The 144,179-nt window shown below is 38.0% G+C and overlaps 1 long non-coding RNA gene across 1 annotated transcript; it reads left to right on the top strand.

The window, feature by feature from the left end:
* Positions 1 to 126,837: 126,837 nt before the first annotated feature.
* Positions 126,838 to 128,371, top strand: LOC111560031. Its single transcript, XR_002741484.2, has 3 exons — positions 126,838 to 126,907; positions 127,632 to 127,746; positions 128,162 to 128,371. It is a non-coding gene; the product is annotated as an uncharacterized LOC111560031 (long non-coding RNA).
* The last annotated feature ends 15,808 nt before the right edge of the window (positions 128,372 to 144,179 follow it).

Genomic DNA, 144,179 nt, shown 5'->3' with positions numbered 1-144,179 from the left:
TTATGACAGTTTTTGACTTTAAGTCTATTTTGTTTGATATGAGTGTAGTCACTTCTGCTCCATTTTGATTGCCATTTTCATAGGGTATCTTTTTCCATCTTTTGACTTTCAGCCTATGTATGTCCTTAGATCAAAGTGAGTCTTTAATAGATGGCATATACAGTACTTGAATTTTTTTTTAATCTATGCAACCACTCTGTCATTTAGCTGGGGAGATTTAATCCATTTACATTTAAATAAATTATTGATATGGAAAAATTTACTCTCATCATTTTGTTGTTTTCTGTTTGTCTTGTAGTTGTTTTTTTTTTTTTCTTGTTACCATGGGGCATACATCATAATATCTTACAGTTATAATAGTCTATCTTAAGCTGATAACAACCTAACTTCAATAGCATATAAAAATTCTACACTTTTACTCTCCCTCCCACTTTGTTATTTAAAAAAAAACATTTTTTTTTTTAATTTTTTCAACGTTTTTTATTTATTTTTGGGACAGAGAGAGAGACAGAGCACGAATGGGGGAGGGGCAGAGAGAGAGGGAGACACAGAATCGGAAACAGGCTCCAGGCTCTGAGCCATCAGCCCAGAGCCCGACGCGGGGCTCGAACTCATGGACTGCGAGATCGTGACCTGGCTGAAGTCGGACGCTTAACCGACTGCGCCACCCAGGCGCCCCCCCAAAAAAAAACATTTTTTTAATGTTTATTTATTTATTTATTTATTTATTTATTGGAGGGGGGGAGGAGGGGAGGGGCAGAGAGAAAGGGAAACACAGAATTGGAAGCAGGCTCCAGGCTCTGAGCGGTCAGCACAGAGCCCAACGAGGGGCTGGAGATCAAGAACTGCAAGATCGTGACCTGAGCAGAAATCAGAGGCTCGGCCAACTGAGCCACCCAGGTGCCCCTCCCACTTTGTTATCGATGTCACAATTTAAATTTATTTGTATTGTGTATCTATTGATGTATATTTTAGTGATGGTTATTTTTAATACTTTGTCTTTTGAAGTTCATACAAGAATTAAAAGTAATTTATCCTCCACCATCACATTAATAGAATATTCTGTATTTGTTTATGTATATACACCTTTACCAACAAGTTTTATACATTCTTGTGCTATCATGTTACTTTTGTTTCAACCTGAAGAACTCCCATTAGCATTTCCGTAAGGCAGATCTGGTGGTAAACTTTTTCAGCTTTTGTTTGCCTGGGGAAGTCTTTATCTCTCCATTAAAATAAATAAACTATTTTTTTAGAGCAGTTTTAGGTTCACAGTAAAATTGAGAGGCAGGTACAGAGATTTCTCATACACGCTTTTCCCACTACAGGTGCACAGAACCCCCCATTATCAGGATCCCCCACCAGAGTGCTAGTTTGTAACAACCGATTAACCTAGATTTACACATCATAACCACACAAAGCCCATAGTTTACATTAGGGTTCACTCTTTGTGCTATACATTCTATGGATTTGGGCAACTCTATAATGACATGTATGTATTCATTCATTGTTACGGTATTATACAGAGTATTTTCACTGCTCTAAAAATCCTCTGTGCCATACCTCTTCATCCTCTTCTCCCTAAACCCTGGCAACTATTGATCTTTTTATTGTCTCCATAGTTTTTATTTTGCCTTTTCCACAATGTTACGTAGTCGGAATCATTTAGTATTCAGCCTTATCAGATGGGCTTCGTTCACTTAGTGGTACGCATTTAGGGTTTTTGTATGTCTTTCCATAGCTTGATAGCTCTTTTATTTTTAGGGCTGAATAATACTGCAGTGGCTGCATGTGTCATAGTTTATTTATCCCATCTTGGTTGCTTCCAGGTTTTGGAGATTATGGATAAAACTGCTATAAACATCTATGGATTGGCCTCATACAGGATAAGACCTTCACCAGACGGTGTAGCCAGAGCTTTTGTGGACCTCTTAAACCTTTTGGTAGTACAATCTGCCTGCCTTTTTTCTTAGGGGCCCCTAGGTCTGTATGGCATGCCAGCTCCCAACAACACCCAAGATAGGTAAGACAAAATGCTCCCCTTGAACAACTCCTGGAAAAGTTGCAACAGTTGACGTGTGGACCAATTTTTTTCTTTTCCAAGGAGAAGCTGGGAAATTATATATATATTCCTACTCGGTCTTCATTGAACCTGCTTGCATTGGGACAAGCTGTCTGAGGGCCACACACTATTTCAGACGGCTGGCTTTATCTCTGTAGTCTCCAGGGATCTGGCATATGGTAGGCCCTGTCAGTGCTCCTAGACAGGTGACACAAAAGCCATCCCCTGGAGTAGCACCTGGAAAAGTTGAAAGCTAGATGTGTACTCCAACTCTTTCCCTTTTCAGGGAGAAGCTGAGAGCTGGAGGTTTCCTCCCAGTCATATGGCACTGGGCCAAGCCTGGGGATTATTGCAAAAGGATGTCTCTAATTTTCTTTCCAGTTTTGATGTGGCTGGTTTTACACCTGACCACGTGTAAAACATGCAGAAGACTCTCTGCTAGTTTCTGGATTTCTCACAAATAGAATTGATCCATGTATTGGTGTTAAATTGGCACATCCGTGGGAGGAAGAATAAATGGTCCAGAGGTCCCTGTCTTGCCATCTTATTGATGTCACCTCCAAGAACTTCTTAAGATGAGGTGCATGGTATAAATTTTTTTCATCCTTGTATATAAAAAAAGTCTCACAATTCAGTAAGATACACCTACCTTATGATTTTTAAATAAGACACAGTACATATATTTTTGTATTTAAAGGAATTTGTATTTACGTCTTTTGTTACCTGATTTTGTTGTTGAGAATTGTAACTTCTCTTTTTTTTATTTTCTTTTTCTGAAAGATTTTAGAAATGATAGATTTATTTCTAGTATTCTGAAATTTACAGTGGTGTGCATTGAAGTGTGTATAATTTTATTCTTTGGTCTTAAAATTTGGCCTGCTCTCCTTCAGTTTTGAAAATCTATCTTATCATGCTTTTGACAATGTCCTCTTTTCATCTTCCATTCTTTCTTTCTAGAAACTTCTGTGTTTAGAAGCTGGGCATTGTTAACCTTTCAGCTCTTCCCTCACCCCTCTTGTTCATAATCAACCATTACTTGCTTTTCTATTTTATTTTTTTTAAATTTTTTTAACGTTTACTTATTTTTGAGACAGAGAGAGACAGAGCATGAACGGGGGAGGGTCAGAGAGAGAGGGAGACACAGAATCTGAAGCAGGCTCCAGGCTCTGAGCAGTCAGCACAGAGCCTGACGCGGGGCTCGAACTCACGGACCGCGAGATCGTGACCTGAGCCGAAGTCTGACGCTTAACCGACTGAGCCACTCAGGTGCCCCTCTATCTTATTTTTAAAAGATTGCCTAATCTCTCTCTCTCTGCCAGGCAATCTTTATGTTTATTTCTGCTTACTTGTATTGCCCTTGTTTTGTGACTGATACAGCTTTTCATATCACTGTGAAAACATTAATTAGCATTTTATGTGTTTCTTTTTGTTTATGGGTCTATTGCTCTTTTCTCAATTTTTTTTAAAAAAATTAATGTTTATTTATTTTTGAGAAAGAAAGACAGAGCCAGAATGGGGGAAGGGCAGAGAGAGGGAGACACAGAATCTGAGCTGTCAGCACAGAGCCCTACACAGGGCTCAATCTCATGAACTGCCATATCATGACCTGAGCCGAAGTCGGATGCTTAATTGACCGAGCCACCTAGGCGCGCCTCTTTTCTCTGTTTTTGTATTTAATTTTTTTTTTCAGATTGGAGAATTCTCCAAAGGTTTAGAATAGTGGTCCGCTCCATTCAGAAAGTAAATCTCTAAAAAGCTAATTGGAAATTCTGTGGGCATAGATGGAGCTTGCTGACTGCTAGAGTTTATCTGCAGTGTTTTAGGTAGTTTGTGAGCAATTTAATTTGGTAAACCTGCCACTGACAATAAAATACTGTAGTAATTTACCTGGAAGGATAGCTGCTAATCTTTTATGTGTTTGTGTGCTTGTGACTTATTTGCGTATTTATTTCAAATCAATGTATATTTATTATCAATTATTTGTAGGAGAAACAATTAATATAACTATAGATTTTGGCAATTACATTTTACTTAAAAGTGCCAGACAATAGATTTGTTTAATTTAATTCTTTTTTAATGTTTATTTATTTGTTTATTTTTAATTTTTTTTTTATTTATGTTTGAAAGAGAGAGAGAGAGAGAGTACAAGTCAGGGAGGGGCAGAGAGAGAGGGAGACACAGAATCCAAAGCAGGATCTAGGCTCTGAGTTGTCAGCACAGAGCCAGACGCAGGGCTCGAATCTGTGAACCATGAGATGATCTGAGCCGAAGTCAGACGTTTAACCGACTGAGTGACCCAGGCGCCCCAGGTTTGTTTAATTTCTAATTTATAGGTATCGTAGACAAATTTGGTTGGTTGCTTTCTCCATTTTGAGCTAGAAGAAGTAAAGCAAAGTGAGATTATTTTCTCACTACTTCTGTTGAAGAATTTCATCTCAAAATTGATATGGTAATATAACTCTATCACTCACATTTGGAAACTTATCGAGATTTTAATATGAAAACTAACATGTTCTGATTCATAAATCAAAAATTAGCAAGTAATGTTTATGACTATGAATATGCAATTGAGAGTTTCTTTCTAAATAATCAGAGAAGTAAACACAATTGAAAATGATGAGGATTAGTAAAAATTACATTGCTGTTCAAAATTTTGTGTTATGAAAAACAGAATATATATTCTTGTGTTTGTTTACAGCCATGATTTCCTTGATTTAGTGTAATCAGAGGAGGAAATAACCTTCCATTTATAAGTTAATTTAAAGCCAATTGGAACCAATGTGCTATCAACATCATTGTCTTTAATTAGTGTTTACTGAGCATCCACGTAATTTATAATATTGGCTTAAGTTTGAGCAGTCCTGGTTCCTGTCATTGGATAGCTTTTGACCCACATTAAGGAAATGTATTACACAGCATCAGAATAACTACATAGCATATGGTGGGGGGCAGGGATACTGAGTTTGTTTGTGAAGCTTTGCCATATTCTTGCCTGTCACAGAAATGTTCATACAATAGTTTTGACACGTGGGAAGTTAGGGTTTTAGCAGAGATAGAAGAAATTTTTTAAGCTATTTCAGATGTTGTAAAGGTAGTTAATGAAATTTTGGAAGCATAAAAGAGAGAAATCCATTCAGCTAACAATAACATCAACTTGACTCAAGCAACATATCTCTACAGATCATTAGTAAAGTAAAAGGAGGCTTTGCCATGGTTGATGGCAGCCTGGAAAATTATCCCATAAAGTGCCCCAAGAGAAGGAAATAAACCTGAATGAAAAAGCACAGTTAGGATAATTGGCATGAAGGTATGAGTTAGAAAGTTCCCTAAGCCAGCATCTAAGAAATGAGAATAAACAACATATTCATTAAAAAAAAAAAAAAAATACTGAAAGTCCACTATGTGGATTTCTTTCTTTAAAGGAGGAAACTATATGCAAAAATAGGAAGAAACAGTATTTTTAAAAATGTTTATGTATTTGAGAGAGAGAGACAGAGACAGAGGGCAAGCAGGGGAGGGGCAGAGAGAGAGGGAGACACAGAATCTGAAGCAGGCTCCGGGCTCTAAGCTGTCAGCACAGAGCCCGATGTGGGTCTTGAACCCATTAATGGTGGGATCCTGACCTGAGCCGAAGTCGGACACTTAACTGCCTGAGCCACCCAGGAGCCCCAGGAAGAAACAGTATCTTAACATCTCATATCTTCAGGAGTAGATTTTCAAGGAAAACATGAGAATATTGTTTCATATTCAAAGTGGTTGAAGGCAGAGAGGAGATTGTGTAGCACACATCGAATGGTTTGACATAAATTTGCAAACTTCAACTGGCATATCCATAAAAGGAATCGTACTGAGAGGTGGCACTGGCAGAGTTGCTAACAGTTCAGATGATGGAACCAGGTTACCTGAATTGGGATTCAGCTTCCCTGATTTCTGCTATTTGACTTTGGGCAAATCGCTTCACCTTTGTGTGCCTCATCATAGTACCTAACTCATAGAGGAGTTTCCAAGATTAAATAAATATATGCGAAGCACTAGAATAGCACCTGGTTCATAGCCCTAGCTGTTATTTTTATCACCATTATTAATTTTCCTTTGTCCAACGTATGTAAAACAGTTTTACATATTTTTGGATACTTATTTTTCTTACTTTGGCTTTGTTTCTCCATTCAACAAGTCAGCAGTATTATTAAGTGCCTGACTCTGGAAATATGTAAGATGCATCAATCAATGCTTATGGGGAACTTCTATTTAGTTAGTAAATAAAGACCGTAGTGGAGTAAAATTTTTATTTTATTTTATTTTTTTTTTTAATTTTTTTTTCCAACGTTTATTTATTTTTGGGACAGAGAGAGACAGAGCATGAACGGAGGAGGGGCAGAGAGAGAGGGAGACACAGAATCGGAAACAGGCTCCAGGCTCCGAGCCATCAGCCCAGAGCCTGACGCGGGGCTCAAACTCACGGACCGCGAGATTGTGACCTGGCTGAAGTCGGACGCTTAACCGACTGCGCCACCCAGGCGCCCCTAAAATTTTGATTTTAAATCATGAGGTTTTCAGTGCCTTTCCCTACTTCCCCTTCCCTTATCTTTCAGGCTTCATTAATGGCTTTTTGTATGTACTGCCTTGAGGTGTAGGTTTGCTACTTCATGCATAAAGAATAAAAGAACAATTTTGAACTTGAACATCTTAGTATTGATTATTAAGAGCAAAGTCTGAAGGATTTGGAGAGTGGGTTTAGTCAGTAGCTACACAGTAGAAAAGAACAGAGGACAAAGGAAGACATTTTGATTCTAGACACATTAACAGAAAAGACCTAGGAGGCAGGAAGGGAGCTTGGTTAAGAGGAAGGAGAAAAAGTAATTAGAGATTAATGAGGAATTCCTCCCACTGCTTCTTTTCAGGCTGCATTCCATGCCTTGGAGGGAAATGATAGGGCAGCAGACATGTTTTAAGGGGTATCCCAGGGCGTAGAGGATTTGTGTCTTTTTTTCTCAGGCTGTGGTCTAAGGGCGCTGGATCCCTTACAGAGAAGCTCAGCATGGAGCCAGAGTATGGATCAGCAAGGGAGTTAAGAAAAGGAGCAAGGGAGGAGATTAGGTACAAAAGGAGACTGAGGAGGCTTCCTACTCTCCCAAAGCCAGCGAATTTTGGAATTCGGCGAGAGTTTTCAAAAAGGGCCTAGAAATGAGACAGAGAGAGCGACAGAAAAGTGAACAAGTCTTTGCCACTTGAATGAGGAGGACCTGGATATGTCCACTGAAAACAAAGGACTCTGGATGTCAGCTACCCATGTTGTCTTGGGAAAGGCCAATGGTAAGAACTGGCTGACCCATCACATCACTGCAGAAACCTGGGAGAACAGAGGAGGGTCACAGACCTAAAGAGCCCCTCTCTTCTGCATCCCTTCCCTACCTTGATTTCTTTTACCTTTTTAAAAATGTTTATTTATTTTAAAAGAGAAAGAGAGAAGGAGAGGGAACATGCACACGAGCCGGGGCGGGGGGGGAGGGGCGAGCAGAGTAAGAGGGAGAGAGAAAATCCCAAGCCAACTCCGTGCTGTCAGCGCAGAGCCTGATGTGGGGCTCGATCTCACAAACCTCGAGATCGTGACCTGAGCCTGAGCCAAGATCAAGAATTAGCCACTTAACCAATGAGCCACCCAGGCACCCCGCCCCCCCTCTCCCCACACCTTGAGTTCTGTGATGCTACCTGAGCCCCCACTAAAGCTGAAGTTACCCAGACAGAAGGGAAGAGGGTGGAAGTGAAGGGAAGGAATTCTTCACTGACCACTGAAAAGTTACAGAAAAAAAAAAAAAAAAGTGTTTTTTTTTTTAAACATGGAATTGACAGGCTTTTAAATTTGCAAGATTAAGTGATTTTTGTTTTGCTATTGAGAGGAAATGGAAAACCATCAACAGTGCAGCATTCAGCTACAGGGAATTACCCGTGCATCTTTCTATACCCCCATTTTTACCTGTAACCATTATCCCAGCTACACTTACAATGAATACCTCAGTAGCAATACAAGTAGTATGACTGACCCAGAATCGGCAGTCTGAAAACAAAGGACTGGAAAGATGGAGTGGAAAGATGAGCTCCTTAGGAAAGGGTGGTATGAACCAGAATGTTCACAAGGTGTATGAGTTTCAAATAGCCAGGGAGTGAGGGAATGGCATTTGGGGTCGGAGTCAACGCCTATGGGCAAGATGTAGGCATGGGGGAAGGGCGCGGTGAAGTCCAGTCGGCAAAAAGAAAATGCTTTAGGGAGTAGTCAGATTATTTGGAGCTTAATTCCTCATCGCAATGGAGGAAAATATTAAGGAACAGCTGATAGGTTTTCTGCCTAAAATATAGTATTATCTTAGAAGCCTTGCATACAGTGATCTCACTATTACACAAAAACCATCATTTCTCGGAGAGGTGATCCAAACCCCTCTTTCTCTTCTGTGTTGGAACTCAGGGCCCTCCACTTCTGGCTATGCAGCATCAGACACATGACCTAAGCCCTCTGACTTGAGTTTCTTCATTATAAAGTGTGGAGACTGAAGATAATCACCTCATATGCTCGTTGTGATGATTGCACAAGCTAACAGGTGCCTGGTACATAGTGCGTAAGCACTATCTAATATCAGCATAATATTTGTTCTAAATAAACCTCACCACCCTCGGGAAAGCTAAGTACTAAATATTCTAGGGCTTCCAGGTTTCTGGGTTCAGTAGGGGACACAGAACCATGATTTCAGGTCTGGGCTAACAGGTTATGTGAATAAGAGATGGGAGGACTTTCCATGTAACTCTGACTTGCAATTATAAGTATCATTTCACTGCTCCCCCTTCTTTGTTACAAACAAGGGTTTTGTTGGGCAGCTTTGCCTTCCCAGGAATTTTCAATTTTGAGGTTTTCTTCCTGGCCTCTTGTTCACTTCTAAGTGTCTTTTGGGAAATGTTTTGTTTTTGTTTTTGTTTTTTTTTCAGATAAGTGTTTCTTATTGTATAGATTGTTTTTCACTGATTTGAGGATTCTCTGACAACTAAGCTTTTAGAAGCCTGTTCAAACCAACAACATAATCCATTTAGCATTCATCCATTTAGGATCTTTTACCTTTTAGTCATTTAGAAAAGGAATGTAAAATAGCAGAATATTCAAGAGAGGACTCAGAAATTCAGTATTAGTTCACAGAGACATGTGCTGGTGACATTTTTCTTCTAGCTTGCTGCTGGGGTATCTGGGACAGAACTCAGCACAGCACCTGGCTTATCACAGGCATTCAGTAAATCGCACATTCTCTTTCTCTTTCCTTTCCTTTGAACGTGTTGATGATAAATACTGACATATTGATGGTGAACACTGAAATGATTTTTGTTGAGAAATTCTATCGACTCCACTTTTTTTTTTAATGTTTATTTATTTTTGACAGAGACAGACTGTGATTGGTTTAAGGCAGAGAGAGAAGGAGACACAGAAGCAGAAGCAGGCTCCAGGCTCTGAACTGTCAGCACAGAGCCCGACGTGGGACTCGAACTCACGAGCTGTGAGATCATGACCTGAGCCGAAATCAGACGCTCAACCGACTGAGCCACCCAGGCGCCCTCGACTCCACTTTCAACGTACTTTCAGAATCTGGAGATGTTTCACCTTTTCCACTGCTTCCACCGCAGTCCAAGCAACCATCGTATCTCACCGGGATCTTTGCATCTGCCTTCTAATTGACCTTCCCCTTCACCCTTCTCCGACATGCTGACCTCCTTGTATTTCCTGAGTGTGTTGAGCCATCTGGCTTCCATGGGGTCCTGGCCCTTGCTATTCTCTTTTAAATGACCCTCCTTCAGAGCCACGTGGTTTGCTTCACTGCTTCCATGTCGTCAAACAATTGTCATCTACCCAACAAAGTTTGCCCTGGTTATCTCATTTCAGATTGCTGATAGACACCTACCCATTGGCAGATCTCATTCCTCTAACAGTGTTCTACCTTTTTTCCATAAGAATTTCATCTTCGTATATACTATATAATTTATGTATTTATTAGATATTTGCTAAGTTTCTGTCTCCCTCCAACAAAGACAGAAATCCTTTTCTTCTTTTATTCTCCTTAATGTATCCCAAGGGCTAGAACACTACCTAGGACATAATAATCTCTGAGTAAGTATGCACAGAATAAATGAAAGACAGATATCTTTTGTTTTTAAAAAGATATGAAGAGGTGTTTTCAGTTTTTGGACATACAAATTGGTTCCTTTTGGATTATCTTATTATGGTTCAAAGATCATATTACTCAGTTCCATAGGGATTAAATTATATGGTAAAGGTTTTGAATTTGTGCAAATGGGATAAATGGTAGGAAATGTAGTGATCGGATTCATTATATCTCTCTCAACTTTGGGTTCCTTCTCTGTCACTCTCTCTTCCCAGGGCTAATGTGATTCTGTGTGTAGACTATGACCATACTTATCCATTCCACTCAGATATAAAATTGGTTTTGAGTGTCTGATGAAGTTTGCAGATCCAATATTTTTCTGAGTAAAAGAGCCAGTGCAAATTAAGTAAAAAAAAAAAAAAAGAAAAAAAAAGGCAACTCTTAAAGTCTATATCGCATCATCGAGCAAGATTCTATTTTATGTGAATTAAAGTTGTATGGAATTTCATTTTCCTTTGCTGCATATAAAAATGATGAAGATAAAGCCTATCTTAGACATAGGAATGTTTTAACGTGGGAAGTAAAGCCATTCTGTAAGATTTTCCAACTAAGCTTAAGTTTGATAGGAGGAGAGAATGACCATTTGGTAGAAATTGTGAAATACTAAAGGTATGAGTGTGGGTGGATTTGGGAGAGATTTAGCTCACTGATCCAGGAGCTCTTTGAATAAATATGTTTTACAGAATCAGACTGTTGAATGTTTGCCATGTGACAATACTTGTCCCATCTGGGAGGGATGGATTACTACTGTTTCTCAAGAATGGCATACAAGGCATTCAGGTTATATTCTATCGAGGAAATATGTCCAATTTATAAGGGAAGGGCATAGAAGTTTGAAATAAACCGAGAATTTTTAATACTTTTCTTCCCTGTAAAAAAAAATGCATGATAATTACTTATTAACATTTTTAATAGAAGAAAATTGTCATTAAATGCCCCCAAGAATATAAGACGGGTTATAATCAGATGCCATCCTGGGAGGTTATAATGAGGGGCAAGGGCTCAAGTTTCTGCTTCACTTTGAGGAAGTGTCACCACGTGCTATCAGTGGAACTTGGCCATAGACATGCCTTTCTTTTCTTCCACTTTCTCTCAGATAAGAGTACATCATTTGCTCAGAATTTATACATTAAATGAAGAAGTGTCACCAGAAGCTGGTCAAGAGGTAAGTGTGGGTGACACGTCATTACCACATGAACTGTAGAATTTAGTAGAAATTTAAAAAATCACACTATGATTGATTTCGATCTCTTTGAGCTCTGATTATTTTTTTTGCTTTTGAAAAGAGGCTATTGATTACTAAAGACTGGTAAAAAGAAGAGAGTTTTCCTGATTTGGGCAAGGATTTCCAAAGAGAAACTCTATTGTATAAGAACTTGGGTAATGCGGGTATAAGTTACATCCGATTCACAATGAGTTTTTAATATATAGTATATTAGGCTAACCAAGATTTGGAAGTAAGAAAGGCAAAGGACAACTATCTTGAATGCAGATCTGTGTGGTTATTGGGGGAATTTAATACGTGACACACTATTGGGTAACTTCACCGTTTGGTGGCTATTAGTCTAGTGATTATCTCCCAGGAGGCATGTTATAAGACCTCATCAGAATTGTAAAGGCAGAATTTTTGGCATTAGAGGAAACATATGTTGTTTAAAAAGCCATATGCAACATTACATTCTCATACACTGAATGAAAAAGGAACTGCCTATTTTTAAAATTATGAGCTACAAAAAAACTATCTTGACAACAGTTTAGGTAATGAAAATATGCAGCTGATAAGGTAGGGAAATATTTGGGGAGAGCTATGCAGTTAACAAGATCAGTGGCAGGGGTACCTGGGTGGCTCAGTCAGTTAAGCTTCTGACTCTTGATTCAGCTCAGGTCATGATCTCACAGTTCATGGTTCATGGTTCCTGAGTTCAAGCCCCACATTGGGCTCCTCGCTGTCTGTCTCTCTCTCTCTCAAAAGTAAATAAACATTAAAAAAATAAAGAAAATAATTTCTAAGGAAATAATTACATGTGAATTGAAGTTATTTAAGATTATTAAAGTTAAATTGAGCTATTTTATAAATAAAAAATACTAATTAGAGGCTTATGAACCTCCTTTTTAAGCACTCACTTTTTTGTGGGAAGACCTTTAAAAGAAGTGCTTATAATTTAATAAAATTTTTGAGAATCAAAGTAATTTTCAGAAAACATTTTAGACAATTTTAGAGTAAAATCTATCTCAGTTTTTTTCTAAAATATGTGAGCATGTTTCACACTAAATTTTCCCACTGTTACCAACACTCGTTTGTAAATCTCATTTCTCTGCACTTTTGGCTGTGAAAATATAACAGTGCAACAAGCTAGATGGTACAAGTGTGTCCTATCTTCAAATTTACTTAGAATTGAAAATATTATAATAAACAATGGACTCGCATTTGTGACTCAGCTGTTATCTTGATTGAAGTAAAAAGAAAATATTTCTTTAATATTAAAACAATATTTTCCTTTTATAATTGTTGCTTTGTGTTGAGATTTTTCTGAAAGTTTAAATAGCATTAAAGGAGAGCAAGACTTTTTAAAAAAACATTTTTTTTTAACGTTTATTTATTTTTGAGACAGAGAGAGACGGAGCATGAACAGGGAGGGGCAGAGAGAGAGGAAGACACAGAATCTGAAACAGGCTCCAGGCTCTGAGCTGTCAGCACAGAGCCCGACGCGGGGCTCGAACTCACGGACCGTGAGATCATGACCTGAGCCGAAGTCGGACACTTAACCGCCCAAGCCACCCAGGCGCCCCAAGACTTTTTTATTATACTAAAATACACAGAAAGTTAGAAAGAAAATAACATACGAAGCACTACTTGTGAATTCAAATTCCTCTTGCCTCACTTGCTACTGAGAGTAAATATGTAGTATTTATAGTGGAACTCCAGATCTAGAGGTACTCTGAGCCACTATGTACTTGGGATGCAGAAAACCTAGTCTTTCTTTTTCTGGAATCTTCTCCATTCCTTTAGTACTTATTCTGTCTGCAGTTACTGGGGAGAGGACTCGCTCACCCATAAATATAAATGTGAGAGTCTGTCTGAAGCTTTTTACTTCCTCTGCTGTGGTATCCACAGCTTAGCCGTCCTTGTGGGTCTGACCCCACCTCCCACTGCCTGCCTGCCCTTTTGATAAGCCCTCTAGGGGTTTCTCTCTCTGTCTGACAGAGGAACTCCTGCTCTTCTTCCACCAGCTCTTAGACACAGTTCTTTCCTTTATAATAGAGTCATCTCTTTCCCAGAACCTGCAAACCTGGAGAGATGCTGAAGTGACACAGGGCTACTGAGGAAGCAGGCCGAGTAGGGTGTTGGCCAGGTGGAGTCTAACTCCGCACCTGGAATAAGTCCCCTTCTCTGCCTGCCCCCTCAATATCCATGTCTTGCATCTCGGACTGACCATCCATACTGTAATTTTCCCTCTTCTTCCTTCTTTCCTCCCTCCCTCCCTCTTCCCTCTGTCCTCTCTCTCACCTTTCCTTCTTCCCCTCCTTCCTCCCATGCTCTCTTTCTTCTTTCCTTCCTTCCTTTCAATATGTTCTAAGCACCTATGTGGCCAGATATTATGTGACATATTTCATAAACTTATTACCACAATCTAAACACATTTGCATCTAAACATATTTGCAGATTTGCAGATTTTAAGAGGAAACCTGTCATCCTCCCAACAAGTATCAGGAATTCCCATTCTTTCCCCTTGTGTCATCCCAACAAGATTTGAAAACAAGACATGGAACCTTCCAATTCAAGAGATGTGCCTCAGCAAATGTTTCATTCAATGTGTCTGAAACACAGAGAACCTTCTATTTCAGTAACACAGCGAGTGTGCTCAGTGCCCACAAACAATCTCTAGGGGGTGATATGGCTCAATGCTGCAGCTCTGGAGATTGTTACGCATGCAAAACCTCAGTATGATATTTGTAAGTTGTTTCTCTGACTAATGAACCGTTTCTAGGGAAAAAGTCACTGAAGAGAAAGCAGATTGTGTTATTTTATCATTCCCTCTTTGTCTCCTGTTTCTAGCATATGATAAATGGAAAGACGGCTCTCAGGACACAGAGTTCAAGTTAGTTTGAGAGTAGAAGGAGCGTAGCATTTAGGACGAATGGCAGAGGAGAGGGTGCTGGATTCGGAGGAAATGCCTTGACTGGGAGATTTATTTTCTTGTCAAGTCTCACTGTGGAGGCAAGAGGGGGAAGATTTGGGAGTCTTCTGATATTGATTGAGGCCATGGTCAGCTTCCTTCTCCTAGATTTTAGAATGGGTCAAGAGCATTACATGACTGAGAAAGATTCTTAGGTGTGTGAACATTTGCTGTGCTGCATTAGTGAGCTGACCCTGAGGAAGGGGGACTCAGCCAGAGGACTGAGAGGGGTAGAGGGATGAGGATAGGGAGGAGAACCAGACTAGGTTCACTGCCAAGACCCAGCATAGAGATATCTAACCCCTCGGGATACTTTCTGTGTAAATTCAAATGCTGTGAGGCATTGTTGGATTATTATTATAATATGGACATTGTAGATCACGTGATTTTCATTGATATTATGTTATTTTTAAAAATCTTAAAATAGGGGCACCGGGGTTCTCAGTCAGTTAAATGTCTGATTTCGGCTCAGGTCATGATCTCATGGTTTGTGAGTTCAAACTCCGCATCAGGCTCTGTGCTGACAGCTCGGAGCCTGGAGCCTGCTTCGGATTCTGTGTCTCCCTCTGTCTCTGCCCCTCCCCCAGTCTCTCTCTCCTTCTCTCTCTCTCAAAAAATAAATAAACATTGCAAAAAATCTTTTAGATCTTAAAATAACTTTTAGAAATGAATAGCCTTAAGGTCTGGGCAATTAAAGATAACACGACTCTATCACATAAGAATTTTCATGCCATCAGTTCATTTAACTAAAGGTTATATTGGCACTTACTGAAAAAAGTCAAACTGTCAAAGGGTTTTGTAGGCAAACTAACGTATGTGTGACATAGCCATATCTTGTCAATAGATAAGAGGAGCAGAAACAATACCTTCGAAGTAAATTGTATTTTCAAGAAATGCCAGTTACTAAAAACTTGAGGAAGCTTTGCAAAATTGCTTCATCTCTGAGGCCTAGAGCAAATCAGTGGGACAATTTTGTCCCTCTTTCTCAAGAGGGTATTACTTGTATCACCACTGGGCTTTGTGCTCTCTAGTCATTGTGCCTCACTGTAGGACCTGAAGAAGGCTTGTATTCTGGTATCAGGAGAGGCTAACTGATGTCATCAAAGGCAGGTTCACTGTAGAGCTAATGAAACTTGAGCTCTGGAGCCCCTCCCTCGCCCAAACCTCTGTGGGTGCTGAGGGTTTCTGGGAGTTTCAGGTGTTCTAGGTATGAAGGATAATCCAAGCTGTAACCGGGAAGCATTTTTGTGTAAGAAATCCTGGCAATTGCCTAAGCATGTCTCAGAAAAAAGGGACCTAAATTTATAAGGTTTCTATCATTTATCGGGATTTTAAAAGTCTCATTCTAAATGTTTACTTGTGTGAATTTTGTGTTTGTAACTTGTATTATTTTTCTTGAAGACAGCCTCTCAAATTGTGTGTGCGTAAGTTTGACAAAATCTGGCTTCGCCCCCAACTGTAATAAGTGGATGCAAAATGCATAAAATTCAAACACAATGCAAATGTGTTTTGCTCATATAATGCTGCAGAATAGGTGAACAGGTTGGTGGGGAGCCCTTCTCCATAGTCTTTCAGGGATGTGGGGTAATGGATATTCTGCCATCCTCGGTATGGCTTCTAAGGTAATTGTGGGATCATCAATATTCCAGACAGTTGCGGGGGGGACTGGTGCAGGGGAGGATTCTGGGAGCTAGCTTGGGCAGTGATGCTTTTCACTTTTGTTCACATTCTATTGGGTCAGTCGTATTCCATAACTACATTGAAGCGAGGCAGGGAAATGTCATCCAGCGGGGGGTGCTCAGGAAGGAGAGGAGAAGCCCGATTTGGGTTAAGTCTGCAACAAGCAAATCCATTGAATGTTTTTGATGATCTAGGTACACAGATTATACAGATGTACCTTTTCGTATATAACCATTTCGCTGAAGCATGAAGAGGACTTCTAAAAAATATATGGAAAGAGATTTAAAATCTCAGTCAGGAGCTATATTTACCCTGCAATTGTTTAATGAAACATACATACACTTAATGCTTATTTACATTCCGACGCAGACGAGTAACTGAGTCTTCTAAGCAGGAGTTGTATGCTCTAGACTTTAGAATCTAAAGAGATTGCTCACCACGTGGCATCCGAAAACGAGAAGATTAGAGGCCTCCTGCCTTCATTCGGTAATTGAGGTCAGGTGAGGACCCGGAACAACAGCAGCACGGCATTTCTTAATCACCAACTCACTGTCGAACTAGGGAAAAATGCCCGATGGGGTGGAAATGAATTGTGTGACACCTTTTAGTGTGTTTGCTTAAAATGAATGTGCAAATATCACAAGGATCGATGGTACACATGATGAAGTCACCGCACACAGAATGAGGATTTAGAATGCATAGAAAATCCGCTGGTTAGCAAAGAAAGTGATTTTCAAAGTAAAGGCAGAGGCCCCTAAAATGAGAACTGCATTGCTCAATATATAGAATTTTTTGGAGAATCTTGTTGGTGAAGTAATGTATATAGATGATCCTTGTTAATTATAAAGCACTACAGAAATGCAAAGGATTCTTAATTGCTGTTTCTGAGGACTATTCTAAAATTTTCATTATGATCTCCTCCCAACCTAAACAGTATGTAGTAGATGTCCAAAATTATATTTGTTTGAAAACAGTCTTATAACTTCAGATTTTTTTTCAGTATTAAGCCTCTAAAACTTATAATTCTTCTGTGGAAAATATGTTTTGATATATATTTGCTTTGCACATGACTTTCCGGAAAGGCAGCTAATACTTAAGAGTAGAGCAAATTGAGCCTGAAAGCTGTATTTGCTCTTGAGATGCAAAATACTTTTTGTTCCTCAAGCCATTTTTTTCTTTCCCCTTCAAAAATTCTCATCAAAGTTGGAGATTCAGCTTTATAAATCAGTCTGGTTTCCGTCTTCATTGGTGCAAATTTTCTGCTAGATAAAAGTAAGTAATCCTTACATGGTCTTATTACTACAACCTGGATGAATGTTGAAAATTATAAAAGATGGGCAAGAACATGAAGTTTTAAATAATAAATAATAAATCATCAGTAAATATAAGCAGCAAATATAAGAAGCAGCTTAATAATTGCAAAGCCGTTACCAGGAATTTTATATAGAGAGAAGCTAATAATATGCTCCAATAAGAGCCTTGATTATACATTTCAATCACTAGTTATTGGTTTGGTTAAGGTATAACATATGGGCACTGTAACTTATAGCTCATGATAATGCCTAATCCTTTTCCTTTCTAGTTAATTCTGTCCAAAGCTTCTGATTCTTATCTATCCAATGCAAGCATTAACTAAAAGACAGTGATTACTAGATTTTTTTGTGTGTGTTCAAATGTATTGGGAAGTTCTGTGCCCTATGCTAATCCTGTCCTGAATATTTCAGGTTTATTTTTAAGAAGCTTTTTTATATGCAAAAGAATATTTACAGTAGTTCAGAAACTACTACACCATTTGAAAGCAAACAGGAAGTTTTAAAAGTATTTTCAGTAAAAAAATAACCCAAAAGACCTTAAAACAGAATCTCTACATTTGAGGTCAAGAAGGTGGTGGGAAAGTAATTAAATAACAGAAGTCACCAAATAGCACAAGGCCACTGGATAACAAGATAAGTAATAAGGAACAAAATTAATAGTACAGATAACAACTATATTTTTTATTACTTTTTTAATGTTTATTTATTTTTGAGAGAGAGAGACGTAGAGCACAAGTTTGGGATGCACAGAGAGAGAGGGAGACACAGAATCCGAAGCAGGCTCCAGGCTCTGAGCTGTCAGTACCGACTTAACCGACTGAGCCACCCAGGCACCCCCAGATAACAACTATTATAAGAACAGTGGGAAGTCAAGGTGGGGTGGTATAGCTGGGGTGACTTCTTAAAGGAGGTGAAGTACATGCTGAGAAAGTGTGCTTCAATACAGACATAAGGAGCAGCAAAAGGATTTCACATATGAGGCTCAAAAAAGCAAAAAAAAAAATCAAAATAGGAATTATTTTTCTTTTAATTAATTTATTTATTTCGAGAGAGTCAGAGACAGTGCAAGTGGGGGAAGGGCAGAGAGAGGGAGACAGAGAATCCCAAGCAGGCTTCTCAGTATCAGCACGGAGCCCGATGGGGTGCTAGAACTCATGAATCATGAGATCATGACTTGAGCCGAAACCAGGAGTTGGACACTTAACCCACTGAGCCACCCAGGCACCTCAGAATTATTAATTATTTCTATGAATAATGCAAAATTCTCCAGCAGAACAATGAGAAGATGAATAGGTGTACTTGAGCCAAGTTTAAATGCCAGACAGAATGGTGGCGGGGTGGGGGGGAGGTGTGCGGTGAGCTGTATCCCTTGAAATAATGGAGGTGGTCTTCTGCTCCCAGAAAAATGGAGTAGATGTATTTTTATTTTTGATTTTTCCCATTAAGCAAAATGTGTACATGTACATATACAGGAAATGTAAGAAGACGCTGAAAGGTGGAGAGAGGAGGGTAGACCAGCTAGAAACCTCAGGATCAAAGGACCAACATGGTGATGAGTTACTTCAGTTTTATTTTTGCCTCATAGATCCCAGACTTAAGAAGCCAGCAATCCAGAAACTCTAAGAGGCACAGAAGAAAACCAAACCAAACACCTCTGACGATAACCTGCTCTCTCTCTAGCCAAAGGACCGACCACAAGAGGATAAGCTAAGCAAGACAGAAAACCTTTAGACAATAACAAATAACTACTTCAACCAATCACACAGGAAAAAACTGTGGCTCTAACCCCATCCATGCCAGCAATGGCCAGGTGGGGAGCCTAGACTTCCATCCTCGCCAGATTGTGACAACGCACCCAATCTTCCTTGTAGGGTAAGTAGAGACCTTGGGCTTTCATCCTACTGAGTGGTAATGAGTCTACATAATGTTAGTAGTATTGGTAGTTAGTGGTGTTAGCATAGTTAGTAGTAGAGGCTGCACAGGGAACGTTAACAAGGCTTTCTTATCAGTCCCAGGCAGAGAGTTACCAGTGGAGCCCCAGTGGGGAACCGGAACTCCCACCCCTAACCAGCAGTTAAGGACCAACTCCCACCCCCTCTCCAAACTTGGGAGTCAACAGGAACTGAGTGAGAAACCTGGATTCTTGAGCATTTATTCCAGAGAAATGAAAACTTATATTTACCAAAAAATCTTTACACAGACTAGTAGCTTTATTTGAAGTCACTAATCACGAGAAACAATCCAGATGTCCTTCAACTGGTGAATGGTTAAACAAACTGGTACATCTGTACCTTGGAAGATGACTCAGCAATAAAAGCGAAAGAACTACTGATACGTAGAACAACCAACGTGGATGGATCTCGAGAGACTTACTGTGAGTGAAAAAAGCCAATCCCCAAAGGTTACAACCTGTGTAATTCCATTTAAATATCATTGCTGAAATGATAAAACTATAGAAACATAGAACAAATGAGTGGTTACCAAGCAGTTACCAGGTGTTAAGGAGAGGATGGGAGTAAAGGAAAGTGTATGTGGTGGGGTACCTGGCTGGCTCAGTCGGTAGAGCATGCAACTCTTGATCTCGGGGTTGTTTGAGCCCCACATTGGGTGTATCCATTACTTGAAAATAAAATCCTTAAAAAAAAAGTGTATGTGGCTATTAAATGTAACATGAGACATGCTTGTGGTGATGAAACCCTTCAGTACCTTGATTGTCAATACCAGTATGCTGTTCGTGATATTGCATTGTGTTATATTTTTGCATTGTCATAGTTTTCTTATTGGCGGACATTGGATACAGAATACACAGGATCTCTCTGTATTATTTCTTATAGGTGATGAGGTGGTGGCATAGTTAAGCTGATGGATCGCTAATCTGGCATGCCCTGCACACGTGGATTCAAATCCCATTGCTGTCAATTTCGTGACATCGTGGCTATGGAGTGAGGTTTCAATGCTTTGTGGGTGAGAAGATTCGCCCCAGCTTTTGTTGGAAGTGGCTGCAGGGGAGAAAAAAAGAAGAAGAACAGGAGTGTATTATTTCTTAAAATTGCATGTGAATCTAAAATTACCTCGAAATTAAAATCTTAATTGAAATAAATGCGGAGCTAATTAGGTGGTTTTTCTGGTTTTCAAGAAGTTGCAACATCAGAATGGACTGGAAGTAAGAACCTGAGGGAAGAAGGCCAAATAGGAGACAAAAATCAAGTTATCAGCCATTCGTTGGAAAACCAACTCATCATAAGTATTGAAATATCTATTCCATTGATATCATTTTATTTCATAGGAATAGTTGAGTGATTAGTGACAGTCAACAGTCGATAGTTGACTGATTATCCAAGACACTACTGTCCTTTACCAAAAAGAGCTCAATCTTCCCTCGGTTGAGGTTTCCTTCTCTGTAGAACTCAAAGACCAGCAGAATGGAAATATTGATTAAAACACAAACCATATTTAGCTCAATTACTGAAGCAGTAACAGAAACAGAATGGATCATTGGAATGATTTTACCATAAACACGTTCTTTTAACCAACAGGAGGTATGTATGAAGCATCTATATGTCAAATGACAAAATTTACTTTAAGCATAATCTTTAAGATCTGGAGAGTGGGACATGCCCAAACTCAGCTATGGAAGACGTTAAATATGAAACACTTTTCTTTTAAGACTGTCCACTGCCCTTTTCTGCAACAGCTTCTCCCTTTTGCTAATTTCTTGGCCTCCATCTGTCAAATATTTTCTGCTAAGGGCTCCAGGAGGTCCAACCAGGAAGGACCTCTTGTGCTCAGGGTAATCTGAGAGTATTAATCTTGTGGAGTAGTTCTCAAACTTTGACCACAGAAATCTAGGATCATAGGTCTGTGAGATCATTTTAAGAGATCTGTAAGGTTAAAACTCTTTTTATCTTATTATTTTATTTTATTATTTTATTTTGCTTTATTTCATTTCATTTTATTTCATTTTATTGTTTTACCTTTCATTGTTTCATCTGCAGTAATGACGTAAAAGCCATGATAGGTAAAGCCGTTGACATCTTTGTCTAAATCAAAGCAGTGACATGAAAACTACTAGGTCTCTGTACATTTTACTGCCACAAACTGGCTGTTTTTCTTAAAGTCACTTTCACCTAAGAATGCCTTTGATGAAGCAATAAGTATTTATTTCATTAAATTTCAATCCTGGAGGGCAACTCTTTTAACATCCTGTGAGACGAAATGAGACGTTTGCATAGAGAACTGCGGCTGCATTCCAAAGAATGGTTGTCTTTAGTACAAGCTCTTGTGTGATTAAGCTGTGAGCTCAACGAGTTGATTTTTTATTAGAACCACATTTTTGCTTGAACAAATATCTGACAAACTATGGTGATTCACACTTGGAATATTTTTGTGAAAATGAACAGAGTGAGCCAAATAGTTATTGTTGTAAATGATAAAATTCAAGCTGTCAAGCAAAGATTGGAGTTTGTGAAAACTTGTCTCAGCACTGCAAGCCTGCTGGCTTCCTAATACTTAAGACTTTCCTGATGAGACTGATGGTGATATTAGCGAATATGGTGTTCTGGTCTTGTGTATTCAATTTGGAAGATCTTTACAACTTAGCAAACCAGCATTTGTCAAATGATCAGTATATGGTGTTACAAAATAAAACATGGGAGAAGACCTGTTCAAAATGCAAGATAGAACAATGGATTGCAATGTATCACAATGCAAAACGTGATTAGTATGGCTTCAGATTCTGTATTGCAGCTAATCATCAAAAAAAAAAAAAAAAAAAAAAAAACAAGTTGTTGGGACGCCTGGGTGGCTCAGTTGGTTGTGCATCCGACTCTTGATTTCGTCTCAGGTCATGATCCCGGGGTGGTGGGATCGAGCCCCCACATTGGACTCGTCACTGAGCGTGGGGTCTGCTTAAGATTCTCTCTATCCCTCCCTCTGCCCCCACTCATGCTTTCTCTCTCTCTAAAATAAAAATTAAAAAAAACCCCAACAAGTTGTGAAGTTTTGGTGTTGTATCAAAAAGCATATCCGCAATTATTTGAAAGGACTACTAAAATACTCCTCCCTTTTCCAACTCTATCTGAGAGTTCAGTTTTCCTCAAATACTTCCATCAAAACAACACATTAAAACAGATCAAAAGTAAACAGTAAATCAGCGAAAACAGCTGCAATCTATTCAGCAGACATGAGACAGTTACAAAATGTAAAGTGACACCTTTCTCACAAAATTTTTATTTGGAAAAATACAGTTACCTTTTCATAAAATATGCAACTCATGTTAATATCTAACAGGTTTGTTATCATTTTAAAACACATTAATAAATATGTTTACATTTTCTCTGTTTTCATTTCTAATGCTCTATGTTTATATCCTATGCTTAAAAATGTCTTGAGGGACCTGGGTGGCTCAGTCGGTTGAGCATCTGACTTCGGCTCAGGTCATGATTTCACTGTTCGTGGGTTTGAACCCTGCATCAGGCTCTGTGCTGACAACTCAGAGCCTGGATCCTGCTTTGGATTCTGTGTCTCCCTCTCTTCCTTCCCCTCCCCTGCTCACCCTCTCACTGTCTCTCTCTCTCAAAAATAAATAAACAGTAAAAAAAATTTTTTTTAATCTTTGCGGTCCTCAAACATATTTTAGAGTATAACAACGCTGAGATAAAAAATCATAAAAAGAATTTGCTCTAACATATTTATTCTCCCAGATAATATTTGCACTTTACTGCCTTCCTCACTTTTTTAACCCAGAGGAGAGAACTTTAGTGGTCTTTCCAATATTATCACTGGGAACATGAGGGAAGTTGTTTCCATTAAGGAACAGTTTAATGCCTCTCTGAAACATCTTTTTTTCTGCAGAAGCATAAAATGATTCTTTGCAGCAGAAAACTCCGCTTCCCTGAGGTAAGCCTCAGATGGGTACAGGACTAGCAGGATTTACTTGTCCTTCTTTGTAGCTTCCAGAACGAGATGACATAAAAGCTAGAACTGAACTTATATATACAAAAAAGGAAGGAATGCTACATATGGAAAGAGATTAGGATATGCAATCCCACTCACTGGCTATGTCAGTAAGGAAACTAAGACCCGGAAATGCTGTGTGATTCCTTTAAAGTCCTGTGACAAGTTGGCACATCTCAAGCTAGAACTCAATTTCCCTGACCCTTGTTTATTCCTATTGTTCTGTATAGCTTGAACAGAACTTCTGTTTTAAAATCGTCATTTTGCTGTTTAACATTATGATGGGGTTGACCTTCATCTCATCTCATCTCCGTTTAATGACTTCATCTTTCACACGATTTCTTGTGGGTAGAATTATACACAATTACTGGTAGCACAGCGTAAGTTCCAGAGCTATTGTTAACTTGAAAGGATGAGTAAGTGTAGGATGACCTTTGCTGATCAAATATAGAAACAGAAGAGGCCACCTCCATTGTGAAGAGTGACAAATCGCTCAATGGATTGATGCATATCTACGTGTGTGTAGGTCTGTTGCCACCGGTGAACTTCACAGGCTGTGGAAAGTCACTGTGAGTTCCCATCAATGGCTAACTCATGCAGCTTTTGGTCTGACTCTTAACTTTTTCATTTCTTTCCATATTTTCTTTCCATGACATGGTTGAGACTAAGGTGTACGTTCTCCGCAGAAGCTATGTGTGTCACGTAAAGCATCTTACTAATTCAAAGTTATGCAGTCTTTATCATTACGAATATTTAGTGTGCTGAGAAAGAAGCTCATTTCATGAAAATAAGGCTAATCACTACAGTTTAAGTTTCCTTTCTATATGAATCACTCTTATTTTTGCTGTCTTCTGGTCATATATTGGATGCTTACCCTAGAAGGAATTCTCAGAGGCATGTAATTGATCATAGGAAAGAGTGAACACAATGGAATACCTGTAATGCCACAAATGGGAAAATAAACTTTAGAAATGGCTCTCCCGGTATTTCTGTGGCCATGCAGCGACTCTTCCACACACGCCACTGAACGTGACCATCAGGGAAATGAGTGGGTACCACGGCACAATGTGTATCTTTGGCAATCATTTTTTAAATTTCATTAATGTTGGCTATACAATAATTTAATTCAGAGTACAGATTTGCTTTGGGGCGCCCAGGTGACTCAGTCGGTTAAGCATCCGACTTCGGCTCAGATCATGATCTCAAGGCTCATGAGTACAAGCCCTTCATGGGGCTCTGTGCTGACAGCTCAGAGCCTGGCGCCTGCTTCGGATTCTGTCTCCCTCTCTCTCTCTCTGCCCCTCCCCTGCTCACACACTGTCTCTCTCTCAAAAATAAATAAACATCAAAAAATTAAAAAAAAAAAGAATACAGATTTACTTTGAAAATGAAAAGTCCTGTACGGAGTGTGTGTGTGTGTGTGTGTGTGTGTGTGTGCATGATGGTGAGGGGAGGTGGTATATGTGGTGTGTATCCTAAAAATTCACCAGCACTTTATCATATGTCCTCAAAACTCAGTTGTTTTGAAAAGCTGAAAAAAGAATCCTGGAACCTTCAGATAGTTAAATGATCCTCTTATATTGCATCTGATAAATCACTTGGAACTATTGTGGGCATAACTATATAAAAATAACTGTAGTTCTGCTCCTCCTACCTTCCCTTGCCAACACACAAATACCCATAGAAACTCAATATTATCGTAGGATAAAAACCAACACATTTTGTCTAAGATTATTTGTATTACTTACATGGCCAACACTTATTTATTCATTTTTTAATAAATATTCTTGGCTATTTTTAGTGACCAGCAGGCTCATTCTGTTCCCTACAAGAATTCTATCTTCAGAGCTCCGTGATCTCTGATGGACTCTTCATACGTTGGAATAGAGCAGTAACACTTTTTCCCCAAAGTGGAGTTCAATGAAGTCAGTGTATTTGGACCCCATTGTGGAGGGATCAATTATCCAAATGACAAATAAGACTTTTATGAGACAATTTCCTCCCACAGAGTTCTTGCCAAAGACAGAGTTATAGAGAGGCTTTGAGTGCAAGTTATTAACGTGTTTATTTCTGCCTTTTAAAATCGGAATTTTAAAGCTATGAGGATCTTGGTGAACACACTTGCTTTGTTGTCAAGGATGAAGATGATAAATAGAAAAACCTACTCTGACTACAGGTTCTTTTCAAGTTTAGTTACCTGAATACCTCAACAGTATTGCCAATAATTACGCATGTCTATAATTAATATTAGTGAAGGTGTGTTAATTTCTGCAAGAATTGGAATATGATGCTACTATGTTCAAGACTGTTCTTCCAGTCAATAATAGTATTGTTTAGGGTTTACAGAATTCTCAAGTATTTTTTTTAATAATTCTATAATTTATTTTTCAACGTTTTTTTTTTTTTTTTTGAGACAGAGAGAGACAGAGCATGAACGGGGGAGGGGCAGAGGGAGAGGGAGACACAGAATCAGAAACAGGTTCCAGGCTCCGAGCCATCAGCCCAGAGCCTGACGCGGGGCTCGAACTCACGGACCGCTAGATCGTGACCTGGCTGAAGTCGGACGCTTAACCGACTGTGCCACCCAGGCGCCCCCAGAATTCTCAAGTATTTTAATGAACTTGAAGAAAAACATTAAAATGAACTGTAAAATGTTTATCTTCTTTTATTCATTCATTTAAATATTTACTGCCCACTTACTTTGGGATAATTACTCTTTAGACAATGGAGATCAAATATAGACTTAAAAAAAGATATGGTGTCTTCCCTCAAGAGGCTTACAGTCTAATAAAATCCAGAGACCACAATGGCTAGAGAATCAGCTTGTCAGACAGCTTCTAGGTTTATGTTACTGGGAATCATGTTTGGAATGTGCCACGGCATAATTAGAAGAAGTAGCTTGAAAGAAGAGTAATGAGGACTAAATAGAGTACGTTTACCTTTCAATTTTACCAAGACCTAGAATGTTCTAGAAAATGTTCTCCGCCATCTTTGGCCTAAAGCTGGTCAGAAGAAACCAAAAGCCAGAGAATAGAAATATCTTTTTTTTTTTAATGGTTGTCATAAATATATACACTGCTTAGGACACAATTATGAGAGGATATAATTCCAGGGCCAAAACCACTCCCTTCAGGAAAGCAAAACAACACATCTATTAAAGGTCTTTGACATGAGAATAATGTTAACTCCTCTGAAGAAAGTTGGAAGTTTTCTGATACTTGACATTCTGTTTAGTGTTTGAAAGCTGTTTCATCAGTCCCAAACAGGCCCCAAAAGTAGGGGAGCAAGGTCTCAAGTACTTGGCAGAGACACTTGGCAGAGATTACTAAGTAGAGACGTGTGAATACCACTCACAGAAGATAGTCCTGCCACGAGCCCTCGGGTGCACTTTCCTCCCCCTGTGGGTCTCAGCCATTTTTAATGCAGTCGTTTAGGTAACATGAGCTACTCTGAAGCTCTCCATGTTAGTGTTTACAGCTCTTTCTGATCAGAAAAGGGCAAAGGGCTGTGGATGTGGTAATGCCTCTGTTCGGCTAGACATTGATGATCGCAAAGTGAACAGTAGATTTCTGAGGGGGAATTCAGCATGTACATATGCTGCAATCTTGTCAAAAAGCAAATAAACACCAAGACCCTTATTGAGCTTCTAGTGCTTGTTTAAAATGAAGAGGATAATAATGGTGTGGGGGGGTGCTAAGACAATGGGAAAGAGGAGGGATCAGGCAATGTTTAAAAAAGAAAAGTTTCACGAAGAGCACACGTTTATCCCAGGGGGAATCCGTTTTCCGTTTAAATTCCAAGCAAAAAATTTCTCATCCCTCTGAAGGACTGTGAAATAATCCTAAACACCCCCATCCTCATATTCTACCCCATGCAGAAACCCTGTTCTTAGGGATCTGGGGAGTTTGTAACCTGGGATCTCCAACTATTGGGCGTCAGAACTCTTGAAATGATAGCCAAAATACTGTGTTGTGTAAATGCGCATCTTCTATTGAATAAGTTTAAAGCTTTAATTAACGTCTCGTGGGATCCTCTGACTCCAAAATGTTGAAAACTGCTGTTGCTGATAAAACACTGTTAATGAAGAACCCAGATATAAAACAAAAGATTTAGTATAGACCAAGAGTGTTACAATATCACCCAAGCAGATACCTTCGGAATATGATTTAGACAGACATGTTTGCATTAAGAAAAATTGCGTCGAAGCTGCCCTTTGTACAATACATATGCAACTTCTTTTTTTAAATTTTTTTTTCAACTTTTATTTATTTTTGGGACAGAGAGAGACAGAGCATGAACGGGGGAGGGGCAGAGAGAGAGGGAGACACAGAATTGGAAACAGGCTCCAGGCTCTGAGCCATCAGCCCAGAGCCTGACGCGGGGCTCGAACCCACGGACCGCGAGATCGTGACCTGGCTGAAGTCGGACGCTTAACCGACTGCGCCACCCAGGCGCCCCAACATATGCAACTTCTTAAAGCTCACAGGAAGAACTCCTAAGCAGGAAGTAATTACATATGAGCAATGGGGATGAGAATAGGGCCATTTCAGTCCTAGAAAGTTAGATGAGAGATGATCAGATCAATCACATTGCAATTAATTACATTGCATTCTTGGGTTTTATCATTTGCTGGGCACCTACTATATGGCAGTTAATGAACTAGACACTATATGTACATAAATTTAAGACATGTCATTTTCATAAGTAAAAATATGTCCTGTAAGTTTCTTGCTATTTGAGTGTTTTCTGTAGGTCTTTGATATGTGTTTCTGGGACTCAGGCCATAAGATATAGTAATGCTATATTAGTCTGCTCAAGCTGCTCTATCAAAATATTATAGACTGGGTGAACCTAAAAGCTGAGAACAACAAGTAAACAGTTAATGGCACACACTTCCACAACCCAAAGCAAAGGGCTGGATCACTTATACCAGACGGACTACGAAATAGTGAAACCAACCCTGCTGATATCAGCTAATCCTCACCCCCAGCCTATATAACAGAGATAAAAAGGCCAGTGATGTCAGCAAAGATTATTTTGGAGAGAGTTGCTGATGTGCTATGGACTTGCCCTGCCCACCACCATGACTCCTGATAGAGAAAGATGGTAGAATGCTTCACTCTCACATGTGCCAAATGACAGAAAGAAGTTTCAAGACTACCTTTTAGAGGTTTGGGGATGCATTCCTTAAGGCCAGGGAGATGCAGGCGGGGCTGTTTTTGCTAAAAGAAATTCAACATAAGAGGCTTTCCAGAGCTGGAAGTACAAAAAGATATTGTATGAAGAGCAGGCTAAATTCTATCCATCACAATGTGAAAATACATCTTTGCTATGGATCAACTGTGGTCTTTGTAGGCTGGGACTGTTTGGAAGTTACTCTGCCTAAGAGGACCATCTAAAGGTATGATGGATCCCACAAAGGGAAGAAATACCAGAAGCTCAAGTGCTGGGTGGAGAGTCAAAAATGCCATGATGGAGGAAACACTTTAGACCTGCCACTCTAGAACTCCAGTCTTAAGTCCCCAGTATGAAATCAACAAAGTCTGCTTTGGGCCTCTGCTTTATCTAAAGAGTATCAACACCATATCACAACCGTACTAATCAGGTAAGACATTTTCCCCCTTATCTTTCCTGTCTTTTTTCTATACCTCATCTTAGAATGTACCAAAACAGCATTGCATAAGTAGGGGATAAGGTAGAAAAGGAAAAAAAAAAAAAAAAAAAAAAAAAAAAAAAGGCACCCATGCTCTTTCCTCTGTAGATTTCCTGAAGCAGGTTTGAGTTGGTGGAGGGGAGAAAAGTAATTGGGCAAAAATTGAGATTTTCTATAATGGTGAATGGAAAAAGTCATGTGACTCTACATCCTGATTTGCATAGGACAGCCCTGATTTTTACCTTATGCTTTTATGTAGATAATAACCATCCTTTTCTCTTTCATCAGTGACATGGTTTGAATGATAACTTATATAGTATCCCAATCTAATAGTGACCCAAAAGTATTAGGTACCTTGGTTGGAAATTTCATCTACAGATGGGAAGAACAAGTGGACCTTTCAGGTACAAAGGGGAAGTGGCTTGTTTCTTCTATGCAAAGTCAATCTAATAGGAAATTGAGAACAAAGAGGAAATGTGTTCACTGTATACTCTATGAAAATATTTATAGTAAATTTTATAAGTATATTTCTGGGTTCTAAATGAGTCATGTCCAAGAGATTGTCTTTTATAGTTTTGACCTTGTCTCCAGGTAAATGTTACCTCTTTTTTTATTGTTACATAGAGATATCAAGATCTATATACAACCAAGATTCTGGTGACCAAAATGGACAAAATCATGTAAGCAGATTGTGTTACACAATTTTTATGTGAAAGAGTTATTTCTATCTGGGTGTATTTCTCATTACATAAGAAACAAGAAAACTAGATAAAGCTCTACAAAATAATCCTTGCCCAAATAAATTATACTTAGAAAATATTTCTGTCATTTCAACTAAAAATACCTTGTTTTGAGTATATGGCTGTTTTGCAAAAGTTTGTATTCAATTAACTGGTTTTAAAATTAAAATATTCATATGATACTTTAATGAGAAATATATAAATCTTTTAGCTGTATATTGTTTATAAACGTACAATTTATCATAGAAACCATTCACTTCTATCAAAATAGTCTAAGGAAACAGGTGTAGAATAGATTATATTCCATTTAAAACATTGCTTGTTTTATTATTTTTAAATAGACATATGTGAAACTGCACCCGCTGGGAAAAAATGAAATCAGAATGAATCACACACCCAAAGGTCATTGATCTAAAAATATAGGTCCTGTGAAATGGATAAACATATTCTACTTAGTGGAAGTCATCAAGAGAGAGGATTTTAGAATCCATCCAAACCGTCTAGGCTTCCAAGGTTGCTAATTAATTTATCAATAACAGAAAAGGCAGCCACTATCCTCATGGGGGAGCAGAGCAGATAAAAAGTGATCTTGCTGAGGAAGGATAGAGATCAAGGGGCTTAACCTCTCCACAGGAGAGAGAGAGAAGCATATGTGCAAACAGGCAAAAAAAAAAAAAAAAAAAAAAGCCAAGCCTTAACACTTAGCTTCTTACAGTGAAAGTTGGATGAGCAGAGCCTGGAGAAATCCTGTTTGTGATGATGGGCGCACTCCACTCCCGTCACGGAACAGAACAGCAAGGGATGAAAACAGAACGGGCATTTGTTGCCATTCAGATAGCAAACATAGTTCCTAAAAGGAATGAGAAGTCACCAGGCATTTCTCATGTAGCTGTTTCTACAATTATTATGGAGAGGAAGAATGATGTTAAGGCAAACAGGCGTCTATTTGTAGGGAAGGAGGACGCGGGAATGCAGTAGTTTGTGAATTTTTTGTAGCTTTAAAAAATAGCTTATTGGGGATAAGATATGAGCCCTTATCCAGCAGACAGCTTTCTTTAATCCGCAGTAGAAGGCATATTAGATATATATTTCAGAGTTTTAGATAGCTTGGCATAAACAATTGCCCCGCCTCACTGAAAGTTAATGGCATAGGTATCTCTTTGATAGCAGTGTTCTGATGTGAGAACTCTGTCTGTTGATGATACTGCTTATTGGTGAATAAATACACATGTATTATGTGTAACAAATAGTGGGCGCAGTGAGATCTGTTCGCCCGGATGCAGGCTATTTAGGGACATGTTGTCATTACAGAATTAAAACTAATAACATCAATAAAAGTCACACTGGCATTTATCACTCTGTGCTGGCAATTATAAACATTATCAGTAATGTTCATGTTCTTCCCTACCAGAGAGAACCCGTCCCTCCACTGACTTCCCCACACCACAGTATGCATATGTATGTGTATATACACAAAAAGTTACACACACACTCACATACAAACTCCACATACATGGAGATCTTCCTTTATTGAGAAGTGTATTCATTCGTAAATTGGTAAAATGGTCTTCTGAAGTTCAAGTATAACCTGGTCTAGGACTCAAGGCCAGTTGCCACAAATTCTGATTATTATGTCATTGGGTAAGCTTTTGAAAAGATAACTTTTTGAAAATAATACTTTCTTTTTTCACAGAGTCTCTAGGGTTGATCGCTTAACTCTGTGAGTGCAGTAAATCTCCAACTAACAGATGAGAATATCAAAAATTATGGTTGCCAATTGCCCAATATCATATAGTCCATAAACTAGTTAATAAAACAGACATGTAATTCAGCTCTTCTCAATCCAATACTTTATTATGATTACAATAAAATTGTATTTGAGTATATTTTCATACACTTAGTAAATTACTTTCCAATTAAAATATTATCATCTCTTAATATAGACAGGTGTTAAAAAATTTACCTCTTTCTTGACTTACATAGAATCAAGGAAAAACTGTTTTAAAATCGATTTTATTTGCATTCTAATCAAAGTTTTCTTTGCACAATAGCATATGAGGTCTATCAAATAGCAGATGCTCCAAAACAACTTGTGATTTGTCTTGTTTATGCAGGTGTGAATCTAAAATACTCCTAATCAAGTATATACACACCTGCAGGTGTGGTTGTGTGCATATATGTGGATATTTCTGATTCCTATGATATACTTACTTAGACAATAGCACATGGGCTCTGAGTTGTTAATTTTTATAAAACTGGTTATAAGTGAGCTCAAGAAATGCATTTTCACAGACACTGCCAGAGGATAATTTCTGAAACACTTAACTGACAGATGCAAAAATCTAAAAATTTTGTAATATCAAATTTGTTTTTAATATTGAAATATTTTGGAATAAAAAAATGAGCCTAATTTAGTCAGTTTTAGAAGAAGCAGAGGGATAATTTTGAATGCATTAAAAGAAACATTATCTTAAATAATCATTGCCATGAATAGGCGCCATCAGGGTTTATAGTCAGTGGGGAAAACGGACAAGTGAACTAAGTCTTATATCATTTTTTAAAAATTATTTTTTAATGTTTATTTATTTTTCAGAGAGAGAGAGAGAGAGAGAGAGAGAGAGAGAGAGAGCAAGTGGGAGAGGGGCAAAGAGAGAGATGCGGAATCTGAAGCAGGCTCCAGGCTCTGAGCTGTCAGCACAGAGCCTGACATGGGGCTTGAATTCACGAACTGCGAGATCATGACCTGAGCCTAAGTCGAATGCTTAACCGACAGAGCCACCCAGATGCCCCTTATATCATTTCGTTCAGTGCTCTGTACAGGGTGCTATGGGAACACGGCCAGAGGTTACGCACATCCAATTAGTGTCATGAAAAGTGGTCTGAAATGGGTAATAAAGATGAGAGTTTAGCTAAAGGAAAAGAAGGAGGCGTAGAGAAACTGGTGACAGACAGAGGGAAACATCACCATGGATTCCATAAAGGTCTAGTTGAGCAAAAGTTTGAGGAAAGTAAGTTGGTTATGGCAAAAGCATAGATTGATGGATCAACGTAGAGAAGAAGTTAGTGCCAGGTGACATGGAAAGTAGAGAGATTTAGTATGGTAAGCAAAGGAATTTGAATTTATTTTGGATCCATGGGAAAATAAGGCAAAGACATAGTTCTCAACCCAAATCTCTTTTTTCTTCCTGACTCATAGTTTGACTATATTTCAGCCTCTCTCAGAACAGGGTGTAACCAATATGACCAATATGACTGAGCTGCAGTGAGTGAAAAGTGAGCAGCCATAGGTGCTTCCCCTATGGATGCCCCCATTCTCTTTTCTCTTTCCAGCCCACTGGGATGATGAGATTCTGGATAACCTTGGATGCCACATGCTGAAGGTGCCAGAGGCTCGATCAACCTGGTCACTGCCAGGTTACCACTCAATCTAAACTATTACATTTCCAGTGTTTGGGTCATTACCACTTGGCCTAGTTGTTAAAGTAGTTTGGACAACCCTAATCAAATGGGAATACACTGAAATATTTTAATCTGGGTTGTATTATAATCATGTTTATATTTTATATAACTATCTTTGGCAGCAATAAGGATGTAATAACATTTGATAAGGATCTGGACTAAGGAACATAGATGATTGTAATTGGTAAAGGAAAGTGTCTTTCTTCCTCCCTCTCTTACCCCCTTCTGTCCTTTCTTCTTTCTCGTCTTTTTAAATCTGGGAGGTATGGTGATATATATATGTCACATAAAAAAGCAATGGCAGTTAAGATAAATGGGAAATTCACAAACCCAAGACCTTTAGAAGGTAAATTTGTAAAAGCTGGTGATTGATTAGGTGAGAGGGACGAACAACACAAAGAACTCTAGAATGACCCACAAGTACGTGGCTTAAGTAAGTGGTTAGATGCTGTGTGGGGAACTTAGAGAAGGAATGTAATTAAGAGGAACAGTCAATAAGTTCAATATTAAGCACGTTGACTTTGATTAGGCTGTAAACCCCTGGGGAACTGAGGAAGACGTATCTACAAGATAAGTCGATTTGGAATTCAGGCAAGAGGTCAGGGCTGTTGACAACTTTGCATTGTCTTTTTGTGTGAAGCAATAAGAACTGGGTGTGGAGATGTCACAGGCCCTCAGGCTAGTGATGGGAAATACGATTTGGAGACGAATAGAAGAAAGAGTGGCCAGAGAGATGGAGGGGAAAAGCAAAAGAGTTTGGGAGGAATCACCAAGGCTGAAGAAAGAGAGAATTTAAAAGTTCAAACATCCACAAAAAAATTAAGATAAGGACTGAAAAGAATTCATTAGATGACACATCAAGGATGCCATTGTTGACTTTACAAAGAGCGGTTGGAAAGAAATGGTGGTGACAGTAGCCTGATGGCAATGGAGTGAGCAATGGTCGGATGGAAAAGGATACCACTGCTCCAACAGCAGATGATAAGGCAACGACTACACAGGGAGGTTGAGTCATGAGAGAGATGAAATTTTTGTTTTGAATTGAGAAACCTTTATCATAATTATACGAGGAAAGTAAGAGCGATTCTAAAGATATGGAGGGAGAGATGATATCTGATGAATTGAAGTCCTAAAGACATGGGAGAAGAAGGGTGGATAGGTTTAATTTGGGTACAAAGTGATGCCTCTTCCTTTACTGAGAGGAAGGAAAGTCAGAAGAACTGAAGTTTAGGCAGAGTATGTAGCAAAACATTCAAGGGAGACCTCCTGTGAAGGGTTCTTTTTCTGTGATAAGGAAATTGCTTGGGGAGCCTGGGTGGCTCAGTTGGTTCAGTGTCTGTTTCAGTTTAGGTCATGATCTCATGGTTTATAAGTTTGTCGCCTGGGTGGCTCAGTCGGTTAAGCGTCCGACTTCAGCTCAGGTCACGATCTCGCGGTCCGCGAGTTTGAGCCCCGCGTCGGGCTCTGGGCTAATGGCTCAGAGCCTGGAGCCTGCTTCCGATTCTGTGTCTCCCTCTCTCTCTGCCCCTCCCCTGTTCATGCTGTGTCTCTCTCTGTCTCAAAAATAAATAAAAAAAACGTTAAAAAAAAATTAAAAAAAAAAAAAAGTTTGAGCCCCACATCGGGCTCCATGCTGACAGGGCAGAGGTTGCTTTGGGTTCTGTCTCTCCCTCTCTTTCTGCCCCTCCCCTACTCTCTCTCAAAATAAATAAATAAACTTAGGAAAAAGAAATTGTAATGATAAAGTGAAAATGAAATGATATAGGAAATAAAACTGTTAGTGAGAGGAAGGTGATAGGGTAGTATATTCGGACACTGAAGTCAAAGTTTGGAGATAGCTGCTGAAGGCACTGGGAAATCACATCGACTAGGACACAAAGGGTTGTTGGGTGGCACCAAGGACCCACATGGGGCTGGAGACCATGACTCTGCATGGGCTCGCATCTCTACTCTTGTGTGATTTTCTCCAGCCTTGCAGGCTAGTTGGAATATACCAGCAGAATACTCAGATGATAAGCTCAATTCAGGATTGAAGCTTGCAGGGCTTTTTAAATGAATATACAAGGCAGCAAAATAAGGAAGCAATGGTGAGTGGGATTCCTGCTAAGATGTCTCGGATGGACATGGTTCTTAATTTTAGCCAATAAATTTCTTTAGGTTGTGTTACACGTAGTGTGGAAACAATGTGTTGGCACACAGTGTGAAAATTCAGTACCAGAGGGATAAAAATAAAAGCATGCTTTAATGAGTGACTTTTAGTCCCTGAAACTTTATTTAAGACATAAAGGGATTGCCAATGTATTTTACTGCACTCTCTTAGCGGGGCATACAGCACTGCCCTAAACTGACACTTATCTGCCTAACAGCTCTTCCAAAAGATGATGGCTAATTCCATCCTGATGTGTTGCTCTGCCTTTCTATAAAAACAGCCTAAGTTCTTGAACTTGAAATGGTGATAACATATTTTCACTTTTCACATGTCCTGGGTTTTATTTAGCTCCATTTTGCTCTCAGGAGAGGACAAAGTACCAGAGGGAATACATATCTATTTGAAAGTTTTTCTCTTGGCTGTCTTCGTAAACCTACTGCTCATGATACAGAATCAGTCCATGTGATTTAAAATCATCAGAATGCAAAACTTCATAATCAAAAAGAGCATTGTGCTAAATTTAAACTGGGAAAGTACTTTATAGTCAGAGAGAGATTCTATTTTGTTCTCTTAATAATAATAGAGAGTGACAGGTCATTGCCACTAGCTGCCTTTTCTGTGTCGCTGCTGTTGCCAATAGCCACAGGGCTGTATGTTGAGTCTAATAGGTGGTGACACATATTGTTAATTATGTTGACATGAATTCTCTTGACCCCGCTTCATAAGTAAGGAGTGGGATAAGGATATTTCTTGTAGTTTTGGCTATGTGCTGAAGCTAAATATTACTTACGTTCTCACTGAGTTACAAGAGGGTCTATTTACCTTTGTGATGTGGCTGCTTAGCGTGTTGTGTGTTCCTAAGTGTGTTTGTGGACATACATATGTATGTGTGTAAGTAGGTATGTATGCTTTGGGGCTAAAGACCTAACATTAACAAATTACTGCAATTGATAAAAATAATTGAGCAGTTAATGAGCTTTTCTGTGTCAGTTTCAGTGTAAAGTAATCTACGTATGATAGAATTTAATCCTGAAAATAATCCCAACATTTCAACTTTATTGATGTGCAAGCTAAGACTCAGAGGTAATACACCTCTCAAAGCCATGCACTATTAGGTATATTGGGGCCAGAGATGACCCCAAAGTCCAGGCTTTAAACATACAGTCAACATTCTTCTTGAATGGTTCTCAAAAGACCTTGTAGGATTGATTGCAATTAATTAAGCAAAAAAGATGTATCCATTTCCCAAGCGGTACATATATGACTGTCATAATCTATGGTATTAGACAGCAAAGCTTTCTTAACATGTGTCTGCACCAAACTGTATGATCAATCTTTCTTTAGGAAACATAACTGTAAATGTAAACGATAATTTAAAGCTATATTTTTTCTCACTTTTTTTTTTTTTAAGAGAGAGAGCGAGAGCGAGAAAGAATCTTAAGCTGCTCCATGTTCAGCATGGAGCTGGACACAGGGCTCAATTCCATGACCCTGAAACCATGTTCTGAGCAGAAATCAAGAGTCAGCTGCTCAACTGACTGAGCTACCTCGATGTTTCTTAGGTGCAAAGCTTAGAACCATTTTCTGAATCATTATCTCCATCAAGGGATCAATCACCCTGTGAAAGCTGACCTACTTTGGTCCTTCCACATTTAACTTCTTTTGCAAGTCAACAATTCACACAAATGATTATTGAAAATAGCCATTCATTTTGGCTAGTCAGAAATGAAACATATGTAAGAAAGAGGAAGAAGACTTATGGTGGTCAGAAAAACACAAACCAAAATGGGCTCTTCAGATCCAGTCATCAGCTCCTCCAAACTGGAATTTCTCACAACATTCTGAGAAGTTCTTTGGTGATAACATACCTAAACATGTTATTATAGGAACTAAGCCTCCTTTAAAAATGGTAATTTAATTTCTTGTTGAAAATTGACAAATTCCATACAAATACTAAACGCTCTTATTTGTCAAAATGCCTGTTCCTCTGAACAAAAAAATCCCCAATGAAATAAAACTCAGGATGACATTGGAGAGAATTTTTCTTAAATGAGGCTATTGATATGGAGTATTGGCTTGTTTTTCATGCTCCAATTATAAATAAATTATAGTAATTTGCATGTATTTTTTTCCTGATCCTGGAAAGAAAACAGTAAAGAAAAATAATTGAGTTGAATATACGAATACGTTTTAATTTCAAATGATTTAATAGAGGACAAGTTAGATTGAGAGTAGAATAAGTACTATTAGAATTAGTATCCTTAAAATGAACTGTCTGATTATTTTTACCCTGATCCTCATTATTCCTTCTATTCCCTTAAAACCAAACTAAGCTACTTGGCCAGAATAGCAGTGACAGACAGTGGTGAAGAACCTATGAGCTTCCTCACATATTCTCCGTGTCATCTTGGCCAAGTTGCTTTCAACATGTCTATGCCTCAGTTTCCTTATATGTCAGTAGGAATAATATAAGAGACGTTGTGATTTTTTATATAAACTAATGTTGTGGACTCAATCTCTGGGTCTCCACAAAGTTCATATGTTGAAATCCTATCCTCCAATGCTATAGTATTAGGAGATGGGGCTCTTGGGAGGTGACTGACATTAGCTGAGATCATGAGAATGAGCCCTCATGAATGGAATTAGTACCCATATTAGAGTCACAGGACAATTTGCTTCCTCTTTGTTTTCTGTCATGTGAGGATACAAAAAGCTGAGAGTCTGCACCCTTAAAGAGGGATCTCACCAGAATTGGACCATGCTGGCTCTATACTTTCGAGAAAAAAAAAATATCAGATGTTTATAAGCCACACAGCGTATGGTACTTTGTTGCAGCAGCCCAAACGGGCCAAGACAAATACTTATACATGTATTTAGAACCGTGCTTGATACATGGAAAGTATGCCACTAAATATGAGTTTTATGGCTTGCTGGCTTTAGTTCACTGGGAGTAGAATTTATCTCTGGTCTTAGTGTGTCTATTAACATCACTTTCCTGGAATTAATTGACATAATGAATATGAAATTTCACTGTGACTGAATTCTGCTCATGTTACTGACTGCCTACCACACTCTCCTCCACCCTCAGTCCTCCCCTGTCAGCCTCCATTTCCTTATAAATATTACATACTCTTCAGATGTGTCTTTCCTGTTTTCCACTATTGCTTACTTAAAGCCTATATTAGTTTCCCATGGCTTCTCTGACAAGTTACTGAAACTTGGTGGCTTAAAACAAAAGAAATATATCTTCCCATAGTTCTGGTCAGAAGGGTGAAATTGGTGTCAGCAGGGCCATGCTCCCAGAGGCAGAGGGTAGAACCTGTCCACCTGTCCCTTGTTTTTTTTTTGTTTGTTTGTTTGTTTGTTTTTTGTTTTTTGTTTTTTGTTTTTGTTTTGTTTTTTTTTTTTTTTTTTTTGAGCTTCTGGTGGCTCCTGGCATTGTTTGACTTGTGACAGCATCACCTCAATCTTCAAGGCCGCTATCTTTTGTTTTGTTTGCTGCAAAAAGCTTTATTGCTTCCATTTGGTCCTTGGCTTGGGAGAGGGCTCCTGGGTGGTTAAAAAGCTGTTGAGTGACTGCAGGGAGAGGCTCAGGCACAAGCCCTGGCACTAGAGGGATGCCAGAGGGGTCCCTCAGAGGCTGCTGGGCTTCAGAAAGTCCTAGTCATGCTTGAGAGTGAGCCTTTGGAAGAGATACTAGCCCAGTCCAGACTGGGGTTCAGCCAGTCTGCAGTTAGTTGGGTGGTCGCCATCCTCTGGATGACTTTCACCTCCTCGTCTAGGATCTGACTCTCCAGAAAACCACACAGACGGGGGTCTGCACTGGCAGAACCCAGGTGCATGTAGATCCAAAAGGGCCTGGTTCAAGTTCTTTTCCAGAACCAAGGTGGCTTCCATAGCATCCAGGGTTTTACCTCATTCATGTTGAGAGGCTTCTTCACGTCCTGGAAGAGGGTGAAGCTGCCTCTCTGGTTTTGCATATTCAGGGGAAGCTCAGGGATGTGGTGTTTCTCCTGGAGGAAGTATCCCTTTCTTCCAGAAACATGTCATCAAGGTGGAGATAGAAGCCCAGAGAGGTTGATGTAGGAGGTCTGCATATGCATGTTGACCAGGTGGTTGACAGAAACCTCCACCTTGGTGGAATAATTCTCACATATCTGAGAGCTCATGGTTGATCCCTAGTAGGAGATAGGCTCAAAGTAAGGTGTTGGCTGGTTCGAGAAGGCCACCATCTTTAAGTTTTTCCCTGTTGGTCTTCTTATCACCTTCTCTTCTTCTGTCTGGGTAACCTCCCTCTGCTTCTTTCTGGTAACACTTGTGACTGGATTGAGAGCCTACCTGCTCAATCCAGTAGAATCTCCCCAAATCAAGATAATTAATCATATCTGCAAAGGTCCTTTATCTTTATAAGGCAAAATTTACATATTTCAGGGATAAGTATCTGAGATCTTTGGGTGGCTGTTATTCAGACTACTGCATAAGCGATCTCTCCTTTGAATCCACAAATTTGTTGATATTTTTCGAATGGCACTAATTTCATTTTTTTGATAATTCATCTCACACATGTTACACTGTAGATTAACTGAAAGTAAAAAGATGTCTTTTTGCATATCTTTTTTTTACCCTCTGTAGTGATCAGTTCATAAGCATGCACATGACTATCAACTGTTAGGTTAAATTTAATGTTTTACAATTGTAAATATTACTTATGGTGACTACTATTATTGAAAATATTAAGTTTTCTCATTTTTCAATGTATAGTAAGTCTGTTCTTTTATGACACTCAGGTGTTAGATCTTTAGGTTGCCAAAATAATACCATGTTCTTATATGTAGAAGATTCCTAGCCTAGCTTGAGAGAGATGAACAATAAGGAAATAACTACAAAGAAATGCAAGAATGCTAAATACACAAAGGGAAAACAGAGAGAGGACTCCCTGGGAGTCAGATATTGCTTCCGAACATGGTGGAGCTAAAATGGCTTCCATTATAGAGGTTATTCCCAATTTGTACATTTCTGATCACTAAAGACCAGACTCATGATTAACAGACTTTGAATATTATTAATCTGAACCCCATGTGATATATAATTAAAACTTAAAATTTTAGTGACCTTGATTTTAGCTCTTTGATACATCATGCAGAATAAAGTCATCCATACTTTCTGTTAAGTAAATGTCATTGTATTTGGCTACATTTTACTGTGTTTTTGCTCAGATGATAGGCAAGGATCTTATATCTTGGTTTACTGACTTATTTATTCCCCCCTTTAAAAAAGAATAATTATGCCCCAAAAGGAGCATAGTATGGTCTTAGAATTTCTGCTCTATTGTCTGAACCTGCCCTCAAGTGCAATGAAAGTGGCATGAAATAGCTTTGATCTTTTATTCTGATCCTCTAGTAATAATCTTTCTGATATGGGCAAATAACAGCAGTTTTCCTCTCCATGACAGGCCTTTTCTCCTGGGATCCAAAGGGCATTAAATTGAACTCAGAGGTGCCACAGAGTTATGGGAATTACAGTTTGGTTACTACTATATTCTCATATATGACAATTTTGTCTCCCAGTAATTTTTTCCCAAATGTATATAAAAAAAAGGGTAATATTTTTGCCTGTAATATTTCATCAATCTTACTAGAATCATTATATCTTGATTTTTTCAGATTTTATGATACTTCTTTTCTGTTCTCTTAAAGAGATTGCCTATTCTCCTTATTTCTCAATGACATAAGGCTCTCACTTGGGTCTAGATAACAATGAATACACTAAATGTATTTTATTTCAAGTATTTTTGTTAAAGAAACATTTTCCATGACCCTTATTGAAGGTAGTAAGGAAGATTTTATTCAAGAGGATTCCTGCACTAGGGGTTTGGGGAGAGAAATCAGGCTCAAGTCTGAATAAGGAAAAGCAGGGATGTATAGCCAAGGAGCAAGGTGGGAGTCAGTGGATGAGCAGTTAAGAAGAGGAAGCATCAAGGCTTGGCGGGGGCGGGGAGGGTTCTGGCTAAAGAGACTTGATAAGATTCTTGCGAAGACAAGCCAGGGTGATAAGATATCCAGGATGGGGAAGGAGGAATTCAGTTACATATGGAGGGCGTCAGATACCAAAGCTGGAGGATCCCAACTAAGCGGACTTAGGATTCTTGCTAAGACTGGATTCCACAGGAACAGAGACAGAAGTAAAGGCAGGGCTCAGAGGAGGCTGACCAAAGTTTCATCAAAGAGAGGATCTTTCTCATTTTTGAACACTTATGAGGGCATTTAAACTATGTGGTAAAATCTTTCATCAACCACACTTGCTAACACTTAATGCTGGCTGCACACTGCACCAGATGTTTTAGATCCACTGCTGGAGGTAGGTGTTATTCTTATGTTAAAGATGAGAATATTGAGGATCATAGACATTAAGTAACCTGTGCAAGGTCATACAGGTGGTGAAATGAAATTTGGAACTAGCTTGCCCATTCATTAGTTCATCTGACATATGTGCATTGAATACTTACTCTACATCAGGCACTGTTTTCGACAGTGAAGATACAGAGGTTAGCAGAAAAAAATAATGTCTCTTCCTCCACAGAGACAACAACAGAATATGGGAGATGACGTGTTATTGAGGCAACCACCTAAATAAATGTAAAATTTCACCTTTAAAGTTTATTACAAAGAAAGAGACATGATAATTTGTGTTATAGTAAGATTGGTTATATTCGTAGGAAGGGGTCCTATGAGGCTGCCTTGGAAAACATTCATTACAGCTCAGCTACAAGGAGGTGTGCAGTGTGTTCAAGACACAGGCATTATTACAGACTGAATTGTATACCTGCTACTTCTCTTCCCCATCCATATGCTGATACCCTAATCTCCACCGTGATGGTATTTGGAGATATGGCTTTCTGGGAAATCAGTTTTAGATGAGGTCATGTGGATGGAGCTCCCATGATAAGATTGGTGCCCTTAGGGGAAGAAACATGGGAGACTTTTCTTTCTTTTTCTCTCCCTGCATACACACAAAAAAGAAGTTAGTCATGAAGAGGGACCTCAGCAGGAACTTTCCATGCTGGAGGGTTAGCCTCCAAAACTGTGAGAAAATAAATTTTTGCTGTTTACGCCACAATCTCTGTTAGTTACAACAATCCTGCAGCCTGAGCTGACTAGATAGGCATAGAAAAACGTCTGTACAAGAAGATGACTTGGCCTTTTGAAGAGACAGAAGGCCAGTGTGGTAATTAGGCAGAGTGCAAGAGGGAGTGGGGTTTGAAACGAGGCTGAGGATCCAGGTAGAGCCAGTTCATGCACAGTCTTGGGACCAGCTTTGGGAATATGACTGTTTATCCTAAAAGCGTTGGGTAACCATTGAAGAGCTCATGTCTTGACACATTTGCATTCTGGAAAGATCAGTCTGACTGCCAAGGAGACTGGGGATGCAAGATGGGGATGGTGAGGAATTGGACAAGGGCCAGGAAGGATTCTCTTGTTTCTTCCTTGCACAGGTGAATTCACGGAGGAGGGAATCCTGAACAAGGAACAGGATTGGAGAGAAGGATGAAAGACATGAAACAGTATATAAAGCTTCAAACTTGCCTTATCCAAATCCTTATATATAATCCCTTATAGGCCAAACACAGAAGCAGATTTGGGGTAACATTAGAGGTTCATTTTTGACACGTCGATTCTGAGTTAACCTTGAAACATTTAAGTGATGAATTTCGGACAGGCAGTTAGTATACTGGTCTGGAGCTTAATGGAGAGGTCAGGGAAAAAAGATCTATGTCTGTGGTCACTTGCTGCTTAATGGAATTTGAAGAAATAAGGAGAGTATAGAGTAAGAATATAGGAGTGTCAGAGAACCAAATAAACCCCATACTTTAAAATATAGTGGCCAGAAGAAGAAAATGGTTTGTAGGGGTTAGGAATGGATGAAGGAAGATCCCTGCCTTGTTCCCATCTCTCCCCTGTCTAGCAGAGAACTATTGCTTCTCTGCCTTTTCGGTGGCATTTACCATTTTGAGCTACTGGTAGAAGACTGGAGAGTAGGAGATTGGTAGAAATCTGGCTATTTTCATCCTGTATTAGTTTTCTATTTGCTGCTACAATACATTAGTGTCTATTTAGTTGCTTACAACAACATAATTTTATTATCTTACAGGAGTCTGAAGAAAGTCTCAGTGGCCTAAAATCAGGTGTTAGCAAGACTGTGTTTTTTCTGGAGTGTCTAAGGAAGAATTTGTTTCTTTGATTTTTCCGGCTGGAAGAAGTCACCTGTGTTCCTTGGATTGTGACCCTTTCCTCAACTTCAAAGCCAGAAGAGTAGCATCTTTAAATATATCTCTCTGTCTTTCTGTGCTCGCATCACTGACTCTCCTGACTCTTTTACTTATAAGGACCTTTGTGATTGCATTGGACCATCTAGATAATTCAGGGTAATCTCCCCATCTCAAGATCCTTAATTCAATCATGTCTGTGGAGTCCTTTTTGATGTGTCAAGTAACATATGCACAGGTTCTGGGGATTGAGTTGTGGACATTCATAGGGGGACATCACTCTTCCTACCATACACCCCTCTCACTCATCCAGCTCATTCTGCCTCCAGTCCCAGTCAGAAGTCTCCTCTTGGTGGGGTCTGTGTTCCTGACACGTAGACTCCACCATGGTCTCTCAGACCCTACCAGACAACCCTAGCCTCGAGACTCTGGTAACCCACATCTTGCCATTCATCTTTTGGGGATGGTGGATGCTCCCTGCTCCTGTTAACCTTGGAGTTGCCTGGCTTTTTCTTGTTTGGCTTCTCAGGTCTTCTGTTACACAGGTAACCACAGACTACATGTGAAAGGCCTCAAGTGGTTTCTGTTTTCCCAGCTTGCTGGACGTTGACAGGTGAGAACTGATGGCAGCTTGGGTTCAAGTAATGCTAGAAACATTTCCTCATATTTATGTGACATGATAAAATCAAAATGATTAATTTTGAGGAAAGATCCCTGGGTCAACAATCCTGCCATATTCTATCATGTTATTATTTTTTTTTGAAAAGTGTTACATATTTCTTTTTTTTTAATTTTTTTTTACATTTATTTATTTTTGAGAAACAGAGTGAGACAAAGCGTGAGCGGGGAAGGGGCAGAGAGAGAAGGAGACACAGAATCTGTAGCAGGCTCCAGGTTCTGAGCAAGCGGTCAGCACAGAGCCTGATGTGGGGCTTGAACCCACAAACTGTGAGATCATGACCTCAGCCGAAGTCGGATGCAACCGACTGAGCCACTCAGGCTCCCCGAAAAGTGTTACATATTTCTCAATAAGTGTCTCTTGTTTCTCTTAAGAGATGAATCAATTGTATTTGTAGAATATAGAGAAAGGATTTCCACAAAACTCCCTTTCCTTCTTTGACTAGGTACTCGATAATATATTATTAAAAATTTCCATGCATGGATGGATTTTTGTTATTTGATTGTGATTGAAGCAAGCCTTAAAATACAGTTGAAGGGAAATTAAGGCCATTAATAAATATCCAAGGAACATAATTTTTAATGTAAGTGATTTATAAGTGATAAACCTTAAACAATACTCAAAATACAGTTTTTCAGAGATAAATTCCAAAATTAATGAATCAAGTATTTCCCTTGGGATGTGGATAATGAAAAAAACTCAAATAACACAAACACATTTTTAAGATCCTTAAAACAATTTATTACAGCTGTCCTAACATCATTCTGGAAACCTTTGCTTCTTTTCAACATCAAGATCTTGATTAGAGTATGTTATCTGGGTTGATTCAGAAATCTACACAATGGAACAGCTTAGTGGAGTGGATTTTGATGATTTGGGTTCAAGCCCAGCTCTGGTGCTCATTAGCTTTGTGATCTCAATCTGCTTAGCCATTCTGAGCCTTGGTTCTCATGAGTAACACATAATCATTTCAACCCATTTTAGGAGAATGAGGACTAAATGTAAAATAATTGTTTCTGAGTAGATGGGCAGATTTTTTTTTTTTTTTGGTATGACTTTGCAATAGAAAATCCCAGCTGTAAAACTAAAGATTTATTTTTTAACTCTCTGTCCTTGCATTCTCTAGTATTCTTCCCATGAAGTTTCAGTTGCCTGTTGAATATTACAGGGGAAAAGTAGAGAGTAGAAAGTTAGATAAATAGGTCTGGGTTTCAAGGAAGAGGTCCAGATTGGAAATATACATTTGACAGTAATTACCATTTAAAGCTATGAGATTAGGTGAGTATGGGACATGAGTACAAATAGAAGTACAAAAATCAGTTGTGTTTCTATACACTAACAATAAACAAAAAAAGAAATTAAGAAATTAATCCCCATTACAAAATTAAGGAAAGAATAAAACACCAAGGGGTAAATTTAAACAGGGAGGTAAATGATTTGTACACTGAAACCTATAAAGCATTGATGAAAGTTATTGAACAAGACACGAATAAATGAAAAGAGATCTCATGCCCATGGATTGGAAGAAATAATATTGTTACAATGCCCATACTACCCAGAATGATCAACAGATTCAATGCAATTGCTATCAAAATTCCAATGGCATTTTTCACAGAAATAGACAAAACAATGCTTCTTGAGAAAGAAGAACATAGGTGGAGACATCACTCTTCCTGATTTCCAACTATATTACAAAGCTATGGTAATGAAAAAAAAAAATAATGGTGTTTGGCATATGAAGAGACATATAGATAAAGAATGGAATAGAAAGCCCAAAATAAATTCCTGCATATATAAGCGATTAATTTTTGGCAAAGGAGCCCAGAATATACAATGGGGAAAGAATAGTTTCTTCAATAAATGATATAGGGAAATTGGACAACCACATGCAACGGAATGGAACAGGATTACCCATCTTACACCATACACAAAAAAACAACCCAATATAGATTAAAGACTTAATGTAAGACCTGAGCCATAAAAATCCTAGAAGAAAACATGGAGAGTAAGCTCTTTGACATTGCTCTTGGCAACAATTTTTTTAATAAGGTGACACAGGCAAAGGCAACAAAAAGAAAATAAACAAATGAGACTACATCAAATTTAAAACAGCTACACAGCAAAGGAAACCATCGACAAAATAAAAAGACAAGCTAAATAGGATGAAGTATTTATTTGCAAACAACATATCTAATAAGATGTTAATATCGAACATAGTCAAGGAACTCGTACAACTCAATAGCAAAAACACCAAAGTAATCCAATTAAAAAATGGGCAGGGACTCCTGCATGGCTCAGTTGGTTAAGCTAAGCATCCAGGGGATCATGATCTCATGGTTCGTGGGTTTGAGCCCCACATCAGGCTCTGTGCTGAGAACTCAGAGCCTGAAGCCTGCTTCAGATTCTGTGTCTCCCCCTCTCTCTGCCCTAACCCCACTCATGCTCTGTTTCTCTCAAAAATAAATAAACGTTAAAAAAACTATTTTTAATTAAAAAAAAAATGGGCAGAGGACCTGAATAGACTTTTTTTTTCCAAAGAAGACTCCCAAGTACCCAACAGATGCATTAAAAAGTGTTCAACATCACTAATTATATAGGAAATGCAAATCAAAACCATAATGAGGTATCACTGCACACCTGTTAGGGTGTTTAATATTAAAAAAAAAGATAAGATATTACAAATGCTGGTGAAGGTATAGAAGAAAAGAGAACCCTTGCACACTGTATGTAGGAATGCAAACTGATGCAGCCACTGTGGAAAATAATATGGAAGTTTTCTCAAAAACCTAAAAATAGAACAAAGTATGACCAGCCATTCCACTTTTGGGTAGATATCCAAAGAAAATGAAATTACCATCTCAAAGAGATATCTATCTTATCATGTTCACTATAGCATTATTCATAATAGCCAAGGTATAGAATAAGGAAATCCTGTCATTTGCAACAGTATGGATGGAACTGGAGAACATTATGTGACGTTAATAAGCCAGACAGAGAAAGAAAAATACTGCATAATATGACTTACATGCAGTCTTTAAAAATATAAAAATCAAACTCACACAGAGTAGAATGATGGTTGCCAGCATCTGGGGGTTGGAGGAGGGATAGGAAGACACTGGTGAACACAGACAAACTTTCAGTTATAAAATGAATAAGGTCTGAGGGTCTAATGTCTGACCTGGTGACTATAGTTGATAATACTTTATTGTATGATTGAGAAACTTAAATGCTCTTACCAAAAAACCAAAGTAAATATGTGAGGTGATGGACATGCTAATTAACTTGATTCTGGAAATACTTTCACAATGTATATTTATATCAAATCTTCATGTTGTATACTTTAAATATACTGTAATTTTATTTGTCATTTAGACCTCAATAAAGCTGAAAAAAAAAATTAGAAAGAAATCAAACATCTAAGATGTTGAAGGAAACTGGTCAAATGTTTTCAACTGAGGTTATTGTCAAATACTGATACTAAAAACAATTTCCTACAATTTAATATTATGATTATATTAAAATTATTTTAATACATTACATTATTGTATTATTAATTATATAAATTAAATTTAATAATTAACATAAATATTGAAACACTTATAATGCACGAATAAAACAAAGGAAGAACATAGTACCAGAAAAAAAGAACTAAATTGAAAAGAACTCCCAAATTTCAGGGTTGGACAAATGAAAAGGAACTACCAAAGGAGCATGAGAAGGAGCAGCCGGATACGTAGCTGCAAAACCAGGAGAGTACGATGTCCTGGAAGCCAAGTGAAAAAGCATCTCAAGGAAGAGAAATACTCACTGTGTCACAAGCTGGATGGACCAACTATGATAAGGACTGAGAGTTGACCATAGGATTTAGCAATGTGGAGATTACTGGTGACTTGATCATTGTTTGTGGATTAGTAGAGGGCAAAAACACAGTTGACACAGGTTCAGGACACAACAGGGAGAGGGGAATTGGAGCCAGTAACTATTGCAAACTTTATCAAGAAATTTTGCCGTAAGACAAAGTGAGAAATGGGCAGGTAGCTGGATGGGGAAATGGATTCAAATAAGCTTTTATTTGTTTCAGATGGAGGAAATAACCACATTTTTGTATATTCAGGAGAATAATTATTTGCATAGGAAATAGTAATACACAAAGAGCGGGGAGAATAAGAAATAGAAAAAGGAATGTAATGGACAAATGGAAGGGTCAGCTTTAGCTAGATAATTCATCTATAGGAGCAGGAGAGAAGTTAGAAAATGCAGCACAAAACATAATAGAAGGATACATATGATGATCAGAGCTCTTCTGATTGCTACAAGTTCCTTAGTGAAAAAAGAAACAGTCATCAGTTGAGAAAGATTAGAGAGGAGATTTTGGCAGCTTGAGAAAAGAAGGGAGAAGTAAAAAATCTTATCTAGAAGAGATAAGAGGAAGGGAGTGAATGGGGGAGTACAGTATGACTGCCAGGTGCTGTTAAGGGTGTGGTTTTGGGTAGTGATTATGAATTCAGCATGATTATACGCGCTCTTTCCGCTATATTCACCTGCTTGGGTGCAGGCACAGAATAGACAGAAAGCTGATTTAATGAGTGTATTTTCACTATGCCAGTACAACTCAGCTAGAGTGGGATGAGAATGGAATCAAGAGTGTGATTATCAGGATTGATGATGAGATGTGAGCTGAATATGGAGGGAAGAGAAGACATAAGGAGAATGAAGGACGGTGAAAGATAGTAAGAGCAATGGATTAAAGATTGCAATCAGGGGAAATTTTCTGAAAGTGAATACTATGAATACCAGGAAAAATAAGGTAGAAAAATAGGAGGTGACATCTGTCAGGGAATCTAGCAGAAAACCAATGGCATATTCAAACTGAGCAATTTGAGAAAAGTTTGATAAAACGACTACAGATGGGGATCCAGGTTTAAGGATCCCACATGGAATAGCCATACTGTACCCTGTGATTACCAACGGGTTAACAATCCTAAACCTTAAGGGTGAAGAAGAGGAAGCTGGAACCTAGATAGGAAGTGACATGGAACTGGTCATCTGAAAAGACTGCAAGCCAACCCTCCATTACTGGGTGGGAGGGGATTCTTCACTCCCCTCCTGCCCTCTAGTATCCTATAATCACTCCTATTCGCCCAACCATGAAGAAGCTGGCAGTCAAGGGAGATTTTTGATGCAATCCACATAGGACATAGAGCAAAGAGGAGAAGAATGGGAAGTGGATCTGGGGGAGCAAACAGAAATTGCCAAGTATATAGAGTTGAGGAGACTGACAGTGATCCAATAACCGAAACCTGGGAGGACAGATTTATGGGGAAGTGTGGGGAGGGGTGAGTTCCCTGGGAGTGAAGCAGATAGATGATGGTAACAGGAAGATATGGAGGGACTGGACTTTGATTATATGGAGTCCAACACTACTGATTGCATAGTCAAGCAAAGAGAACGGTCTGGAAGAGACAATGAGGAACAAGGAGTCTTGTGGTAAGAGAGAAAAACAACCACTACTAGAAATGACTGTAGAAGAAATGTGCCTTTATTCATTAATTCAACAAGCACCTGATATGTACTCAGGACTACTCCAGACACTTGAAATACATCAATGAAAACAAGAATATTAAAAGTCCTACCTTTCTGGGGGAAAGCACTTAACAAATAGTAAGCATACCAAAATAAAATAAAATAAAATAAAATAAAATAAAATAAAATAAAATAAAATTTATGGTATCCTAGAGCATGGTTAAGTATCATGAAAAAAATAACATGGAATAGGGAGGGTTAGAAATATGAGGAGGGGATAAGATTGCCATTTTTATTTTTTAAGATTGAAATTTTAAGCAATACTTAAGAATGGTAAGCTGTCAGAAGGATACTTTTGGATAAAATGGTTTTAGGTGGGTAGAAAGCTGTGGGGTGACAGTACTCTGAGCTTGGGAGAAGGAAGGTGAGTACCAGGCAGGATAGATAAGTTTCATGAGCAGAAAGAGAGGAAGGGGAAGCCATTTGAATGGTTTATGCAGCCATTTGAATGGTTCAATGGTGGTGGAAATGAGTCCCCACAAACCTCACCTCCAAGCCCTATCTGAAGAACTCTCTAAGTTCATCATTTTATGTCACAGACCCCCACGACCTCTCTGGTCTTCATATTCTCCCTTATCCTGGCTCGTTTTCTTCTGCCTGTTTCTTCAAGATTCATATGTTCTAAGACGCTCTCCTCAGGCAGATTCCTTTCGCTCACTCAGGTATTACCACAGGGCTTCGCCTATCAACCATATTCTTATGACTCCAGAATTTACATTGTGACCGTTCTCTTAAAAAATGTGTCAGTCTACATTTTGGGGACACTTTAAGTGAAACTTATCCAAAAGTGAATTCATGGGTTTTCCCCCAAAACCAGCTTCTCTTTCTTTATTATCTTTTTTGATGGCTTTCCCATCTATCTAGTCACCCAAGCTAGAAACTATGATGTCATCTTGAATTCCCCCCTTTTCTTTCACTGACACAGTATTTCAGTCTGCTCCTGTCTTTATAAAACAGATTAATTAGCCTTAGAATTACCACTGTTCTCATTCTCCTCCATTGCTTCTCTCCATTCTTAATGACGTTCTTTAGTAAAAGCTCTAATCAGATTTTGTGCACACTTTGTATAGGGCAAAGGCAAATTTTAAAAAGCAGATGGTGTTATTCAAATATGTTACCATAATTACTTTCTTTTTCCACCATGCACTGACCACACAAGAGCAGAACTATAGTTTATTAAACAGTAAATAACTGGAAGCAACATAATTAAATATTTTTAATATAGAAATAGTGAAGATGATGTATTCCTTTTACTGATAAATCCTCTGCTCAGTAACTATAAAGACAAAGGAGTGTACAATCTCTACATCTAGCATTTAATTCCTGTTTATGTGAACACACTTCTTTCAGAATTTATTTCCATGAAATCATCAGTTCTCGACTTGGACTTAAGGGAAGTAAACTGACCTAGGTATTATGACTGAACACTAGGTGGTTTATAGTTTAACTGAATATTTAGAAATGCCATCCGTTCTGGAACTAATTTTTTAATCTAATGCTTTATGAAGAGTAAATAAAAGCAGCACTCAAATTGATATGCACCGAAGGAGAACTGTGCAAATATTTCCCTAGTGTTGGCACTGGGAGCACTCACTTTCCTCAAAACATTCAAGTTTGGCGTCACTGGGCATGACTGGAAAGGCTAAATGGTTTCAGAATGTGGCTTCAGACTTCACTTCTCATTTACCTTGAAATGCAATCAAACATAGCAGGAAATGTTCTCACGAATAGACCTTTTAACGTTTTGTATTAAAAGCTTTTAACCTGCGGCTAGAAACTGGTTTTGAAATACTTATCTCAGGAAACGAATTTGCTTATTCTCCACACAAATCTAAATACAACCCAGTTCAAAATTGAACAAATTTCAATTTCATTATAAAAAGTAGAGTTTTCTATTGGATTAATGGTTACTCTTGACTGTTACATTAATAAAAGTATGTCCCTAAAGTATAGATTACATCTTGATGGATGTTGAGAGACCAGATTAAGTATAGCCCTGTATAAGTACAAAATAAAAAATAAGATAAACGCAATTATCATTAATGCATGGGAGCTTCAGTGCCTCTCAGTCCTATTTGTATGGTCATTTTATTTCAAATATTACAAGGAAATAATACTTCTAATTTTCTTCTATCTTTGTAGAAGTCACAATATCACCATCTGGGTAATTCAGGAATTGCTATCAATGTTCCAATTATTTTTTTTTCCCCCAACATTTAGTCCTACATGGTTTTTAATATCACACAAATGACTTCAAGTTGCTTAAAAAATATTTTTTTTATTTAAAAAATTCAGGGAAAGAAACTAGACATATCCAATATAAATTATTTTTTGAGAAGTTTTGGCACAAAGGGGAATAGAAAAAAATGAATGGTGGTTGGTGGGGAAGGTGGGATCAAAAGTTTTTACTGTCTTGTTTTTTTATTTTTTTTTATTAAAAATTTTTTTAACGTTTAATTTATTTTTGAGACAGAGAGAGACAGAGCATGAACGGGGGAGGGGCAGAGAGAGAGGGAGACACAGAATCGGAAGCAGGCTCCAGGCTCTGAGCCATCAGCCCAGAGCCCAACGCGGGGCTCGAACTCACAGACCGCGAGATGGTGACCTGGCTGAAGTCAGCCGCTTAACCGACTAAGCCACCCAGGTGCCCCTACTGTCTTGTTTTTATTTTCAAAGAGTGAGAGAGTGGGAGGGGAAGAAAGAGATGGAGAGGGAAAATCCCAAGCAGGCTCTGATGTGGGGCTGGATCTCACCAAGTGAGAGATCATGACCTGAGACGAAATCGAGTAAGACGTTTAATCAACCGAGTCACCCAGGTGCCCCTGTTTTTGCTTTTTTTTTTTTTTTAATGAGGCAAAGGACTAGATGCTTGTATGATGTTGGAAATAATCCAGTTGAGGGAGAAAATTTGGTGACTTAGGAAATGGAAGAATTGCTGCTGAATAAGATCTAAGGCACACGTAGAGGAGTCAGCGTTAGATAAAAATACAGATAGCTCACTAAAAGCAGAGTTCATGGGTGCAAATGCCAGTAAGTTGGAGATATAGAAAGGGAATCTAGAAATTCTTTTCTGATAGCTTCCATTTTCTCCATTATAAAGGAAGAAGTTCCTCACCTGAGAGCAATAATGAAAGAGGGAGTGTTGGAAGTTGGAAGAGAAGAGGTATGGAGAGAATGAACGGCAGAGGTGAGCACCTGGCAGCTGATGGCTCCTTTCAGGTCCATGGCAGTGTGCTTTCATACTTTTTTTTTTTTTAATTTTTTTGAAGTTTTTTTTTTTTTTTTTTTTTTTTTTTATTTATTACTGAGAGACAGAGACAGACAGAGTGCAAGCAGAGGAGGGGCAGAGAGTGAGGGAGACAATGAATCTGAAACAGGCTCCAGGCTCTGAGCTGACAGCACAGAGCCCGACACGGGGCTTGAACTCCTGAAACGCGAGATCATGACCTAAGCTGAAGTCAGACGCTTAACAGACTGAGCCACCCAGGCGCCCCAGTGCTTTCATACTTATAATCCACCATGTTCAAGCGCTCTGGTATAGGTGTGGAATAGGTGGAGAGTTGGATGAATCAGGTTGTGATTTGCCAAGTAAGAGAAAAGCATGGAAGCTGAGGATGATTTCATGGGAGTGTTGTAAGGACCATGGAATTTAAGCTAGATAAGGAGCAAAAAAAAAAAAAATACACACACACACACACATATCTATCTATCTATCTATCTATCTATATAGATATATATCTATATATCTATATATATATGAAAAGAGATAAGATCATAAAATTGGAAATTTCAGTAGGTTTAGAGGAATGCTGAAGCAAGAGAACCAAAGAGAATGTGCAGGAAGGAAAGAAAGTGGTATTAAAAGAGTTGGTAAAGGGGATTGAAATTACAGAAGGGTTGTGTTTGTTGGTAATCACACAGGTAGAGTGGTTGAGACAGATGGAAGACAAGGTCTTCAGAGGATAAGGGTTTTAAGACCTGAGAGTCCAGGGAATTGGAAGAAGTATCTATGTGTAAATCAGTAGCTAAGACTCAGGTGGGATTAGGAAACCAGGAACAAATATTTGAGATATATGGGCTTTGTCATGGAGTTTCCACAGATAACAGCCTTGGTGAGGAATTGGGGGGGGGGGAAGAGGGGGGTGGTTTACAGAAAAGGGAAGAGTAATCATCTGAAAGTCCCAATGAGGAGCAAGTGGAGGGGGTTGGGGGAACAAAACAAAATAAAACAAAACACTTCATGCCTCAAGAGGGCCTCAGAAGGCCTCCTCCTCAAGAGGGGATAATACTTAACAGCAAGAATATAATTGCTATCCTCACTGAAAATGTTAACTCACAAAATGGGACGGAGTTTACATGTATCTTGCACCCCACCATCTGGAACAGTACTTAGCACTTAGTAGGAAATTTTGTTGACTGGATTTCATTTTACTGCACTATTACTTACTTTATTATGCTGGTTTAGCAATAGATGGTTATATTGGAACGAAATACAAAATATGACACAATAAGATGGTTAGACATTTCATTACTTTCAGCTGGAAAAATATGTCATAAGCACAGAAGTGCAAAAGACAATAGAAATATGCATGTAAGGATTTATGGTTAATGAGGTTGCTAAAATGATTTAAATGACAAAGTAAGGACTAGATATCTTACAAAGGACATCTTAGTGGTAGGTGGGGAGAATGGAGATAAAGGTTGACAGAAAATAAATGATTCTATGAAATGTAAACTCATTTAATCTGAACTACAATTTTACAAACCCCAAGGGTATCATTACAGGGGATTGGATCAAGCAGTGATTCTGATGAATTTGCAAAAGCAAATGGAGCCAAGAACAACCTTCTTCATTTTGCCCATGGTGCTCCTCCTTAAATGTTCTTATAAATAAATTGAATAAATCAATCTTGTTCTGAGATATCAGTGAGGAATATTTAAATATGTGCAACTACATTTTTTTTCTTTAGTATCCTGAAAAAAATTGGATTGAGTTCACATCCATATTGATTCTTTAGGGGGTATCTTCAGTGGTAGCCTTTATTGAATGATAGAGTGTAAAGGATGCAAATATGGGGGGTGTTACTAAAAAAGGGATGCATATATAGTCTTGGGAAAGCATAGCAAAATAAAGAATATAATAATTTTAGTTTATATTTTTTGCCTCTTTTTTGCCTCTAATTTTTCTTTTTAATAAGGTTGATCAATCACTACACAAATACAACAAAACTCTTTGTCTCCATAGGTTTAACTGAAACAACATCATGATTCTATGTAAAGGGTTGCTTTCTTTGGTGTGGTAGGCTGAATAATGGTCTCCTAAATATTTCCACATCCTAATCCCTAGGGGGGATGAATGTTGCCTAATATGGCAAAAAGTCTGTATAGATGTAATCTTGGATAATCTAAATTAAGATTATCCTGAATTATCTGGGTAGGTCAGATATAATCATGGTGGCCTTTATGAGAGGGAAGTCAGCCAGGGAAGAAGGTGTTGTGAAGACAGAAGCAGAGATTGAACGGAGGCAACCAGGAGCCAAAGAGTGTGGAAGGCAACCTCCAGAAGCTGGAAGAAGCAAAGAACAGATTCTTCCCAGGATTCTCCAGAAAGTAGCAGTGCTGTAGTCACCTTGACTTTCAGTCCTTCAGACTCATCTTTGACTTTTGACCTTCAGAACTATAGGAGAATAAATGTATGTTGTTATAGGCAACCAAATTTGTGGCAAGTTTTTTTTTTTAAGTTTTATTTATTTATTTTGAGAGAGAGCATGTGTGTGCATGAAAGAGGGGCAGAGAGAAGGGGAGAGAGAGAATCCCAAGCTGGCTCCCCACCAAGTGCAGAGCCCGATGTGGGGCTCAATCTCATGACCATGAGATCATGACCTGAGCTGAAACCAAGAATCAGACACAACTGACTAAACCACCCAGGTGCCCCAGTGGCAATTTTTAATAGGAAACTAAAGCAGGATGTATTACTTTAAACCAAAAAAAGGTATTGTATTAAAATTAAGAAATAAAAAGGATGAAATATTCTCATTTTTTTAGAATTGTTTACATGTAAGTGAAAAATTTATGGAAAATCTTTCTAAACCTGGGTCTGTTGCCAATTTGACCTACAATTTAAGAATTACTGAATAGGAGCGCCTGGGTAGCTCAACTGGCTGAGCATCTGACTTTGGCTCAGGTCATGATCTCATGGTCTGTGAGTTTGAGCCCTGCATCAGGCTCTATGTTGACAGCTCAGAGCCTACAGCCTGCTTCGGATTCTGTGTCTCCTTCTCTCTCTGCCCCCGCCTCCAATCTCTCTCTCTCTCTCAAAAATAAATAAACATTAAAAAAAAAGAAAGTATCCACCTTATTACACCCACACAAATTGCTAGATATTTATTTTAAATAGCTTTTTAAAATAATGTCTATAAAAGCAGATTGTGTTATTCAGAGAATCTTTGGCCTTCATCCCATTTCTGCCACAGAGTTCCTAAAACCCTTATAATTTCCTAAGTGATAAGAATGATAAAGATATTTTTGTTATAGTAATGAACTGATTTTTGAGAGCACCTAAGGATAGGGCTTTTTGCCAGTGGAGCCAACCATGTGATTATAGAGTTGGAACTTTCAGTCCTATACCCACACCTCTGAGGAAGAGAAAGAGTTAAGAAGTTGAATCAATCACCAGTGTGCAATGAGTTAATCCATTGTGCCTGTGTAATGCCAAAACTGGGGAGAGTGGTACCTCAGGACAGAGCATGGAAGCTCCATGTGCTTTCCTCATACCTTGCCCTATGCATCTTTTTCCATCTGGCTCTTTTCCTGAGTTATATCCTTTTATGGTAATGAATAATTTAGTAAATAAAATGTTTCCCTGGGTTCTCTGAGCTGCTCTAGCAAATTAATCAAACTCAAGAAAGAGGTCATGGGAACCTATAATTTATAGCCAATTGAGCAGAAGTATAGGTAGCTACTTGGACTTGGAATGACAATCCTGAGTTGGAGGTGGGGGCCATTGGAACCTCTGATTTGTAGCTGGTCATCAAAAGCACAGACTGGAGTTGTGATTAGAGTCTATAATTGTTGGGGACAGTTTTTGAGACTGAGCCCTCAATCTGTGGAATCTCATGCTTTCTCTAGGTAGATAGTGTCAGAATTGAGTTGAGTTCTTGGACACCTTGTTAGTAGCCAAGAATGGTTTGGTGTTGTGTGGAACCCTTCTCTCCCAATATACACATACACTGGAATTCAGACCAGGAACCCAAAATATTCTTATTGAATTGATCGCTTTTGTAATTTGTTTTCTAAAACAGCATACCAAGAAAGTCCAGAAGATACTAGAACTAGTTAATTGCCAAGCCTTACCTGTGTAAGCTTAGATATAACTGCTGTAATCACAAAGGAAAGACTTGGCTCCTTCAGAACTGAAAAAGTATGTGTCAAAAATCCCCTAATCAAGCATATCCTAAAACAAAAAAGAAAACAAAAGAATGGGAAAGTATCGTACACTGAAGAGTTAATGTATTTAAAATATAAAACTGTAGAAGAAAATTTTAAAGTATGAATAAATAATCATATTTAGGTATTCATTAAGGATACGTAAGCCTATTAAACAAACATTGTTTACTAGCACCTTGTTTCTAGTCATAAAAGCCATACAAATAAAAACATAAATGTGGGAGCATTTTTGTCACTTAAATAAGGCAAATACAGAATAAATAGCCAATTCTAGTCATTAATAATAGCTCTATTTTCTTAAATTAATTGTATATAGTTGGGATAACTGCTTTTGGGAAATCAACATTGCAATATTTACCAAATGCAATAAAGAAGAAGGGGCGCCTGGGTGGCGCAGTCAGTTAAGCGTCTGACTTCAGCCAGGTCACGATCTCGCGGTCCATGAGTTCGAGCCCCGCGTCAGGCTCTGGGCTGATGGCTCGGAGCCTGGAGCCTGTTTCCGATTCTGTGTCTCCCTCTCTCTCTGCCCCTCCCCCGTTCATGCTCTGTCTCTCTCTGTCCCAAAAATAAATAAAAACATTGAAAAAAAAAATTAAAAAAAAAAAAGAAGAAAATAATTGACATGATAATACTACTTATGGAAATCTATTCTAAGGAAATAATTACAGATAAAGAAAGTTATGTGCATGATAATGTTCATTTTTCATTCTTGACCCAGTGTAAAGTGTATGTGTGTGAGTGTGTATAAAAACAATAAGAAAAAGAGAAAAAAAAAGAAAGGTATTAAAAAATTTGATTTACTCTTTTCCATTAATGAGATGAATTAAATAAAGTACATATTCCATGAAATAATCAATATGGTTTATACTTATGTGCAAGTAAGAAGTTATAATTTAACTTAAATTATTTTGCCAAAATACAAATTAACATATTAAAAATGGAAACCCACAATGTCAAATTCCTTATTCAAATAATTATGTAAATTATAACATAGCATAGAAAAGAAACATAAGTTTTTATTATGTTAAATACCACACTTGTGACAGAAATACAGGAAAAAATAGGAAAAGTTTATATTTACAGTATAATAAATTTAGGCATTTTATTGTTTACAGTATAGACCCAACTGGTCAAAGAAATAAATTCGCTTTTTCAATGGCATAAAAAGATAAAAGGCTAGCAGGATTTTTTTCAAGTGTGTGTATTATCAGGATTAAAGTTGTGACATCAGATTTGAGTAACCAAATTAGAATAAAAGATACATAACGCACAGTGTTGGTGGGAATGTGATGAAATTAGGACTTCCTTCTGCTAACGGGAGTACAATTTTGGAGAGCAGTCTGGCAAAATTACATTAAAATCCACATATTCTTTAACAATTTCAACTTTAGCAATTTATTCTAGAGCTATATACCAACCAGTGCATAAACTGTATTCTGGGTAGGAGTTCAACTTTAAAAACAGGTGCTTCTCTCTCCTGCTCTTCTCTGCCTCTCCCTTAATCACACACACTCACACACACACACACACACACACACACACACGCTGTCTCAAAATAAATGAATAAACTTTAAAAAATGGGGGGGGCCATCTGGGTGGCCCAGTCACTTAAGCTTCCAACTCTTGGTTTCTGCTGAGGTCACCTAAAGTTCTATCTTCCTGTTCTATCTATAGAACCTAAAGTTCTATCTATAGAACCTAAAGTTCTATCTTCCTGTTGGGCTCTGCAATGACAACGCAGAGTCTGCGTTGGATTTTCTCTCTCTCCCTCTCTCTTTCTGCCCCTCCCCTGCTCCCTCTTTCTCTCTCTCAAAATAAATAAATAAGCTCTAAACAATAAAATAGAATCGGCACATACATAGCCTTGATAATTATTTTAAAAACTATAGAACCATAAAAATTAATGTATTTATGTGTATGTTTTTATATAAGAAAATATGTACACCTAGAGAAATATGATATGCTATAAGTTAATACTGGAAGCTTAAAAGACTTAAGGAGGCACTTATTTTGATGGAGAAGTATGTATTTTTATTTTATATATTCTGTATTTATTTTCCATCCGCTTTTTGCCATTAGTTTTGCTTATTTATATTTTAAAAGGCTAAAACTAAACATAACATGCTGAAATTATTTACCAGGTGTAAATGAAAAGACATTTGGTGTTTAATACACTTGTAGTAACCTCAAAATCTCTATCCTCTTCCTACATGAGGGATCTTGTTCTATTTAAATGAAGTGTTTCTTTCTCTTTTTTCTTGTTTTTAATTGTTTGAGTTACTTTCATATGGTTATTTAAGTTATATCCTAGCACCACTAGTTGAAAGGTAAATTTTTAGTCAATTTTTAAATATCTTTAAGAACAACTCATCTAACTAGTTTTTGCTGAGATAAAATAATAATGATAATAATAAATGACAAAATGTTCTTTTAGAGTTGTAGCTCCAATTTTAAGGACATCCAGGGCAATAGTTTGCAAAGTAGTTGCTCAATATATGAAGATTAATAGTTGAGAAGGGCATAATTCTTTCTCATACATAATCTAAGAGATAATGATTTTTCATACATAAAAGGAAGATTTCCCTTAACGCAATGGTCATTTCTTAAAATCATAGAATATTAATAATATAGGTAAGTTGGTTACTCCTTAAACTTACCCATGAAGAAACAGATCCAGAGAAGTAAAGCAACTTCTGACATTTTCAGAAGGAAGTTGCAAAGGTGAATCCGACATCCCCATCTGACTCTTAACCCCCTTTTTCATGCTGCCAATCAGAAGAAAACACAAGAAAAAAACAACTCCTGTGCCCCAAACTACAGTACCTTTTTCAGGCCAATGGAAGCATATAGTCTATTTGACTACCTTTCATGCACTATTTCCCGAATACAAAAAGAATCCTTTTAGCAGATTGGTGTCCTGGCATACTGTTCACACATAAGATTAATGAATAGAGATTCAGTGTTTTCAGATTACTTGATTCTGACAGAAGTTTAGACTATTAAAACAAGCTTAATTTTTATTCACTTGGAAGTTTCTGTAATCTTCAAAGCAAACACATTTGCTATCCCAAAGTAAACACATTTTACATAATTGTTTTATTGATTTTTCGCTACATGAAATGTAATATTTGTCCTACCCTCCAAAACATCATACAATTTCTAGGAGTGGATATGTCTAGAGAAGAGTACCTGTAAAAAGTTATTTTAAGTCTTAAATTTCCATATGAACTTGGAATAAAACCAATAATTTTCCTTGCAAAATTCTGATTTTTTTTCAACGTTTATTTATTTTTTGGGGGGACAGAGAGAGACAGAGCATGAACGGGGGAGGGACAGAGAGAGAGGGACACACAGAATTGGAAACAGGCTCCAGGCTCTGAGCCATCAGCCCAGAGCCCGACGCGGGGCTCGAACTCATGGACCGCGAGATCATGACCTGGCTGAAGTCAGATGCTTAACCGACTGTGCCACCCAGGCGCCCCAACAAAATTCTGATTTTCATAATGACCTGAGGATGTCATTTTACTAAAATTGTTTTCATGTAGTAATTTGAAATCTGTTTACATTATTATTTAAAAGCAGACAATAAAACAAGATAGGTAATGTCAAAAGATGGGTGAAAAATATAAAAATCACAACGTTTCTTAATTTTTTTATTTCCAGTGACTGCATGAAATTTTTTCCATTATGTTTTTCTTAAAAAAATAAATGTCTATAGTAGTACCCAGAAAAGCCAACAAAGTAATTAGATCATAGACATGTTAAGGTCTATAATTTCTGAGAAAAGCTAGTGGAAATGCTCAGTCAGTTGCATGTTTCTTTCCTGTGTGCATATGGAAGAATTGATGGGCAAGCAGCATTTTTTTTCAGGCCATATCACACGTGGAATAAAAACACCTCTGCAGTTTAGGATCCTGGACTATACAGGAGACACGCTGAAACTCATTAAAATCATATATGCCTGAGATTTAATGTATTTCAAGGTGAATATGAAATGAGCCATCTAACTAACTCACAATCATTTAGTGTATTCATTACAAAGCATATCTACTTAGCAATGTTGTCTGAAAGCAAACAAAGAGTGCGTGTGTATGTGTGTGTGTGTGTGTGTGTGTGTGTGTGTGTGTTCTATGCATAAACATTTGTAAGGATATGTGTGGATTTTAAGTGCCCAAGTCAGCACTAACCAAACAAAACTTTTCTCTTGGTTTCTATACCATTTTTTGTCTTCAGTGTTAGAAATTACACGTTTTCACAAAACCCTATGTGTTCCCTATTCTGGGACAACTCCGGCCAGAATAACAGCCACAAAATGTGATTTTGGCCCACTTCAATGAGTTGTCCTGTATAATTTTACTCTGGCAAAATACGTGATAAACTATTGTAAAATTTTCTTCAGGGCTTTTTCTTCTCTTCTACCAAATAACTATATGGAAATCTATCACCTGATGAAAGTCTTCTTAATTCTTACAGGTTTTTGGAGAGGAAGAATTTAATTTATAAACAAATGAAATGGTTTGATTTTGTATGGTAACCACATTTTAACTTTGGGCTAACATCTTTGACAGTTAACTCAAAAAAAATACATGTCCATATTATCAAAAATTTCATTGTAATATAGTGAACTTTTATTTTCCTTTCCTTAAGTAGAGTTTTTCTCTGTTTTAAGTGAGTGTTATCAAAAGTATTCTTGGCCAATGTAAATGGAGTATTCTAGTTGAAGTGATAAGTCAACTTATTTTTAAAACATGATTTCCCACAACTTGAGGTCACTCTCAAGTTATCTTCTTTTATATAATAAGTTCTAGAAAGACATGCATGGAATGTTTAGCTGAAAAAAAGTCTAGAGAATATGAAAAAACAGCTGTGCTTTCTTTGAATACTTATGAAAACATTTTCTTCAAGTATAATTAAATGTTCAATGATACTCTTACAGAAGATGGTTAAAAATTGAGTTCAATATTATGAAAAGAGTTACAGGAAATGCAAAAAATAGAGAAACATATTAAATGACACCATAAAAATACAATCTGCCAGTTCTAGAATGTGGGATATTCTACATAACAAGCGACCCAGTTTCATCAACAGTATTTGCATGTTTAAAAAGTTGGGGCCACTGTTAAGATTAAAGGAGTCTTAAGAGAGAGAGAAAGAAAGAGAGAGTCTTAAGAGATAACCAAGTACAATTTGTAAAACTTAGTTGGATTCCAATTTGCACAAATATCTTTAAAATATATTTTATGGGTCAGTCAAGAAAGATTAAACATTAAGTAAGTACAAGATAATACCAAGAATTTTATTATCAATGTTGCTGAATGAGATAGGGGTATAGTAAATTTGTTTAAATCCCTATTGGTAAACGATATAAAATATATAGAGATATATACAATTGAAAGGGTAGCTTGTCTGGAATTTACTTTAAAATATTGTTTTAAAATATTCCATTAAAAAATTGCCAGGAAAATTGGGTAGATGAAACAGAAATGACATAACATTGATAATCTTTGAAGCAGAGTGTTTTATAATGGATATTTACACTTATCCTATGCTGGAATATTTATGATAAAAATATTAAGAGATAAAATTAAGAATATTGTGTCAATTAGGTACAAAAAATAGTGGCTTATTCCAATAGTCATCTGTTTACGTAGAATTAAATTTATTTAGTTATGTATTTCATTCATTCATTCATTCGAAGTCACGCAAGCTCAAGTTGCTTGGGAGAGAGAGCTATGGGTTCTGAACCTATTGAGATCCAGGCCACATGGTTGGGCATGTGAAGCATTGAGTGGGCACAGAAGACCTTTGGCCAGCCCTACCTCACAATTCTTTGTGTTCCAAATCTGGCAGAGCACAGCTGGTGAGTGTTCGGGTTTGGGCTGGGCCTGCTTATGCATCTGCAGTCAGCTGTCAGGTTAGTTGGTTTATGGTGGCCTCAGCCTCGAAGCCTTGTCTCCAGTCCATACAATTGATCACTTATCTTACAGCAAACTAACTCCAGGTTGTTCACCTGACAGCTGGCAGAGTTGTAAGGGATAATAGAAGCATGCCATTCTGTTTTTCAAAGCAAATCACAATGCCTGTTTATAAAGTTATTTCTTTATTTTTGAGAGAGAGAGAGTGAGTGCACAAGCAGGGGAAAAGCAGAAAGAGAGAGGGAGACACAGAATCCAAAGCAGGCTCAAGGCTCTGAGCTGTCAGCACGGAGCCTGATGTGGGACTTGAACCCATGAACCTTGAGATCATGACCTGAGCTGAAGTGGGACACTTCATCAACTGAGCCACCCAGGCACCCCTAGACCTGTCCAAATTTAACAGGTAAGGATATCAATTCCACATCCTGATGGAAGGAACTTCAAAGTCACAAAGGGTGGAGAATTAGTAGACGTTTTTGCAATTTGCCAGACATCTATGAAAAAAGAAGACAATAAAATCTTAATAGTGAAATTTTATAAGCCATTCAAATATGTTAAAATCAGATCAAAGACAAGTATTCTGCTACTACAGAATCTCTGTTTACCATTATTTTAAGTATCCAAGCCAACTCAGTAACAATAAATTTTATTATAGTGCTTACCATGTATCAGGCTCTTTTCTAAGATTTTTACATATATTAACTCATATATTCCACATCACAAACCAGGAGATAGGTGTTATTATATTCTTCATCTTGTAGATGAGAAAGCTGGAGCATGAGGGAGTTATATAAATTTCCCACATCCACACAACTCGAAAGTGGCAAATTTGGAAACAAACCCAGACAGTTGGGTTCAGAGTGAGCATTTTTAATGCTATACCAGAAATGGAGTCTTTTAAAAGAAAGAAAACATTCATTTTAATTGTAGCAAATATGACTATATACATAGAAACTCCAAGAAAATATTAATCTATTTAATGACAAACTTCAGCAGAATCAATAGATTCAAGAAAATATAGAAAACTCTGTATCTTCCCATACCCTAAGATAATGTTAGGGAAAAAAATTATTTCATTAATTATGCCGCATAATAAGGTGTCTAAGAATACATCTGTTAGATATCGGGAGATTTAAAAAAATAGTTGTGGGAGGGGCGCCTAGGTGGCTCAGTTGGTTAAGCGTCTGACTTTGGCTTAGGTCATGATCTCAAGGTTCCTGGGTTTGAGCCCCACGTTGGGCTCTGTACTGACAGCTCAGAGCCTGGAGCCTGCTTTGGATTCTGTGTCTCCCTCTCTCTCTCTCTCTCTGCCCCTTTCCCCTCCCTGCCTCTCTCTCTCTCTGTCTCTAAAAAATAAATAAACATTAAAAAACATAGTTGTGGACATAAATGACACCTGAATAAATGGGCAGGCATACCGTATTCGTAGGCAGTTAATCTGAAAATCACAAAGATATCTGGTCTACCTCAAATTAATTTAAAAATTTTTTAATGTGCATTTATTTTTGAGAGAGAGAGACAGAGCATGAGTGGGTGAGGGGCAGAGAGGGAGGGAGACACAGAATCTGAAGCAGGCCCCAGGCTCCGAGCTGTCAGCACAGAGGCCGACACGCGGCTTGAACTCACAGACAGAGAGATCATGACCTGAGCCGAAGTCCGATGCTCAACCAACTGAGCCACCCAGGCACCCCCTATCTCAAATTAATTTAAACACTGAATGAAGTTTCAATAAAACCTCTAAATAAGTGGTTTTTCATAAAAAAATACTGTTTAAGCTAAAATGTATATTAGACAAAAAGGAGGTGCTTGCTCCAAAAGATAGTAAGACCTGTTACAAAGCTCTAGTGATTGAAATAATGTGTTATTAGTATAAGGATAAATCAATAGAAAGGATAAACCTTCTAAAAACAGACCACATAAGCATTTATAAAAATTTCATACATGAAAAAAGTGACATTACCAACTATGTAATGAATGGACTCTTGCATGCTGGGACCACTGGTTATTCATGCAGAAAATAATATTAGACCATGAATTCAGACCATTAAAAAACAAGCAAACAAAAATAAGTCAATTGTACCTAAATGTGAAAAAGCTATCTATACACCCAAAATAAAGTGTATCCTTATGCCCCTGTAGTTGTAAGTAAATTATTTAACCAGGAAGCAAAGAAGAATGAAGGACAACTAATAAGCAGAGGAATCTGGCTGGCTCAGTCAGTTGAGCATCTGATTCTTGATCTCAGCTCAGGTCATGATCTCATAGTTCACGGCATTGAGCCCTGTGTTGGGCTCCATGCTGAGTGTAGAGTCTGCTTGGGATTCTCTCTCTTTCTCTGTCTCCATCCCTCTGCCTTAAAAATAAATAAATAAACTAAAAAAAATTTATATATAGTAGAAAACACTATGAAAATGTATACAATGGGGGAATCAAGGGCTAAGAGGAAATATTTGCCACACATAATCCACAAAACATTAGTCCCAAGAATTCATAAAGAACAGCTGTAAAGTTATTAGAAAAGGACAAATATCTCTGTAAAAAAATTGAAAGAAGATAAGAACATCTCAAAGAAGATATAATACAAATGATTAGTAAGAAGAATTTGAAAAAGATTTTTAGATAAATTTCACTATGCATTGAAATACAGAAAACCACAAAGAAAAAAGTAATACTCACTACTGTAAATATTTTGGGGGGGAGAAATCTTTTCATTCTCTTTTTATTTATATGTACATTTCCAACAAAATTAGAATTGTAATATTCCTACTGTTTTGCATGCATTTCTTTATTCAATGTTATAACTGTCTCTTTAATTAAATCGTTAATGTCATGTGATTTTAATGACTAAATATTCTTATAATTTATTTAACCATTTCCTATTACTCAGCATTCAATTTACTTTCGGTAGTGCATTGCAAATTGCACATCCGAAAAAATTTAAAAGCTAAAACGTGCAAGAAATTATCCTTTTTTGTTTGTTTTTGCTCAAATGGGAGTTATTTTCTTTTCTAAAATATATTTAATGGCAGGGGAACCTGGGTGGCTGAGCCAGTTAAGCATCTGACTCTTGATTTCGTCTCAGGTCATGATCTCACAGTTTGTGAATTTTAGCCCCACATTGGGCTCCAAAGTGACAGTGTGGAGCCTGCTTGGGATTCTTTCTCTCTCCCCTCTCTCTGTCCCTCCCCTGCTTGAACTCTCTCTCTCTCTCAAAACAAATAAATAAACTTAAAAAAAAAAAGGATCCCTTTAAATACATTTAATGGCAGAGGTAAGTGAACCTACTCTTCTGTTTGTTACACTATTGTTATCACTGGTCCTTGTGAAGCCAATTCATTCCTCTTGGTCCATTCTTCATCCAAGGTCTCAATTCCATTTCCATTCTCCATAGATACCTACTCTTCTGGTCTGATATACATGCCTTTAAATACATATGTATTGTTTAAAAATAATCTTTGTTTTGTGCCTATCTGGCAATATATTTTATTAATTTAATTTGATTTATCAAGTATTTATTTGATATAAATATTATTGCCCAAGAGGTATCTATCTCACTTTCATCTGTTCTTCATTCAACTCTATGTTTAAAATATCTATGCATTTTTATGTATGTACATCAGATTTGCTAGTTCTAACCAATATCTGTAAGTCATAATGTATGTCTACCACATTTACCTTACTTCATTTAGTAATGAGCACTTTGTTTACATCGAAAACTCTACCACCATGAACAGTGCTTGTGTTTTCTCAGTAATGCTTTATCTCTCAACTACCAGGTCAGTGACCACAACAGTCATGAGTCTCTTTGAGAATTTCTACGGATTGATACATCTGTGAATCAGTAGGCTAGACCACTGGGTACATGCATTCTTAATTTGACCAAGCACTGCCAGATTGTCTTTCGGAAGATTTTCACCAGTTTTGAACTCACACACAATGCCTGAGAAGTTCCTGTTTCCCAGTGGGATATGTTTTGATATGCTGTTGGTTTATGATTTTGTTTAGAGGAATAAAGAATAACATTTATATTGAATTTGTTCCCCATATAAAGCGAAGAAAAAGATTTGTTGTTACTCAAGGAATTCTAGCTCTGTAAGATTAATTTAAATGCTTAGAGTGATTTAAGCCCCTGTTTCACCAGAAACAAGATACGTGTGTGTGTGTGTGTGTGTGTATATGCCTTACATATATATATATATATATATATATATATATATATATATATTAGTTTTAGGCCATAAATATGGCCTAAATATATATATAAATATATATTTTCAATATAAAATTGACAATTTTGTATGTCAATTATACTTCAAAAACAAAAACAAAAAGCCAAAAGGCAAAAAACAAAAAACACAAAAAGCAAGACAGGCTCAATCCAATCAAATATTTTTAAACTATGTATTTTCAAATTTTGTTAAACACCATTATTTATCTGTTTCTTTTTAATTTAAAATGAATACATGAAATCCAACTTCTCTTAATGATAGATTATATAAGATTAATCTCTGAAAATTCATAATTATAAACTATCAACAAGATACATTTAAAAAAACAACAATTATCTTTTAAATACTGGAGGGAAACTAAAAGCAGATAGAAACTGGACAAAATGATTCAAGCCTTGAAAAAGGAAAGACTAGGTGAGTTTTTCACTTATTTGCTTTTTTATTTAATGATACTTTAGTTCATATAGCATTGGGTGGTTACAGCTCAATTAGAAAGCTCTACTTTCTAATTGGTTTTAGGATCCAGAGGGCTGAGTGCAGGAATGTCAAAATAGCTGAAAACAGAGAAAGGAAATCTGAGAAAGGAGATAGCAATGTATAAACTGCACTCAAATATTTCCTTGAATACAGCAGAGTTAACTGCCTCCTATAACAAAAATCAACATTCATCAGAGGAAAATTGAACCCAGATTCTCTATTGCATGTCATCCAAAATATTCAGTATAAAATAAAGTATTACCAGACGTACAAAGGAACAGGAAAATGATAACCATATTCAAGAGAAATAGTAAATAGAATTGAACATTGAGGCAATTTAGATGTTGACTTAGCAGAAAAGACTACTATGACTATTGTAAATATGATCAAGCACAAAAAAGAAGAATATGATTATAATTGTAATGAATTAACAGGTATAAAATATCATCCGAAAAATGGAAAATATAAAGAATGACCTAATCAAAATTCTAGAACTGAATATTGCGATGTTCAAATAAAACATTTTCTGGGTAGGATTGAAGAGAGCATAAGAAAGGCCCAATGAACTTAAGATAAATGAATAGAGATTAATCCAAGCTGAAGAAAAGAAAGGGAAAATACTAAAATTATGAACAGAGTGTGACCAGTGGTCATTTTCATAGAAGTAAAAACACAAGAAATGATGCAGCAAGTTTTTCAGTCTCAAAAGAAAATATGATACTCACAGGATATTTAAATCGACACAAAGAAATTAAGAGCACTGCAATGGTAAAAATATATGTATACACAAATATCTCTTATACTTTATAACTTTTTAAAAAAATAAACTTACTATAAAAATAAAAATAAAAATGTACAACACTGTTTGGTGGGATTTATAATATGCAGGTGAGTCATATATGACAATGATAGCATGCAAATTGGAAACATGTAAATGGAGTTATACTGGTTCAATATTTTTATATTTCTTATGAAGTAGTATGATGTTAACTGTAAAAAATACTATTAATTTTTGCTAAAGGCCAGTCAAAGAATTAAATTAGAATACAAAAATATTTGGTTGGGGAGCCTGGGTGGCGCAGTCGGTTAAGCGTCCGACTTCAGCCAGGTCACGATCTCGCGGTCCGTGAGTTCGAGCCCCGCGTCGGTCTCTGGGCTGACGGCTCAGAGCCTGGAGCCTGTTTCCGATTCTGTGTCTCCCTCTCTCTCTGCCCCTCCCCCGTTCATGCTCTGTCTCTCTCTGTCCCAAAAATAAATAAAAACGTTGGAAAAAAAAATTAAAAAAAAAATATTTGGTTAACTCAAAACCAGCAAGAAAGGAAGAACACAGGAACAAAAACCAAATACGACACCTAGGCCACAAATAGCAAAATGGTAAACTGAATTCTAACTAATGAATAAGTACATTAAATGTACATAGAATAAATATGACAATTAAAAAGCAAGGTTATTGGACTGGATACAAAGCAACACTCAACTTTATGTTATCACAAATGATAAACTTTGTATCTTAAAAAAACAGTTTAAAAGAAAGGAATGGAAAATATATGCCATGGAACAGTAAGCATAAGAAAGCGGGATCTTATTATTAATATCAGAAAAATCAAGACAAAGACTTATAAGAGATAAATAAGAAAATTTCAGTGATAAAAGGGTAGTTTGTCAAGAAGACATAACTGTTATAGATACGTATGCTCCTAATAAAAGAACTTCAAAACACAAAAGCAAAGTGGACCAAACAAAGGGAGAAATAGAGAAACCTGCAAACATTTTTTGAATATTTTATGCTCCTTCCTCACTAATTAAAAGAAGACTGAACGAAAAATATATCAGTAGGAAATCGCTAAGGATATAGGAGATGTGAAAAACCCTACTAACCATCTTGACCTTATTGAGAAGAATGAATTTTAGCCCACTAAATAAAGTAAGAATCTGAGAGCATATGCATACATACATTTTAAAGTAAAAGTAGCATCATATGATACACATTTCTTGGAAATTTTCTTGTTTTTTTCTTTTTTAACTTTAAAATATACATTGAGCATCACTCCTCCATCAACAAATGTGGATATAAATCTTTATCTGTAATAACTGTAATATTACATAGAGTGAATATACCTTTATTTAAGAAGTCCTTTTTAAGTGGCAATTCACATCTTCCAGATTTTTGCTATTATAAATAATACTGCAGTAAACTCCTTATAAGCAACTGGATCCTTTAAGAAGGGATTTCCCAAAGTGTATTTAGTTCATATGCATATTTTTAAATTGTACTAGGTGCTGATTTTTAATTTGATAAGTAAACTTTGGCAAAACATACATGTTACAAAAAAATGAATTTCTGCTTTTACTAAGAACACAATAACAAATCGAGACCTAACTGCACCCAACACATTATGAATATCAGTGGCATTAAAACTATATTATAATTAGGGGCGCCTGGATGGCGCAGTCGGTTAAGCGTCCGACTTCAGCCAGGTCACGATCTCGCGGTCCGTGAGTTCGAGCCCCGCGTCAGGCTCTGGGCTGATGGCTCGGAGCCTGGAGCCTGTTTCCGATTCTGTGTCTCCCTCTCTCTCTGCCCCTCCCCCGTTCATACTCTGTCTCTCTCTGTCCCAAAAATAAATAAACGTTGAAAAAAAAAATTTAAAAAAAACTATATTATAATTAGCTAAATAATATCTAATTTTAAAAAAGAGAAAAAAGAATAAGATTGAAAGAAGAGAAAAAGTTTTTGAAAAAAATTTCTTTATCTACAAATTTAAAAAATATATTTTTTAATTTTTTAAATTAATTGAATTTTTGAGAGACAGAGTGTGTGTGAGCAGAGGAAGGTCAGAGGGGGATAGAGAATCTTTTATTTAATGTTTATTTATTTATTTATCTATTTTTTTATTTATTTATTTATTTATTTATAAATTTTATTTACTTACTTTGAGAGAGACAGAGAGAGAGACGGGGGGGAAGGGACACAGAGAGAGGGAGAAAGAGGGAGAGAGAGAATCCCAAGCAAACTCAAGGCTCTGAGTTGTCAGCACAAAGCCTGATGTGGGGCTTTAACTCAGGAACCACGAGATCATGACCTGAGCCAAAGTCGGACACTTAACTGACTGAGCCACCCAGGGGCCGAGAGAGAGAGAGAGAGAGAGAGAGAGAGAGAGAGACTTAAGCAGGCTCTATGCCCAGTGTGGAGCCCCCCACAGGGTTCCATCCCACAACCCTGGGATCATGACCTGAGCCAAAATCAAGAGTCAGATGCTCAATCAACCAAACCACCTAAGCACCTCCCAAAATATAGAGAAATCTGATCTGCAAACAGATTAACCATTTATTTAACTGTCTAATCAATTGCATACAATCAATATCAAAACCTAAGTTTCTTTAGATGAAAGAGTACATCTCATTATTTTGGCTTCTACATTGTAAACATGATCACCCGACTGGAATTTCAGCTGAAATTAAATTGCAAACTGTTATTTTTATGTTACAGTATTAATTTTCATGTTTCTCTCCTTGTCTATTGGGAATTATTATGGATTGAACTGTGCCCCCCTGCCCCACATTTATGTATTGAAGTCCCAAACCTCAGTAGCTTAAATGTAACCTGATTTGGAAATAGCTAGGTCTTTTAAAAATGTAATTCGTAAAGTAAAAATGAAGTCATACTTGAGTAGCAAGGACCCCTAATCCAATATGACTGCATCCTTATTACATAGATAAATTTGGACAGAGACACGCACACAAGAAGTTCATGTGAATATGAAGGCAGAAATCTGGATGATGCTTGTACGAGCCAAAGAAAGTCAAAGATTGCCAGCATACCACCACAAGTTAGGCAAGAGACACAGAACAAATTTTTCCTTACAAGGGACCAGCCCTGCTGACATCTGATCTTGAACTTCTAGCCTCTAGAACTCTGTGGCCATAAATTTCTGTTGTTTAAGCTACCCAGTTTGTGGTACTTTGTTCTGGCAGCCCTAGAATACTAACCCGGGAATTAAGGGAGATGAAATTGTTTCTCCATGTTTATGATTCATAGAGTATAATAACACTCAGTATACTAAACTGGAAAAGGTCAAGTACCATCATTGGTACCATTAAAAAAGCGCCATTAGGGAGTGATGTCAACATAGTAATGATACAGAGGTGATGGATGTTAGCTGAACCTATTGTGGTAATCACTTTACAGTATGTATAAATCACATGATCCCACTACACATCTTAAAGTTACACAGTGTTGTATGTCAATCATTTCTCATTAAAACTGGAAAAAAATACCATTAAGCTTCTCTCAGACATATTTTGGAAGCATCTGTTTTATATTTGCGCTTTATCTAGTCTTATTAATTCAGGCTGCAGAATCCCAGATAGTTTCACAGAAACTGCAAAACGTAGAGTCTTAAAATAGGCTTTTGGCCCTTAACCTACAGACAGCAACCAGAAAGTTTCTGGTGGCTTCTACCCTACTTTGAAAAATTAGATTGGTGGTTTTTTTCCTAAATCAGTTACGGTTTGTGGGAAGGACAAGAGAAGACTCAATTTAAAAGAAAGATATTTTGGGGCGCCAGGGTGGCTCAGTGGGTTAAGCATCTGACTTCAGTTCAGGTCATGATCTCATGGTTCCTGAGTTGAAGCACCACACTGTGCTCTGTGCTGACAGCTCAGAGCCGGGAGTCTGCTTTAAGTTCTGTGTCTCCCTCTCTCCTTGCCCCTCCCTTGCTCACATTCTATATCTCTATCTCTGAAAAATAAAAGTAATTTAAAAAAATAATTAAAAAACTGAAAGAAAGATCTTATATCGGTATTTATTTTTAAGTTGCTTTTAGTTATTTTTTGTTGTTGTTTCTTATTTCTTTATTGTTGTTGTTTTTTTGTGTGGTTTTCAGATTTTGGATTAGTAGGATTTTATAAATATCCTGGAATGGCTTGCCATTCCATATAATAGGGGACATAACGGTTGTCTTCACTTATGTAATCAAGAATTGTTTCATCTATAAAGCTCATTTGTGAAAAGAATTTATTTTAGGAAAATGCTTTATAACAAACAGCTTCCAGGATTTTCTAGGGGCTTGAGCTTTTAGGAAAACTTGACGGTGATAATTTGTGACAATCAGGAAGAAAAAGAGGAAGAAACATATTGTTGATAACAGGAAGAGAAAGAAAGGAAGAACTAATTTTCTCTTACATTTTTTGAAATGTTCACAAAATTAAATATGGGATTTATTTATTGTCAAAGGAATTTATATTGTAATGAAACTATGGAGATTTCCTATCTCCATTGTTTCTTTTTGATAACAAAGGAAAACAATTAAGTGATCATTCCAAATAATTCCTAAACTTCTTGCCATACACTCAACTGTCTTCATTGTCTTTATCAAGGTCACATTTTGACTTTCCTCCCCCAGAAAAGACTTTCATGGACAATGTAAGAGCCAAATCCTAGTAAAACTTATATGCAAATAAAACATGCATAGATTCATTTCAAAGGCAATATATCCTTAATGTATATGACTAACTTAACTAATTTTTAGTTGGAAGAAATGTACTGCACTGTGCTTGGCCTTCAATAGCACTGCATCATTTTAGGAGTCTCATAATTGTTGTATCAGAATCACTTTTCAATGGGGCTGTATCAGAACAATATCTAGAAAAATAAAAATCATTCTGTAAATTTATTCATAATCAGAACATTAATGTATCAAGAGGTCAATAAGTAAGATAAAAGAAAAACAAATAATTTTTAAATGTTAAGGAAACACTATGGCCCAATTATTGTATTCAAAAGTAGCTTTCACAGAACCATAGAATATTGATTTCTTTATATATATTTTTTAAATTTTTAAAAATTTTTTTTAAACGTTTATTTATTTTTGAGACAGAGAGAGACAGAGCATGAACAGGGGAGGGGCAGAGAGAGAGGGAGACACAGAATCCGAAACAGGCTCCAGGCTCTGAGCGGTCAGCACAGAGCCCGACGAGGGGCTCGAACTCACGGGCTGTGAGATCATGACCTGAGCCGAAATCGGACGCTTAACCGACCAAGCCACCCAGGCGCCCTAATTTCTTTATATTTTAATAGTATCATCATCAACAACAACAAATTTGTCGGGTCATGGTCTTTGTTTATAAACTTGCTGAGTATTTGCTAGTTCTCAAAGGCCGTGTTTAATAAAGTAGAACTCAAATTGTTTTTCCTTTATGGCACATAGCTCTTTATATTCTGTGTTAGAAAAATCTCTTTATATTGTATACCTCCTCCTATATCATAAGCAGTTTGGATGAATATTTATCTTTATGTGGTACCCAAAGTCAACAACCATCATCTATGTGTTAGGGCCTGAGTAAGTGCTTACAGAATAGAATGTTTGTTGGATAGAGACAACTCTGAATAAGTCCTCAAGAAATCCAAGTGTCGGTGTGGTTTTTCCCTGCGTGAATTTTGCAACTTTTTTTTTTAAACCTCTCTTTAATTCCATATCTGAAAAATAAAAGTGTGGATTAAATAATTTTAAGATCCCTTTAAATTCTAAATTTGATTTGTAAGTAGCTCTTTTTCTGCACTGCTTACATTCTTCTGGGAGGCTTTCTAGACACACTATTTCTCTCTTGCTAGCTTTCCCACTACTTTGAATACACATATTTTTAAACAAAGAAATGGATTCCGTGTATATAGTTTTTATCATTTGTAATTGTGTTTAGTCTCTCCTGTGGAGAGCTGGTACCAAAATTATAAGCTTTTACTCTCAGCCTAGCATTTGTGAACCTATAAGAATGATTAAGTGTCAGTTGTCTTGAAACTAATTTGTTGGTTCCTTGTTTATTATTATTATTTTTAATCTCGGGGAAGGTTTCTCTAACTTGTTCCCAGGAGAATTGAATTTTTCAGATGGTAGCTTTTCTGAGTACAGTTCCTTTCCTTTGTCACTGACTTCATTTTTGAAACTCACCGTCCTCAGAGGTTATTTCGATACTCAAACTGACAGGGAGAAGGCTATGATCCACAGGCCATGCTCCCTCAGCTGGTAATCTAATGTCTACAGCTAGCATTGTGATAAGCGGTGCCGTGTACCCCTGGGGCTGGAGGGTTTGGAGAGCTGGGAACTGCTATTAGGCTTGCTTTCTTTCTTTCTTTCTTTCTTTCTTTCTTTCTTTCTTCTTTCTTTTTTAAGTTTATTTATTTTGAGAGAGAGAGAAAGTGCGTGTTGGGGAGGGGCCGAGAGAGAGAGAGAGAGAGAGAAAGAATCCCAAGCAGGCTCCATGCTGTTAATGCAGAGCCCCAATACGGGGCTCAAACCCAGGAACAGTGAGATCAGGACCTGAGCTGAAGTTGGTGGCTTAACAGACAGAGCCACCCAGGAGCCCTGGGCTCCATTTTCATGATAAAAAATAGATAAATAAACAATGCTTCCTAGCCTGGTGAAAGCACATACTGTTTTGCAGAAACAGTATTCATTAATTTTCATACCAGTTTTAGTTAAAATATGTGTATGTGAATTATTGGAATAATTGGAATTTATATATGTATACATATGTATATATGTGTGTATATATATATATATATATATATATATATATATATATTTCAACAACTTCTCCAGGACCTTTGAATGTCACTTGTTTTGGAGAAATAAGTGGCCCTAGCTCTCTTATTTTTCTACACAGATTGCCTAAAGACAAGCCAGAGAAATAGCCTTTGATTATCACTGAAGGAAACGGCGGGTGAAGGAAGGACAGGTAGAGGGAAAAGGAGAAGAAAGGAAAAGAGGAAAGAGAGGGAAGACTGATAATATTTAAGAATATATAGTAAGAATGGCACAAGGAGGCTGTAGTCCTAGGGAAATAAATGCATTCTGGAAGTCTCAATAATGGGCAGGCATATAGTTACATTCTTCAATCTTAGGGAAGTGCAAAAGGGAATTGTGGAAAACCACCATTTCCTCTGTCGTTGTCTCTAAATGTCTCAGAACATGCTCAGGTATATTTTTCAACTGATGTGGTTTATAATCACGCCTCTTTTCATGAAGGTACCGATGCTCTGTAACATAGAGGTTTGTTATTATTTGTAGCTCACAGAGTGGATACACCCATATTAAACTTTAAGTAATCCAGAATTGCATGATTTACTTTAGAACTACATTTTGATGGCATTGAGTTGGTATTAATTAGCTTTTGAGGGAAGAGGAAAGGATACCCATAATCTCTATCCCCAGAGAATCAGCCCCATTACCTAGACTTGTGTGGATTTGATAGCGTTAACTTGTAGATATTATAGAAGACTAGACAAAGAGAAAAGTCCAGAGTGATTTGGGATTACTCATTTACAAAGGGTTGGGTGTGTATGTGTCCAAAGAGAGATCATGGTTGTTCAATTAACCTTACCCACCACCACTAGAGAATTTTACCAAGGCAAAGGAAAGAGTGAGGCAGAACTTCACTTTGTAGTTTCAGAATTATCTTCAAAAAGAACATCAAAATACATTAGAAGATAAGCAAATAAACACAGAACCAAAGAGAGCTTTCAGAATACCGCGAAGACATCTGTCATAGGATATTTGTATTTTGATTGAGGATCAATTCCCATACAGATTAAGTTACATTTGTAAAAAAAAAAAAAATTATCATTTTCTCCCTTTAGCTTATTTTTGTAAAGATACCTAGGTCAGTTCTCTACACAGTGTAGGAACACAGAAGTCATTTGGAAGCAACTTCTCACTGGACATGGCATCCTTACCCTTTCTTACCATATCTCCCTCTTTAGCCCCAGACACCAAAGACACTACTCAGTACTTTGGGGACAATTTGATCACTTGTATGACTGATGTTAGACATTTTTCCTTATTTTGAGTCAAAATGACCCTGGCTATAATTTCTGTGTTCAGGGCCTTGTTTTGCCTGCCAAAGCCAAGGAATATCATTTTAGTCCCCTTTCTGGATGACCTCCTGCGAAACGTTTGAAGACAGTGATCCTCTATTTTCATGTGAAATCCACTCACATAAATTAAATGAAAGCATTCTTATTTCCTTTCTTCATTCCCCATTTGGGAATTTTCCAAACTGTCACTGTCTCCTTCCAGAGAACAGCCCGTTTAGCAGGTGAGTCGCTCAACAATAGGTAGACCTGTCACTTATTTTAAGTCTATCCATTTATTGATAAAACTCAAAATAGCATTTGCTTGTCTGAGAGCTTCCTCCCTACAGTAACTTATTTTAAACCTACAATAAAATGCCTTCAATTCTTTGTCACAAGCCCTACTCTTAGACTACTTTTCCCCGCTCTGTGTTTGTGCCGAAGTTGTCGTGGGCTAGATTCAGGGCTATGTATTCATCCACACGTTTCTTCCTAAGTTCATCTTCTTCGTTACAGTTATCACTTCAAGCTGTCTGTTTGGTAATGGCGAATCTGCAATTGACATCGTACAATACGCTACAGTAAAACTTGCAAGCCTTCCTGTGGATTGGCAGTAGGAGATCATTATCTTGATTTCTTTGGCCCTCCATGGAGATTAGCGCGCTGTTGGTGCCAGCAAATGTTAGGCAACATGAAAAAAAAAATATGATTTAATTATTGAAAATGTTTGGAGAAATACTAAAGGTTCCCAGTACAGTGGTGAGTTGAATCCATTGATGCCTATAAACATAATATGAATTTTTAAGTGGTCTTTCCCCTTTCAGTGTTAGGGGATTTTAGAAGAATTATTATTTCTTATTATTTTTATGCATCTGTCTTGCTGGTCTGATGCCAAAAAGTGAATTGTATACTATAGAATCATGGGTTGGCTCTGCTGGATTCTGACTCATGCCCTATATTAAGAGATGGCTCCAAATGTTTTCTCAAGGGTAAATTCTGCTTCTGCATTTGAGCTACAAATTAAGAGACAGACTTTGAAAAAGATGCTGGGGCTTGAAGAACATTCTCAAGGACAGAAGTGTAAAAAGACAAGCTGTTGTGGATGGATTCAAAATAAGATGTAAATGCTGGCCTCCCGGCAATTTGTCCTTCACAGAGGAAAAAGTACAGAAAAAAACCCCAAATCCTCTGGGATTCAGGCAGACCCCAGGGAAAGGTCTGGTTTTTGTTTTTCAGATCCCGCTTTCAGCATTTTTAAAAGGTTGTATGTATTTTAGTGACGTTAATGAAAGAATCTTACCTGTAGTCTTGATTTAGTTAGTTTCCTCTGCTTTTGCCTGAGGATTCAAAAGCTACTGTGTGAAAGCAGAGGTTTTGTGCTGTTTGTGTATTCAACCATCCCTGGGTTTAAATCCTTACTTCAAAACCCATCAGGGGAGACTCTGGGCAGGTTGTTTTAAGTTCTCGGAACTTACATTTTCTCTCTGTAAAATGGCTTTTCTGTGAGCAGAAAATAAAATCACACCTAGAAAGCACCTGACGGTGTCCTGTGTGCATTGCAGTATTTGCAAATTTTCATCTTTCCTTTCTAGGTTCAAGCATTTTCCCAATACTCTCTCCTGCTATTCCCCACCTCCCACCCACTCAGACAGATAGATGAACCAGATTTGTTTACTTGTAGAAAAATGTTTGCAGTCTTACGATAATGTTAGTGAACACTCAGTTTAAGGTCGCAATAGCATCTGGTCCGCTTTTGTTAGAAGTTTATATCCGTTTTGTTATTGTCACTTGTTCATTGAATTTTGCTTCTGGTGACATGAAAATTAAGAAATCAATTCCTTTAAAAATTAAAAAGAGATCCCGTATGGGCGCCTGGGTGGCACAGTCGGTTAAGCGTCCGACTTCAGCCAGGTCACGATCTCGCGGTCCGTGAGTTTGAGCCCTGCGTCGGGCTCTGGGCTGATGGCTCAGAGCCTGGAGCCTGTTTCCGATTCTGTGTCTCCCTCTCTCTCTGCCCCTCCCCCGTTCATGCTCTGTCTCGCTCTGTCCCAAAAATAAATAAACGTTGAAAAAAAAATTAAAAAAAAAACAAAAAGAGATCCCGTCTGACCTAGAGGTCTACTAATATTGAAATGACTTGGAGACTCTTTTAAAGTATTTCATAGAAATAAAAGACCCTCTACGTGGAGGGAGGAAAACAATAGGATTTATCAAAGGGGTTATTAGTAAGGACAGTGGCTGTGTGTGATGACGGTGGGCATGAACCAGTCATTGATGCAACCTACCTTGGGAAATAGAAATGACCCTGGCTCTTTCTGGTTCCGTTTGTGGGGGTGAAGAAGAGAGAAGAGTTGCCCACCGGGGTGTGTATACTGTTTAGTTAATGTCCTGAAATGGCAGAGCCCACGATTGCCCCTCAGTGAGGTTTCTAAGAAAAGGTCAAGAATATGCGAAAAGTCTCTTCTTTCTGAGTCTTGAGAGAGAAGTTAGACGCTGGTGCCAAGTGAAGTTTTGTAAACTCTACTTACTTATGACTGTAAGTTCTCAGACTAATTTTCAAGGCACTTCTATCCTTCTGCTAATGTTTTTCATCACCAAAAAATGCTTCTTCCCTCACTGTGTTTTCTGTCTTTATTCCAAAAGCAGGACCAGGCAGCAGTGTATATGCTCTGATCTCAGCCCAAACAGACTTGTCTACTCCAGGTTTCCAGAAGAAAGGATTCATTCTTGACTAAGAAGTAAATAACATTCTTCACAAAAATCCCAATCATTTCCTTTGTTATTATATGATTAATAAAAGACAGGAGGACCATGGATGCACGTGATTGCAGTGACAGCGATCGTAATCACTGTTGAAGTTCTCCATATGGAACAGAAGTGATGGTGATTACCTGATTAGCAGATTCCAGTTTTTTCGGGGTTCTTTCTTTTCTCTATGATGTTCTCAGTGCCCTCCTGCTCAGTGACAAATAAAACTCTGGGATGGGAGGGTGACATTGCCTTTATATATCATCAAATTCCTGTTAAATTGCAATCATTTGAAACATATTCTGGTTGGGGATACTTTTAAGGGTTCTGGAAGTCTCCTGGTTAAGCAGCCCTTCAGAAGTGCAAGATCCAGTCTTACAAATTTACCTGCCTTGAGGCTGCTCCCTTCAGTCCTTAAAATGCCCCTAAACTACATCAATTATATATCCTGTTGGGGATATAAAAGTGCTCTGTTGGACAGTGACATCTGCTCTGTTCTGTGGCATTTTTGTGTGCTGATTTATTTATTAGTTTAACCCAAATAAGTAGCAGTTCTTAACTTTTCTGAGTCATGGACTCCTTTTTTTAAGGATCTGGAGGAAATTATAGATCTTCTCTTCAGAAGAATGCACATACACAGATAGAGAGTTTTGTGCTGAATTTCACATTATCAATGGACTACCTAGAGTATATCCTAGAATTCAAAAGAAACTCTACCTCAGATATTTCAGAGGCATGGTGAACTTGGGTCTAAGACGGAAGTTCCGGCAAGTTTCTCTCATGGGAAATGGAGAGACCACAAAGCCGTGCTGGCTGTCAGCATCAGTGCCTGTTTTGGCTGCTAAGTATCCATTCAGATAAGACAGTGCCTGTGCCTCTTTCTCATTATGGGTGTTAATTTTGCCCTTGTAAGCAGGAAACATCTCTGGGTAAATATGCCAGGGAGAAAGGCCAAGGATGAGAGAATGTGGTGGGCACCATGAGATGGAAAGGAAATTAGAGAGCGTGTCACTACTCTTGGTCTACTGGGGAATAGCACAGAGAGCCAGCTTTGCAGCCAGGACTCACTCTTAGAAGAAACGTGTGTTACATGCTAGATTTCAGGTTCCCAGACGTCCTATATTGATCATAAAAATGGCCTCAGTTCCCCACTCCACCCCCACTCCCTGCTGCATCCATATTCTTTGCAATGTGATTTTTCAGCTTTTCCAATCATAAAAGAAAAATATTTCTATACATCTTAAATCTGGCCCGAACTTACGATTTGCTTTGGCCAGTTGAATGTGGCAGAAGTGACAGTGCGCCAGTGTCGAGGTTAAGCCTCCAGACATCACTCCACTTTCTCCTTCTCTCATTCTCTCTCTTTTCGGTTCCTGCCAGAAAAAAATATCCTTCCAGACCAGCTTGCTGGAAGATGAGAACTAGTCAGATATCTCAGACCCTCATTAGGTAAGAACGCCCCTGCAATCAACCACAGATAAATGAGTGAACTTTGTGGAATCTAGTTTAAATCCTTAGAACTATCCAGACAACCTATAGACACATAACCAAAACAAATGTTTGCTGTGGCATACCCCTGAGGTTTACTGGCTGGCTGCTTGCTCTGCAGGATCATTACACAATTAGATTACTCAGACATCCAGGCTAGTTGGATATGGACCTAAACACCAAGAGGGTCTTAAAGTGGACTTACCTCCCCCATAAGTCTTGATGTCAGGGTGTGATATGGAAAGTAGGGAATATTTCCCCAAGAACTGCATTTCCAGGCTTGGCCTGCTTCAGGAGCAGAGTATTCACCCAAAATTATCATGTCAGGAATTGCAGTAGACCTTGAAATTGCAGTGGGGAGTATAACTAATTCTAAATGGGGGTCATCTTCTGGTGGAGCTAGGATGTGAATTTACCTCAAGCCTGTAGCACGGAACCCAACTAGAATACTTCACACCTTTAGGTATCCTTGGTTCTCAACTAGAATTGCACTGACTAGAATTTTTGGAATGATTCTATTGACACTAGTTCTGAGTAAGAACAAGGTTTTATGAGTATAATCGCTTTAGAATCTTTACTCTTAACCCAAAAGTAAACTCCAGCAGGCAAAATCTAAATAATCACTTTAGAATCTTTACTCGTAACCCAAAAGTAAACTCCAGCAGGAAAGAAAGAGTGGTCAAGTATTTGATAGCTGGACAAAACTATGGCTATTTCTCTGGGCTATGATTTATGTAAATTTTGCTAGCCCTTATCTTCCTCCAGGTTTTAAGCATTTTGGTGGTGATTCATATGAGGTCAAATGTTGTTGCTTCCCAAACACAAGACGCTTGTGTGGAAGATATGGAAAGACTTGGAGCCAGGTTTTCTGATCTTGATCCAATGCTCCGCTTCAGAGTTATGTGACTGAGGAGGAATTATTTGACCTCTTTGATCTGGTTTCCTCATTGGAGACATGTTGTTGATGATGATTTGACTGCCTCATAGAAGGAGCCATGATAAAAAAAAAAAAACTACTAAAAACTTTGAGGGTTCTATTTCACTCTAAACAATAATGCTAAATTCTCTTAAATTAACATGCATTTTTTTTTCCCATCTGTAAAGGAAATGGTACAGGAGAGCTGGATTGACTGTCCAGCTCTCACATTAGTAGAGAGGCTAAACACACACCACACATAACAGACAAAACTCTTCTTGCCACTAAGCACATCTACATTCATTTTAAAATTAAATTTATTTTAATTTATTTTTACATGTATCTTACATTTATTTTATTGTATTTTTACCAAAGCTACTCTTTTGTAAATATGAGAATATGATTAGAAATATAGAGCACTTGAGTTTCCTTATGTCCTCCCAAATAAGATAAGGCCAGGGGGAGCAACTCTGCCCACCCAGCAAAGCTGCACCTTACACCCACTACTGATACTTAAAAAAAAAAAAAAAGAAAGAAAGAAAGAAAGAAAAGAGGGACTTGGTCTATTACTGTTGTCAACTTCTTAAATGCATAATAAAGCTCATTTACTAACTTTAAAATGACAAAGATAACGTGTTAAAATATTGCTTTGTCTCTAGTTATAAATGCTTAATATGAAAGCAATAACAATAATAAATCGGGCTCACTATATGTATTAGAGTTCTCCAGAGAAACAGAACCAATAGGAGATACATACACAGACACATACATACATACAGAGAGAGAGAGAGAGAGAGAGAGAGAGAGAGAGAATATGAGATTTATTATAAGAATTAGCCTGTGTGATTATGGAGGCAGAAAAGCCCCAAGATTTGCTGTCTAAAAGTTGGAGTAGCAGGTAAAACACTGGTACAATTCAGTCCAAAGTCCAAAGGCCTGGAAACCAGGGACACCAATGTCCAAGGGCAGAGGAACATGTGTATCTCAGCTCAAACAGAGAGAACATATTTGCCCTTCTTCTTCTATTTAAGCCTTCAGTGGATCAAATGATGCCCACTTATATTGGTGATGGGGATTTCTTCTGGACACATCCTCACAGACATACCCAGAAACAATGTTTTACCACCTATCTGGGCATCTCTTAGCCCTATCAAGTTGGACACGTAAAATTAACTATCACAGTAAGTTTTGTCTTCGTCCCAGTAAATGAAAAGCTACGGTTGGCCCAAATTTCTCATCTACAACATGGACTTTCGGCATTACTATTTTTTTTTTAACTTAACTGCCCTTGTGTTACTAGAAAATATCAGACTTTTTGGTCTTTTACATGGTAATTAATTGAAATTTTAAAGTGTTATTTAAAGTTCTTGTTTTCTTTTGTTTTGTTTTAGCTTCTTGGTAATTTACACCATCAAAGAACAAAGGAGAGACCAAAGGATATACAAAAAAGTTTATGAAGTATAAACTCAGTATTCTGGCAACTGTCTTTTTCACATGACCTTCCTTATTGAACAGATAAACCAATAAAAGTTTTACCAGATGTCATTAACATGTAAATCTGACTTCGCTTTAACTATGAACTATTGATTTCTGGGTACTAGGTTTCTTACCACTTAGATTTCCACACTGTATTTTTCTGTTCATTAATTGATCAATTTCTGCATCGTATCATAAAACACATAAAACCCATGGCCAAATATCAGAATCTATATTTTTTGAACAGAACAAGTTTTTTAAAAAGCCCACGGCTCTGCTTAATGGCTTGTTGCAAATTCATAGTCTACAAACTCAGCTGAGCGCCCATAAGGTATTTTCAGAGAGATGATGATGAGGTAATTTGCAACACATTGAAAGTGAAGTGTCTAGGGGCGCCTGGGTGGCTCAGTCGGTTAAGCGGCTGACTTCGGCCCAGGTCATGATCTCGCAGTCCATGAGTTCGAGCCCCGCGTCGGGCTCTGTGCTGACAGCTCAGAGCCTGAGTCTGTTTCAGATTCTGTGTCTCCCTCTCTCTGACCCTCCCCCGTTCATGCTCTGTCTCTCTCTGTCTCAAAAATAAATAAACGTTAAAAAAAATTAAAAAAAAAAAAAAGAAAGTGAAGTGTCTGTTGGATACCTAAATGGAGATGACCAGTTGAAAGTTAAATATATAAATGTAAAACTTAGAAGAATGGTCTAGTCAGCCCTCAAAGAATGAACTTACGTGATCCCCCTAAGAAGATAATCATCACAGCTTAACACGACTTTTCTGTGGGGATAATATTAGCATCAAAATCGTGTGTAATTATTTCCCTATCTAGTACCACCAACCATTAGAGCTTGTTCTCTGCAGTTAAGTGTCAGGCCTTTCTCTGTTTTACTCTGGATTCTGAATGGGGTGTGGGGCTCTGGGAAGGGAGCAGAGGTCTGCTCGCCTTCCTTGCAAGCTGGAGAGGGCACAGAGTTAGCAGCTTCCTAGAATCGAACAGTAGCCTCCTTAGTGTAAAGAAACTTCTAGAGACTGATACTAAGTGGTTGCTCATGTAAGTGATAAATTTAAGTGCTGTGAAGACAATAACAAAAATTGCGTTGGCTTGAAAATAAAGTAAAATATTCCAAAATTCGCAAGCTATTTTATATAGATAAGCTAGGTGGTAGAACAGCTATAGCACTGACAGTAGTAATAATGTTTGTTGAGCATTATGAGGCCTGGGCACTATTTTAAGTGCCTTACATATAGTAAGTTATTTAATCCTCGCTACAGCCTTGTGGAGCAGGGACTGTTCTCATCTTCATTTTACAGATGAGAAAACCAACACCCACAGATTATAAGTATTTTACCCGGAGTTAAACAGCTGGTGAATGGCAGAGATTTAAAGTTAGACAGTCTGGTTCAGAGATTATGATCTTATGAAGTGCTTTCTGTACGAACAAAAAATGAACAACTTTGACTCCAACATACCATACACAAGTTAAATACTAGCACAATTTATGTAAGAGAGTGAAAAACAATGCTACAGAAAAGGCTAATCGAAAAAAGAAAACGTCAGTATTTTTTTTGTTGTTCACTTAATCCAGAGGTTTACTCCCCACTCACTGTGGAGGAATCATGCAATCCTATGAGGGAATGCAGTGTCTTGTTGTGTTTCGTTTTGCCTCAGCTCCCTCTTCACCAGAGCTCTGTCCTAGTGATCGAATCGCAGTAGGACTCACTGTTACAACAGCACACACACAAAGCAAACACCCTTAAATACGGAGAACAAACTGGTGGTTGCCAGAGGAGAGGTGGGTGGCGGAATGGGTGAAATAGAGGGGATTAAGAGGTGTAAACTTTGAGTTATAAAATAAGTAAGTTATGGAGATGAAAATTATAACTTAGCAAATATAGTCAATAATATTGTAAGAACGTTGTATAGTGTCAGATGGTAACTACTGTGAGATGAGTATTGAATAATGTATAGACTTGCTGAGTCCCTATGTTGTCTACTTGAAACTAATATAACATTGAATGTTAATTACACTTCAATCAAAAAAAAAAAAAAATCAGACGCATCTGGGTGGCTCAGTTAGTTAAGCATCAGACATCCGCTCAGGTCATGATCTCGTGGTTCATGAGTTCGAGCCCTGCATCAGGATCTCTGATGTCAGCACTGAGCCTGCTTCAGGTTCTGTTTCCCTCTGTCTCTTCTTCTCCTCCTCACCTCCCTCCCTCTCTCTCTCTCTTAAAAATAAACATTAAAAAATTCTGAACACACACACACACACAGTGGTGGAGAATGACCTGGTACAGAGATGTCTTGTTTGCATACTAATGATAATTGCTACCACGAAAGCTGGATTCTTGTAAATAATCTATTTTCGGCAAAAGGTAGTTGTATAGAGAAGGGCTATGAGGCAATTACTGCACAGTCAGGGAAAATTCTTTGGAAAATAAGATTTAAAAAATAATAATAACTATAATTAATATTCACTGAGCACTTACTGTGAGTCATTTATCACTCTAGGTTCTTCTAACATGTATGGGCCGCCTGGGTGGCGCAGTCAGTTAAGCGTCCGACTTCAGCCAGGTCACGATCTCGCGCTCTGTGAGTTCGAGCCCCGCGTCGGGCTCTGGGCTGATGGCTCAGAGCCTGGAGCCTGTTTCCGATTCTGTGCCTCCCTCTCTCTCTGCCCCTCCCCTGTTCGTGCTCTGTCTCTCTCTGTCCCAAAAATAAATAAACGTTGAAAAAAAAAACTTAATGTGTAAACTTAGTCCACCCAACGGTCCTGTCAGCAAGGCTTATATTTTCCCCACTTTGTAGGTGAGGAAGCAGACAGGCTCAACAACTTGCCCAAGAACACAGCTAGAAACGTTAAAGAGGATATTAAATGAGAAATCATTCAAATCATACTTCTATTATTTTTCTTTTATCATTTTTTGATGATTAGAAATGTAATTTATTTCTGCTAGATGTAATTTGCTGTTAAATTTTGCATGTGACATAGCACTTTTATATTTCAGTGCTTTTTTTATGTGATTAAGGAAAAATTCTTGAGACAAATACCAATTCTTTTCTAATGATTCCTTACAATGCATGATATTATGTGAGTGAGGTTATTTTTCTCATGGGAGCTTCGCTAATTTCATTTATTGCCAGACATTACACATTAGCATTTTGTATTCACGTTGGCATTAGAAGTCTACAGAAAACACAATTCAGTACTCAATCCCAAATACTTTCCTTTTGCTAATTTTCTTTAGGTACAAGGAGACTTAAAACCTGAACCAAAGGGAAAATTGTAGGGGTAGAAACCTATGTCCCGGTTTCAAGCAGCTAAAATTTTAGATAAAGATTCCTTTACCCTGTCATAGTTTGCATAGTTTTAGCAAACAGCATTATTTTTACAATCAGAAAGTGTATATAAACTTTAATGTATGTTTATATTTTATTTTGCCTAAATTTTATTAACTTAAAAAACAAGATTATTTCATTATTTTCTAATTGCTCTAATATCTGTTTTGTTTGATGTTTTCCATTATCATATTAAGTTATTATGATTGCCTATTTAGAAAGACACTTTGGAAGGTGTGACTTCTGAAGGGAACTTAAATTCACAACACATATTTAAATGTAAATATTTCTCATATTTATAGGTAATTGGCTCTTTGGAAGTAACATACAATGATTAGAAATTAATCTCAGTAAGTTCTGAATTCAAATACTAACGTGCATTTTCTATTTCTTTTTTATTTATTTCTTTTTTAATTTTTTAATTTTTTTAATGTTTATTGTTTTAAGTTCTTTTTAATGTTTATTCTTGAGAGAAAGAGAGGCAAAGTGAGCGGGAAAGGAACAGAGAGAGAGGGAGACAAAGAATCTGAAGCAGCCTCCAGGCTCTGAGCTGTCAGCAGAGCCTGATGTGGGGCTTGAACGTGGTTCTCGTGTGAACCACGAGATCATGACCTGAACAGAAGCTGGCCGCTAAACCAACTGAGTCACCCAGGTGCCCCATCTATTTCCTTTTTATTTTTCACTGTGAAATCTACTCCCCTAACAAATTTTTAAGTACACAGTACAGTATTGTTTTTTAAATTTTTTTAATGTCTATTTATTTTTCACAGAGAGAGAGAGAGAGAGAGAGAGAGAGAGAGAGAGAGCAAGCGAGCATGAGTGGGGGAAGGGGCAGAGAGAAGGGAGACACAGAATGTGAAGCAGGCTCCGGGCTCCAAGCTGTCAGCACAGACCCCGACGCGGGGCTCGAACTCACAGACCGGGAGATCGTGACCTGAGCCGAAGTCAGACGCTCAACCGACTGAGCCACCCAGGTGCCCCAAAGGTACAGTATAGTTAACATAATCACAATGTTGTACAGCAGATCTCTAAAACTTATTTATATCTTATATGACTAAAACTTTATACCCGTTGAAAAGCAACTCCTCATTTTCCTCTTTCCCCAGAGCTTGGCAACCACCATTCTACCTTCTACTTCTAGGACTTTGACTATTTTAGATAGCTCATATAAGTGGAATTATGCAGTATTTGTCCTTCTGTGAATGGCTTATTGCACTTTGCATAATGCCCTCAAGTTTTTGTATGTTGTGGCATATGGCAGGATTTCCTTCTTTTCTATGGCCAAATAATATTCCTGTGTGTGTGTATCATATTTTCTTTATCCTCTCATCTGTTGACGAACATTTAGATTATGTCCACATCACAGCTATTGTGAATAACTCTGCGGAAGAATGGACAGTCCTGGAAATAAACCCATGCGTATATGGTCAATTGATCTTTAACAAAAGTACTCAGTGGAAATAGGATGATCCCTTCAACAGATAGTGTTAGGAAGGCAAGATATCCGCATGCCAAAAAAGTAGAACTGGAAATTTATCTTAACTCATACACAAAAATCAACTCTAAATAAATTAAAGATTTAATATTAATACCTGAAATTATAAAACTCATAGAATAAAACATAGGGGAAAAGCTTTATGACATTGGTTTTGGCAATGTTTCTATGCATATGACACCAAGAGAATAGGTAAAAATAACATAGCAAAAATAGATCAGTGGGACTATACCGAATTAAAAAGCTTCCACACAACAAGGGAAATCTACAAAATGGGAGAAAATATTCCCAAACAATATATTTGATAAGAGGTTAATCTCCAAAATATTTAAGGAACTTCTACAACCCAATAGTAATAAACAAACTAACAAATAGGAAACCAAATGACCCCATTTTAAAATTGCACGAAGAACTCGAATAAATATTTCTTCCAAGAAGATATACAAATGGCCAATAGGGATATGAAAGATGCTCAACATCATTAATCATCAAGAAAATGCACTTAAAACCGCAATGAGATACCATTTTACACCTGTTAGAAAGATCATTACCAAACAAACAAAAAAGAAAAGTTAACAAGTATTGGTAAGGATGTGAGGAAATTGGAACACTGTTCCAATTGTTGGTGGGAATGTAAAACAGTGCAGTGCTATCTAAAGCAGTATAGAGGTTTCTTAAAAAAAAAAAAAACAACTAGAAAATAAAACCACCATATGAGTGAGCAATTCTACGTATTTGTATTTATCCAAAATCAGGATCTGGTCCACGTTCCTTACAGCATTATTCACAATAGCCAAGATGTGCATTTGGAATACTATTACTCAGACAAATTCTCCAAAAAGCATCTTTGCTAGGTAAAGCCACAAAGAAAGAGAGTTTGTGTTTCTCAAGTCATTTTAACCATTTTTTACTCGTATAAATATATATATTTTTTAACTTCTCCAATGCAAGCATATGTTAAACAGAACTAAAACAGCAAACTAGTCTGATTGAGATTTAACCAATTTTAGCTTTAAAATATCATTTTCAATTACATTCCCTATGGTGTTCTCTCTAGTGAGCTAGATGTTTGGTTATATTATACAAAGAAGTTCTTTAGTAAGAAAAAAGCTAGAATCTGTTCATTCAAATAATTGATAGTTACTTAAGAGTCAGGCTTCAAATATAATAATTTTGCAAATTAAATGTTGGTGTCCTAAACTGTACTCAGGTTTCATTCAAAAGTGAGAGAATGAGTAGCCACGTAATGGAGAAAATGATTGGTCCCGTCTAGATGATGGAAGGAAACTGAAGGTGGACAGTTCAGCACAAGCAGTACTTTAAGGAAATTAAATCAATCTTGGCAGAGACTCCTCGATGGCTTTCTAATATCCATGGCCCCGCATTTATCTCCATAGTATTAGAAATCAAGTTTTAACTGGGCTCCTTGCTAGCTTGTGATAATATGACTAAGTTCCACCCGGTGAGATATAGGTAGACATACAGGATTCCAGATTTCTGGAAAATCTGCGTATAGAGGGTCTACTTCTAGAACGGACACCTCTTTGTTTCTCTTATCTTTTCTGTCAGGTCTATAACTCAGACATGGTAGTTCAGTGTCAGCAGTTATTCTGGACCATGAGGGCGGGAACAATAATTGGTATTAATGGACTAGCTCTGGACAGTTTCTTTCCAAACTTACTGTGCTAATTAATATCCGCTATCTTTACCTGTACAGCAGTGTTTATGCAATTATTTAAACGTTTGATTGCTTCTTGCCTTCCTTATTCAAAAAAGCCTAAAACATGAATAAACAAAAGCGTGATACAAATGATAAAACTTAATACAATTGAGAAAATTCTAGACAGGAGCAAATCCTTTACTTTGTCTACCCATTAGATACATGCCATTAATTATGAAAGAAAGAAATATGTATAACTATGCAGTACTTAAATACATTTTAAAACATCATCTTCAAGCCAGCTCCTATGAGACTGTTTATGGTTTGACTTTTGCATACTGAATTTTTCAGATGAACTTCTAAGAACTCATTATGGATAAAGGCAAAATAATCCTGTAGTTACTGTGGAATCCCATGTTTTATGACAGTGTCATGCTCCAAACAATTTTGAAAATGCCTTAAAACTTAAAAGAACTTTTTTTTTTGAAAAATCACAAATGGTGTCACATATTTATTCTTTTAAGTAGGTTTGGGTCGAGAACCAGCCTTCAGTCATAGATCAGAGAAAGAGAAATGTTACTAAAGAAAGAAACGTATATTCATGCAGGTGTGCAGATGGACATGTTTTGTAAAAGAGCTCTGCAGTTTCCAGAAGAAATAAAAGCATTTTTGGAATTGGTGTCTGGCTCCCAAGGTTCTTTTGGAGAAACATTCATTTGGTTGTATGACTTATGAATATGGTGGTTTGAGTAGGTTCCGTTTCCTTAAAACAAAACTTTCTTATCTGCCCTGTTGAATGTCTCTGTTTATAGCTTCCCAAGCCTCAAAGATTTTCCCACCTGGAGCCTTCACTTGCCACACTTACTGGTGGACATAGGCAGCTCCATAAGAACCATGAGCACCACAAACTTGTGAGGACTTCAAAATATCATTGGCTAGTCAGCTGTCCTCTCCTCGGTTTTTTCTCTTTCATGATAGATCTGACCCAGGATCCTGGATTTCAAAGTTAGCCACCAAGGGGCCATTTTTTTTTTTTTTTTTTTTGCATTTGGGCTCATTCTATCTTCTCACATTGACTTACTCATGGGATTATATACCATCAATATCCCCTATTCCTAAAATTTACAACCACTCTGGATCTGAAGTACTTCTCCAACTTCCCTCAGACCGAAGGTTTCACTGCTGCCTTATATTCATGGCTGGGCCTTCCTGAAAACTGGAGCTCTTTCCCATAACCAAGATGAATGCAGGTCCTGTATTTCAAAACCCTAATGCCATTCATTCCTAGAAATATGATTAAGGCCCTTGTTTCAACTTTCTCTGTCTGTCTTCCATGATGGTCTGAGGTAAAGAGTATGTGTCTCATACCATGAATATTGTTTTCCCCTCACTGCTAGTTACCTAGGCCAAAAAGTTTGTAGTGTTCTTTTTTTTTTTTTTTAATTTTTTTTTCAACGTTTATTTATTTTTGGGACAGAGAGAGACAGAGCATGAACGGGGGAGGGTCAGAGAGAGGGAGACACAGAATCTGAAACAGACTCCAGGCTCTGAGCCATCAGCCCAGAGCCCGACACGGGGCTTGAACTCACAGACCGCGAGATCGTGACCTGGCTGAAGTCGGACGCTTAACCGACTGCGCCACCCAGGCACCCCGTTTGTGGTGTTCTTTAGGAACAAGATAAACTCCAAATTTTTAAATAAACTCTACAAAACCCTACATGATGAGGTCCCTGCCTAGCTCTTCAACCTATCTGTCTCCATTTTCCCCCTATTCACTACACTCCAGCCCCTCTGACCTTCTTTTTGGTTGCCAGAACCCATCAAGCTTGTTCTCAACTTTAGGACTCTACTCTCACCATGTCTTCTTCTGGAAATGCTCCATTTTTAGACTTTCACGTGGCCACCTCTTCTCAACATTCAGACTCCAGCTTTTGTCTTCACTCACCACTATAGGTACAGTGATCACCAATCCTGGCCCTGATTCCAATTCTTCCTTTCTCACATAAATCAGAGGCAAGCCAGAGACTTGCTTTAAGAAAAATATTTTTATGTTTATTATTTATTTATTTATTTATTTATTTATTTATTTATTTAGGGTGTGTGTGTGTGTGTGTGTGTGTGTGTGTGTGTGTGGACTGTTCCTTCCTTAGAATTCTGCAAATGACAATGACAGCTTTTCTTTTTTTTTATTCCCTCCTGTGTTTGGACTTGTTTGATTTTTTTTTTTAAATCTTTCTTGCCTTTGTAAATTGAGCTCTTGAGCTTAACTGTCTGGTTCATGAAATTTGGACAACTTTCTTGAATTCCAAATTACTTTGTTTATAAACATTGTGTGGGTTTGTTTACATACTTGGTGTGAGCAATGAGTTTACACCACAGCTTAAAGAGCTTTGCCTCTTTCCCTCTGTTCCCCCGGGGCTCCACCATCTAGCTCCTATTAAGGAAGTAAAGCCAAAGATGTCATCTAACAACCTTCCTATTCAATGCAAGACATTTCTCCCTTACTTCCTGCTAAGGGGCCATCCAGCCTCATTGTGAATAACATTGGTGGTACCGAATTCACTATTTCACCAGCCAAGTCATGACAACTTCATAAAACTTGAAGACTTCCTAGAGACTTCTTACTTTTATTTATCTTAAATTGTTCCCTGGAAACCTCCACAGAACGGTTCTGATTCCCCATTTTAAATTACATAGAATAAATTCCTTTCCACATGCTGGCCATCTGGTTAAGTATGAAGGGGATAAATTCATAATGAGGATAAGATCATCAGGGGATAAAGACATGGATTTGAGGAGGTAAGGGATAAAGCTGGATAATCAACAACAAGCGACTACTGCAAGATCAGTAATGTCATAGTGCAGTGATCAAGAAGCCATATGTGTCTTCCTTCACCCTGTCTACTAGTGACATTTATTTTCCACTGAGAATCCAGGAATAAATAAGACTGCTACCTATGGCAGTGCCTGGGTGGCTCAGTAAGTTAAGTGTCCAACTTCAGCCCAGGTCGTGATCTCATGGCTCATGAGTTCCAGCCTCGCATTGGGCTCTCTGCTGTCAGCACAGAGCCTGCTTCAGATCCTCTATCCCCTCCCCTCTCTCTGCCTCTTCCCCACTCACTCTCTCAAAAATATGAAATAAAAAATGACTTTAAAAAAAATAACAACAACAACAACAACAACAACAACAACAACAAAAAGACTACTACCTCTGAAAGGGGAAACTGTTCCAAAAATTGTCGAAGGGTGAAGTGAAAAACAAAGAACTTTAAATCTTCCTGAAGGTAATCTGTGGTATCCTCCAAACCTACTCTCTTACACAGAAAATAAACCACAGCTTAACTTTTCTGTTTCCTAGAGTTTGGAGCCTTATAACCTTGATCTTCAGTTGTCTCCAACCAATGTCCCTATACAAATTCCCAAAGAAATTTCCTCTGAGTTCTTGCAACATAGCTCTTGAATACTTTTCCTTTGGAAAACTGGACATCTGTACCTCTCTTTCCTTGTTCCATTACTGTGACATTTATTGAGTGCTAACATGTCAGGGTTACAGTATATTTGTCCCTTCGGTATGAGGGCCCAGATGTCAGTAGTCTGTCTCCTTTCTCTTCTCTGATGGTATCCCTCCCTCACTAGGCACTATGAGGTATGGTGCAGGTCCTGCCTGTTCACCTGCATGACTATTTTTACCTCAGAGGCAGGGATTCTCAGGATATAATTCATACGCAAGAGTTGAATGATAGGCACAAAGACTCCGGTTACTGCCTCAGCTTAAAAGGTTTACATAGGTTAAAGAAGCTCTTCTAGGCTCCCTTTCCCTCTACTTCCAATTGTTGACTCCTTGACTTCATTTTTTTTTGCTAGTTCATTTGAACTTTTCACCCTATGGTGCAAGACTCAATTTTTCTTTCTGTTTTCTTCAAGGCTCCAGAAGAATAAAGTTCTATCAGTGTCTTGAAACCCAGGGCAGCCCCTTAAGTTCACGGCAAAACCACTCTCCACAGTCACTTCAGTAGTCACTAAGGAGAGAGTCCCTGAGATCTTTCCATCAATAATTTTACTATTACTTTTCTCTGTTTTTTTAAAAACATAACATTCTAATCAGTCTTCTGTAGGCTACTTCTACTCTCAGTCATTGCATTCTGAAAATTTGCCATCCCAATTTTATTTCTGTTCTTTCCACCTTTCTTTCTTTCTTTCTTTCTTTCTTTCTTTCTTTCTTTCTTTCTTTCTTTCTTTCTTTCTTTTTCTTCTTCTTCTTCTTCTTCTTCTTCTTCTTCTTCTTCTTTTTCTTCTTCTTCTTCTTCTCCTTCTTCTTCTTCTTCTTTTTAAATTACTGTCCCATTAGCTAACATATAGTGTTTATAATGTGGTCTTGGCTTCAGGAGTAGATTCCCATGTCATTACTTACATACAACACCTAGGGCTCATCCCACCAAGTGCCCTCCTCAGTGCCTCGTGCCATTTTCCCTACCCCCCCCAACTTTCCACCCTTATCAACCCCCAGTTTGTTTTCTGTATTTTAAGAGTCTTTTATGGTTTGCTTCCCTCTCTGTTTGTAACTTATTTTTCCTTCCCTTCTCCTATAGTCTTTTGTTAAGTTTCTCAAATTCCACATATGAGTCAAAACATAATTTCTGTCTTTTTCTGACAGGCCTATTTCACTTAGCATAATACCCTCCAGTTCCATCCACGTTGTTGCAAATGGCAATATTTCATTCTTTCTCATTGCCGAGTAGTATTCCATCGTATATATAAACCACATCTTCTTTCTCGTCAATGAAAAAGAATGAAATCTTTCTACCTTTCTTAATCCCCAAACTGATAGCTCCTTGGGGCAGCAACTTTGCTTTCTTATCTGAATTTCCAATGCATAGCACAGGGAGAAAGTGAATGAATGCACTTCTAAAAGCTCTCAATCACTTCTAGCCCAGCCTCTGTACCGTCTAGTGTTAGCATCTTCTTCCAACATCACTTTAGGGATTTTTTTTCCTTTTTCTGGAAAACACTTGAATTCATATTAAAGCATATGCATTCTTATCAATAGTCAATAGACTGTGTTTCATCCTGTTTGATGTGAGACACTTACAACACACCTCTAGTTCATTCATAATTCAAATCCAGCCAGAAGGAATATCCTTCCATTGTTTTCTCCTATACCATCTCTACTTAACATGCATGCAGTTCCAAAGTCAAAAGTATTAAAACAGACTAGGAAAAGAAAAAAAAAAAAACTCACATAAGTAATGTATGCTTTTAAGAGTCTAAAGAACTCAAGCAATTTCCTAGGAATCTCACCACAGATTAGCCCCAGGATGTTCAAACAAAAGTCTTTATATTCTGGGAATTAAAAATCAGTGGCTGAGTTTATTATATGTCTAAGGTCTGCATGTTGTCACATGAGACAATTCACAAGGAAAAGAGAGATTTAGGAGAATAAAACTGACTAAGCCAGAAACATGTTCCACCAGATGTCAACGCATTACCCCATTCTGTCAATACCCAGCTCAGGTTCACCTTATTTTGTACCTGCTCTATCTCTGCAGTTTTCCCTTCTTTAGACACCAAGACAAAAACTCAACACAGTTGCTAAAGCAACTTCTATTTTGACAGCTTTAGTATTTCATCATTATGCCTTTGTTTCAATGGAAAAATGTCTTCCCACGCTCTTAACTGAAGATGACTTTCTCATTAAGCCAAAGCTTTTGCATCTTCTTACATAACCAATGTGTACATAACCCACCTGCTTCTGGGTTACTTTCCATCTGTTCTTCAAGACAAATCCTATTACATATAAAAACAACTTTTCGTTTTCTTTTTATGGACATTATTTCTCCTTGTAAATGGAATTTGTAATTAACTTGGGCCATCTTTGTACACAACAAAAATGTTTCAGGAACTTCATGACAATTAATTTGCAGAACATTATGCTGATGAAGGCTAATCATTCTATATTTTTATTTATAAGAAAATATTTCTGATGGACAAAAGGCAATTTAGATTTTATAATATATAATCACTTGGACTATAAGTTCACCAAAAAAAGGGAATCTTCCTTAATCAGAACCCAAATGGAATTGAAAGTCATACAAAGCTTAGGATTTCAGAGCAACTGGGACATGGGGATTTTCTAGTGTGTTCCTAGCCTTGGACTGTTTTGAGAATTCAAACAGAAAGCTGTGGGCCCTCTTCAAATGTTTTCATATTGTGTTAGGCTTGCTTTCTTCCTCTGAGGTCACAAATCATAACCCAGGTAAAGAACACTTGATTCAGTCCAATTCTTTTCATTTTTGATGAAGCTCATAGAAACTACCGATTTACTTGAGAATCTAATTATTTAGGCCTAGAAACCAGGCTATCTATTAACAGAACACTTATTTCCTTACTGTAATAGATTGTGTTTTGTCATTTTAAAAATATGTTTGAATATTATTTCTGCTTCTTTATTTATGAATACATCTATAATGACATTAAATTAAATAAAGTTAAGAAAACCATATCCCCAGAGGTTAACTGGCCTTCTGTATGTCAGGTACCTAAGAAGACGTATTTTCAAAGAGAGTCTCTTTAACTATTTTGCCTTCCTGTTTCAGTGATCTTGGAACTTAAGCAGGAGCTTATTAGTATAATTATTATTGTTGTTAAATTTGCAGTTATTATTTTATAATAAGGAATTTAAAAAGACACCAAAGTCTTCAGAATGATTTCTCTAAAGACAGCGTCAATTTTACTCTTCTTTGAAACTGTCTATTCTATTTTGTACTATTAGATCACATAAAATATTAGAGAAAAAATTTTTGGAAAATATTACAAGAAAAATGAGGTGAAAATTAGAATTTCACAGCCCTTCTCAATTTCCTTATGTATGTTGTCTAATTCCTGTCTTTCTAACATGAGGTTGTTCAGTGATTTAGGACCATGTTAATCATTTTAATGTTCTCACTCAGTTGTAGGGGAAAATGAAATAGCTAAATTTATGCTAAAAATAAACCTTACAGATTTGCTGGATTGCATGACATTTGAGAGTAAACAACTGTCCTCCCTCTTGGAGAACTAATCCTGCCTGGCTTTTGACTTTCCCAAGAGATTGTTCTAATAGATGTTTTAAGCTGAATGTCGGATAATTGTTTCCACAACTAGCACAGATTGGTTTTCTCAAAAAAAAAAAATGAAAATGAAAGTTCTATCCAATTAAAATAGAGCTATTAATACTATGCTGTGCTGGAAAGTAGAGCTCTTCAAAGACCTGTGCAATTTATCACAGAAACACACATTTTCACAGCAACTGAAAGAGATGGGTGAAGAATTAAAAACTTTATGAAGAACTAAAAAGCAGTGATTTAACTTTCCTTAGTTGGCATATATGAGAGTATTAACATCCCTGGCAGAGAGTAGATACCTCCACATTGGCTCTACTAACTTTCCACCACAGAGAGGATGATTCATAGGAGAAACACAGAGTCCTGGCTTTCTATTGTTTATACTATATACTCAGCAATAGGAATGATTAGCACCATGTAATAGGGTATCTAGGTTGAGAATACTCTATATTTTTTATCTAGTAGATCTTCCTTCTGTGTAGATAATTTATTACTTTGTGAATGATATGCTTTGCAATTTCTGATTATTAGATAGTCTAGCCTTTTATTGTATTTAAGCTTAAATCAAGAAAAACGCCTTTGTGAATTTATATTCAAAACTTAAGGTTAGGGATTACAAGAGTGCCTGGGTGGCTTAGTCAGTTAAGCGTCTGACTCTTGGTTTTGGCTTAGGTCATGATCTCTCAGTTTGTGAGATTGAGCCCCGTGTCTGGCTTTGCACTCACGGTATGGGGCTGCTTAGGATTCTTTCTTTCTCCCTCTCTCTGCCCTCCCCCATTTGCACATGCTCTCATCCTCTTTCAAGATAAATAAACTTTTTTTAAAATTTATTTTTATACAATTGATTGTCAAATTGGTTTCCATACAACACCCAGTGCTCATCCCAACAGGTGCCCTCCTCAATGTCCATCACCCACTTTCCTCTCTCCCCCACCATCCATCAACCCTCAGTTTGTTCTCAGTATTTAAGAGTCTCTTATGTTTTGCCTCCTTCCCTCTCTGTAACTTTTATTCTCCCCCTTCCCCTCCTCCATGGTCTTGTGTTAAGTTCCTCAGGATCCACATATGAGTGAAAACATATGGTATCTGTCTTTCTCTGCCTGACTTATTTCATTTAGCATAATACCCTCCAGTTCCATCCACGTTGCTACAAATGGCCAGATTTCATTTTTTCTCACTGCCATAGTATTCCATTGTGTATATAAACCACAATTTTTTTAGCCATTCATCAGTTGATGGACATTTAGGCTCTTTCCATAATTTGGCTATTGTTGAAAGTGCTGCTATAAACATTGGGGTACAAGTGCCCTTATGCATCAGCACTCCTCTATCCCTTGAGTAAATTCCTAGCAGTGCTATTGCTGGTTCATAAGGTAGATCTATTTTTAATTTTCTGAGGAACCTCTACATGTTTTCCAGGGCTGCTGCAGCAGTTTGCATTCCCAACAGTGCAAGAGGGTTCCTGTTTCTCCACATCCTCTCCAGCGTCTATAGTCTCCTCATTTGTTCCTTTTAGCCACTCAGACCAACAATGAGGTGGTATCTCAGTGTGGTTATGATTTGTATTTCCCTGATGAAGAGTGACGTTGAGCATCTTTTCATGTGCCTGTTGGGCATCTAGATGTCTTCTTTAGAAAAGTGTCTATTCATGTTTTCTGCCCATTTCTTCACTGGATTATTTGTTTTTTGGGTGTGGAGTTTGGTGAGTTCTTTATAGATGTTGGATACTAGCCTTTTGCCTGATATGTCATTTGCAAATATCTTTCCCCATTCTGTTGGTTTCCTTTTAGTTTTGTTGATTGCTTCCTTGGAAGTGCTGAAGCTTTTTATCTTCATAAGGTCCCAATAGTTCATTTTTGCTTTTAATTCCCTTGCCTTTGGGGATGTGTCAAGTAAGAAATTGCTGCAGCTGAAGTCAGAGAAGTTTTTTCCTGCTTTCTCCTCTAGGGTTTTGATGGTTTCCTGTCTCACATTCAGGTACTTCATCCATTTTGAGTTTATTTTTGTGAATGGTGTGAGAAAGTGGTCTAGTTTCATTTTTATGCATGTCACTGTCCAGTTCTTCTAGCACCATTTGTTAAGGAGACTTTTTTTCCCTTAGATATTCTTTCCTGCTTTGTCAAAGATTAGTTGGCCATACGTTTGTGAGTCCAATTCTGGAGTCTCTATTCTATTGCATTGGTCTATGTGTGTTTTTGTGCCAATGAATAAACTTAAAATAAAAAGATTTGGGACTACAATAAAACACCTGTTGTTGTTATTGTGAGTCAATGTACTTATTTATATTCCAGGAGCCCACTTCTTATGCCCTTTGGTGCCAAAAGACAAAGGATTGAAAAGGGTAGATTCATCAATATCTGCCTAAACATCAGGATGAGTGAAGACATTATACAAGCAGTATTCTCAAATGTAGACCCCAACCACCTGTATTCAAATATGCTTGGATTTTGTTTGTTTTTAATGCTAATTCCTGGGCCCTACCCAAAATCTGAAGAATCAGAATATATGAAAGCAGGTACCAAGAATATGTAGTTTTAACAAAAACATTGTAGGAATCCTGTAAACATAAAAAGTGAGGAATACCACAGTATGGTGAAAAGGCAGAAAGGCAAGTGAGGAGAGACTCCATAATTGTAGATGAACTTTCATGACACACACCGAGATGGAAGATGTCTCTGGTGAGCGAAGGATCACAAAATGGACCCAGCAGCTCCTGTGTTGTGGTTCTATTATAAGGGTTTATTTATTTATTTATTTATTTATTTATTTATTTATTAATATTTATTTATTTATGAGAGAGAGAGAGTCAGAGAGTGAGGGAGACAGAGAATCCAAAGCAGACTCCATGCTGTCAATGTAGAGCTGGTCGCGGGACTCAAACTCACAAACCAAACTGTGAAATCATGATGACCTGAGTCAAAGTCGGACACTCAACAGACTGAGCCACCCAGGTGCCTCTAAGCTCTTAACATGCTAGAAGATGAAAGAATAGTACTTTACTCACTTAGATCTTGAGGAGAATTTCATTTTAATTTATTAAAAATAATACAGCACATTTCCAATAACTAAATTATATATTTCCAGGAGTCTAAATTACCTTTCAAATGTGAATTTAGGCCTTCTTTCATTCCAATTTAAAAATTATGAATGAAATCTTCAAAATACTACTCTATCAAAACATAAATATTCATTGTATAAAGTTCAAGCACACGTAGAGTGTTCACCAAGATAAATCACATGCTGAGCCATGAAACAAGTCATAGCATATTTCAGATGACTGAACTTTTTAAGGTATGTTCTAAAAGGACAGAGGCTACTTTACAACACAAAGCCTGATATATCTATGTCTATATATCTATCTATATCTATATCTATATCTATATCATCTATATCTATATCTATATCTATATCTATATCTATATCTATATCATCTATATCTATATCTATATCATCTATATCCGTATCGGTAGAGAGAGAGGAAGGAGAAAAATATAGTTAGAATATCATCAGTGGGTGAAAGGCAGAAGAGGAACAAAGTATTTACACAGGTTCAGATTATCTCTCCCGAGTTACTTATTAATTACAAAAGAAAACCCTTAAATTTAAAGTGGCAGATAGCACATTAATCAAGTCAACAGAGTTAACATGCTTAATTAAGGGGGCAAAACAACACCATGTTCCTCCCATTGTGATGCACTAAGGACACAACAAAAAAGAAAGGCAGGCTGTACCCTGAGTTGAGAAGATGGAGTAAATGGAATTTTTTGCTGGTGGTAGGAAAGTAAATTGTTACAATTACTTGGGAAAGTCTCATGGCACTATTGACTAAAGCTGAACATATGAATACTTACATCCCAGCAATTTCACTCCTTGGTAGGTATCTGCCAAATTGTATGTTCATAGTAGATTTTTTTTATAACAGCCCACACTGGAAATAACCCAAATTTCCAAGTGCATAAATAAATATAGGCAAAACTGTTTTGATTCCTAATTCAACTTTCACTCTTATTATTGGTCTAAGAAGACTTCCTATTTCTTGGACTCAGGATTCATGATTCAATCTTGGTTACAAGCATTGTTAGGAATTATCTGGTTTTTTTAAATAGGTTATCTGATTTGTTAATATATAATTCTTTATAGTACTCTGTTATCACACTATGTATTTCTGTAGTTATCTGTTGTATTGTTGTCTCTTCCGTTTCTCATTTTGGCTTTTGAGTTGTCTCTCTCTTTTTTTTTTCTTAGTTAATGTAGTTAAAGCATTGCCAATTTTGTTTATTTTTTTGCAAAAACTGGTCATTACTTTCAGTGTTATGTTATTGTTTATTCTGGTCTCTAGTTTATTTCTGATTTGTCTTTGTTATTTCCTGCTTCTACTAAATTACAGCTAAGTTTCTTCTTTTTCTAATTCCTTGTGGTATAATATCAAGTTGTGTATTTGAATTTTTTTTCTTAATACAAGCATTTATAGCACAAATTCATTCTAACATTTGCTTTTGCTCTGCATCCCATAGGTTTTGGAATATCGTGTTTTCTTTTTCTTTTCTTTTGAGACATAATTTGACTTGCCATTTGATTTCTTTTTGGCCCATTGCTTGTGCAGTAGTGTGTTTAATATTTACATATTAAATATTTAATATTTACATTATATGCTTTCCAGCTTTGTTATATTGTTGATCTTTAGTTTTGTAGCATTGTGGTTGGAAAATATACTTGATATGATTTCAGTCCTCTTAAATTTGTGATATTTGTCATGTCTTTTTTTTTTTAATGCAATTTAACCAGGGAATTCTTCTGCATGTACTTGAAGACAATGTGTAATCTATATTTCTTGGATGAAATGTTTATATATATATATTTTAGAGCCATGTATTCTGAGTCAAGTAAAAAATGTTTTGTTGAAAAAAATTATTTTAACAGAGGGTACTTGTTTAAAATGAGCATTATCATGGGATGCCTTGCTGGCTCAGTCCACTGAGCATCCAAATTTGATTTCGGTTCAGGTCATGATATGCTTGTGAGATCGAGCCCCATGTTAGGTTCTGCACTGAGCATGAACCCTGCTTAAGATTCTCTCTCCCTCCCTCAACACCTCTCCCCCACTTGCATGATCTTTTTCTCTTAAAAAAAAAAGTTTAAAATGAAGCATATCAGAGGAGAGGTGGGTAGCAGGGTGGGTGAAATAGGTATAGGGGGTGAAGAGTACACTTATCATGATGAGCACTGAATAATGTATAGAATTGTTGAATCACTATATCGTATACCTGAAACTAATAGAACACTCTAGGTTAACTATACTGGAATTAATGTTAAAAACTAAAAAAAAAAAAAAAAAAAAAAAAAAAAAAAAAAAAAAAAAAAAGGAAAAGGCAAAAAAAATTGGTCAGAATTATAGCCATTAACTACTATTGTATAAAACACCATAGATGAATTTCACCAAGTTAATGGTAAGTGATAAGACACAGAAAATACTATTCTGTATGATTCCACTTATATAGAACTTAAAAATTAGAAAAGCTAAACCAGAATATTAGATATCAAAATAGCATTTACTTTGAGGAGAAGGAAATTTTTTGGGGAACAGGAATAAGGGAAACTCCTGGGGTGCTGATAAATTTTCCTATTTTTTATGTAGGTGGTAATTACATGGATGGGATCACTTTGATAATTCATGGAGCTATTCCCACAGCATGTGCACTCTTCTCTGTTGTATGTTACAATATATAATAAGCAAATAGCAAAATCTATATGAAAAACTTTATCAAAAGACACACACAAAAAAATCCTAAATAAACCTAAACGCTGTTCATGCTTGGCATAATCTAACATTGTAAAGATGCCATTCTTCTCAAATCAGGTTATAAATTCAGTGCATTTTTTGGAAGTATGTCAGCAGAATTTTTTAAAGGATTGACCAACATTAAATTTAAAAATTATATGGAAATACAAGACTGTATGAATAATAAAGATTAAGAATAAGAAGAGCAAAGGAGACTCACCCTAACATGTATGAAGACTTTCCATAATTCCATTGTAATGAAGTTAAAATAAAATAATATAGCATGTTTCTAGCCTAGGAACAAAATGACCAGTGAAATGCAATACAAACCCCAGAGTCTAGTTTGTTTGGAAATTTGGTACATAATAAAGGTGGATTCAATCTCTATTGTCATCATCAACAATAACAATGAAAGAATATTTGGTAGATAATTTCATGAGGCTTCATTATATGGAGTAAAATAAAATTGTGGAACATGTAAACAAAAAATAATCTCCAGATGAATTTAAGTCCTCAATTTGGCAGTTAAAATGAACAGATACTAGACGAAAATAAAGGAGAATATATTTATGATGTCAGAGTTGGGAAATATCTCACTGAGTAAAAGAAGACACCCCCTAGGAAAATAAGTAAGTTCACTACATAGACAGTTCCAAAGGGGAAGCTTGAATGGCCAAGTGTATGACAAGAAAAATGCTCACACTAGTAATGAGAACAGTGACAGGATTCTTTAGGGATCCTCAAATGAGACCAATGTGGAAAGTACAAAAACAGCAAAATTTGACGAGGACAGAAAAAATGGGAATCCTCATGCAGGCTTGGTGAGAAGACAGTGTGAGTTCATTCTGGAGCTCCATTCGGCCTTACTGGGGTCTACCCAGTGATGGATTCAGTCAGAAAAAAATTCCACACAACTCATCAGGATATGTCTAGAACCTGGGGTGGTCATTGAACACATTTGTAGTACAATGAGAGTGAGGATGGGATGAAGAGGAAAACAGAAGGGCTTTACGAAGACCAATGATGCCAAAGTGCCCTGAGTGGTAAAGTACCATTAACTCCATCCACTTTCTGCACCTTAGGGGCAGGTGAGAAAGGGAAAAACATAGAAAAAAAAAAAGAATTCTATTTACAAGCTTTCTTATATGTCTTATAGGGACAAGTTACGTTTAGAAAAAAATCAAAGTAATGACCATTGTATCTAATTGTGTTACCTCTGATTTTCTCCAAGGAAAATAAACTATTAATATCTGTGTGAACTGGTCAATTTCCCCACAAACCAAAAGTTGCAAACATTTTAAACAGTATTACAGTTCTTCTAATCTGGGTCCGGACCTCCTTTTGCCACCTGGACCTGTGGCACAGCCATCCTGTGGGCGGCCATAGAGCCTTGGTTTATAAGCTGTGGTCATTGAGGCAAATTACTCTATTCCCCAATTTAATCGCTATGAAATAAGCACAATCGTAGTGTCTACTTTATAAAACTGGAGGGAAGTTACATCAAGTAATTCATGCACAGGACTTGGCATATAGTGACCCCTCAGTAAATGTCAGCTACTAATTTTAGGCTCTAATAAGAATGTCCTTACTTTTGAGATTCTTCTTAGCATTCTGCCTGTATCTTAGGTGGATTTATTTATTGTTGCCGTCATGAATCATGCAGACCTCCAAGCTTTTCCTTATACCTGGAATAATTTTTCCTGACTACTCTCCAAAGTTATTTTGTGTGTGTGTTTTCATTACATCTCTCATAGTTCTTGAAATTTATTTTTTCCAGACAGATTTTTTGAACACCCAAATTAAGGGAATTTTTGCAATTTTTGGTCAATTTGCAGGAAAAAATTCTCCGATCATAGTCAGTATATTTTTATTAGTAGTAAAAGAATAGGGAAGTGGTTGGGTAAAATGCAGCTCTTACTAGGAAGTACAATTCCAGAAGACACATTTTATTACAAAAACTTCTATAAATATTCTCTAATCTGGAAGATATCCACATAAAACAACAGGCCAGATTCTATCTGTCATTTTGTACAGTAATTTAATGTTTCAAAATTAAAGCAGGAAAGAAAAACCTTATAAACAAGCTGAATCAAAGAGAACTAGTTCTATTGAGTATTTTCCTTTATTTGGGAAAATAATAGATGTTCTGGAGTGGGGAGATTGTACTATTTTCACAAACAAAAAAGGTTAGAACTTTTTAGAAGAATGTAACAGGATAAGGTGTGTGTGTGTGTGTGTGTGTGTGTGTGTGTGTGTTCATTTATTTTGAGAGACAGAGGTGTGTGTGTTCATTTATTTTGAGAGAGAGAGAGAGAGAGAACATGAGTGGGGTAGGGGCAGAGAGAGAGGAGAGAGAGAATCCCAAACAGGCTCTGTGCCACCAGTGCAGAGCCTGACTTGGGGCTTGAACTCAATGAACAGTGAGACAATGACCTAGCCAAAACATCAAGAGTCTGACCCCTAACCGAGCCACCCAGGTGCCCCAGGGTGTGTGTTTTTCAGTCTTTCAAAATAAGAACCAGAAGTTTGATGGGTAAACACCTCAGGAAATAATCACAAGCTCCTTGACCAAACCACAGAGGTGCCTTTGGCCAAGCCTATTCTTTGTGCCTAGTAATGTCACAGTGACTTTGAACTCCTTTGGTGCTATTGAAATCTCTGCTCACACAATGTGTCATTCTTTCAAGCAGTAGTTATTGTATTTATTCATGCAAGTGCACCACTGGAAATACCTGTTCTGGGACAAGGTTTGTATTGAATGGGCCATTGTGAATGTCAATGTATACTCCTTTCCCTGAAAATGCTGTCTAGATAAAGTGCTGGAAAATCAATAGTGTGCTCCATTTTCAAAGTAAACTCACTTGTTGTTCTGAAAAACTGCAAATAATCTATTTTGTGTTAGGGTATTTTCCTTTAACAATGGGAAAGATAAAACTATGCTTGTATACTCTGCAAACAGTTTTCTTGGTTTGGTTTCTATATACTTGAAACCTTCATAAGTAACCTTAACAGATTGATTCATTTTGATAATATGAATCTCTTGCAACACCTTCAAGCCCCAGATTCTTTATGGAGCTGACTTCCTTCAGTCCAGTCTGTGTTTAGTATAATAATCATACTGCAGGCTCACTATTCCTCATGTATTCTAGACACTATCCATTGTTCCCCAGGTAATAGTAGCATATATCCTCTTGCTACTCTTGCCAACCTCCTTGTATTATTTTTTTTAAGTTTATTTATTTACTTATTTATTTTAGAGAAAGAGCACAAGTGGGGAAGGAACAAGAAAAGGAGAGACAGAATCCCAAACAGGCTCTGCACCACCAGTGTAGAGCCCAATGCGGGGTTCAAACTCACAAACTGGGAGATTATGACCTGAGCTGAGATCAGGAGTCAGACGCTTAAAGTGACTGAGTCACCCAGGCGCCCCATGCTTGTTTTCTTCCATGCATCAATATGTCGTAATTGGGACTCAATGGTAGAAGGGAGGCCAAGCATTGGCTGACCCACACATATGGGGAAAGGCTGCAGAAGGAACATGGGGGCACCATCATAGGAAGATTTTTGAAAGATTTTCACATAGGGACAGAGGACCAAGAAATGAATTTTGGAGTAATGTGATTTCAGCACTTTAAGATGAGGTCTGAGCATAGTTATGACTTGGATTTTAGTTCTGTCCTTATTGAAGTAGCCAACTAGGGAATCCTGGTGACAGAGGTTAGCCAGGGGGTCGCCAAGGTGAATTCTCTGATGTGGGATGTCTGATAGTAGGTGGCAGGGAATCCAGGTCCTGTCACAGTAGATTCCAGGTGAAAAATTGCACCTACAGTGTTTAGTTTGCAGAAGTGTTTGGTGAGGGAGGTGAGAGCAGTATTCTCAGTTTAGAACAAGGTTGGTTTGAAGATGGTAATGAACCAGAGAACTAGGGTAATAAACCTCTTCATCATCTTCGTCTGTCTCAGGCTCAAATGGGTCAGCGATTCTTTATCAATTCTTCCTTTATCTTTATATCTCATGATTTTCTAGAGTCGTGATTGTTTCATTTTTATGATTCCCTAAGATGCTCCATGTTATGGATTAAATCTTGTCTCCAAAAAAGACATATTTAAGACTTAATCCTCAGTATCTCAGAATGTAACCTTATTTGGAAATAGGTCATTGCTGATATAATTAGTTAAGATGAGGTTATATTGGAGTAGGGTTGGCCCCTCATTCAACATGACAGGATCCTTATAAGAGGATGAGATAAAGAGGGGGGGGGGGCGCCTGAGTGGCTCAGTCAGATAAGCTCAGGTCATGATCTCATGGTTCCTGAGTTTGAGCCCTGCATCAGGCTCTGTACTGATCTTGAAGAGTCTACTTGGAATTTTCTCTCTCCCTCTCTCTCTGCCCCTCCCTCACCTGTGCTCACGTGCTCTCTCTCTCTCTCTCTCTCTCTCACTCTTAAAATAAATAAACAACAACAAAAAGATGAGGTGAAGACAGACACAGAAGGAAGACAGCCATTGAAGACAGAAACAGAGATTGGAGTTGTAACTGCTACAGTCAAGGAATGCCCGAGGGCCATCAGAACCTACTTAGACAAGGATTCCCCACTGGATGCTTTGGAGACAGCATGACCTTGCCCACACCTCGACTTCCGGCTCCTAGCCTCCATACTGTGAGAGAAGGAACATCTGTTGTTTTATGTCATGTAATTTGTGGTACTTGGTTAGGGCAGCCCTAGGAAATGAATGCAGTCCACAAAAGCAGGGATATGTTGCTACATTTGCTACTGTAACCTCACTGCCAGCCCTATGATCCCCATCCAGTCAGTACATGGTACAAGCAAGTACATATATACCTGCCTTTCTGCCACTTCTACTAGTCTGAACATCCATGAGTCCAGGGACTATGCCTGGTCCGTCTTAGCCCTAGAGAAACCGTTCTTCACTTCACCCTGAAGGATTTGTTCAATGTGGTCTCAAGTTTGATGGTTTTCTAATAGTCCATTTTTTTGTTTTGTTTTCAAATAAAGTCACGGGTAGGATAATGGAAATATTTATACTCAGGAAATGCAATTTAAGCCTATTTATTTACATAGACTTTATCATCTTCTGTAATTCTATTATTACTTCTACTATTATTTACATAGACTACATTTTCTTCTGTAATTTTATCCCCAGATAGTAGACAACTTCGTATTTATTCCTATTTCCAGAATCCTGGGGCGGGGGGGGGAACCCAGAACAATTCACACTTGGGCCACTCGTATCTGTGAGAATGTACTGTGTTCTCGCAGTTCTCAGCTGGTTCATCACTGGTTAGTGTCTAAACTCTGGAAAGAAACGTCCCCCTTTGTTTATGTTCACAAACTCAGTTGCTTCCTGAGTGCTTCCCTTCCCCCGTCGGCCATTTTTCAACAGGAAAGGCCACAAACAGCTCTTTTATTGCGGTAGCTGCTAGCAATCCCAGTGGCACAAGAAGTTCACTCTAAAGAGTGTATTACTTAGTAAAAATAATAAAAACAAAAGAAAATCCCCAAGGACGAGGCTGTCCAGCCAGTGTCAGTATTATCATTATTCAGAAAACAGAAGCCATAGGACTGCCGTTACCCATAAACATGTCTTGTTTTTACTGGCAGATGTTTCACTTAAATAAACATAATCAGGATTTGGAAAGATTCACCTTGGCAGCAGCTAAAATGCACGAATATCCACTAATCTCCTTGTGTCCCCGTTGCTCGTCCAGCTGCTCTGAAAAAGACATTGATGAGGGTGCACTGGAGACAGGCAGTTGAGAGGAAGAAGAACCATATATCGCCCCTGATGCTCTCATACACCACACACAGCAGGAGAACTTTGAAGATTTTTTTCGAGTACCCTCATACATCATAAAATGTGCATAATTACCTATTCATTTAATAATACTCTAATAATCCCTCTAAAATATGCCAGTACTAAGGAAAATTTAACAGCAATTTTCATATTCCAATCACCCTAACTTTGAATTTTTTGTTAAGCTCTTTGATGAGCTAAAGAGGATGTGATCATTTATCAAAAAAGCTAACTGAGGCGTATTTGCAAGAAACAGAAACACACTCACTCCTGTTATACAAAGGGGGATTTACTTACCATCAAGAGTCAGGTTGTGGGATGGGGCTGGCTGAAACTCCCAGAACTCAAGGGCAAGGTATGGAGATAATTCATTAAGAGCCAAAGCACATCCTTTTTCTGCCCCTCATCCCTGTCACTATGCATTTCTCTGCAGACTATCCCTCTGGGTTCTTTGACCAGTACAGCCCCAAGTGACCTCCCCTGTTCTCCAGTCTCTGGACTTTCCTATTTCCAAGGACCACCACTGACTAATGCTAAGCTTCTCTGTGTCTTAACCCAGTTCCTGAGAGTCATTCTGAATAACTCAGCTCAGGCACCGATGACTATCCACATTGTCCAAACAGGCTAAAAGGACAGCTGAGGCCCAGTGCTATCCTTGACCTGTGAAGAAGCAAACTGAGAGCAGAGTAGGCACCTGAAACAAACTTTAAAAGGGCTCCAAAGGTATATAACAAAAATAATCCTTTCTGGTTGCAAACTGTTGTAAATATAAGCTGCACATTGTTTTAATCATACCATTGAGTTTATTCAAAAATTGCTGCACAATTCTGACAACACTTTTTTTCTTTTTTTTGAAATACTTATTCATTTTTGAGAGAGAGAGAGCATGAGGGGGAGGGGAGGGGGATAGAGGATCTGAAGCAGTTTCTGTGCTGACAGCAGCCAGCCCGATGTGGGGTTCAAACTCACCAACCTTGAGATCATAACCTGAGCCGAAATCAGACAGTTAACCAGTTGAGCCACCCAGGCGCCCCTGACAACACTTTCTAATACCTGGAAAAAATTATAGAATGTACTGATTTATAAATCAGTGAGTAGAATACAGTTGTTGGTTTTGTTGTTGTTGCTTTTTGTTTTTGTTTTTGTTTTGTTTTGTTTCGGGTTTTTTTTTTTTTTTTTTGCATTATTTTACTTGGTAGTTAGCAGTGATAAGCTGATAGGTAACATTTTCTCCATTAAAATAGATTAAAAAATTCCCATGATGCTTGAGTATTAGGATTCTTCTGGTATAGAATTTTCCTAGTCTTGTTTCTAAAAAAGTGAAAGATTCACAGGTTACTTTACATTTCTTGAGAAAATTCAACTTAGTCCCTTTAGAAAACTGATTTCTGTTATAAACTAGTCTACCCGTATTAATTTTTCTCTAGACTGCCATTACCAAACTCAATCTCAAAACTGTAAAAGGATTTGTAACTACTCCCCTAGAAAAATGTTTCACTTGAGTAAACTCTGTTCTGTCTTTGAAATCACCTAAAGTAATCATTCTTCAGATCATGGAACCATGATCCACTTTAATTCACATGGAAACAAGAGCAGATGCACAGTACATTTTTTAAATTAATTTACAGAGATCTAAAACATTTGAGTATGAAAGTCTAAATGAAAGAGGTCATCTGTCAACCCTAAACCAATCAGAACATAAAACAATCAAAATACATAGTGTCTATGAAAATAGGAAATATAGACATATCATGCTTCTTCAAGTGTTTGCTAATTCACAGTTCATACTGATAGTCGACAGATAGGAAGAAAGCCTAAACTTCAGTCTCATATATACGATGTATGTTTTGTATATCATCATTTCTGCCTAACATTTAATAAGTATTTAATATTTGTTGAACGAATATAGGTGGATAATTTAGACGTATACTAGAACACACAAAAATGTATAATAGACATATAATAGAACAGTACACAAAGACAAGCATGTGGGTGGCTCAGTCGGTTGAGCATCCAACTTCAGCTCATGTCATGATCTCATGGTTCACGGTTGGTGATTTCTAGTCCTGCGTCAGGCTCACTGCTGTCAGTGCCTTGGAGCCCACTTCAGAGCCTCTTTCCCCTTCTCTCTCTGCACCTACCCTGCTTGCACTCTCTCTCTCTCAAAAATAAATTAAAATTAAAAAAAAAAAATCAAAACCACACACACACACACACACACACACACAGAATAAGACCACCACTAACTCCCTATTGAAATTCATCAGCACTAGCAAACCAGGTAAGTAGGCAGATTATGGCATCAATGTGGGACTGAAGTTCAGAGTAGGATGCAAGAATTAGCAATCCCTGTGTCAGGGTAAGAAGTGCTGGGACGTGGAGACTCATTCCTGAACCCTGGATAATGGACTTGGGAATAAAGGCTCAGATCTACAGAAGGTGCCCATTTGAGGTTCATATTCATAGGGATTGGAGAGGGCAAAGTAAAAAAAAAAATAATAATAATGAAGGGAGACAGTTCTGCTGACACCCTCCATGGACCCAGTGATCCCGCCTAGAAAGCAGTAGTGTTTCTTAGTCATACTCCAAATGCACAGAGTACCACAAATTAAGATACTTGAGTCAAATTCTTTCTTTCTGAGACAATATGTATAAGGAAGTCGCTTCAGAGGTCAGGATTCATGAGCCAAATGAGAAATGACCTCAGCAAACAACTTTGTTACAGTCAATAGAAGGCAGATGTGAAGACAGTGATGAGGCACAGGTCTTCCAGAACCAAGCGTGAAGTGAAACCACTTGACTTGAAGAGCTTCGAAAATAAATCCCGTTTACTAAACCTAAGGATGGGACTCAGTAGTGTGAGCCTCGTTGAAAATCAAACCGTAACAGAAAGATAATACGGTAATGGCATAAAGCTGACTCAGGCTGTCTAGTGAGACACAGAACGGTGACAGTGGTCACATCTTTTAGATGACACTTATATCAATAATAGCATGCAAATAACTCCAATATATTTATATTTGTAGGGATTAGTATTAATAGAAGCGACATTTTTAGCACTTTATAAGAATGTATCCAACACTATTTGGTCTACGAGTGACTAACAGATATTATTCCATTTTGGGGTGCTAGACTTACAGACCTAGAATCATTTGTCATCTCAGCTTATTGTCCTGCTCAGCTGAACTATTGTGCTTAGGAAGAAGAAGTGCAAAACCTTTTCATTCAGCTGTGAATATAGGTTGAGGTAACCCTCAGCAAATGCTGTTTAGTAAAAATGGAATAAATCACACATTCTTCAAGCTAACACTCTGGTTCTGATACGAGAGAAGGCAGGTTAGCAGTGGACAATGAGTGGCCTGTAATAGAAAGGGCATCAGGCGAGGAGCCTGGCTTGGCATCCTTGGTATTTCTCTAACTCTCTGGGCTTCAGTTTACAAATACATTTATATGACAAATACTCGGTTTAGACCAGATGATCCATAAGTTTCTGGTTTCTGAGATTTAGAACCCCACAATGTTAATAGGACTCAGAACTACACTGACTGCCATTTTTAAATACAAGTCTGATCATTCAAGATCTGTATTATGTTGAATCAGAACAAGATGGATTTCTAGTGAAGATAAGGAAGATTAAGCTTCAGGTTTCCTTCCTTGTATGGAACCCTTGAGATCTGGGAGTTGCTGTGAGGTGTAAACATATTCCAGATGGGAGGAAATCCCAGGCTGCAATCAGGGAGCGTAACTAGGAAAACATTTTTTGGTAAATTGGCTTAAAATATTTCAGAAAGAAGATGAATCTCTCAGACTCCGGAACTTGGTTGTCTTTTCCTTTGTCATTCTAAAATTAGTATTTACATTCATACCTGGTTTTGTATTTATGATTTTTTTTCAAGAGAACCAACTCTCCAGACTGTATAAACTTTAGGCCCCACATATCCTGAATGGGGTCCCATCAAGAAGCTATTGTAAAATATTGAAGTGCTCCTTCTATCTGAGTCACTGATGGATGATTTTCTCATTTCTGACTCCTATTAGCGATTCCCAAGACTTTCCAGTCTCTACTTCGCCTTTCACTGAGATCTGGGAATCCAGGACTGTCTAACCCTTGATTTGGAGGATCAAAGGCCTTGACTCATGTCTGCCACTTTCCAAAACCCAAGGGCCTGGATGCTGCTCTTGATGTCCCCTACATTTTCTCAAAGAATATTCTCTATTGGAAAACTGGTCTTCACATAAAAGGGAGAACATATGGGTTCTGAGACTCCCAGAAACATTAGTTGAATATTAACAGCTTTCCAGAGGGTATCTGAATTTGCCTTACTACACACAGACTTGACATTTAGCCTGACAACCCTTTCCTTGGGGTGAGGTCTATACCTACTTCTTTGGGCATTTTCCAGTCATTGCCTCACAACTGTCCTGACTTGTCATTCTTGCTATATAACTGCCGAAATTCTGACAGTTTATCAATCTCTTGCTTCTTCCAGCTCCACTTCTCACATACTTCAGTAACTGACCCATCAACCTTGCTTTTCAGAAGTGAGTGTGGAATTAAATAAGTCTAGTCGACAGTCATTTCAGGAGCAAGGTGAACAGAAATTGATTGGCATGTGATACTTAATGACATTCTTACTCATGAAATACATTTCTCCTAATGTGCAACATTTAAAAATTGCAAGATATTCTTTACTTCTGTGCTTTATGCCTCTTTTTTGCTGTTGTAATGTCTGTGATTAAAGTATTTTGTTCTTTATATCCTTTTTTAAAGAGTATATTTAACTTTAAAAGTAAACTTTCTCCATTTCATTTTGCCAAATGATTTATTTTGTTCCAAAGCCCTGCAAGGTCCATTTTCAATTTGATTTTCAGATTATAAAAGAATACATATTGGGGAAATATTTCATTTACGTGGTATAATAGAACAGTGTTATGCATGGAAATTTTTTATCATTTTATGTAAATGAAATCTTGTTAGAACAAATAGGGGAACACCATGTATTCCACTTATAATAGTTGAATAGTTCTTTTTTTTTTTAAGATTTTTAATTCTTTAAAGTAATCTCTGTATCCAATGTGAAGCTCAAACTTACAATGTTGAGATGAAGAGTCACCTGGCTCAGTCGGTGGAGCATACAACTCTTGATCTTGGGATCATGCGTTCAAGTCCCACATTGGGTATACAGTTTGCACACACAAAATTCTAATTGAACAGTTCTATTTGCAAGGCTTAAGATATAAAGCTTGTAAATTTAAAACATTGAATTTCCCTGGGTGCTTAGGTTAAGAAGTTTACAATATTACAAAAAAGAGAGAAACAAAGATTGTTTTGGGCAACAGTGCCCCTTGGGTTGGTCCCAAAAGTGCAACCACCAACTCTTGCTGGAGACCACTATGACCCTGTGGATGGAGCACTTTGAGGTTTCCTGGGTTTACAGAACAAAAGGTTTTAATGTCCCTTAAGAAATATTTAAAGTAGATTCATAAGCAAACCTGGGAAAATCCACTAAATCGTATCTGAAACCACTGACACCGCTGTTTTAATGATTCATCTTCTGGGTGCAGATGAGTCAAACAGGTTATTGTTTGGATTGAATTGTATCCCTCACAAAGTCATATGTTGAAAACTTAGTGTCCAGTACCTAGGAATATGCTCTTATTTAGAAACAGAGTTGTTGCAGACATATTAGTCTAGATGAGGTTATACAAAGTAGGGTGGGCCCCAATCCAGTATGAATGCAGTCCTTATAAAAGGCGAAAATTGGAACACAGACATGCACATAGAGAGAACATCATGAAAGATGAAAGCAGAAATCAAGATGATGCAGCAGAAGCAAAGAAAAGTCAGAGATTGCCAATAAACCACCAGAAGCAAGAGAGAGGCAAAGAACAGATTCTCCTTCACAGCCCTTGGAAGGACCAACTGTCCAGAACTATGAGACAATACATCTCTTCTGTTTAAGGAACCGAGTTTGTGGTACTCTGTTACAGCAGCCCTACACACTGATGTAATTATGATCGCTTTTCTCAAGAAAGGTCTGTTAGAGATGGTTCCAAACTTTCCTGAAAGGTAAAAAGTATATAGATCTTCAGAACAAATGAGTGACATTCAAGACTATCATGCCTGCACTCTCTACCTTCAGATCTTCGGGTTTCTTATCCTTTTTATATTAGTGTGTCTATACTTATGACAGAAACATATCTGTTTATATCTCCAAAAAAAAATGAACTTGTAATTGGGTTTCACCCACACTAATAATTGCTCTCCTGAGCAAATTAATTTAAAAAATCATTACTTCCTCTCTCATTGCTAGGAGTGTCCCCAGTGATCCCTAAAGGGACAGACCAGTATTCTGCTGGAAGACTGGAGCTTGTGTATCTTCCCAAACACTAAGCAAGCAGTGTTACTTGGAAACAAAAGGCATGTGGAACCCCTAGGAAATTATGGGAAATAGAATTTTGCATAAAAAATGTTCACCTGAAGTGCATCAATTTTGTCACCTTGAGGAACCTCAAATCATAATATGGCCCCAGTCAAGGTCATGTAAGATTTTATGTCTAGAAAGGAGTTAGAATTCATCACAAACTTGTATCTTTGAACCAGGGGCCTTTGGTCTTTGGAAAGTGGGTGATAGACATGAAACCGAAAGCTCTAGAAAAGCCCGGGGTGAAAATGTTGGATTGCATTTTGCTATGAGGTAGTTTGATAATCTATGAAAGACAAACATTTTGTTGATAAAGAGTGTGTATTGTTGATAAGAATTAGGGACAATGCTATGTAGTGAATAAAATGTAGCCTTTATGTGAATGTCATGAATAATAAAATAATGTTCTTACTATGTGGAAAAGTAAATCAAAGACATGGTTTCCTGAAGAAAAATTGTGGCAATCCCTTACGTTATTCAGCTCTTTCTATTTGTATTCTGAGATTAAAAAATGGTGCTATACTTCAAAACCAAGGCATAAAACTTGGAATGCCATTATCAAAAATCTCCATGAGGTGATTCAATGTTTTAAAGGGGAAGAGTGACTGGCTATGATGGAAGGTTGGACATGTCAAAAATCCCTTGAAGTTGAAAGACCCTGCAACAGAGATAAATTTCTACTAATCTCTTGCTGCAGACAGGACTTCTTCTGTAATCCATGTCTCTAGGACTATGTGACTTTGGGTGAATCTCAGCCCCGGCATCTGCCCACAGCTCCCTACAGTTGGCCTCTCCAGAGCTGGATGGTCTCGGTGTTCATGAACACTCAGTGTTCATGACAATGTTCTGTCCCCTGGAACTCTGCTATTATGAGTGGACCCAGCACTATGGCTGATCTCATGGGAAATGGCAGAATAGATCCACTCAGATAAAGCAGCCCACCCAGCCCAAGCTGAACTAAGTTTCCAGGACTGTCTCAGCTGTTCCAGAATGTGACTGTTTTGGAGAACCATGTTTTTCTTCCCTAGAGAGACGGAATAAGCTACATAGGTGGCCTTAATGATGGGAAGCTTTCAATGAAAAATGGGGAAGTTGATCTCTGCTGGAATCAGCTTGCTTGAGAAGTACGTATTATTTGTTCCATGTAATTCACTCAATGCAGCTGCAGAGAGGAGATGTGTCCCATTGAGCATGGAAATTTTAGGTATAGTTACTCTGAAGGAGAAAGCATGACATCGGAGCCAGCTGGTCTCTGAATTTTATTTTGTTCAGTGATGGAGGAGCAGCTGAGAACAAGGTCAGGATGCCTGGAAATTCAGGACACAGAGATCCAGTCTCCTCCATCAGCAGACAGATGGGGCTCAGGAACCCAACGTTAGAGAATACCAGCCTGGGGAGGTTGGGAGGAGGACTGGAGCATCCTCATTCCTAGCAGCGGTAGCCAAGAATCAAAGGTTAGTTAGAGTGCATTGTCAAACTGCAGGGCCGGGACACCAATGTCTGGGGCTTGGCCAGAGACAGAAGGTCCAGGTTTGTCTTTAGAGTGGGACAATTGCAGCAACAGGGCCAGCTTCACAGAGCTTGTGATAGGAGCTCTACTGCAAGGCCCCACACTCAGAAGTAGGGTTTCTCTTAGTTTAATGCCCTACTATCATGTTCTTGAAATTCTTAACAATTTTCTTTGAATTTGTGTTTCTACGTGACAGCTGATGAGAGTGAATCATTTACCAGAGACATAAAACCTCAGTGTACGCATGGTTCCAGCCCCTACTGCCACCATCACCCCTAGCCCCTTGCTGCATTCCTGCCACCTTGGGAGGGTGCTTGGCTACCTACTCTCCAGTAACTGCTATTGCTTTCCACCCCAGCAGGGGACTGAGTCTGAACACAGCAAAGGTCAGGTGTGCAAGAGCCCCAGGAATCTGTAATAGCCTGCACTTACCATGTGAGTATCCCTGTGCCCAGGGGAGCTTGACATCATATAGCAAATCAAAAATACCAAAGCAGGTGGAGAGGGACCTATGGACCACAGAATAAGACAAAAGCTTTCTTCCTGCTTTTTGAACAAGGGGCCCAACATCTGCACTTTGCACTGATGGTTCTGGGCAGCTGGAACATGGTTTCAAGCCACAGGAAAAGATCACTTGCAGGAAGTGTCATTTTGATGGAGCATGAACATAAGCCATCAAAACTGTTGTCTGGTATTCCAGCAAGATGAATGGCAAGGCCAGTTTGTCCTACATATCTAGAGGTTTCTCATGGTTTGATACTCTTCATGGAATTAGGAATGTTAACAATTATTATGCAACAATCAGTAGGGTTCTACAGGAGATTCACATCACAGGAGAGAAATATCTCTCTTTAATTATACCTAGTTCTTAGTTTGGCAAACTTCTATTGTTCTGAAGACAATTATAAATAAATAGAACATTGCAGGACAGTGCAAAAGATTTTGTAAGAAATTACAAGGGAATAGACATTCTGTGGAAAGCAACACATTTTCATTGAGCCCATTTTCTCTATATGTTTTCCTTAAATATGTATTATTTTTCTATTATATTTGTAAAATGATGCAGGATATACATTTCTGCATGTACATGTGTTTTATATGTTATATATATTTATATACATTTGTAGATATCTACACAAGGCCCCTGTAGGAACTACCACCTATAAATATTATCTGTTTGTATCTCTCTTTCTCTAATTAAAATTAATGCTACTTAAGTCAAAAAAACATTCAAATTTTCTTGGGGAATTGATTTCTAATCCTTTTCAACCATTTTCCTCTCTCTAAGTATTTTCATTTAAGTTTATTACATCTTTAAATTATAAAAATGCTCAATCCCATTGTGAAGCCCAACAACCCTGCCAGGGTGATATTGTTCAATAAACTTTGCTGTTTTCCTTTAAGGTTGAATTACATTTTTAGCGGTGCCTGGCTGGCTTAGTCAGAAGAGCACATGACTTCATCTCGGGGTCATGAGTTTGAGTCCCATGCTGGGTGTGGAGTCAACTTAAATAAAAGAGATAAATAAACTTTAGAAATAAATAAATCCCATTAAAAAAATCTTGGATCCTATTTGTATCCCACCCACTCCTCAGGACAATCTTAGGTCTTGCACAAGTAGTTCTACAGAACATCAACGTAATTGTCAAATGCAATCAACATTTTTATTTATGAAACCCCCGCTGTTATAAATTAATAGTAAAAATGGCCACAATTCTTCATTCCTCCCTATACCCATACCCTTTGCTATGTGGCTTTGCTACTCTTCCCTTTGGGAAGTGAGGTCTATTTTCCTTCTCCATGAATCAGGACTTTGAAAATATTTTTGGCCAATAGAATATGGCAGAATGGCCACTGTGGCAATTCAGGGCCTCGAGCTCAGAAGGCTTTCCTGCATACTTCTGCTCAGTCTCTCGGAAGACTACTGCTACCTTTCGAGCATGCCCAACCCATCCTGCTCGTAGAGGATAGCCTAAAGGAATAGCGATGAGTCATTCCAGCTCAAGCTACCTTGGACCAACATCTGACCACAGGCTGACACATAAGCAAGGCCTCCGCGATGAACCAAACCCAATCCAGATCGGCACAACTGCCCAGTCCACTTACGCAATTGTAGTTTGTTGTTTTAAGTCGCTATATTTTGGGATAGCTAATTATAAAGCAATGGCTAACTAATACTCCCCTATGTGATCTATTATGAGTATATGTCAACGATCACGTGCTAGTCAACAGGATGTAAAGACAAAAGATACACCCAGATTTACTCCTTGATCTCAGTCGGTTCACAATAAAACTGGTTTGTGGACATCTATGCACAGAAACATCCATGCTACACATGTACTCAGTCTAATCCAAGACCGTCAGGTAGATTCTCAAAATCAGTCAATGTTTGGCTAGCAGATCCAAAGACAGCATTGTTTTGGAGACAGAGAGAGAGACAGACAGAGAAACAGACACACAAATAACTAAGTGCACTGCAGGGACTGGAGACAGTCCAACATGGCTGGATGTAGGCGTAGAGGAAAAGTGGGAATTCACTGAGCAGCAGACCGGAGCTTGCAGACATCAAATCATTAAATGCGCCTTACCAAGGATTAATTCCTTAGGACAGTTATGTTTAAATCACCTTCTGTGGCACCTTTGGGGTGTGCTGAGATGCCTCAGTGGAACGGTGATGTAAAATGAGGTAGGCTGAGTTGGTAGACATTGGACACCCCATTTACACTTCCCTTTCCTCATTTTGCCTGTAACCCCAAGAAATAGACACTTCCCATTCAAGGCCAATTTTTCCTATCTCATATATGGTGGTGAAATAATTTTTGGGGTGGGTGGGGAAAGAAAAGTGTCATAACTTCTCCCCTGAGTTATCTACTTGGCATCTCCCTGCACCTTCTAACTTCTATAGAAGTTGTTTGGCTAGGCCTCTTGTCATCTACCTGGGCTACCCTCCATGGACTGACTACGGATCCCTGGACAGGGTGGCAAATGTATGTTGGGCCACATTTCTCTTCTTGACATCTCTCTTGCTACTTTGTGACACAAACCCAAGAAGCTCTATAGGGATTCACTTTTCTCAAAGAGATGAGATAAAGAAAATTCCAAGGTAGGGTTCCTGCAATTTTCCTCGAGTCCGGAGTCCTGTTTGATCTCTCTTGCCCTTTTTAATCTATTCTTTTGAGAGAAATTAAGTTTCTCCAAATGAAAGGTATATCATGTCACTTCCCTGGTTAAAATCTTCCCATGATTCTTCATTACACTCAGAATAAATTCTAAATTAGTATATGATAGCATATAGCAAACTCCTTGTCATCTTTCACGGCTCACAGAATACTTTCCTTCCTACCCTATTGAAAGTAAACAACAGCATGTTGTGACTCATTATAGCTTGTTGTTTGTTTTCTGGTTGAAACTTATCATTTGAAATTATTTTGTTCCGTTTGATTTTGTTTCTCTTCACATCCTCAGATAATATAAGTATCATGGGAGTAGTATTGTTTCTATCTTGTTTGCTATTACAGCTTTAGTACCTATCATCATTTCAGCATAGAATAGGTGCTTAGTAAATTTCTTTTTAATGAATAAATGGAACACTGAGTGACAAAGTATTAGAAGGAGTGACTTGTATTCACTAGCTATTTCTACTATCACGCTATATAACAAATGATCCCAAAACTCAGTGGTAGAAAACAGCAAGCATCTGTTCCCACAAATCTAAGTTGGCTGGTGCAGCTTTGTTTCAGAATGCAGTGGCTGGGGTAGCTCTACTCACACCAAGGGTCTGTGGGTCCAGATCTGTTCCATATATCTCTCAGCCTCCTTAAAAGAAGGGGCTACTGAGATATGTTCTATGATAGTGACAGAGGCGCATGACATTAAGCCCATTACAAAGGCACTTTGCAAGGTGATGATTATATCAGGTCATAGAAATAAGTCACACAACACCGCCGGGGTTAAAGGAGTGAAGAATTACATCTCATTTACTCTCCAAAATATTAGCAAAACTAGGATAAAGGCTTATGTTATTCTCACTTTGAAACCCTGTTCTTTTTACTATGCTATACTATGTTTGGTTTGATTAGTGCAATGTTGTGAGGTAACATTGCCTTCACCATAATGATAACTATTATAATCCTTGCCATTATCATTGGCATACTCACTAAACTCAAGAAGGTGATAATGCCTTCTACTAAAACTATGCATTAATTTTGATATGGAAATTCCAGTTGATCTAATAAAATAAGAAAAATAAAGCAAGGATCATAATCAAAATGATGAAAACAGAGATAAAGAGAAAATCCTTGAGAGAAGTCAGAGAAAGAAAGACGTAGAAGTACAGAAAAACGTGGGGTGCTTAGGTGGCTCAAACACCTGACTCTTGATTTCAGCTCAGGTCAGGATGTTATGGTTTGTGAATGGGAGCCATGCATTGGGTTCCATGCTAACAGTGTGGAGCCTGCTTGGGATTCTCTCTCCCACTCTCTCTGCCCCTCCCCTGCTCTCATATGCACACACACACACACTCTCTCTCTCTTTCTCTCTCTCGAATAAATAAATAAACTTAAAAAAAGAAGTGCAGAAAAATAAAGAATGACAGGACATTTTGTGTTGAAAGCAATGCAATTGGAAAATAATGGAGCGACATTTAAAGTACTGAAAGCTGATGAAGAAAAAAATTGTCAGTTTAGAATTCTATGCACAGAAAAAAAAATCCTTCTAATTATTGAAGGTGAAATAAAGACTTTTTAGTATATTAAAAAAAGCTCAACAAATTTTAACTGGCGGACTTTTGAGATGTATTTAGGAAGTCCTTCAGGCAGAAGGAAAACAACACCAGATGGAATTAGATTTACGCAAAGGGATGAAGAGTTGCAGAAATGGTAAATGTGTGTGTAAATATGTCTGTAGAGGTACTTGCTTAGAGCAAAAATAATAATATACTGCAAGGTTTTTTTTTTATAACATATGTAGAAGTAAAATGCATGATAACAAAAGCCAAAGTCTTGGAGGGAATAAATGGATGCATAGTGATATAATATTCCTTTACTACTAATGTAGTGGATTATTATTGTTATTATTATGAATTAAGCAAAGAGATACGCCTTATTTGAAATTAAAATGCATTATCAAGATCAAAAAGTTTAAACAAACTTGTATAACAATGATAAAATATTACATAAATGGAACCAGAGTAGAAAGTTGAGAAATAGATCAAAATAACTATAAGAGTTTAGTAGATGAGGGGCACCTGGGTGGCTCAGTGGGTTAACCATCAGACTTCAGCTCAGGTCATGATCTTATGGTTTGTGAGTTCGAGCCCTGCGTCGGGCTCTGTGCTGACAGCTCAGAGCCTGGAGTCTGCTTCGGAGTCTATGTCTCCCTCTCTCTGTCCCACTGCCGCTCACACTCTATCGCTCTCAAAACTAAAATAAACATTAAAAAAAAAAGAATTTGGTAGATGATAATTCATTCTAAATCAGTGGATAAAGAATGAATTATCCAACAAGTATGTTTATAACTAGGTAATAATCTTGAGGTAAAGTGCTATTTCTGCAGGTCTTCCGAAGTTATATTATTGCAGAAAAAGATTAAAGACTATTAAAAAATTAAATCATGCATGGAGTAAAGGAAAATATGGGTGAAGATTTACATAATTGTGTTATGGGCAATCTATTACCAAAGCTCACACTAAAGAAAGAATCTGTAAAGAAAAGAATTCTAAATGTAAATTTAAAAAAATGGACAAACTCTGAAAGACAAATTTTAAAATGGGAATTATTTGAGTCATTAAAATCTAACAACTAGGGGCGCCTGGGTGGTGCAGTCGGTTAAGCGTCCGACTTCAGCCAGGTCACGATCTCGCGGTCCGTGAGTTCGAGCCCCGCGTCAGGCTCTGGGCTGACGGCTCAGAGCCTGGAGCCTGTTTCCGATTCTGTGTCTCCCTCTCTCTCTGCTCCTCCCCCGTTCATGCTCTGTCTCTCTCTGTCCCAAAAATAAATAAACGTTGAAAAAAAAATTAAAAAAAAAATCTAACAACTAAATTCTTAATACATTGATTCCTTAGAAAATAACATACCAATGAAAATACCAAACACACCAATGGAAACATAGGGAAATAATACAAATAATCTGCTTGCTCATGTATACACTCATATATACATGTGCATATATATGTTTTATACATATATGTGTCTATATTTGTGTATCAAACAGACAAAAAACTTATAAAAGCAATTTCACCTGTATGTTTGTTGAAATACAGCTTGGAAATAAAACACATTTTGCAAATAAATAATTAATAATGTGATAATATGTTTAAAATGCATTAATAAATGATAAAAATCATATTATAAAACAACACAAAATATTATCCTATCTTGTTAAAAACATGTGTACACATACATGCAAGAATAAGATAAAATATATAGAGTAAGATTTTAAGAGTTATTTGTGAAAGGGGGGATTATAGATGATTTTTTTCTTCTTTTTGTTTTTCAACTTTACAAAGTTTTATAATTAATGTATCTTATTTTATATTTAGAAAAATAAAAGCATACAAAATAAATATCCTTTATTTCCTGAGTAAGCCTAAGAGAAAGCCACTGAGGTTTTGGTAGCAAATAGAATCTGCTGTAAATTTACACAGGCAGAATGTTTGCATTTTCCATGTGATAGGTCAAACAGATGTCGCTACTTACAAAATTCCTCTTCATGACACTAAGCAGATTCGTTTCAACATAACTGCTTTCCCAGCATGATTTTCCCTTAAGAAAACTCTGACCATGGCATATGCACCACTATGTCCCTCCTTGACCAAAATATTAACCTCACTTGGACATTTTTAACATTACTCATACTAACATTACCAAAGAAATTGTGTAAAAGGTCAGTCCATTAGATATAAAAATAAAACCACAATATTGTCAATGATAAGACATTTAATATGAAAGAATGAGAACCCTGAATATTTAAGATTAAGGTTCTTAAGATTCTCTTGCAAAGCTTTCTCACGATTAAGGCCATGTTTACATGTCTAAAATAATTATTATTTTTTTGGAAACGTTGGGACGATCAAGGGAGAGTTCTTCAGGTTCTCCTTCACTTCTTTTAAATAACCTATGCATTCCAGAAAATTCAGATGAACATGAAGACATAAACTATCGGACTTGAATCTACTTGTTGAGACAAGAAGACAATGAAGAAAAAAGTGTGTTGCTTTGTCTTGCTTTCAAGACAACCCATGACGTGCCAGCTCGACAGCTTTTGTCCCTTTGTAGAGTGGCAACCTCCAAGATGAATTTCATCTCCAAATGTTTAGAAATGTCATAAAAAAAAGTGAAGAATCCATTTGCGACAACGTGGATGAACCTGGAGAACATTATGCTGAGTGAAATAAGCCAGACACAGAAAGGCAAATACTGCATGATCTCACTTACACGTGCAATTTAAAAAAGTCAAGCTCATGAAACCAGAGTGTAGAAGGGTGGTTGCCAGGGGTTGGGAGCAATGGGAAAATATTGCTCAGAGTCACCATGAACAGCGTGGTGAGTATAGGAAACAATACTGTATTGTACGCTTAAAATTTGCCAAGAGATCTTAAGTATCCTCACCATATGTACAGGCACCAAAGGTAACTATGCTAGGTTGATAGATGTGTTCATTAATTTGATGGTGGTAATCACTTCACAATGGATGCATTTGTTAAATCATTGTGACATGTACTTATAAAACGTCACTTCGGACAGCCTATGTATATGCAATTTTTAGGTGTCAATTATACCTCAATAGAGGTGAACAAATAATAATAATTTGAAAAGAAATGAAGAATCAAGAACTTCACCAAGCCTAACGATGATCCTTGTATCGGGGGAGGGGGCGGTACTGTAGTGGCTGGAAGGGAAGGGAGTGGTGAGCAATGGCGGCTTCTGGCATCCTGTCAGTTCTGTTTCTTTATTTGGTTGTCAGTTACATAGGTGTTCAGGTTGTAAAAATTCAGTGAGCTCTACACTTATGTGCCACAAGTTTCATACAATGGTAGTCATATTAATATCCTTCCAAATTTTCTGGAAATTAACTTTCTGTTCTGTTTGCAGCCCAAGGTTTTCTTAAAGACAATTTTTGTTAAAGCCAATAAAAAAAATTCATTTTATTTACTGGTTTTCTTAAAACCCATTCATTTTACATGCTTAGTTTACTCTATTTTTATCATTGTAAAGCCAGAGTGGTTTGGGGGTGTATTAATACAACTTTCTTAGGTATGAGCTAAGAAGTTGGAGAAAAGATACCACAAACACTGAAAAAACGCTTGTATCCAGATCATGTTGGCAATTAATTAGGACAGATTCCAACCAATCATATTTAAATGTCTCTGAACTTAGGATGGCTCATCTAAGTAGGTTTGCCATAATCTTAGGACTCATAATTTTTCCTTTCCAGCATGAAATTATGAAATGCAAATGAAAGAATCATATCATGGAACATCAAAATGACAGATGCTATTACCAAAATATCTGCAGGATGGCTTTAGTTTGTTAACTTAGTACGCCCAAACTGCTGTAGACAAAGCTGAAACAAATATGAATCAAAGACATCTCTTCAAGGAGTGGGAAAGGTAAACAAAGGAAATTGTCACAGAAGCATTGAGTAAACTGTTGTGCCAGCATGTTGAGCTCTTTGAACATGGAAGATAGACTCATCAACTAGACTTTGGCATCATCTTGAAAGATGTCACATGAGTAGAATCTTAAATGAACTGAGTAAGCTTGAACAAGACTTTGAATAGTCCCTGAGCCTCAACTTTCTTTCTGTTGAACAGGGACCTTATACTAACCTTGTTTTGTTTATTTAAGAGTAAGTGTTGTTTTTTGTTTGTTTATTTATTTTGAGACAGAGAGAGTGTGTAAGCAGGGGAAGGGCAGAGGGAGAGAGAGAGAATCTTAAGCAGGTTCCACACTCAGCAAGGAGCCTGATGTGGGGCTTGATCCCACAACACTGGGATCATGACCTGAGCTGAAAGCAAGAGTCAGACTCTTAACCAACTCAGTCACCCAGGCACCCCTAACCTTTTTTTTTTTTTTTTTAAGATTAGAGAACATATATAATGAGCCTGGAAGAGAGCCTTCCCATAAACTAACAGCACTACCAGGAACAGGAGCACTATGGAATACGCAGAACATTTTTTTTTTTTTGCAAAACAGAGTGGCTGTTCAAATGTCATTATCCTCGTTTTATGTAAATGCATTAAGAAATCGTCTTAAGCAGATTGGTCATTTTAACTCTTATTCACGAATTATTTCTTATTTCCTAACATGAGATTTCTTCATCACATCCTAATTTGGATGATCTATTCAAAATGTTGATGACATGGTTTATAATCACTTATCTCAATGTGCAAACTATTTCATATGTCGTTATGGTGTGGCCCTACTTTCTTATGTCTTCCAAGCAAGCACAGTCTTTTTACAAGTAAATTTCAACCCAGCCCTCCAGTGATTGGAGCTTTTATGCCATTGTCTAGAATTTATTCGTTCAACAAATAGGTATTTTTTGACAAATAACTAGGTGCGCAGAATGTTATACTGCAGTGGTCGACTCAAAGACCCTCATTCCTCATGCGTCAGGGAACTTATAACAATGAGACATGATTAATAGTAACTAAAAACCAAGCCGTTTAGTATAGTACTAGGTGCTAAGTGCTATAAGAAAAAAAAAAAAAGAAGCACCTCGATGGTTCAACTGGTTAAGCCTCTGGCTCTTTTTTTTATTTTTTTAAGTCGATTTATTTATTTTGAGAGAGGGAGAGAGAGCACAAACGGGGGGAGGACCAGAGGGAAAGGGAGAGAGAGGGAATCCCAAGCATGGTCTGCACTGTCAGCACAGAGCCCGATATGGGGCTCAAACTCACGAAACCATGACCTGAGCCGAAATCAGGAGTCAGACGCCTGACCAACTGAACCATCCAGGCACCCAAGCCTCTGATTCTTGAATTCAGCTTAGGTCGTGATCCCAGGGTGGTGGGCCGCTTGAGATTCTCTCTCTCCCTCTCCCTTTGCCCCTCCTTTTTCCTGCTCTCTCTCTCCCTCTCCGCCCCCCACCTCCACTTGTGCATGTGTGCACTTTGTCTCTAAAAATGAGAGGGGAAAAAAGTAGAGCAGGGTGGGGAGATTTGGAGTGGGAAGGGTAGTTCTCGTTGAGGAAGTGACAGTTGACTCTTGATGGAAGGACTTAGCCACGCCCTTCCCTGGGGCGGAGCCTTCCAAGCAGAGGCCAAAGGCTGGAGGAGGCTTGCACCGGGCTGGGGCAGAGTGAGCAAGGGAGACTGCGGTAGAGAGGAGCCAGATTGTAGGTCACCGGGAGGACATGGGCTTTGTCTCAGAGCGCAACGCAGTATTTAAACACAGGAATAACATGATGTAACTTGCTGGCTTTTTAAAAATGCATTTTAGATTTTAAAAGGATCACAGGATCAGCTTGTCTGCTGCGTTGGGAAGACCAGGGGTAAAAGCAGAGAGGCGGGTTAGGGGGTGATTGTCCAGATGAGAGATTCTGGTGGCTTCAATGAGCATTGTAACAGTGAGGGTGGTCGGGAGTGGTTTGGACTCCGATGTGAACAGGAATTTCTGACAGATTTGTCTGGGATATGAGAGGAGATAAGCATAATGCTCCTGTCGGACAGAAAATGATAATGCAGGAAAACACTGTATTTTAAAACTCTTAATAGGTTTTTGTTTGCTCAAAGTGTGTCCATTCTATTGAATTGCACATAGTGAAACTGCATGTACATGAAAGCTTCCTTAACATGTTTCCCACAATGTTAGCACAGTGAATCTTGGGAAGAGGGGTCGCTACCAGAGGGTCTTGGTAACCGTGCACTGCCTGCCTGCCATGGACCTCTGACCCTTGAGAGGACAGCTATGCCGTGATGCTGTTAACTTATCTAATTTCCATCCACCAAAGATGAAGTGACATTTAATGATTTCATTAATTGAAATTCTGCTCTTTTGACCTTGGGATTTCCAAATTTGTGATTTTTTTTTTTTTTTTTCCTTTCCTGCAATCTTGCCAGGCTGTCTTCAAGAAGAATTTTATACTGCTGTCATGAGAAAATCGCTTACGGTTCCTTCAGATGTCAAGATTCTGTCATTTCTGCAGATGTGGCCCATTGTGATTCAGGATCTGAGGTGAGGCCTTGATTTTATTGTCACTTTCTTTTCTTTTAACAATCCAAGAGTCTACCTCCCTCTAATTCCTTATGCGTGTGTGTGTCACAGAGGGTATTGTTACATAATTGCTTGAATGCAGAATGTGAGCTTTTTTATCCTTTTGGGTTCTTGTCAAAAAGATAATTCTGCAACAAAAGTTTTTCAGTCGGTAAAGATTTTATTTGACAGCCTCATAAATGGTGGAATATTTGAAATACTTATTTAAAATACATAAATAAATGCCGATGGATTAATTGACTGATCAAGTGGCGAGAAACTGGGTCTCTTTTTCTTAGCGTCTCCAGGGACTGGAAAAAACCTGACTGGGTAAGGGAGAAATAGAAGAATCTTCCAGGCTTCAGTGAATATAAGGTTATCTCTTTCTCTTTTGCAGCGTTCTCTGTATAATAGTTTTTACTTGGTTCTTCATGAAGACGATGCATCGTGCTTCTTTTGAGAACCATGAGGATCATTCCCAAATAATTCAAAGAAGGATTGTTTATTTTAACTTGTGCTAGTTATTAAAATTCATTTTATGTGTATGAAATCATATAGGTATCAGCATGGAAAATAAAGCTATTTTCTTTTACCTCAGTCAAAACCATCTGTCATCTCTACTTGTTTTTTTTATTATTTTTTTTAACGTTTTATTTATTTTTGAGACAGAGAGAGACAGAGCATGAACGGGGGAGGGGCAGAGAGAGAGGGAGACACAGAATCCGAAACAGGCTCCAGGCTCTGAGCCATCAGCCCAGAGCCCCACACGGGACTCGAACTCACGGACCGCGAGATCGTGACCTGAGCTGAAAAGTCGGACGCTTAACCGACTGAGCCACCCAGGTGCCCCTCATCTCTACTTCTAAGTGTGGCATTATTCTCCCTCACACAAAATGCTGCGCATCTCCAATGCCTACTGCATATCCACGGCTCTGTCAGTTCCAAGCATCTGAAATATAATAGTTGGAGGCCATAAGAAACACACAGGCCAACAAGGGAAACCACACTGTGTCTTGTTCAGGTGTCAGGCCCTTCTAAATCACTCATTGTTTACAGCAAGAGATAAACAGCCCGCTAACTCAGTCTATTTTTGAGATCCTGGTGGCAACTTCTTGAATAGGTCTAGTTATATCTTAGTTGGCACAGCTTTTATAGAGAGAATCCACATCTGTGCCTGAGGTGACAGGCTGTGCCATAGAATAACGACACTGGACTATGGGTCAGGAGACCCCCAACTCTGTCACCAACTGCCAAAACAACTTATCATTGGAGGAGAATGCTGTTTGTATCAATTTGGTGCTATTGTATGATTCCATTGGATTTATCAGTGGCAACCTGACTGGATAAAGATAATATTATGAAGGGAATACATTGTTCTAGGATCTTCTGTGGCATTAGTTATTTTTCCTTTCTCTTTTTGAATTCTTTTTAATGTTTTATTTATTATTGAGAGACAGTGAGAGAGTATGACCAGGGGAGGGGCAGAGAGAGGGGGAGACACAGAATCTGAAGCAGGCTCCAGGCTCTGAGCTGTCAGCACAGAGCCTGACACGGGGTTCGAACCCACAAACCATGAGATCATGACCTGAGCTGAAATCGGTCACTCAACTGACTGAGTCACCCAGGAGCCCCTCCTTTCTCTTTTTGGAAAAAAAAGAAAAATTTATAACATTTTTTCAGGTTTACCACAAAATTGAGAGGGAGGTGCAGGACTTCTCCGATACCCCACTCATGCACAGCCTCCCACATTATCAACATAACACATCAAATGGTACATTTTTTACCAAGGATGAAACTACACTGACACATCATAATCACCTAAAACCCATAGTCTACTTTATGGTTTGCTCATGATGTTCTACATTCTATGGGTTTGGACAAATGTATAATGCCATGTATTCATTATTAAAATATCATACAGGGTATTTTTACTGCCCTAAAACTCCTTCGTATTCTGCCTATTTATTCCTTCTCTCCCCTTCCCCTGGCAACCATTGATGTTTGTCTCTACAGTTTGGTTGTTTCCAGAATGTTGTATCAGTGAAATCATTCAGTATGTAGCCTTCTCAGATTGACTTCTTTCCCTTTGTAATGTGCATTTAGGGTTCCTTCATGTATTTTCATGGCTTTTAGCTTACATCTTTTTAATGCTCAATAATATTCCATTGCCTGGCTGCACCAGTTTATCCATTTTCCTACTAAAGGACCACTTGAAAAAAAAAACAAAAAACAAAAACAGAACAGATGAACATATAGGAAGGAAAAAAAAACAGAGAGAGAGAGAGAGAGAGGCAAACCATGAAAAACTCTTAACTATAGAGAACACACTGAGGGTTGACGGAGAGTGGAGGGCAGGGGATGGGCTAAATGGGTGATGGGCATTAAGGAGGGCTCTTGTTATGATGATCACTGGGTGTTATATGTAACTGATGAATCACTAAGTTCTACTCCTGAAGCCAATATTACACTATATGTTAACTAACTAGAATTTCAATAAAAATTTGAAACAAAGAAGTTAATCAAGAAAGAAAAGGTCATCTTGAGTGCTTACAACTTTTGGCAAGTATGAATAAATGTTTCTTCTAGAAACATTTTTAATGCTTATACTGCAGGTTTTTATGTGGACATCAATTTTCAATTCCTTTGGACGGACAACAAGAAGTGCAGTTGCTGGGTCATATGTGGAGTACGTTCAGTTCATGTTGCATTTTGACCATTTTAACAGGTATATAATGGTACCTCATTTTTGTTTTAACTTCCATTTCCCTGATGACATGATGTGGAGCATCTTTTCTTTTTAAATTTTTTTTTTCAACGTTTATTTATTTTTGGGCCAGAGAGAGACAGAGCATGAACGGGGGAGGGGCAGAGAGAGAGGGAGACACAGAATCAGAAACAGGCTCCAGGCTCTGAGCCATCAGCCCAGAGCCTGACGCGGGGCTCGAACTCACGGACCGCGAGATCGTGACCTGGCTGAAGTCGGACGCTTAACCCACTGCGCCTCCCAGGCGCCCCTGGAGCATCTTTTCATGTGCACATTTGCCATCTGTATCTGTTGTTGGGCAAGGTGTCTGTTCAAATCTTTGGCCCATTTTTAAATTAGGTTGCTTGTTTTCTCGTTGTTGCTTTTAAGACTTGTGTATTTCAGAAAACAGCCCTTTATCAGATAGGTCTTTTGCAAATATTTTCTCCCAGTCTCTGATTTGTTCTCATTCTCTTGATATTATCTTTCACAGAGTGGAAGTTTTTGATTTTCAAAAAGTCCGGTTTGCCCACCATGTCTTTCATATGTCGTATCTTTGGTATCATATGGTATTAATCTTTGGATCTTTCCTCCTAGATGGAATGACCATTCAGAGATTTGTGTCTGCTTTTCACTGTCAAAACTCACAAGTGCAGCCAGGATGTTCTCTGAACATATGCATCACAATGTTACAGTGACTAAACTCACTGGCTGTGTAAGAACCGTACTATTCAACAATAACATTCTTTTTTTTTTTTTAATATGAAATTTATTGTCAGATTGGTTTCCATACAACACCCAGTGCTCATCCCAACAGGTGCCCTCCTCAATGCCCATCACCCCTCCCCCGCATCAACCCTCAGTTTATTCTCAGTATTTAAGAGTCTCTTATGGTTTGCCTCCTTCACTCTCTGTAACTTCTTTTTCCCCCCTTCTCCTCCCCTCCTGGTCTTCTGTTGAGTTTCTCAGGATCCACATATGAGTGAAATCATATGGTATCTGTCTTTCTCTGTGTGACTTATATCACTTAGCATAACATTCTCCAGTTCCATCCACATTGCTACAAAAGGCCATATTTCATTCTTTCTCATTGCCAAGTAGTATTCCATTGTATATATAAACCACAATTCAAGAATAACATTCTTAGGGGCACCTGGGTGGCTCCATTGGTTAAGCATCCAACTCTTGATTTAGGCTCAGGTCATGATCTCATGGTTCATGAGATTGGACCCACATTGGACTTTGTGGTGGCAATGCAGAGCCTGCTTTGGATTGTTTCTCTCTCCCTTTCTCTCTGCCCTTTCTTAATCACATACTCTCTCTCTCTCTTTCTCAAAATAAATAAACATTTTTGAAAAAGGAATAACAATCTTATATTTAGAAAAAATAACCTCAGCCCCAGCTTTAAATTTCTTGACTCCTTTCATATTTAAAAAACCAAAGAAATATTATGTTATATGGAGCAAAATAATTACATTCATCCAGAAAAAGAAGTAAATGCAACAGCCCAATTGCACCCTTATTAAAAAAATGAAAAATAGAAAAGAAATCCTAGCTAAAAAAAAAAAAAGACAATTAAAGTTCATTATTGCCAGAATATAAAGGAGGACATATCTTGTAAGGGGGATGGGAGACTTTGTATAACTGTGATTTTCCTAAATAAGATGGTGAAACCATGAAAATAAAGCTTCAAATTATTGTTCTCAGAAATTCTCTAGTTTTGGGATGGAAAGATAACAAATGTGGTTTTGGTTCTCATCATTTCTTTCTAAAAAGCAAATCTTGCAAGTGTTTTTTTTTGGGGGGGGTTAGGACAAGCACAGTGCTTTTTCCTTCTACATGTCATGCCCCAGATCCAGTGTTGTATGGGAGCCTGGACCACACTGACTCAAGAGAGTTACTTATGCTCATAGACTCCCAACTTCCTGTTCAATTAGATTATGTTAGTAGCTTGAAATCAGCCAAAGTGGGGGAGCATTTACACAACAGAAATTGGCAAACACTCAAATCTGCCCTCCCTTCCAGAGTCCATGATTAGAGATTGACCAGCTCACCCTTGCCCTGGGCCTATAAACTTGGACACCCATCTACTGCTACTCATTCCATCTTCCCACAGAGATCCCATCTCCCAAGTGATGCTGCCTACATAGTGAATAAACCATTAATCTGGAATCTTCCAGATTCTAACCACACCCCCTGGCCGCTTGCTAAAATAGTTCCAATATTGTAATTACAGTGAAAAGAGTTGGATAAGGAAACTGGTATTAGGTAGAAATTACAAGCAGCAAATACTAATAGAGTGGAGAGTCACTGATAGGCATATTGTAAGGGCTGAGTGAATATAAGTCGAGTTGAAATAACTATCTTTCCCCATCTGATTTGGTCGATGCCCTCCTCTCAAACACATAGGAAATACTCAAAACGGCCCAATACGATTGAAAAGCACCAGCAGTTTGAAGGGTTCAAGATACGATCAGGCAAACTATTTCACTGAAACATACTTATAATGTAGAAAGAGTAAGTTTTATAACCCCCATCACATAGAAAGCATAGAAAGATTAAATCATATGCTAACATCACGCAGTGAGATCATCTTAATTATAAATAAAAACCTCATCATTTTTAAAAAAATTTTTTTAATGTTTATTCATTTTTTTTTATTTAAAATTTTTTTTAACGTTTTTATTTATTTTTGGGACAGAGAGAGACAGAGCATGAACGGGGGAGGGGCAGAGAGAGAGGGAGACACAGAATCGGAAACAGGCTCCAGGCTCCGAGCCATCAGCCCAGAGTCTGACGCGGGGCTCGAACTCACGGACCGCGAGATCGTGACCTGGCTGAAGTCGGACGACTAACCCACTGCACCACCCAGGCGCCCCAAACCTCATCATTCTTAAAGCCCACACCATTTCAACCTAAGATTCTAGAGTAACAAAATATGATCTCTGTATAACAAGTACTGATATTTTGGAAATGTGGTAAACATACATGTTTTTGTCTGGTAAGTATATCATTTCAAATAAATAAATGTCATTTTGAGACAAAAGTAAACAACATTGGAAATTCAAATTTGAGCATTGGTATTCTTGTTGAAGACTGACCCTCTAAAACTCCTTATTATGACCTACATTTTCCTATAACAAGAATTCTTTACACCTGTGTGTATATATGTATGTATATTGTATATGTGTGTATATATATAATATATATATGTGTGTATATATATTATATATATATATATATATATATATATATTACAGCTTACAAAATAAGCTTACAGTCTCATTATTTTATTTTCATATTCCTGGGTAACAGTATTTATTTTGTTTAATGTATAAATAAACTACAGCTTAGAAAGATGATCAGTTTCTCAAAGTTACAGAGGTTAGTGAATTGGTTTCTGCTCTGTATTGTCAATGGATGGAAGGGCAAAAATTATTCAGATCTGGATATTTTTGCTTTACCATGTTAAATTTACGATGATAACCTTAATCTTTGTGACAATTTTTCTCAATATTTTGAAAAGTAAAGTATTGCTACTGCCGTTACTATTTATAGCATGTTTTTATTTGGGACATATGATGATGTTAACTACCATTGACTGCTTGTTATGTGGCAATGTTGTGCTAAGCTCTTTACCTACATAACGTCATCCAATGATCCCAGGGTATTACAATCACCCAGATTTATAAGGAAGGAAGTGAAGCTTAAATCTGAGAAAGAATTTGTCCAAGACCACATAGTGGTAAGCATGGATTTGAAATGTGGCTCTAATTCTACAGTCTAAGAGTGTCATTAGTATGTCCATATTGCTTTCCTGCCACCTGGTGCTTGCTCTGCTCTGTCCCACCTTAGAGAGTTTGTCTTACCCAAATTACTTTATATGAATTCTAATTTGTGGCCAACTAACCTTAAAATAACGGATATGTCATTGACTTTAACTTTAATTACCCTCTTTTCTCCATGGCTTTTGTCACTTATATATTAATTCAATATTTATCCAGTAAAAAAAGGCAGCGTTCAGTTGTTGTTAGGTGCCCCGGTTCTGAGGTCAGACCAGCTAAGCCTGCATCCTGATTCTACTTACTTTACTGTGTCATATGAGTTCCTTATACTCTCCTTGTATCAGTTTCCTCCTCTGTAATATGAGGGTAAAATGGTGTCTCCCGTTGATTTTTTATGATTAAATAAAGGAACACACATAAGATACCTAGAATAATGCCTTACATACAGTGTTAGTTCTTATTTACAGTGAATATATCTATCAGTTATGTACAAATAAATAATATTAGATTGCTCAAAAGCCCTAATCAAGGTGTTATACTGCACTCTGGAAATATCATTCTCCAAGTCATGCTTTGTAATCATAGTGAAAAGAAGCAGCCTCATAATCTGCAGCTAATTTGGAAAAATATATATGGTGGAGGGTTTAAGTTAGATTGCATGTTAGTTCTTTAGTGCTAATTTACTGGGCATCTCTATGAGCTTTCACTTCCTACTTTATAAAATAGGAATATTCATATCCAGCTCACAGAATTGCCTAGAGGACTCCTTCTCAACATTTTGCAAATCAGGGCAAGTGTAGAAATGATCATATCCGAGCAGCTTACAGGGGGGAGGAGACAAGGGTGTGTCAACCTCAGTCCTCTCTGGTTTGACCCAGCTGTACCCCATTGGCAGCACCCCACGGAGAAGCTCTGGTCCAGGGAATCACAAGCAGTGTCAGTGTCAGTGGATGCCTGGCACATGGAAGACAGCCTGTCAGTTCTGCTTGGCTACCTCACATTAATGAGACTTTGCTGTATTTGATGAAAACTCACAAATACTACGGAGTTTGAGTGGTGTCTACCATGTCTAATTTTTGTCACTGTGTTTCATTCTACCGTGACTCTTTATCACCCTCCCTACCACTCACTGTTGATTTTCTGTGGACCACTCACTGTTGATTTTCATTTATCAAGTGTCTGAAATTATGTCAAAAAGTCCAGGAACGCCAAGTGGAGCTTTCCCAATTAGGAAGATATGGGAAACCAGAGGCACGAAGGAGCAGGATCGAAAGAAACAAAGAAAACCATTATGTCATTTCCCCTCATTGTTCAGGAATGCCACTCTGGAGCTGGTTCTTCTCCACACACTCTAAGACAGGCTCCATACCTCTTCTGGACACTGTCATAGTGAAGAGACCTTCAGCTACTTTGTACTCCCAAACAGAGTCTGTTTAGTAATTAAAACGTCTAGTTTAGTGTAACAATCTCAGCCGGAGTGTTGATTAACAGTTAAAGGCCTTCTGTCTCCCAGCTTGGCCCTGCTCCAGCTGGAGGCCTACAGTAGAAAGGGCTGAGAGTACCTTCTCCTCTCTTGACTCAGCCAGATACTGGCATTTTCTCTCTTAGAGCGCTTACAGACATTGGCCCTATCTCCCATGACTGGGAACTGCTATTTCCGGCTGGCCATTCATGACTCCTTTCTTAGTCCCCAGCGACACAATTTTGAACACCTTTAGCATCTTTCTCAGGAGGTCTTTCTGCCCCTCCAGGGGGCCCTCTGATGAGAGGCATCGGGCACCCTTCTCATCCTTCTCAGGTCTGGCCCACGGATCCATGGGACACACATAACCTTAGAACTGTAATCAGTGCCTGTGTGGTTGCTTTTCAAAATTTACTCCCAGCTCTGATTCAAGGTTGCTTAGGGCAGTTTATGACCACCGAGATTTTTCTTTCTTTTCAAGTTATTCATTTATTTTGAGAGAGAGACAGAGACAGAGAGACAGCATGAGCAGGCAGGGGGCAGAGAGAGAGGGAGACGGAGAATCCCAAGCAGGCTCTGCATTGTCAGCATGGAGCCCGATGTGGGGCTCTCTCTATCCCATGAACCATGAGATCATGACCTGAGCCAAAGTCAAGAGTTGGACACTTAACTGACTGAGCCACCCAGGCACCCAAACAACTGAGATTTTTCAGGTAAAAGCCATTATTGGTTCACTTTGTCCTTCGAATGCAGGGGGCCCACAGCAACTTGTTCTGGTGGGCGGTTGAAGTTCCCCTCACTAGTCTTAAGGTGAATAAATGGCTCTTGCCCCTTCACTGTGACTGTGGGGTGTGGAGGGATGGGCACACAGCAGCACAGCTTGGTTCGAGGAGAGGCTTAACCATCTTGAACTCTCCTCGCCACTTTGATTTCAAACCTTTTGTATTTGCAGGGAGTGGATAAGTGTCACACAATAGTTTTGGAAACTCTCTTTGGGTGTTCTGCATGGCTGGCCTAGTATCTTCCTTGGGAATGTGAGACTGATTAACGACTATCAGTTTACATCTACTGCTGAAACGAATCAGAATTACTCATTATATTTACAGAATTTAATAGTCATGGAATTGTCTGGATGTGCGATTTCATTCAAGTGACATAAAACCATCTTAAAACGAAGAAAACTTCCTTTTTGAAAATCATGGCTCACGCAGAAACTCTCCCAGGGCTATAATACTATAATTTGGGAGAAACTCATCAATAGGTTAAATCATTAGCCAATAGAGTTTTACATTATCCCGAGGAACATAATTGCATTTTGGATGATGTGAAATTGAAAACAATGTTTACAATTTTCGTATGAGAGACTGGAATTCAAGGCAACCCTGAGAGGATATTAGAGGCCAGATAAATAATTATTCCTGCTATTCTAATCTGGGAGATTTGCCAGATTCCAACTGATTATGCTGCAACCAGGACATCCTGGTACCTTGGTTGCCTAGCAACAATTCTCCTCCCATTTTTTTTTTTTTCCTCTTCCAGAGGTGCAGAATACAATGCCATTTGGGATTGAAGTGGGCAGATAAGGAATTCAATCTCATTACATCAGCCAGGGCTTTTGTTTGGCATGGATGCAGCCCAGGCTTTAAAGTCAGACAAATCCAGATTCGAACATTGACCTTGGAAAAGATAATTAACCTTTTTGAGTTTGCTTGAAAATTCTGTCACATGCCCAAATCTTTTAAATGGACCCGTCCCACTCACAGTACGCTGCTCAGGAAGGCAGCACTTAAGATAGTCTTTGCATGGAGACAATCACTCATATACAGAGGTCGGTTCGCAATGTGCTTCAAGAGGGACAAACCAAAGTTTTGCCAACATTCCAGAGAGAACTTCTGGGAAACTCTCTGCCAAAGGAAGGTGATGGTAGTCAGCCAGTTAATTGATTCATTTTTTTTTAATTCAAATAATAGTTACAGAGTGTCTCTTAGATGTTCTATAAATTATGCCAGGAATTAAGGATTCAGTAATGAAGGTGAACATAATCACTGCCCCCATGCAGCTTACAGTCTAATAGATGTGATGACAATACATGAGTAAATAGGAAATGAACAAGATGTTTACAGGCTGTCATTTTTGCTAGGAAAGGAACAGAGAGGGGTGCAGGTGGTTAGACCAAAAATAACGAGAGGAGACCTAATTTAGGTAGTGAGATGAGAGAGGTTCCATTGAAGAAGGGACATTTCTGATGGGATTTCAGAAGCCTGCCAAGAGAAGCCCCCCCCCCCGCCCCCCCCCCCGTTGGGAAAGAAGGTGGGATGGATCAAAGATATTAAAGCCTGAGGCAGGACTGGCGTATGCCTTAAAGGATTCATATATTAGGCAAAGTGTGGTTAAAGCAGTAAGACATGGAGGATTTAGCTGGTTGAGGTTTCCCAGGATACTGATTCCCAAGGGTTTCTTCTGTGGGTTGCGTTCAGGCATCTCAGATTTGCAAAGGCTTGGTCTGGAGACCTTCCTGTGATGGTGTTATGCAAATAAGGGAAAAGCCTCTACTATTATTTCTTCCCAAAACAACCCGTGTAAAACACCATGGGAGTGTGCTAAGAGCCAAGAATGTTAGCTTATAGTAAAAAACATGCGAATACAAATTGGAATCCTCAATTTATTTTCTTAATTTTGTTTTATTATTATTAATTATTATTATTATTTTATTTCAGAGATAGAGAGGGAGCATGGGGGGGGATAGAGGCAGAGGGAGACAGAGAGAGAGAGAGAGAGAGAGAGAGAGAGAGAGAGAGAGAGAATCCCAAGCAGGCTCCATGCTCAACACAGAGCCCGATACAGGGTTCTTTCCCATGACCCCAGGATCATGACCTGAGCCTAAATCAGGAGTCAGATGCTCAAGTGACTGAGCCACCTAGGCGCCCCTGGAATATCCTCAATTTCTTTTTTTTTTTTAATTTTTTTTACATTTATTTATTTTTGAGAGAGAGAGACAGAGCACAAGGGGGGGAGGGGCAGAGAGAAGGAGACACAGAATCCGAAGCAGGCTCTAGGCTCTGAGCTGTCAGCACAGAGCCTGACGTGGGGCTTAAACTCACAAACCATGAGATCATGACCTGAGCCGAAGTCGAACGCCTAACTGACTGAGCCACCCTGGTGCCCCTGGAATCCTCAATTTCTTAAGAGCAGGGACTCTTCACTACTAAACCTCAGCACAGGATTGGAAACACACAGCAGGCACTCAGTAAATACATGTAAAAATCTGTAGGATATACATAAGGGCTCAGACACTAAAGAACAGAGTAACAGTGAGTCATTCCTTAAACCCACTTACAAATCTTAATGAGTTATTGTTTAAACTGTCTCATAAAGACAGGATAAAGGTACTATGACAATAATAACTATTGTTGTTATAAACTCTACAGACATCTTTCATAAACACCAATCTAGTCTTTTCTTCTTATTGCCTTCATTCTCTTTGTGAAAATATTTATTTTTTCATTGCTATTTTCAAACGTATTTATAATAAGCAGAATATGACAGTTTATCATTGTTTGTAGAAAGGAAGAAGAACTGCCTGTAAGCCTTGCCTCTGTCATTAACTCTGTGACCTCCATAGCACACGAGGGAATTTTCATGACAAATTAGTATGTACATCATTGGGAGGTGGCAAATAAAACTATACAGACTGCTGGAGCAGATTACTGTGCATAGAGGCCATTTTCTTCTGGAAAGTGATGCACTTTTTCCCAGTGGTCACAGGTAGAGGGTATTTTTCAGACCTTTGCAACCTTTTCCTTTCTTATGACCTAGAGCTCATTTACCGTGGAAACAGGTCCGCCCCATCCCACATCCCTACCACCGAAGTTGACTGAGCATTCACAACCATAGTTAAATTTATTGAATGTATATTTTTCAAATTCTCTTGACAATAACATACTTTAATACTTAGGTTTAAATTTAAAATTGTCTCCAATTTTAAGTATTGGCAAAGCAACCCCAAGCTAAGCAAAATAATTATAGGATTACTAGTAATTGAATAGAAGAAAAAAACATGTATCACCCCACTCACCAAGTAACACAGTACCGCCTTTGTGCAAAGGTTTTGCACCTTCCTCCATTTTTTTATTTGCATATTTCATATTTTTAGTATGATACATCATCCATGGTGTTCATCAACCATTTATTACCATAACTTATCTACATGTTGATAAAATTATTTTACATGCTTTTAGTAACCATATATTTGTATATAATACACACACATATATACTACATATATCAGAATTTAATTTTATCAATTACTATTTTTCTTAAATGTTTATTTATTTTTGAGAGAGAATATGAGTGGGGGAGGGGCAGAGAGAGAGGGAGACACAGAGTCTGAAGCAGGCTCCAGGCTCTGAGCTGTCAGCACCAGCCTGACACGGGGCTTGAGCTCACAAATTGGGAGATCATGACCTGAGCCGAAGTTGGACGCTGAGCTGACTGAGCCACCCAGGCACCCCTCAATTACTATTTCTTGACATAGAACTAGTTTTTGACTTTTCATCCTTATAAATAACGCCCCAATAAACAACATCCTTAACTAAATTTTGCACATACTTCTGACTGTTTCCTTAGGCTATAGAAATGGAATTAATTAACCAAGTTTTTACACATTTTTAGACATATGATATCATTGCAAGTTGCCATCTAAAAATGTAAAAATTTCTGCCCCCAGCTTTACTGTATGACATAAGCATATTCTAAAGCTAAAGCAAGGAGAAGGTACCATGTAATGTGCAAACTAAACTGATATAAAATTATGTATTCATTTTAATTGATGTACTGCTACTAATAATAATTAGGTGCTAATTTTGATGAAGGGTTATGTCTCAGAATTGCCTGAGAAAAATAGTCATCTCTGCTCGGAAGGAGACAACAGTGACTGGAGTTTAAATTCTGACTTCATTTGGAGAATGTTTGATTACAATGTGGCTTGACTCAGAAGCATAACTCGCTGTGAAGGATGTTCTGCTGGCCATTAAACAGCAGAGCACAGGCAGGAAATGACACAGCACATCAGGTTTTTGTTTATGTATCACACACTCAGGAGATGAACTGAGCCACTATTGTCTGCTCAGTGTTCTTCTAGGCATGAGAGAAAGTAAAAAAAAAAAAAAAAAAAGTAGGTATGTTTCTTATCTTCCAGACTTTTACTCATTAAAGGGAAAACATGTATACACCTGAAAAATTCAATATCCATGCAAGGAAATATTTGGGGAAAAAAACGATTGAATTGGACAAGTCAGTATAAGTCATAGCAGTCTGGGGAAAAAAAAGAAATCTTGTGTCATTCAATTACGAATTTATTTATTTATTTATTCATTCATTCATGTTTTTCATTTTATTTCTGTTATAGTTAGCATACAGTGTCATGTTAGTTTCAAGTCCATTATGTTACTTTCAACAATTTTCAACTGCTCAACATGATAAGTGTTCTCTTCAATCCCCATCACCTATTTTACCCATCCTTCTGAATTCAAGTGAAAAAGTGAAATTTGAACTGGGTATTATAGAATGAGATAGGAAGGAAAACAATATGATCCAAACAATGAGAAATGAAAATGAGCATGCCATTAGCCCCTGCGGATTCGAATTGGAAGATTCTGTTGGGCAAGTGTAGAATACAATGTGGAAAGATTTGCTAGGACCAGATATGAAAGCTCTAGATTGGATAAGAAAACACCACTTTGATTTATAAATTAAAGTGAGTCATTTAAAGGTTTCTGTGTAGGGAAATAACATGAAAGTCACCATTCAGCTGCTTGTGCAGGCGTACATAATAAATATGTTTGAAGACCCACTGTGAACTACACATTAGGAAAGAAATCTGGTTTCTTTTAAAAAGTATTTGTATACGGTGTGCCTGACTCCGTCGGTAGAATGTGTGACTCTCGATCTCAGGGTTGTGAGGTTGACTCACTCTCACCCTGCGGTATAGGGGTTACTTGAAAATAAAATATTTTTTTAAAAGAGGATCTGTACTCATAAAGCCTACCACTTGGGCAGAAATACTCATTGCTGCTAACTTTACTTTGGTTCTGCTGCTGTGGACAAATCAGAGAATGAGCCTTCCCGTGGGGAAACCACTCTTCCCTTGTCATGGGTTCCCATAGTCAGGAAGTTGGGCTACAGAATCGCTCTGGTTTCCCTCCCTACTGTGGACTTACAGCTCACCATGACAGGAAGAGTAATTTATCGGCAGTGTGGAACTGGAACTTTTCCTAGGCTCTGTCTTTGGGAAACAGCTTGCCACAACCTCTACTCATTCGTACTGTGACCTTTCTGAGTCGGGTCCGCCCCTGCCGAGGAGACCTGACATTGTCCAACTACGCCCACGACTAAGTGGATGCATCTGATTCCCAGGAGATAAAGTATTTATAAGCCCACTTGGCCACACATCTAAAACCACACTCCCCAGTCAGCTGTATGAGTAATGAAGCAGGCCTTTGATCTCCCTATTGGTAATCTCTGACCACCTCTCAAACGAAAAAATACCTAAAGACATTTTCTTTCAGGCTTTTCTTTTCTGAAAGTCTAAACTCTGGAGGATATTTTACAATTAAGGATGAGAGAATCCCACCCCTTTGAAGAAGGCAGAGGGTCCAGCTCAGAAGGTGATGATGAGGTTCACTGAGTCTGAGGCAGAGATGAGGTCCATTAGACTTTTGGTATCCTAGATCTGTGCCCAGCTCTCTTGAGGCACCCTACTAGATTAACAAGACTTGGAGGAATGACTGCCAGGTGCATCTCACAAGCCTTGATGCCCGGCTCAGAGTTCCCAGGTTCAGCAGATTCCAGTGCCCAGGGCTGATGTGAAAGATGCTGAGTTCCTGGATTTAAAGTGGAATGACCACGCATGTCAGATTTCCTGGAACAGTCCTGGGTTATTTTGCGTTATTTTGGTGTAATTTTTAGGTGTTCCCTTCTCACTCTTAAGAGGGTCCTGTTTTGATGATAAATTGGGTACTGACTGAAAAATTTATAAAGGCCAGGCAGGGTTGTGCAATAAGGATCCTAGTAGTGAACAGTGTGAGCAACAATGAGTGAATACGAAATCTGTGAATCAAACCTTGAGTAAATGGAAGCATCTCACGTGTAACCTAAGCATGAATGGCCCTTCTCAGGGGCTGGAGTTGGATCCCATCTTCTTCCTTCTCTGGCTTCTAAATCTTCACCTTCCTAGTCTGCAAATGTAGACCGTACTTCGAATCCTTCAAAAATATCATGGACAGATTGTTCACCAGGAGCCACAAGTTTAATAAAAACAAAAAGGCCTCGTATTGTGGACTGAATACCTGTGTCCCCCACACCCCCCAAATTCGTACGTTGAAATCCTAATGCCAAATGCAATAGTCTTAAAAAATGAGGTCTTTGAATATGCTGAAATCGTGATGGTGAAGCCTCCCACTCCCTACCGCGAGTGGGATTAGAACCCTAATAAGAAGAGACACAGAAGCTTCCTCTTTCTGCTCTGCCATGTAAGGATACAATGAGAAAGAGGATGTCTGTACACCAGGAAAAGGGCTTTCCTCAGAACCCGCCTGGACTACCACTTTGATCTTGGACTACCAGTCTCCAGAACTGTGAGAAGCATTTGCTATTTAAGCCAGCTAGTCTGTGGAATTTTGTTACAGTGGCCTGAACTGAGTCATATACCTAGGAATTTTATATATCACAATAAATCACATTCAACTCCACTGTCTCTTCCCTTTCCTGGGCACTATCTAGTCCCTTCTTATGCTTATTTTTTCCTCAGAGTTTTTAACAATTATTGGCATACAATATTTTTACTTGTGTACCTGATCATTAACTATTTTCTCTTCCTCTACAGTGGGCTCCAAGAGGTCAGGGACGTGTTTTTCTAGCTGTATCCCGAGCTCCTTGAACAGTGCTTGGCACATAGTTGGCACTCAATAAATGTGTTCAGTTAAAGAAAAAAAAATGGCGAATAGAGTTATGGGAACTGAAGTACTGAATACAATGGCCCCCCAAAAAGGCCACCAGGGAGTTATTGGTCTCACTCGTAAAAACATACTTTGCATCTTTCTTTCTTATAGCTCAGCTTTTTAACTTTGTAATAACTTGAAAATATTCTTTAGTTGGTGCTGAGAATGGTGCTGTTATTTATCTTATCCTTGAGAATCCTTTTCACATAGCATCCACTTTCGCAAATGTCATCATTTCAAAGGAAGAAATAAATCAACTATTCAAAATGAACGCTTTTAACCTAATTTCATAGGTCATTTTAGGCACACTTTTGCCAGATCTTGAATAAATACTAGGCTACCTCAGAGGCTTCTAGATGAAACTAAGCTCCTCGGTGACTTTTTAAAAATAGTCCTCCAACTACAACAAACAAAAAAGGAGTCCTTAG

The sequence above is a fragment of the Felis catus genome, chromosome B1 (assembly GCF_018350175.1).
Source record: "Felis catus isolate Fca126 chromosome B1, F.catus_Fca126_mat1.0, whole genome shotgun sequence".
NCBI classification, from domain to species: domain Eukaryota; kingdom Metazoa; phylum Chordata; class Mammalia; order Carnivora; family Felidae; genus Felis; species Felis catus.
This window is presented reverse-complemented; position numbering and strand designations above follow the sequence as displayed.